At 43.8% G+C, this 144,179-nt stretch overlaps 4 protein-coding genes across 5 annotated transcripts in view; 3 read left to right on the forward strand and 1 right to left on the reverse strand.

Annotated features, from left to right (window-relative positions):
- The window catches only part of LOC139311999 (zinc finger protein 383-like), a 19,514-nt gene extending 10,059 nt beyond the window's left edge, over positions 1-9,455 (forward strand). The window contains exons 6-8 of the mRNA XM_070936515.1: positions 2,887-3,093; positions 6,435-6,601; positions 9,209-9,455. Coding sequence (XP_070792616.1) covers positions 2,887-3,093; positions 6,435-6,580 — 353 coding nt within the window. The 3' untranslated portion in view covers positions 6,581-6,601; positions 9,209-9,455. The remainder of the gene's footprint in view (positions 1-2,886; positions 3,094-6,434; positions 6,602-9,208) is intronic.
- Positions 9,456-19,310: 9,855 nt separating this feature from the next.
- Positions 19,311-35,143, reverse strand: LOC139312002 (zinc finger protein with KRAB and SCAN domains 1-like). 2 transcript variants are annotated; one of them, XM_070936518.1, is made up of 5 exons: positions 35,069-35,137; positions 28,285-28,435; positions 26,039-27,212; positions 23,888-24,149; positions 19,311-21,000 (listed from the first exon to the last, which is right to left on the reverse strand). In XM_070936518.1, exons 3-5 carry the CDS (start codon positions 26,813-26,815, stop codon positions 20,318-20,320), a joined length of 1,722 nt encoding a protein of 573 aa, XP_070792619.1. In that variant the 5' UTR covers positions 26,816-27,212; positions 28,285-28,435; positions 35,069-35,137; the 3' UTR covers positions 19,311-20,317. The 2 variants fall into 2 exon arrangements, with proteins under 2 accessions (XP_070792619.1, XP_070792620.1); XM_070936519.1 differs by lacking the exon at positions 28,285-28,435 and having other exon boundaries at positions 35,069-35,143.
- A 4,316-nt stretch (positions 35,144-39,459) lies between these two features.
- LOC139310062 (uncharacterized) lies at positions 39,460-107,426 on the forward strand. Its single transcript, XM_070934227.1, has 17 exons — positions 39,460-39,614; positions 42,270-43,181; positions 48,031-48,157; positions 50,972-52,142; positions 56,943-57,000; positions 58,219-58,245; positions 62,391-63,089; positions 66,049-66,178; positions 67,795-69,089; positions 81,161-81,456; positions 82,027-82,564; positions 83,495-83,624; positions 85,992-87,350; positions 96,773-96,985; positions 100,514-101,259; positions 103,909-104,035; positions 106,231-107,426. Exons 2-17 carry the CDS (start codon positions 42,432-42,434, stop codon positions 107,325-107,327), a joined length of 8,763 nt encoding a protein of 2,920 aa, XP_070790328.1. The 5' UTR covers positions 39,460-39,614; positions 42,270-42,431; the 3' UTR covers positions 107,328-107,426.
- A 2,019-nt stretch (positions 107,427-109,445) lies between these two features.
- On the forward strand, positions 109,446-120,213 carry LOC139312015 (tigger transposable element-derived protein 1-like). The gene is made up of 5 exons (XM_070936531.1): positions 109,446-109,530; positions 110,509-111,038; positions 112,543-114,436; positions 116,558-116,677; positions 118,662-120,213. The coding sequence occupies exons 2-4, from the start codon at positions 110,526-110,528 to the stop codon at positions 116,671-116,673; spliced, it is 2,523 nt and encodes an 840-aa protein (XP_070792632.1). The 5' UTR covers positions 109,446-109,530; positions 110,509-110,525; the 3' UTR covers positions 116,674-116,677; positions 118,662-120,213.
- Positions 120,214-144,179: the final 23,966 nt, after the last annotated feature.

The following is a 144,179-nucleotide window of genomic DNA, read 5'->3' on the forward strand; positions in this document are numbered from 1 at the left end:
AACTCTTTGAAGATAAAGCTGGCAGCAACCCAGTGGCTAGCTGCCAATTCAGACTTTACTCACACAAAACAAAGATTAGACTGCAAGCATTCCGATAAAACAGGCAGAGTTTCAACAATACAAGGATTAATCCAAATGCAGTCCGATAAAGCAGGCAAAGTCCAGTAACGCAGAGATCATGGATTATTTCCAGTTTTTGCTCGTCACAAACTGAACCGGCCACCACACCCACATATATACCCTGTGGGGTATGGTCCAGTGACTCAGCTAATCTCTGGCACGCCTTCTCCTCTGCTGCGCACGCTTCTCCCCGCGCCTCTGCCGAGGGTCCAGTCGCTGCGGGGACGTGCTTGGCTCTGAGCCTATCGTTTGGCCTTCGGTGTCCTCCGGAGGCATTGCCAGAGAGGAGGGTCCTGGAGAGGGAGGCCTTGCCAACTCCTCTCCCTCACTCTCAGAGTCTGCATCTGTCGATAGCCCAGTCTCAGGCAACGGAGCCACAACACTTCCTAGGGAATGGAGCATCGCTTGTTTGTGTGGCCCAGTTACTAGCATGGCATGGATCAGAGCCGGTCCGCGGACCGGGGTTTGGGGCCCTCTGATCTACTTCACTGTGAGGCTACATTAACAGAATTTTGTTAGTCTGAAAGTACAAACTTCCCACCTCTTGTTCCATTAGGGCAGCTTCTTCCTTAGTTTTGTTCTCTGACCAATGAGCAACTGTAGGTTCCTGCTCCTCTTATCTGAATCCTTCCTAAATCAGAGGTCCCAACCTTTGGGGCACCAGGGACCAGTTCTGTGGAGAAAGGTTTTTTTCGTGGACCAGAGGGGGCGTGATTTCATGTGCTTCCTGCATCTCGCGAATGGGGCTTCGTTTGTTTGTGCGGCCCGGTTTCTGACCAGCCCATTGCCGGTCCACGGACCGTGGGTTGGGGACTTATCCTAGGCAACATCTCTTCTCCCTTTTCGTCAAAGTCACCATTACATCAGTCCAGATAGAAAGCACGACTTTAAGTACAGTAGTCCTTGACTTACAACAGTTCATTTAGTGACCATTCAAAGATACAACAGCACTAAAAAAACTGATTTATGACCGTTTTTCAGGCTTATGATTTTTGCAGCATTTCCGTGGTGACATGATTAAAATTCAGGTGCTTGGCAACTGACTCATATATATGACAGTTGCAATGTCCCGGGGTCATGTGATTGCCTCTTGCGACATGACAAGCAAAGTCAATGGGGAAGCCAGACTCACTTAACAACTGTGTTCCTAACTTAACAACTGCAGTGAGTCACTTAACAACTGCCACAAGAAAGGTCATAAAATTGGGGCGGGGGGGGAACTGTCTTAGCAACGCAAATTTTGGACTCAGTTGTGGTCCAAAAGTTGAGGACTACCTGTACCAGATTACAGGCTGTACTTCTTAGAACTTGAGTTCTAAGTGAGTTATTACTTAGTTATTACTTAGTTATTACTCTTTTCCTTTCTGCGTTCAGAAGGTCCTGAGTTCAAATCCCTAACAAAATGGCAATTTCAAGGATCTTCATACCTGTTGTATTCGCAAACTTGTGGTAATTCTGATGCTCCCAGCTTCCCCATAGCAAAAAAAACAGTCATTCCTGCTCCCTCTGTTTTTTTTGTTTGTTTGTTTGTTTGTTTTGTTTTTGTGACCACCTGACCACAGGTGTCAAACTTGATTTTATTGAGGGCCGCATCCGGGTTGTGTTTGACCTCGGGGGCCAGGGTGGGTGTGGCCAGCTTGACATCACTCATGTCAGAGGTGTCTGTGACGGTTCTACCAGCGAAAACGGGCTCCAGAGCTCCATTTTCAGCTGCGACGGCCTCCTGCTGCCCTCTGCCAGTGAAAACAGAGCACGTCCCCGTCCCCTCAGCTCCGTTTTCACTGGCAGGAGGCCATCGCAGCTGAAAACAGAGCCTGGGAGGGCTGCACACGGCCGTCCCGAGCTCCATTTTCACTGGCAGAGGCACCGCGGGCTGGTCCTTTGCTGTTTCTAGGGTGGCCCCACAGGCCAGATCTAAGCACCCCATGGGCCGGATCCAGCCCCCGGGCCTTGAGTTTGACACCCCTGCTCTAGGAGCTACACAAGAAACTTATGTGCTGTGGAATGCTTCTCTGAGCTTGTTGTTTGCTGGCAGATATTTCATCACCTGACTGGATAGCATCATCAGTGCCTGGGAGTTTATATACAATAGCTTGCCCTACCAGTATTTGTTTTCTGCTTGGTACTTCCTTGATTAGGGTATTGTTTTCTACTTGATTGTTTGTCTTATATACTTTTGTACTTTACCATTGTTTACTTGAATATTAGTTTAAAAAGAAACCATATAACCTTGTCTTAACCTTGTTCTGTGTTCTTAGGAAAATCTTGCTGAAACATTAACATTAACATTAAAGGCTCTTAGGTGAATTATAAGATTCAGATTATTAAGATTCAAGGGTTTGATTTTCATCTGCACCATTCTTCATCTCGTTGTCTGTCCAATGTCTGAACTTAAAGAATATCCAAAATTTTGGACCATTTTTGGTCCAAAACATCTGGAGGATATCAAACGCAGCATGATAAACAATGCACAAATAATAAAATCATTTATCCCAATGACTGAGCATGACCGATGCAGTCATGGAAGAATCTCTCTTCCCTGCCAAACCCACAAGTGAGTTTTGTGAGTGTTTTGCGAGGAACAGAATAATAAAACTGTGTGGAGGAAACTGAAAAACTGAAGGAAGAGATGAAAAAGAGGATTTCAGGTCATTCGATCTACTGGAAATCTGAGCAGCAGCCATTGCACCATTTTTCTCCCTTTGTGTCTTTGAAGCCCTTCTCTTCTTGCTTTGTTTTTTTAATTCTGTTTTCCCTCCTTGCCAGAATATTTAACATCCACCCCGGATTTAATCTCCCAACGAGAACCGTGGTGGCTCCAGAGCTCGGAGGAAAGGGAAAACCGAGAGAGTCAGAGTCGAGGCAAGGGACAAGTTGAACCATCTCGGATCCTATCTGAGGGAGAATCTGAAGGCTACAAATCACCCACCAGCCCTGCTCCCCCTTACAATAGGGCAGGACCCAAAGATGCTTGTGAGTTGTTTTTTTATCCTTCCAACCAACAGACGGGTCTTAACTGAGCCTGGAATCTGGACTGCTTCACTTTAGGATGGGAAGGGGATCTCCAGAACAAAGTGTCAACATAGAGCTCGAGAATCCAAATAAAAATCAAGGATCCATTTCCGAAAATCTTACTGTTTATTGAATACACAGTGAGGTAATCTCGAGGCAAAACAATACTTTTCTAAGCCAAACCCCCAACCTCTCACGTCATCCATGTAAACATGTTCCCTTGATTATGGGAACCGTCTGCTTCAAATCCACACATGTTGTGATGTCCTTGAACAGATTCCAGGTTCCCATTGGCCTTCAGCAGAATCATAGAAGTTTTGTTTCTCCATCTAACCCACGGGTGTCAAACTCAAGGCCCACGTGCTGGATCCGACCCACGGGGTACTTAGACCTGGCCCATGGGGCCACCCTGGAAACAGAGAAGGACCGACATGTGGTGCTTCTGCCAGTGAAAACGGAGCTCGGAAAGAATAGGATAGGATAGGATAGGATAGGATAGGATAGGATAGGATAGGATAGGATAGGATAGGATAGGATAGGATAGGACAGCACAGCACAGCACAGCACAGCACAGCACAGCACAGCACAGAACAGAACAGAACAGAACAGAACAGAACAGAACAGAACAGAACAGAACAGAAGTTTGTTTATTGGCCAAGTGTGATTGGACACACAAGGAATTTGTCTTGGTGCATACGCTCTCAGCATACATAAAAGAAAAGATACATTCGTCAAGAATCATAAAGTACAACACTTAATGATAGTCATAGGGTACAAATAAGCAATCAAATCATATTAGGAAACAGTCAATATAAATCATAAGGATACCAGCAACAAGGCTCTGTGTGGTCCTCCCAGGCTATGTTTTTGGCTGCAACAGCCTCCTGCAGCCCTCTGTCAGCAAAAATGCAGCCCGGAGAGGGGCGCACGCACCCCCCCCCCAGCTTCGTTTTTGCTGGCAGAGGGCTGCAGGAGGCTGTCGCGGCCAAAAATGGAGCTCGGGAACCGGTTTTTGCTGGCAGACATCCCCAACACAAGTGATGTCAAGCTGGCCACACCAACTCTGGCCACGCCCATACCATCCCCCCCCCCCGCCGAGATCAAACACAACCCTGATGCAGCCCTCAATGAAATCGAGTTTGACAACCCTGATTACCACAATCCACTCCATTACCACAATTGAGTCCAAAATTTCAGCTGCTAAGCGAGTCTGTCATTCGGTGAGCTTTGCCCCGTTTTATGACCTTTCTTGCCACAGCTGTTCAGTGAATCCCTGCAATTATTTCGTTAGTAACACGGTTGTTAAGTGAATCTGGCTTCCCCATTGCTTCTCAGAAGGTTGCAAAAGCAGATCACATGACCCCGGGACACTGCAACCGTCATAAATATGAGTCCGTTGCCAATCATCTGAATTTTGATCACGTGACCGCAGGGATGCTGCAACGGTCATAAGTGTGAAATAAGTGATCATAAGTCACTTGTTTTCAGTGCCATCTGAACGCTCACTAAAGGAATGGTTGTAAATCGGGGATTATCTGTAAGGTAGTAGCCCAGCTAAATCACACTTTCCGAGCATTAAATAATAAGCATCAGCAACAAGGCTAGTCATCAGAGTTTTAGAAAAGACCTCTAGGGTGGGGAGCATCTGGGCCCCCAAGGGAGACATTTTTCTGCAAGTCAGGTGCTGCCACAGAAGGCTCTACAGCAGGGGTGTCAAACTCAAGGCCTGCGGCCGAATCTGGCCCGTGGGGATGCTTAAACCTGGCCCGCGGGGCCAGCCTGGAAATAGTAACGGACCAGCCTGCAGTTCCTCTGGCAGCCAAAACAGGGCAGGGGGTGGGTGTGTCTGGCACACCTACGCCTGTGGTGGGTTCCTCCTAGTTCGGACCGGTTTGGCCGAGCCAGTAGCAGTGACAATATGATGTCACCGAACCGGTTCTCTTTGTTCGGGAGCTGGGCCCTCCCACCCCCTGCATTATTCTTACCTTTTATTTGGCCCCGCCCCCAATCTATTCACTGCCTCCCGAGTCCCAGCTGATCGGCTAGAAGGAAAAAAACTGTTTAAACTCTTGCTGCGGGACTTCAAAAGGCCGCCTTACAGCTGATCAGTGTTAAAAGGCAGTGTGGTGGTAGACCAGTGTGCTCAAAAAACAAATGGGTAGACCGGTGCCTCCAAAAACAAATGGGTAGACCGGTGCCTCCAAAAACAAATGGGTAGACCGGTGCCTCCAAAAACAAATGGGTAGACCGGTGCCTCTAAAAACAATGGGTAGACCGGTGCCTCCAAAAACAAATGAGTAGACCAGTGCCTCCAAAAACAAATGGGTAGACCGGTGTCTCAAAAAACAAATGGGTAGAGTGGAACGCTCCAAGAACAAATGGGTAGACTGGTACAACTCTGCAAGCAGTTAAAAGCCTGGTAGACCAGTACCTCTGCTAAATCCTAAAGAATTGTCACATGACCATCAAACCACGCCCACAAAATAAGCCACGCCCACAGAACCTGTAGTAAAAAAATTTAGAACCCACCCCTAAACTACGCCCCATTTTGGCTGGCGAAGTGCTGTAGGAGGCCATCCAGGCCAAAATGAGGTGTGGGGAGCGGGCACGTGAGGCTCCCCCACACCCCATTTTGGCCAGCAGGGTGCTGCAGGAGGCGTCTGTCTCATCTCCTTCCCCACATCACCCCCAGCCGGTCCGTGGAGTAGAATTACAACAGTCATCCGGTCCTCGACGAAATCCAGTTTGACACCCCTGCTCTACAGGATGACATCGCATAGTAGGGAGGACCCATTGCTTGGCCTCTGCTACATTTGGTGAGTCGAGCAGAAACGATGGGAGAAAATCAGTCCTCGACTTACAACAGTTCATTTAGTGACCGTTCGAAGTTACAACGGCACTGAAAACAGTGATTTACAGTATGACCGATTTTCACAGTTACGACCTTTGTAGCATCCCTATGATCACGTGATCAAAAATCCAGATGCTTGGCAACCAGGTTCATACTTACGACCGTTGTGTCCCGGGGTCACCTTTTGCCACCTTCTGACAAGCAAAGTCAATGGGGAAGGCAGGTTCACTTAACAACCGGGTTGCTAATTTAACGACCGCAGTGACTCACTTAACAACCGTGGCAAGAAAAGTTGCGAAATGGGGCAAAACTCACTTAACACATATCTCACTTAGCAACATAGGTTTTGGGCTCAATTGTGGCTGTAAGTCGAGGACTACCTGTAATGGACAATCAGTTCTTAGTTGAGACTATCCATCCATTCAAGTTTGAACTTGTTCTTTCTTACCAGGTGACAATGTGATGGCCGAAGGCCTGGCAGAAAATAAACCACAGAGTGACCTTGTGATAGGAAGAGTCGGTGATGTGTTACCACGCAGCTCTGACAGAGATGCTTCCTTACAGCCCGGGGTAGTTTTTAAAAGCAGAAACGCTTGAGGAAAAAATGGACTGAATCCGGTTAGTAGAATCAATGGACTTCACTTAAAAACCCAAATCATCCTATTAGGCTTTGTGACTTTTTTCTCCCAAGATGGCGGCCTTCCACCTGGATGGCATTTAATTCTCAGAATTCTCCTGAACAGCCTAGCTAGCTGGGAAATTCTGGCAGCCAAATGGATATCCGGGTTGAACAAGTTAGTTTATGGCTGTAGAAACCATCCCAAGGGATTCTGGGAAGTTTTGGGTTTTGTTACGAGCTGGAAAGGGAGAAAGGCATGGTTTTGGAATCTACTAAGCTGTTTTGTCTCTTGCATTGCAAAGTCCTATATTTGCAAGGTGCAAGGTTTAAAAGCTGTATTTGGGCCACAGTTTTTTAAAACACTGGCGGGAACTCATTTGACTGGACGCTCCTTCATACAAATAAAGATGGAAACATGTAGATGGTTATATGTCTGTGGAGATTCTCAGTCATCCAGGTCATGGTTGCCCCAAAGGTGCTTTTTTCAAGAGGCAACTGGACTTTCCGGTTTTTTTCTTTGAAGACATTTTTCGCTTCTCATCCAAGAAGCTTCTTCAGCTCCGACTGGATGGTGGAGAATGGAAGGATTTATCTTCCTTGCAGCCATCTGGTCATCTGCATCCTTTTAGAGGGTGGTTGTAGCACTTGGAGCTTTATCTGTGTCCTCAGGGTCACCTAGTAGTGCTAATGGTTCCTGTAGTCTGCAATTCTCATCCAAGAAGAAGCTTCTTTTGATGAGAAGCGAAACGTCTTTAAAGAAAAACCTGAAAGCCCAGTTGCCTCTTGAAAAAAAAACCACCTTTGGGATAGATCAAGGGTCAGCAACGCATGACTCTGGAGCCGCATGTGGCTCTTTCATCCCTCTTCTGCAGCTCCCTGTTGCTGGTCGGCTCCACAATTGATAGGGCTTTTGGTTAGGACATGTAGAGGAAAAAGGAAACTTTATGGTGGAGGAACCGGACTTCCGGTCAGCAGAGGAAAAAGGATGCCACACTAGGAGGAGACTATGATGGGGGAACTGGACTTCCGGTCAGCTCCAAAATTGAACGGGGGCTTTCTGTTAGGACCTTCGTGGCTCTTTGAGTGTTTAAGGTTGCCGACCCCTGGGATAGATGGTTATACTTTAATCTGGGCAAGTCCAAGGTTAAGATAAGCCTGTGCTGAAATGTAGCAATGAGGTAGAGAGCCGAGGTGGGCAATTTTTATTTTTTTTTAAATTTGATTTATATGCCGCCCTTCTCCAGAGACTCAGGGCGGCTTACAATGCGTTAAGCAATAGCCTTCATACTTTTGTATATTTATGCAAAGTCAGCTTATTGCCCCCACAAACTGGGTCCTCAATTTACCCACCTTAGAAAGGATGGAAGGCTGAGTCGACCTTGAACCTGGGGAGAATTGAACTCGCAGTAATTGCAGGCAGCTGGATGTTAAATGCTGCCTTAGGAGGCATTAGCCTCCTACGCCACTCAGGCTCCAATTAATTTTCCTAAGAGTCCATATGAGAAACTGGGACTATTGTGGAGGGCCAAACCAATAGGGCTGGAAAGGTGCGTACATATGCATGGATAAACATAAGAATTTTTTTTAAAAAAAAGTCACTTTCGAAATAAAAAGCAATCCACACAGGCCAGACAGGGACAACCAAAGAGCCAGATGTGGCCCGGGGGGGGCGGTAAAATGCCCACGTGTGCCCAAGAGAGAGCGGGTTGATTCCACATGACCGCGTGTCAGGCTCTCAGCAACCAGCCTGCATTGACATTCACTTGCAGCGTCTTGCAGTCAGGTTACCACATTTTGTGACAGCTTAGGGAGCCCTGGTGGCGCGGTGGTTAGAATGCGGTCTGGCAGGCTAACTCTGCTCACTGCCAGCAGTTCGATTCTCACCAGCTCAAGGTTGACTTAGCTTTCTGTCCTTCCGAGGTCGGTAAAATGGGGACCCGGATTGTTGGAGGGGAGGGGGCAATAGGCTGACTCTATAAACCGCTCAGAGAGGGCTGTAAAACACTATGGAGCAGTATATAAGTCTAAGTACTATTACTCTTGAAACGGACATTTACCCGTATTTTTCGGACTATAGGATGCACCAGAATATAAGATGCACAGAGATTTTGTCCCTCCCAAACCCTCTGTGCGTCCCATTTTTACAAAAACGGGCCCGTTTTTGGCCTCCCAAACCCCCCATGAATTGCGTTTTTGCCCTCCCCAGCCCCCAAGAATACCCTGCAGGCCTCCTAAATCCTCTGCACATCCCATTTTTGCGAAAAACGGGTCTGTTTTTGGCGAAAACAGGATGCGCGGGGTGGGGTTTCTGGAGGCCAAAAATGGCTGTATTCGGTGTATAAGATGCACCAACATTTCCACCCTCTTAGGGGGGAAAAAGTGTGTCTTATACTCCAAAAAGTATGGTACTTCTGGTTTTTGGCAAAACTGGTCCATAATGAACCATTGGAACATTCACTTAACGACTACAGCCAAAAAGCTATAAAATCAGGTCAGTCACGTGGATCACCTTTTTTTTTTTTTTGACTATCAACTTTCAGTCATAATGGGCAGGCTCCATTATGGTCATAAATTGAGGATTACCGGTCTTTTCTCTTTTCCTACAGACAACTTCAGATGAGATCATTTTGTCCTCCAGTTCTTGATTTTGCCTTTGGAGAAGATGACGATAGGAATACACAAACAGCCTGGCAGCTGAAAGACTACAGAATCCAGGACCAAACCTTTTTATCCAGGAGGAAAAAAAAGAAAAAAAAGGGGCCTTACAGTCCCAAGGCCTCATGCAACATTTAAAAAGAACAAACTCAAAAAAACCAACAGTATTTTTCTTTCTCCTCCAGTATTAATAGCCACTTACTCGTCCAATTTGTACAGCTCTGAGGGCAGAGAGAATGTCTTGAACCAGATAAAATAATATAATTTTATTATTGTCAGAAAGACCAGCAGCATACAGAAACTCCATATTTTTCAGCATAAGGAAACTAAGATATTCCAATTTTTTGTTCAGGTCTCTTGCATTCCCCCGATGTAGTCATTTCCATTTTCCAGCTTATGACACACAAAATAAGCAAGGGCCCAAAACATGCCAACAGTGCCCTAATTTTGGCCTGCTAACAGTTAAAGTACTTAACATTCGGCTTCACTCCCTGACAAATATAAAAACAATATGATCAGGAGAAAAAGAGAATATGTGGAGAATACGATTTTTGCTTTTTGTGTCCCATTCACAAGGTGTCCTTAACTAATATATTAATGTTTTGAATTCTCTGTTGATCTCTTTTTTAAATTGAGTAATTCAGTGCATGTTTTATAACCAGGGATTATTAATTTTTTTTGTCATTTAATGACCCCGTAATCCCTTGCATCAGGGTGGAGTCGGGGCAACTGAATGGAGCTGAGTGTTTACTGGCCGGATGCTCTTCCTATCGCCAATGCAGAGTACGCAGCAGATATTTACTCATTATGCCCAGAGAGAGATATACCTGCCACTACCTAGGATCAAACTCATAGCTCCCTGATTGTGAGGCAAAAGCTCTGCCTCTAGGCCACCGCACCACTCGTTTTATAACCAGGGATACACTGATATATTTCTGACCTGAGGTAAAAAAAATTAAAAGTAAATTGCAAGAGAGGTCAGCTGTTAAGGTGCCATTGAGAGCAAGGTTTTCAAGGTTAAGGATGCATTTGTGCTCTTTTGAGTAAACAACTGTGCCAAAAGCTAAATTTGCACATGCTGAAAAACAGATTAGATTGGTTTCGTAGCCTTTAAGCCAGGGGTGGCCATTCTTGGCAACTGTAAGACCTGTGGACTTCAACTCCCAGAATTCCTGATTCTTGCCTGGAATTGAAGTCCATTAGTCTTAAGAGTTACCGAAGTTGGACACTCCTGCTTTAAGCCATAAAGAAGATAATAAGCTGTGAGAAGATGAACATCATTGCACAGAGAGCTGTCTAAATGGTACAGGGACGGAGGAAGGGAAGGGAAGGGAAGGGAAGGAAGGAAGGAAGGAAGGAAGGAAGGAAACAAAAGTTTGCCAAAAAAATGCAAGTAGATAACATTTGTCTAGCATAACCAGGATTCAGAATCCAGCTGTTAATGCAGAATATCACTTGAATATAAAGATCTTGATTGTGAGGTTTAAAAGTCAACAGCTATTCTGATCTCTATTACTTCCACTCCCTCCCCCCCTCCCGTTTTTGAACGTCTCTCTGTTTTTCTTCCTTGCCTAAGGAGTTTTATTCTCACATTTCACACAGTTTGGCAACCCTCTTGGAAATTTCTTCCTGTGCATTTCTTTCATAATCGTTCTCCAATTCGAGATAGAAATGAGCTCTGGCTCTCCTGGTGGCCTCCTGTCCAAATATTAACAAGACTCCGCCCTGCTTAGCTTCTCAGTTCGGACATTCAGCCAGGTCCTGCCACCTCCTGCATTTGTAGATATTTTTCTATAAAATATCGGTTCCAGGATTTCCTCAGGCTCAGTGGAAGTGAGGATGGGGAGGTTGCATTTAAAAGAAGTGATTGCAGAAATGAAAAATCTGCCTTTTTGAATTTACCATGTCAGACAAAAATAAATGAAATATGAGCACTGACCCATTTAACTGCTGCCTTTTTAGATGGTAAGGAATAGATCTTGAAAGTTCGACTAAAACTTAAAGCAAACTCTTTGTTTAAGGATTAACAGTCCAATCGTTTTTCCATTCTAATCTCAGTTCTTGCACTGTAAAGAGTTAAGTGGCATTTTAATTACTATTACAATTAGCATCACATCTGCGTCTACTTATTTCTAAACAACCAGAACTGTTTTCCACACCTTAAAAGGTCAAAATGAAATCAAGAACAAAGGGTTTACAGATTTAGAATTTAGAATAACTGAGTTGGAAGGGACCTTGGAGATCTTCTAGTCCAGTGATGGCTAACCTTTTTGCCATCGCGTGCCAAAAGTGGGGGGCGCATGGTGGGGTCACACGCACGCGTGCCCACATCCATAATTCTATGCGCCGTGCTCCCCCCCCCGCTTTTGGCACGTGATGACACGGTGGGCTCAGTAGGCCCGTTTTTTTGCCCTTCCCAGGCTCCAGAGCCTTTCTAGGAGCCTGGGGAGAACAACAATCCCCACCCCCACCCCGCAGAGGCCCTCCGGAGGCCAGAAACAGTGTATTTCCTGACTTCTGGTGGGCCCAGAAGGGCCGAAAATCAGCTGGCTGGCGCACGCATGCGTGCCAGAGCTGAGCTCACGTGCCCACCAATATGGCTCCACGTGCCACCTGTGGCACCCGTGCCATAGGTTCGCCATCATGGTTCTAGTCCAACCCCCTGCTTAGGCAGGAAACCCTACACCATTTCAGACGGTTATCCAACATCTTCTTAAAAACTTCATGTTGGAGCATTTATAACTTCTGGAGGCAAGTTGTTCCACTGATTAATTGTTCTGTCAGGAAATTTCTCCTTAGTTCTAAGTTGCTTCTCTCCTTAATTAGTTTCCACCCATTGTTTCTTGTTCTACCCTCAGGTGCTTTGGAGAATAGCTCGACTCCCTCTTCTTTGGGGTAGCCCCTGAGATATTGGAACACTACAATCATGTCTCCCCTAGTCCTTCTACCCAGTTCCTGCAACCATTCCTTTGTTTTAGCCTCCAGTCCCCTAATCATCTTTGTTGCTCTTCTCTGCACTCTTTCTAGAGTCTCCACAACTTTTTTACATCATGGTGACCAAAACTGAATGCAGTATTCCAAGTGTGGCCTTACCAAGGTATTATAACACTTATTATTAACACTTTACGTGATTTTGATTCTATCCCTCTGTTTATGCAGCCTAGAACTGTGTTGGCTTTTTCGGCAGCTGCTGCACTCAAATTTTCCATTTTAATAGCTATATTAAAATAGTAATAACATTGAAAAGGTTATAGTATCTTTCGTCTTTCACATCCCAGTCTTCAAATGGCAGAACCACTAGTACAATTGGATTTCTAACTAAAGTTCTTATGAAGGACCTAACTGCATTCAGAGAAGTAGAAAGTGCCTTTAGAACAAATCAGTCTCGGTGAGTGTTCTCTTGAGATCATCTAGCTCAACCCCCTGCTCAGTGTAGACTCCACTATAACATCTTTGGCAGATGATCTTCTAGCTTTGGTTTGGAGACATCTGGTAGAGAAGGACTCGCCACTTCATGGAGTAGCCAGTTCCCCTGACTCAAAGAGTTGCAAAATTATTCTTATATCTAATTTTAATTTCCTTCCTTGCAATGTTAACCTCTTGGTTGTGCTCCTCACCAAAGTACAAGATAATTATTCCTCTTTTTTTTCGGTATAACAACCATGCATGCATTTAAAGATCCCCACGTCTCTCCCTATCTTCACTGGGTGGCCTCTTTTCCTCCATTGTTTATAAGGCTGATTCAGGTTTCCAAACGGGATTAGCTTGAAGCATTGGAGGATACAGGTAGTCCTCAACTTACAACTACAATTGAGCCCAAAATTTTTGTTGCCAAGACAGAAATTTGAGTTTTGCCCCACAACTTTTTTTGCCACTGTTAAGTGAATCACTGCGATTGTTAAGTTAGTAACCCAGTTGTTAAGTGAATCTGGCTTCCCTGTTGATTTTGCTTGTCAGAAAAATCACAAAATATGATCACATGACCCTTGGACACTGCAACCGTCATAAATGTGAGTCAGTTGCCAAGCATCTGAATGCAAATCGTATGACCATGGGGATGCTGCAATGGTCATAAGTGTGAAAAACGGTCATGTCACTTTTTTCAGTGCTGTTGTAACTTCTTCAAACGGTCACTAACTGAACTGTTGTAAATCGAGGACTACCTATACTTTAATCACTACGCTAAACTGGTTTTCATCTTAAATAAATAAGTGTATTATTAAAATACAGAATTTGCTTTTAGAGCATTTTGATTGCTTTTATTCGGTTGTTCTTCGAAGATGTACATTGTACTGACAGTCCTGGTGGAAGAAAAGTGTTTTGGAAATACTTTTGATATTAAGAAACTAGGCCTCATGAGGTAGCCTTGAGTCCATCCTCAATGGTCTTCCTCAGCCTATACTTCCAGGATTATAACAAACCTTCCCCATTTTCAAAATTTTCTCCAGCTCCTTCTGGAGAAGAAAGAACAACCCATTGAAAAGGCCGGTATTAATAAGCTTCAGCGGAAATAGCACAAATAATACAGAAGACAGCAAGACTACAGCCCCCAAATTTACAAACTTTTATTGGATATTTTCAAAATTTAAAAGAGGAAAAAAAAATAATAATCCAAGAGAGATCCTGCATTGGGAAAAAAAAACCCTGTTAAAACAACCTTCCATATTGTAAAGATACAGGGTTGGTCTGGGTGAAGGAGAAAAATAATAAGATCAGGTAAACCATGTTCTTTTGGATGGATCTTGCTAAAGAGATGATGGCACCTAAGAAGCTCCTTTTCCTTAGACTACTCGGAGGTGTGAAAGGATGTTTTTGGCCCGAGGATCCTGGCTTTCAAACTTTTTGCCTCTGAGAGAACTATTTCCATGGAGAAAAGTCTGCGACACTCAGAAGCTGTTTTTCAATCTCAGCAAGTTTAAGACGCGTGAACTGCAACTCCCAGAATTCCCCAGCCAGTCAGCTTCTGAGTGTCTCTTACAGAAGGGATGAGATTTGGGGAAATGACCCTCTGCAGAGGATTCCGGGAAAATAATTCACATTCAGTAGTGGCCAAAATTGTGGAAATCTTTTGGGAAAAGTGTATTTTCTAAAACTAGCTAATAACACTAATTTTTTTTTTTTGAGTAGTACCATAATATTATATATCAATGGAAAGGTAATTTAACCAAGAATGTAATGCAATATTTTTTATGAAGGATTTGCTATTAGAATAGCAGTTACGGTATAAAGAAGAAAAGTGAAACACGTAAAAAAAAAATGAGATATACAAAAATTATCACCATGTCAGTTAATAGTTGGGTAACCTTTAGCATGAATTACGGCCTTACAATGTCTTCCCAAGAAGTGAATCAAGTCTTTTAGTTCTGCAGCTGTTATAATGTGAAACCAAGATTGAATGATTGCTTCTGTTAACCGGGTTTTGTTGCTGGGTCGCTTCTGACTAACAAGTTTCTTTAGTCGGCTCCATAGATTTTCAATTGGGTTAAGGTCTGGGCTATTCCCAGGCTATTCCAGCAGTGGAATATGATTATCTTAAAACTCCAAAAAAACAAATGGTGTTATTAGCCATCAAACCTCAAAAATACACTTTTCCCAAATGGTTTCCACAATTTTAGCCACTACTATACGTCATCAGCATGCGCCAATTCCCTGCTAGACAGCCAGGGTCTCATCTAGGACCCTTCCGGAGGGACACACCTTGGGGTGGCAAGAAAACCAGGCCTGTGAGGCCTAAACCAGCTCAGGCTGCAGATAGGGACTGACAGGACAAAACACACTTGTTCCTATGCATAGAAAGCACCGATGTCGGGGAGAAGGCAGGGCGAAGGGTGTTGTTACTACCATATCAGCTTTTTACATGGGGATTGCCGTGTATTGGATGGAAGCAAGCAGGTCACATCCCAACAAACATGCCAGGGGTGGGGATGGGGGCGGTAATCTCCCAGATATTAAACTCAGCAGCTTGCTAGGACTGAGCTGCAGCCAAAAAATGTCCCTCCGCCCTCCAACTCATCTTGCTTAGTAAGACCTGGAAAACTGCATCCGGTTTAGGTCACCAAATCTATTCTCCAAAGGCAGGACAAAGAAGCAATGGATGGAAACTAATCAAGGAGAGAAGCAACCTAGAACCAACTCAGTGGAACAGCTCGTCTCCAGATTGTGGATGCTCCATTACTGGAGCTTTTAAGAAGAGACAGGACAGTCGCTTGTCTGAAATGGTATAGGGCAACCTTAAACACTCAAAAGAACCATTTGGACCCGTTTCCCACAGAAAAGAAAACACCGGGAGCCACAAAACCCTTCCCATGCCTGCCTATTTATTGAGCAGCCACAAAACTAGTATATGTAGTTGAATTAAATGTTCTGTTTTCTTCTGAAATTTTTCTTTTCTTGGATTTATCCATGGTTGGCCTACCGGGGGTTGAAAAGCTCAATAAATCACGTGCCGGCGGGTGTCACACACTGGCAGTTGTGACACATATTTTGAGTGATGGAACCGCAGCAGAGGGGTGAAAGAGCCACATGTGGCTCCAGAGCCATAGGTTGCTGACCCCTGGTATAACGGTCTCCTGCTTGAGTAGGGGGTTGGACTAGAAGACCTCCAAGATCCCTTCCAACTATTGTTATTTTGCTTGCTGTTCATTGCACGTCTCTGTTCTGCCCTGTTTTTAAAGGATGCAAGTCTTTAAAAAAAATAATTGCTAGCCGATATTTTACCACAGTGGAATTATTAAAGGTACTATCTGTTCCAGATTTTTTGAGGAGGGCGGGGAATAGACAAAAAAAATGAGGGGTTCTTTTCTCCCATCCATTTGCTTTGTTGAAGACCAATTGGCACCAAGGAGTTTGGGGTGCAGACGCTGCAGTTCCCTCTCCTTGCAGAGAGAATAAGGAAGAGAACTTCCCTGGCACTTCCAATAGATGCCAGGCCTTTTGGAAGCAAGGCCTCTCCCTCCATTTCTAGCCCTGGTTGTGGAGAGATGCAAACCTCAATCAATCAATCAGAATACAGCTGGAAGGGACCTTGGAGGTCTTCTAGACCAGCCTCCTGCTCATGCAGGAGACCCTATGCCAGTGATGGCTAACCTTTTTGCCATCGCGTGCCAAAAGTGGGGGAGCGGGGGGGTGTCGTGCGTTCAACTGCCCACACCCATAATTCTATGCGCCCCGCCCCCTGCGCATGCACGCAGGGCTCCCCCTGCTTTTGGCACATGATGGCACGGTGGGCTCAGTAGGCCTGTTTTTCGCCCTTCCCAGGCTCCAGAGCCTTTCTAAGAGCCTGGGGAGGGCGAAAATGGCATTCCCCACACCCCTGGAGGCCAGAAAAGGCCCGTTTGCCAACTTCCGGCAAATGGACCGTTTCCGGAGGGCCTCCAGGGGTGTGGGGAAGGCCGTTTTCACCCTTCCCAGGCTCCTAGAAAGGCTCTGGAGCCTGGGGAGAGAGAAAAACGGGCCTTCCCCACACCCCTCAGGCCCTCCGGAGGCAGGAAACAGCATTTTCCCTACTTCCGGTGGGCCCAGAAGGCCTGAAAATCAGCTGGCGAACTGAGCTCACGTGCCCACTGATATGGCTCCGCGTGCCACCTGTGGCACGCGTGCCATAGGTTCGCCATCACGGCCCTATGCCAATTCAGACAAGTGTCTGTCCAGTCTCTTCTTAAACATCTCCAGTGATGAAGCGCCCACAACTTCAGAAGGCAAAGCTGTTCCACTGGTTGATTGTCCTCACTGTTAAGAAGTTTCTCCCTGGTTCTAGAATGTTTCTCTCCGCGATTAGTTTCCCTCCGTTGGTCCGTCTCTTCTAGGCTGAGCGGTTCTGCAGTTTTTCGGTCCAAATTTTGGGAATTCCCAATTGATTTAAAGCAATAGAACAGGGGTGCCCAAGCTTGGCAACTTTAAGACTTGTGGACTTCTAACTCCCAGGATTCCCATGGCTGGCTGGGGCATTCTGGGAGTTGAAGTCCACAAGTCTTAAAGTTGCAAGGTTGGATACCTCTGCAAAAAAGAGTGCCTAATTCAGGAATGTACCATTCCAGGGGGGTTTCCTTGGCCAAACATCCTTTTCTTCAAATGCTAGCGTTCTCCATGGAACCCCGTAACCCCCCCTATTCCACTTAAAAGGCTAAAATGAGCCATTTGCTATCTTGGAAAATGTGAATGCAAGTTTAGGCAGTTCAACCTGCCCGAGCCACTAGAATCCAACTTCCTCCCTCTGCCACCAATGGAAATAGGCAGCCCGCATTTCTCTTGGGTGGGAGGGCAAATGTTGGCGTTTGGGTGCCTCAAGGGGATGACCATGCTACAGAGGCAAAGGGGCAGCCTCAGACATCTAATTTTATTTATTTGCACATATGAACATGGGCACCCCAGCCATGTTACAGATGGCTCACTAAAGAGCAGGAATTTGGACACAACCCTCAGATGCAGCTGGAATTGTGATTTGGGCTCCTTGATCCAGTCCAGCTGTTCATTCCCCAACTTAATCGCTTCCTGTGTTAAGCAGGACTTTACCTGCAACGCCAAAAGTCATTTTAGACAGAGGTAGTATTCAGCCAGTTCGGTGGTATACAGCCGGTTCGACCCTGCGGGTGGGCAATCCCATCCTATGTCGCTGAGTTTTTTTTAATTATTATTTATTTATTGGTTCGATTTATATGCCGCCCTTCTCCGGAGACTCAGGGCAGCTTACAATGCATTAAGCAATAGCCTTAATACTTTTGTATATACCTGCTTAGTAGTCCCCAAAGCGGTGTTCTTTTTTATACAAAGTCAGCTTATTGCCCCCACAATCCGGGTCCTCATTTTACCTCAGGATGGAAGGCTGTCAACCTTGAGCCTGGTGAGATTTGAACTCGCAGTAATTGCAGGCAGCTGGTGCTATTTAACAGCACTTTAGCCCGCTGCACCACCAAGGCTCCTTGGTGCAGCACTTTGGACGCTGCACACATGTGCGAGCAGCGCCTGTGAGCGAATTGCTGTGTTTTGTAACGCCGCGTCCATGCGTGGATGGCGCACACGTGCTCACATTTTCGGTGCTAGGCGAACTGGTTGGAACAGTATGTCAAGCCCACCTCTGATTTTAGATCAGAAAATTATGGACCTTGTCCAGAGGTGGCTTCACATACTGTTCCAACCGGTTCACCCAGCACCGGAAATGTGACTGCATGCATGTGGCGCCAAACAACACGGCAATTTGCTCACGCGTGCCATCCGCACATGCGTACGGCGTCAAAAACACAGCGATATAGGACAGGATTGAGCCCGCAGGTCGCTACTACCGGTTTGCCCAAACCGGCTGAATACCACCTCTGGCCTTGTCATAATCTCCAGTTCCATTTTAAGCCTTTCTACCAGGGGTGGGTTCTAATTAATTAATTTTTAATTTTTTAATTTTTTTTATTTATATGCCACCCTTCTCCGGAGACTCAGGGCGGCTTACAATGCGCTAAGCAATAGCCTTCATCCTTTTGTATATTTATACAAAATCAGCTTATTGCCCCCACAATCTGGGTCCTCATTTCACCTACCTTAGAAAGGATGGAAGGCTGAGTCAACTTTGAGCCTGGCGAGATTCGAACCTGTAGTAATTGCAGGCAGCTGGTCTTAATAACAGGGTGCTTTAGACCACTGTACTACCAAGGCTCCTTACCTTTACTACCGGTTCACAGCGGGGCTGCGTACACACTTCCCTGCACATGCGCAGAAGCTTCTGTGCATGTGCAGAAGCGTTTTGGTGACATCGGGGTTGGTGGGCAGAGCCTCCCACCAGTTTTACTACCGGTTCTATAGAACTGGTGCGAACCGGGGGCAACCCGCCATTGCTTTCTACCCAGCACATTGGGGACAAAGTGAGTTTTTTTTAAAAAAATGAACAGACAAACAAGAAATGGACAAGGGAAGCCATGGTTCTTTTGCCTTCTGTTTCAACAGGAGGTCTAAAAATACTACATCCGGAATCAAGGCAACAAGATGGTTAATGTTCAGTTTACTGGATTTGAAGTGGAGGAAAAACCCTAATTTCTCAGCAAAAGCAGGGTAAAAACAAGGCTGGGAACTCTTTACATTAGAAAATATAAAGCTATCCTAACAAAAACAGCCATTTATTTCAAGATGCCCTTTACCACTGTAGAATCAAACAACGGTGCATTAAAAAAAAAAGGTAGAATCTGGAAAAACAAACAGCCCAACCCAACTGAGACTTGGGAGAGAAAGGTTAAATGTTTTCAGAAATCCAGCTTGACTTATGATCTCCCAGAAACGTGGGAGATTATTCCAGAGGTTTACAAGGATCTGCTCATGAAGTCAGAGCCACCACTTTTGAGGTCGGGATGAGACCTTTCTAAGATCCAGATGCGAAAACATTTGGCACACCTCAAAGCCTCAGCCTCAGTCCCTGCCCTCCCATCTGCAAAATGGGTATAAAAGGAATCTTATTTGAAGCAGCAGCTCGGTAAAAACTTTATTCCACCACCACCACCCACATCGCTATTTTAACTTTGCAAGCCTGTGTTTTGATTGTTGGAACCAACTTGGTTTTTCACTATTATTAGGCAATATATGTGTGTGTGTATATATATACGTGTATACAATAAATACAATAAATAAATTGTAACTGAGAAATGGAAAGACGAATAGAGCCTCTTGTGGTCATTTGAAGAGCTTACAATTTTCACCGCCTCCTTTTAATTACCGGAGAAGTAAATTGACCTTTATAGTATCTTCTTTTTAAGTGACTATGTAAACGCGGGTTGGTTATTCCTATTTTGCAGATGGGCAGATGCCACTTGCCCCAAAGCTGCACTCCTAATCCACCTGCAACAGATCAAGCTATCTGCTGCTTTCTCTCTTTTATAATCCGTAATCCCATGGACTCGGAAGCCCACAGCAATCCTTCCTATGGGCCTGAAGCTTTGCCTTATGCTTCCTTGCATAGATAAGATGGGCTGTCCTCCTAACACACTACGGACAGGGAGACATAGTGGGGTTTGCCAGGGTGGCAACTGGAAATGAAATGGGCCTTAAAAAAACCTACTTTTTTTTAAAGAGCGAGTTATGAGTCCTCAGTCCCACGTCTTCCTTTTGGTGCCCCTGCTGGGCCTGCCATCAAGACCACGGGAAGTGGCATCAGAGGTGGAAGGTTTTGGGGAGTCGGGTGCAGCAGCCTCGCTTGGTCCATCAGTGGGAGACGGCTCCAGGACTGGGTCACCGCTGCCACCAGGCAGAGCCACCGGAGCCACCGGGCAGGGAATAACTGGACCGGTTACCGGCTCGGAAGGCATGCCAGGGACATGGCCGGATGGTACTGGAGCTCCAGGCTCTGGAGGACCCCAGGGCGGGTTGCCGTACCCTGAGTAAGAGCTGTAGTTGGTGTGGGTGCTCTGGGCGGGTGACTTCTGACCCGTAAAGACCTCCGCGATGGCAGCCATGGCGGAGGTCTGCCTTCCCAGGAACTCCCCCAGGTCGCTGTGGGAGCGTTTAATGGCGTCGACCATCAGCTGCGCCGTGGCTCGATCCTGCCGCCGTTCCTGTTTGCGGTGCTGCCTTTCCTCCTGCCTGGCCCTGTCAAAGGCCTTCAGATCGTGACAGTGCAGGCCCCGCATGGCATCCAACAGCATGGAGGGGGCCCGGGAGGCCGACTCCACCAGCTGCATGCTGGTCTCCAAGCGCTGCTTCCGGTTCCTCATCCTCCGGTTCCTCATCCGTTCGGCATTGGTGAGGGGCCTCCGGAACTCCTGGATGGGCCCTGAGGGGGAAGGATGGGGTTTGGGATGGGGGAGGGAGGGAAAGAGGGAAGATGCAGAAGGCGAGCGGGGAGGAAAACAATTAGATTTTTGCTGGAGACTTGAGATTTACAGCCGTGGAAATTGTTCCTCTCTTAACCCCCACCCTAAAAGGAGGACCCGGTCTGTGGGGGCAATAAGCTGACTTTGTATAAAAAAAGAACACCGCTTGGGGGGGGCCAAAAGCCCTACTAAGCAGGTATATACAAAAGTATGAAGGCTATTGCTTAACGCATTGTAAGCCGCCCTGAGTCTCCAGAAAAGGGCGGCATATAAATCGAACCAATAAATAAATAAATAAATAAATAAATAAATAAATAAATAAATAAATAAATAAATAAATAAATAAATAAATAAATAAATAAATAAATAAATAAATAAATAAATAAATATTTAAAAAATTGCAATGTTGGCTTGTCTAGTTCAAAAGCCGAATACTAGGACACCTTGGAAGACGGCTGCCATGGTGGTGGTCTACCTTCCCAGGAGCTCCAAAACTTCTAGTATCAATATCTCCAAAGTGCTTTTTTTCCCCAAGAGGCAACTTTTTCTCTGAAGACGTTTCGCTTCTCATCCAAGAAGCTTCTTCAGCTCTGAAGATGAGAAGCGAAAGGTCTTCAAAGAAAAACCAGAAAGTCCAGTGGTCTCTTGAAAAAGGGAAAAAAAGCACCTTTGGGACAACCATGACCTGGGATGACTAAAAATCTCCATAGACCAGGAGTGTCAAACTCAAGGCCCACGGAGCCGCCCTGGAAACAGCGAAGGACCGGCCCACAGTGCCTCTGCCAGCGAAAAAGGTTTTCACTGGCAGAGTGCTCGGGCCACCACAGGCATGGGACATGTTGTTTTACAATACTGGCCAAAATTGTGGAAACCTTTTGGGAAAAGTGTATTTTTGAGGTTTGATGGCTAATAACACCACTTTTTATTTTTATTTTTTTTTTGAGTTTCAAGATAATTATATTCCACTGCTGGAATGGCCTAGGAATAGCCCAGACCTTAACTTAACCCAACTGAAAATCTATGGAGCCAACTAAAGAAACTTCGTTAGTCAGAATCGACCTAGCAATAAAACCCAGTTAATAGAAGCAAACATGAAATCTTGGTTTCACATTATAACAGCTGCTGAACTAAAAGACTTGGTTCACTCCATGGGAAGACATTGTAAGGCCGTCGTTCATGCTAAAGGTTACCCAACTAAATATTAACTGACGTGATCATTTTTGTGTATCTCGTTTTTTTCTATGGTGATAATTTTTGTATATCTTGTTTTTTCTACGTTTCACTTTTCTTCTTTATACTGTAACTGCTATTCTAACAGCAAATCCCTCATAAAAGTTACGGCATTAAATTCTTGATTAAATTCTCTTTCCATTGATATATAATTTTATGGTACTATTTCCAAAAAAATCACTGGAGAAGAGCCTAATGCTGGGAAAGATTGAGGGCAAAAGAAGAAGGGGACGACAGAGAACGAGGTGGCCGGATGGAGTCACTGAAGCAGTTGGCGTGAGCTTAAATGGACTCCAGAGGATAGTAGAGGACAGGAACGCCTGGAGGCACGTTGTCTGTGGGGTCGCGATGGGTGGGACATGACTTCGCAGCTAACAACAACAACTCCCCCCAAAAAGTGGTGTTATTAGCTGGTTTTAGAAAATACACTTTTCCCCAAAAGGTTTCCACAATTTTGGCCACTACTGTAGGTTTAGCCAACAGGGAGGGAGGGAGGGAGAAGCTTCCTTGAAACACAGAAAAAAGTGTGGCACATTGGAGAGAGATCTCACTTGAGCGTTGATTATTTTAACATGGTCAAAGATGTGGAAGTTTAGTTTAGTTTTATTTGATTTGTATACCGCCCTACTCCCAAAGGACTCAGGGCGGTGAACAGCCACAGGATAAAAAACATAAATACAAAATTTAAAACTGAATAAAATTGAATTAAACAATTTGGCCGAAGACAGATTTAAAACACCCCAATAAATTAAAAATGAATTAAAATTTACGTTTTAAAAAGGGAAAAAAGATTCTGTGAATCTTCACGAGTAGGCTGTTAAGCAACAAAAATGAGAAAATGGGATTCCTGCGTAAGATTTTGCACGATTTCAAGCTGAGGATATGAGAAAATGGCAAGAATCACTTCTCTGAGAAAGCAAATGGTAATCTTTGTAGGGGTGTTTTCATACTGAATATGGACGTACAGGTAGTCCTCGACTTAACGACCGCAGTGGAGCCCAAAACTTCTGTTGCTGAGTGAAACATTTGTTAAGTGAGTCGGTCCCCTTTTACGACTTTACTTGCCTCGGTGGTTAAGCGAATCGTTGCAGTCGTTAAATTAAGTCAAACGGTTGTTAAATGAATCTGGCTTCCCCACTGACTCCTGCTTGTCAGAAGGTCGCGAAAGGAGATCATGTGATCCCGGGACACTGCAACCGTCATAAATATGAGTCAGTTGCCAAGGGTCTGAATTTTGATCACGTGACCATGGGGATGCTACAACCGTCGTAAGTGTGAAAACCAGTTGTAAGTCATTTTTTTCAGGGTCTTTGAACCGTCACTAAACGGAACTGTTGTAAGTCGAGGGCTACCTGCAGTGGTTTCTTCCCTTTGAAGCCAAGATAGAAAACCACTTCTTAAAAAAGCTAATTTTCAAAGACTGATTGAGAAATGGATCTATTCAAAGACCCCAAAAAGGTTAATTTTCCTGTTTTAGCCACTCTTGCTGTCCTTTGGAAAGATGGGAGATCCAACCCCATGACTCTCAGCCGGCACAGAGATCAGCTGAGGGAAGTTATTGGGAAGTGGTGCCCCACCAGTAGAGGGAGCTCTGGCTCCGCTGGAAGATCAGCTTACCGTAAGGGCGGAGGGTGGCGCCATCATCTGCCACGGACTTCCTGCCGATCATCCTCTGCCGAGCATCTGCTGGCATTCGCTCCGCCACAATGGGATGGGGGGCCGGCTGTCCGATGGCAGGGTACTGGGACTGTGGTGCCAAGGGTGGGTACTGCATGGGCAGTGCCACCGTGGGGTAAGGGACCTGCTGTGTCATGGCAGGATACTGGACAGATAGTGGCCGGGTAGGGTTCAACATCAACTCCTCGAAGGACCACATCACCTGAAAATGGCAACAAGGAGGTTAATTCCGGCTTGTTTCTATCTTGGGGAAATGCTCTGAGGGATCTGGATTTTGTATCAATCAATCAGAATAGAGCTGGAAGGGACCTTGGAGGTCTTCTAGTCCAGCCCCGTTCAAACAGGAGACCCTATGCCAATTCAGACAAGTGTCTGTCCAGTCTCTTCTTAAACACCTCCAGTGATGAAGCACCCACAACTTCAGAAGGCAAAACTGTTCCACTGGTTGATTGTCCTCACTGTTAAGGAGTTTCTCCCTGGTTCTAGAATGTTTCTTTCCATGATTAGTTTCCCTCCGTTGCTTGTCTTGCCTTCTGATGCTTTGGAAAACAGAATCAATCAGAATAGAGCTGGAAGAGATCTTGGAGGTCTTCTAGTCCTATGTTCGAGATCACCTTCTGCCACCGATAGCCTCCCACCAGCCAATACGCTCCCACAGAGAGGGACTCCTCAGGGTGCCGTCGGTCAAACAATGTCGACTGGCGACCCCCAGGGGGAGAGCCTTCTCTGTGGGGGTACCTGCCCTCTGGAATGAGCTGCCCCCGGAGATTCGCATGATCCCCGACCTATGTACCTTTCGCCGTGCCCTTAAGACTCTATTGTTTCAACAGGCTGGGCTGGCTTAGAAAATGAATTTTAATTGGGTGTTTGTAGCTTTTAATATAAGGGCTAAATTTTTAATATATTTTAAACTGTTTTTAAATTTTATGGGTATATGTTGTTTTAGTATGTCTGTACACCGCCCTGAGTCCTTTGGGAGAAGGGCGGTATAAAAATTTAAATAAATAAATAAATAAATAAAAATAGTCCAACTCCCTGCTCAAGCAAGAGAGCCTATACCCGTGATGGCGAACCTATGGCACGCGTGCTTCTCTCCTTGATTAGTTTCCATCCGTTGTTCCTTGTCCTGCCTTCAGGTGCTTTGAAGAACAGCTTGACTCCCGCTTCGTTGTGGCAGCCCCTCAAATACTGAAATTCTGCTTCATGTCCCCCTAGTTCTTCTTTTCTCTAGACTAGTCAAATCCAAATCCTGTAACTGTTCTTCCTATGTTTTAAGTCTCCAGGCTTTTTAATCGTTGCTACATTCCTAGATGCTTGGTATAATAACTAAATAAAATATACACCAACTCTCTTCAATCCTCTTCACTTCCACAAATTAAATTTAATCCTGCTTTAAGATACAGGCAAGTCCTCGATTTACAACCGTAATGGTGCCTGCCATTTACGACTTCTTTTTGTGGTGGTTCTTAAGTGACTCTGTGGTTATTAACCAGGATCGTTATGCAAACCCATTGATCGCTATGGGGCATTTTGCTGAAAAACAGAAGCAAACGCCATCATAAATTGTGGACGCTGCAAATAGCCATAAGGGAGGCCAGTTGCCAAAAGGCCCAAAATGCAGTCATGTGTTGGGGGGTGTGGCCATTGGTACATCCAGAATCGGGCTGTACCTTTTGTGGTATCTGTCGTACGTTTCAATGGTTGCCGAGCAACCGGTCATAAATCAAGAACTACCTGCTAACGGTTAATAACTATATCTATTTTACTCCTGGCATCCCCTGTTCAGAGTTTCACTGCTTGTTGTGGTTTTGATATTTTACATCAGGGGCTCCCAATCACCCGGTCTGCGGATCAGCACCGGGCCACGGCATGCCAGAAACTGGGCCTCACAAACAAGCAAAGCCCCATCCATGGGATGCAGGCAGCATATTAAACCAGGGCCCCACCGATCCATGGAAAAACCTATCTCCACGGAAGCGGTCCCTGGTGCCCAAAAGGATGGGGGGGGGCTCTGTTTTACATCACCCTGTGATCTACCGAAGGAACAATGATGGTTAATGAGCAGGTGAACAATATGCCCATGTTGGTTACCTGTGTCTCTTTCCTTTGGGTCTCTCTCTGCTGCACCAGGAACTCTTCCGAAAAAGCCACTGCTTGGCTGCAGGTCTCCGGCCCCCGTTCCCGGACCCAGCTCTGCATCTCCTGGGGGAGGATGGTCAAGAATTGCTCCAGGATTAGCAACTCCAGGATCTGCTCCTTGGTGCGTCTCTCTGGCTGGAGCCACTCGTGGCAAAGCTCCTGCAGCTGCCTGCAGGCTTCGCGGGGGCCCTCAGCCACTTGGTAGCGATGCCGCCGGAAACGCTGGCGCCGGATCTCTACGCCGACCGTCCCTTCGTTCGGAGGCTCTTCCTTGAGGCCCCGGTAGGTCCTCCGTTCTCGGTGCTCCTGGCTGCTATAGACCGTTTGAGTCCCCCTGCTCAGGCTGGCCAGAGTCTGTCCTCCCCATCCTCCCGAGGGCCACGGGCTCGGGTTGGCCGGAGCCTCGTATGGGGCCTGGAAAGAGCTATTGTCCCACGTTAGGGGTTTGGGTAGAGCCGAGTTTCTCCACCCTGATGGAGAAAACTCCTGCCTCGGGGAAGCCCATTGATGGGGCGGGAGAAGTTCATCCGGCTCCTGTTTGACGTGGCGCGAAGCCTCTCCGGATAAGAACTCCCGCGTGGACCCGATCTGAAGGAAGCGCGAGACTCCGCCCCGCCCCATCTCTTGCACAGCCGTGTCCTCCATCTTCATGGCCGGCCGCGGGCTCGGCTCGGCAGCCCCCTGCAGCTGGAGGTGAAGGGCAGCTGTTTCTCCTCTCCCCGATGCCATTTTGTCCCCCGCAAGGGAGGCCGGCGTCTCACCTCGGGATGAGCGAGGTGAGGCCCTGGGGCCCTGGCAGGAAGGATGGCTGGCCCTGCCCAGTGGCCAGCGGGGAGTGCAGTGAGAACTGCAGGGCACTGAGAAGATTTTGCCTATGGGTTCCTTCTGGAAGGGAGGGGAGGGAGAGCAGCTCAGGCTCACCCACCCCCTCCGCCCTCTCAAAGCAGGAAAAGCAGTCGGACCCTGAACTCGAGGGTTGCCTTTTGGCCTTGCCCCTCGCCTTACAACAGAAGCAGCCAGGGCATCGATGGCTGGGTCAAAACAGATGGCATCGTTCCCAAGCAGGATATCATGATCATCATGAGAAGTAGCAGCGGCCCGTGGAGATTTCTGGCTCCCTAAAAACCTGAGAGACATAAAACATTGAAGAAAAGGCTTTTATTACTGCAGGATTTATTTCAGCTGCTTCCATCCTACCATTTCGGAAAAAGATAGACATGAGGATTGTTTGCACTATCTGGACTCTTGAAGGGTGAAATGTTTAGCAGGAACCAGTTAAAGCAGATGCAACTTTTAGCATGTTTGCCCCATGCTACTGCTCCCTGATTGTTCTGCCCCAGCTACGGACCCTAAAGAATGCAGCACACACAAAATCTATACAAAGCTTATTTTACTCAAATAACTCAGTATTTTTCAACCAAAGGCTGTTAATAAACTTCCTTAACAGCCTACAAGCATTTTAAGATAAGGTAATCACAGTCTTACTAGGGTTGGCAGAAAGCCCAGAAGCAAATTTTGCAGAGAATCCAGATGCGAAGGAGAGTGAACTAAAGTTGTTCCCTACAGCTTGCTGCAATCGGTGTTCCTCCTTAAATAGGCTAAGGGAGTGGCCAATTAGCCCCAAGCCTTACTCTCGAGGATACCTCCTCCTGAGGAGCCACTCCTGCCTTTTGGCAGCTCTGCGCACCGGTGCATCGAGAAGAGGCTCCTCCTCATTGTCCTCTTCACTTAAAGGAGCTTCTAGAGGTTCTGAAGGCCCTGGCTGAATCCCTGCCTCTGGCACCACATCTTCTCCTCACTGTCCGAACTCGAGCGCCAGCTGCACAGGCTGCTGGCACAGCACCACACCAGCCTCCTCGTTGTCGGAATCAGTTACAATCTGCACAGGCCACTGACGGGCCACAACACTGATCTTAAGGAAGATATAACAGAGTAACAGAGTTGGAAAGGACCAAAGTCTCCTGCTCAAGCAGGAAACTCTATACTATTCCAGACAAATGACTGTCAAGTCTTTAAACATTTAAAAATGCTGATTTAAACTAATGTTTGGTTTAAAAATAGTATTTTTCAACCCTATGTTGGCTACAGAATTAACAGAGGGATAGACCCAAGATCATGTGAAGTGTCAATACCATTGGAACATTCACTTAACGACTACTGCCACAGAGCCATAAAATCAGGTCAGTCGCGTGGATCACCTGTTTTTTTTTCACCATCAACTTTCAATCATGGGATCGAATCAAGATCACGTGAAGTGTTAATACCACTTTATAATGCCTTGGGGTAAGGCCACACTTGGAATACGGCATCCAGTTTTGGTCACCACGACGTAAAAAAGACGTTGAAATTCTAGAAAGAGTGCAGAGAAGAGCAACAAAGATGATTAGGGGGACTGGAGGCTAAAACATATGAAGAACGGTTGCTGGAATTGGGTATGTCTACTTCAGTGAAAAGAAGGACTGGGGTGAGATGATAGCAGTGTTCCAGTATTTGAGGGGCTGCCACAGACAAGAGGGAGTGAAGCTATTCTCCAAAGCACCTGAGGGCAGGACAAGAAGCAATGGGTGGAAACTAATCAAGGAGAGAAGCAACCTAGAACTAAGAAGACATTTCCTGACAATGAGAACAATTAATCAACTTGCCTCCATAAATTGTGGATGCTCCAATGCAGGAAGTTTTTAAGAAGAGATTGAACCAGGAAATGGTTTCCTGCCTGAGCAGGGGGTTGGACTAGAAGACCTCCAAGGTCCCTTCCAATTCTGTTATTCTATTCTATTTTACTATATAGGCCTGTCTTGATAAGCAAAACCCTACAAATGCTTACTTGAGGTCAGGAAAAATCTTCACCGTGTAGCCCAGGAAATAATAATAATAATAATAATAATTTTATTTCTATACCGCCCTTCTCCCGAAGGACTCAGGGCGGTGTACAGCCAATTTAAAAACACAAGACACAACAATAATTAAAAATTAAAATAATTAAATAGATTTGGCCGATTTAAAACCCCAAAAATTAAAATACCCCAATTTAAAATTATTATATTGACAGCCCTGCCTGGCGGAACAACAGGGTCTTCAGTGCGCAGCGGAACACCCAGAGGTCGGAGATCTTACGTATTTCCGGGGGCAGTTCATTCCACAGGGTTGGAGCCCTCACAGAGAAGGCCCTCCCCCTGGGTGTCGCCAGCCGACATAACTTGGCTGATGGCACCCTGAGGAGACCCTCTCTGTGGGAACGGACTGGTCGGTGGGAGGCTATTGGTGGCAGAAGACGGTCTCGAAGGTACCCGGGTCCTGTGCCATGAAGCGCTTTAAAGGTGGTAACCAACACCTTGAATCGCACCCGGAAGACCACTGGGAGCCAGTGCAGCTCGCGCAGGAGGGGTGTCACGCGGGCACAACGAGGTGCGCCCATAACCACCCGCGCGGCCGCATTCTGGACCAGCTGGAGCCTCCGAGTGCTCTTCAAGGGGAGCCCCATGTAGAGAGCATTACAATAGTCCAGCCGGGATTATTTCTCTCACCCTGGGGAGTCACAATGAAGATCAACTGCAGAAACAACTTGTGGAAAGGAGACAGGAAAAGTACGTACCCAAAGATGGCATAAAAAGTGTTAGTCATCACCTTTAAAGCGCTCCATGGCTTAGGACCTGGGTACCTACGAGACCGTCTTTTGCCACCAATAGCCTCCCACCGACCAGTTCGTTCTCACAGGGAGGGACTACTCAGGGTACCGTCAGTCAAATTATGCCGACTGGCGACTCCCAGGGGGAGGGCCTTCTCTGTGAGGGCTCCAACCCTTTGGAATGAACTGCCCCCGGAGATACGAAATATCCCTGATCTCCGTGCTTTCTGCCGTGCCCTCAAAACCCTGATGTTCCAACAGGCGGGGCTAAACATATGAACATGTGAATGTTTTTAAAATGTTATCTAATTTTAGGTTCTATTTAATTGGGCCAAACTATATTATAATAATAATTTTAATTAGCAATTTTATAATGTTTGTGTATCTATATTTTTCTTGACTGTACACCGCCTTGAGTCCTACGGGAGAAAGGCAGTATAGAAATATAATATAATATAATATAATATAATATAATATAATATAATATAATATAATATAATTAATATAATATAATATAATATAATATAATATAATATAATATAATATAATATAATATAATATAATATAATATAATATAATATAATATAATATAATATAATAAATAAATAAATAAAACAAAAGGAAATTGTGGCAGGAAGCAGATGTTATCAGGAAGGAGAGTAGCAGAGGGTGCCAGATGGCGGTTAACCCCATAAGAAAGAATGACTGGGGTGGGTGCCAAAACAGAATGGAAGAGACCTTGGAGGTCTTCTAGTCCAACCACGTGTTCAAGCAGGAGACCATATATCACTACAGGAAAACGGTTGTCCAATCTCTTCTTAAAAGCCTCCAGTGATGGAGCACCCCCAACTTCTAAAGGCAAGCTGTTCCATTGATTAATTGTTCAGACAGGAAATATCTCCTTAATTCTAGGTTACTTCTCTCTTTGATAAGTTTCCATCTATTAGTATTCGTCTTGCCCTCAGGGGCTTTGGAGAATAGCTTGACTCCCTCTTCTTTGTGATAACCGCTCACATACAGGTAGTCCTTGACTTACAACAGTTCATTTAGTGACTGTTCAAAGTTACAACCACACTGAAAAAAGTGACTTAGGACCATTTTTCCCACTTTGTTAGCATCAGTGGTGGGTTCCTCCCGGTTCGGTCCAGTTCGGCCGAGTCGGTAGCGGTGACGATATGACGTCACCGAACCGGTTCTCCCCCCCGCCCTCCCACCCCCCCCACGTTATTCTTACCTTTTATTTGGTCCCACCCCCAATCTATTGCTGCCTCCTGAGTCCCAGCTGATGACTAGAGGGGAAAAAACTGTTTCAACTCTTGCCGCGGGGCTTCAAAGGGCTGTCCTACAGCTGATCAGTGTTAAAAGCAAACAAATGAGTCGGGTCGTAAGTGCGAGGACTGGTCGTAAATGCAAGGACTGGTTGTAAGTGCGAGGACCTTCCAGAAATGACTCTGACCAGCTAGCCACGCCCACCTAGTCACATGACCTCCAAGCAACACCCACAAAATAAGCCACGCCCACAGAACAGGTAGTAAAAAAATTTAGAACCCACCCCTGGTTAGCATCCCCATGATCATGGGATCAAAATTCAGAGGCTTGGCAACTGGTTCATACTTATGACCGTTGCTGTGTCCCAAGGTCAGGGGATCTTGTAACCTTTTCACATGTAAAGTCAATGGGGAAGTCAGATTCAATCAACTGCAGTGATTCGCTTAACAACTGTGGCAAGGAAGGTCGTAAAATGGAGCAAAATTCAATTAACTGCCTTGCTTAGCAACAGAAATTTTGACCTCATTTGTGGTCATAAATCAAAGACTACCTGCATTCGAAGAACACTATCATATGATTTAGCCCCCAATCCCCTAATCATCTTTGTTGCTCTTGTCTGCACTCTAGTTCCTAGAGTCTCAACATCTTTTTGGCTGTGGTGACCAAAACCGAATGCAGTATTCCAAATGTGGCTTTACCAAAACAGTATAAAACAGGAGTAACACTTCCCATGATAGCACTTAGACTTATATACCGCTTCACAGTGTTTTTACAGCCCTCTCTAAGCGGTTTACAGAGTCAGCCTATTGCCCCCAACAATCTGGCTCCTTATTTTACCCACCTCGTAAGGATGAAAGGCTGAGATTTGAACTGCCAAACTTCAGTAGTAGCCTGCAGTACTGCATTTTAACCACTGCGCCACCATGGCTACTACAGTAGAACCTCTGGTCACGACAGTGGTGGGTTTCAAAAAATTTTACTACCGATTCTGTGGGTGTGGCTTGGTAGGCGTGCTGTGGCTTGGTGGGCGTGGCTTGGTGGGCATGGCAGGAAAGGATACTGTAAAATCTCCATTCCCTCCCCATTCCAGGGAAAGGACACTGCAAAATCCCCATTTTCTCTTGATCAGCTGGGACTTGGGAGGCAGAGAATAGATGGGGAAGGGGCCAATCAGAATTTTTACTACCTGTTTTCCGAACTACTCAAAATTTCCACTACCGGTTCTCCAGAACTGGTCAGAATCTGCTGAAACCCACCTCGGGGTCACGACCATAATTCGTTCCATAACTTTGGTCACAACCCGATTTGGTCGTGACCTGAACCTAACCAAAATTAATGCAGCGGCCACACGTTGGCGCTTACAAAAAAATCCAATTTGGTCGTGGTCAGAAGCGTTCATGACCAGAGGTTCTACTGTATCTGATTTTGATACTATCTCTGTTGATGCAGCCTAAGCTTTTTTGGCAGCTGCAACACACTGCTGGCTCATATTTAAGTGGTTGTCCACTAGGACTTCTAGATCTCTCTAACAATTACTGCTGTTGAACTAGTAATTCCTATTCTATATCAGGGCAATTGGTTTTTCTTGCCACCTGTGTTCAAGTCTGTCAAGATTTTTTTTTAGATCTTGGGCTCTTTCCCCCCCAGCTTGATATCATCTACAAAGTTGATAAATAACCCTTCTATTGCTTCATCTAAACCATTTATGAAGCTGTTGAAGAGTCCTGGGACTAAGACAGAACCCTGGGGTATCCCACTGCCTACTCACAGAAATGGAGAAAAAAGAGCAACAGAAATCCTGAAGTATTTCTGCAAAGTGGAAGAAGCAACTGTAAAGAAATAGTGCTTTCTCCTTATTCAGCTGCTAAGTGGCTTTAGGCAATAGCATCATTGCATAATCTTGATGTTGGTCTATGCAAGCAAACTTAACGTTATCTTGCCTTTCCTTTGTACCTCACATATTTCCTTTGTACCTCACATATTTCCTTTGTACCTCACATATTATTCTTGTCACCCAACCACTTCTGCTTTTATTATGTTGCTCGTGTGACAGTGTGCTAAAACCGGCCAGCCTACCAACAGACGAAGATACAGCAGGCCGGGCGGCAATGTCTTTTATTGGTATATTCTGCATTTTATCTATTTTTTATTTATTTTTTTACTGTAAGCCACCTAGAGTCTCGTATGTGAGATGAGCGTCTCTATAAAACAAATTTATTTATTCATGCATTCAGTTTGTATGTCTCCCACCTCAGCAAGGGACTCTGGGCAGTGAACAATCTGCAAATTGATTCCCATCATAAAGTCCCAAAAGAAAAAAATAAAAATTAAAGTACACAGCAGCCAAAGAGGATCGTCATCGTCATTTCTTCTAATAAAGAATTTATTCTAATTCTATTCTATTGTTATGCTACCGGTAGTCCTCGACTTACAGTAGTTCACTTAGTTAACAAACGGCACTGAAAAAAGTTACTTATGACCATTTTTCACACTTAAGACCACTGCAGCATCCCCTTGGTCACATGATTTACATACGGATGCTTGACAACTGATTCGCATTTACGACTGTCGCAGTGTCCTGAGGTCATGTGATCACCTTTTGCGACCTTCTGTCAAGCAAAGTCAATGGAGAAGCCAGTTTCACTTAACAGTGGTGCTACTAATTTAACAACTGCGGTACCTAATTCAATTAACAAACATGGCAAGAAAAGTCGTGAAACGGGGCAAAATTATACTTAAATTTCTCACTTAGCAACATAAATTCTGAGTTCAATTGTGGTCGTAAGTTGAAGACTATCTGTATAGAGCCGCAGTGGCGCAGTGGTTAAGAGTGCAGTACTGCAGGCTGCTTCTGCTGATCACCGGCTGCCAGCAGTTTGACAGATCAAATCTCACCAGGCTCAAGGTTGACAGCCTTCCATCCATCCGAGGTGGGTAAAATGAGGACCCAGATTGTAGAAGGCAATAGGCTAACTCTGTAAACTGCTTAGAGAGGGCTGTAAAGCACTGTGAAGCTGTATATAAATCTAAGTGCTATTGCTATTCTATTGCTATGATACTGCTGTTCTCTTCTATTGCTATTGCTACTCTATTGCTATGCTATTCTATTGTTTTTAAATCTACTGCTATGCTATTTCTAGTCTATTCCTATTCTATTGCTATTTATATTGCTATCTATCTATTGCTATTCTATTCCTATTTTATTGCTACTCTATTGCTATTCTATTGCTATTGTTATGTTGTTCTATTGCTATGCTATTCCTATTCTATTGCTATTTATATTGCTATCTATCTATTGCTATTCTATTCCTATTTTATTGCTCCTCTATTGCTATTCTATTGCTATTGTTATGCTGTTCGATTGCTATGCTATTCCTATTCTATTGCTATTTCTATTTCTATCTATTGCTATTCTATTCCTATTTTATTGCTACTCGATTGCTATTCTATTGCTATTGTTATGCTGTTCGATTGCTATGCTATTTCTATTCTATTGCTATTTCTATTTCTATCTATTGCTATTCTATTCCTATTTTATTGCTACTCTATTGCTATTGTTATGCTGTTCGATTGCTATGCTCTTCCTATTCTATTGCTATTTATATTGCTATTCCATTCCCTATCCCTATTCTGTTCTATGCATCAGTGACGTTCTGTCCTAATGTAGCTGTTACAATAACAGCAGTCCTGAATTACACGAGATTGGTTTCTTAACCTGGTCTACTGCTGTAGTGGAAACCCAACCATTTGCAGCACTAATGGGGGGTGGGGAGGGAATCACTCCCAGCAAAGTATTTGAAGAAGGGGTCACTAGGGTGGGACTTTCTTTCTTTGGAGTGTGGGGCGATCCTCACTCCTTTCAATACGCGCCCACCTCAGCCGGCGCCCTGTCAGGATTGGGGAAGGGAGGGGATTGCTGGACTACAAAACCCATCACCTCCAGTTAGCGGGGCTGGGAAGGATGGGCTCTGCATCCTATAGAATTGGAATGCACTGGATTTTTTTTGGGGGGGGAAGCTCCCCCACCCCTTCGCTGCAGGCCCGTCCCGCCCAGTCTCCTCCCGTTTCGCCGCCTCGCCGAAACTCACCGTCTGCCAAGCGGAGGACCCGCCAACGGGCCGCCCCTCCCCCCCTCCTCCTCCAGCGCCCGACTTCAGACAATCCGACAGGCTTTGGCGGCTGCCACTTCCTCCCAGCAGGAGAGGAACGGACAGGAAAGGGAAATGCGCGCCGCCGCCGCCGCTCCCGCTTCCGGGCTGCTCTAGGCGACGACACTTTGTGGTTTTAACTCTTTCAAAAGGTACCTTACAACAGAATAAGGCAGTTGGGAAGTTCTAGGACAGAGGTCTTCAAACTTGACCGCTTTAAGACTTGTGGACTTCAACTCCCACAATTCTCCAGCCAGCTATGCTGGCTAGAGAATTCTGGGAGTTGAAGTCCACTAGTCTTAAAGCTGTCAAGTTTGAAGACCTCTGTTCTAGGATTAGGTGAAGGAAAGAGGGGAATTGCTTTTAATTGCTTCCCCTCATCCCACTTTAAATTTTCTTTTAAATTCCCGGATATATCCCTGCCTGCTTTAATTTTATGGGTGAAAATGTTGCATAGGTTGCTTTTCTGACCTCAGGTTGAGAAACCATTTGCTTTGCACTAAGCACTCGGCCCATGCTCAGGAACACTCTCGATGGGGGGGAGATATCTAAGGATGCATCCTCTTCAGGTCTGTAGGGTTTATGATCAGGTTCACTCATCAATTGGAGGACCAAACATTCTGCGCTTGTTCAATGAGTCTTGGTTTGCTTTGAGGAATCAAAATTACAAGTGGCAATTTAGGCTATTGAATTTGGCAGTCCAAATGAAAGCAGCAGAAATGCATTTATCCATCCATTTGTTTACCCATCCATACATTTATTCAAATTTATTATAGCTACCAATTCCAATAGACTCTGTCTTGAACATGTCCAGGAAAACAGAGCCCATCACCAGTTTAGGTCTATATGCCGTGAGAATCAGGAAGGGTTTTTTTTGGCATTTCTTGACATTCATGGGAATCTCCCATGGGAATTCACTTGTTTGTGAGATGGGCTCACAATAAATTTGAAAATAAATATATCTATATAATAGATATATAGAAAATAAATAAATCTATATCAATTTGAAAATAAATATATGAGAACAAGTGTAATTACCCCAAATGTCAGCACCACAGTGGCCATAGGATCCTGGATGGCATTAAGGAGTAATATTTTAAGAAAATAATATAACAGCCAAGATTTTAAGATTTTGATGACGAATACATTAAAGGGATTTCATAATTGGGTGCCCAAAAAGGTATTTCAAATACTTTATACAGGTAGTCCTTGACTTACGACCATAACCCAGCCTAAAAATTATGAGGCTAAGTGAAAAATTTGTTAAGTGAATTTTGCTCCATTTTACGACCTTTCTTGCCACAATTATTAAGTGAATCACTGCAGTTGTTAAATTACTAACACAGTTGTTAAGTGAATCTGGTATCCTGTTGACTTTGCTGGTCAGAAGTTTGCAAGAGGAGATCACATGACCCCGGGACTCTGCAACTGTCATAAATATGAGTCAGTTAGCCAAGCGGCTGAATTTTGATCATGTGACCATGGGGATGTTGCAATGGTCATAAGTGTGAAAAATGGTCATGTCACTTTTTTCAGTGCCGTTGTAACTTTGAACGCTCACTAAGTGAACTGTCGTAATTTGAGGACTACCTGCAGTCACATTTGCAATCACACTTCAAACACAATATTTGTCCTCGCCTTCACGTCAGAAAGGAGGGACTTTTTGTACATGGTTTTTAATCCATTGACAGAATTGGTGGACCAATTTTCATAAGGCAGAAGTAATTTTACATTGACCAGTGTCTATTATAAACCACAAGGTTGTCTAAACAACATGCGCCTTATGACCCCATTGTGCAAACGACAGAATCAGTAGTTGTGTCCTTTCCATCGTTTGCCAAGAACATAATGTGCTTTTTGCACAATGCAGAATGATTTACATGTCACTCTTTGTCCTTCACGGACATCTATGCTCGTATCTAAAACCAACATATATTTCTGTCACGCATCATTTCATCAAAGTAGGACCGTTTCTTGCTTTGAAACCAGCCACTTTGTTAATATTGCTATGATCAGTGGTGGGTTGCTTCTGATTTAGTCCGGTTCTATAGAACTGGTAGTAAAATCGGTGGGAGGCTCCACCCACCCGCCATGATGTCATCGTGGGTGATCTACGCATGCGCAGAAACGCACATGCACGATCGAAGCAAGTGCACACGCATACTCCCACTACAAACCGGTAGTAAAGGGAAGTGGAATCTACCCCTGGCTATGATGCTTGGGGGAGAGAGCCAGTTTGGTGTAGTGGTGTAAGGCACCAGGCTAGAAACCAGGAAATTGTGAGTTCTAGTCCCAACTGAGGCACAAAGTCAGCTGCGAGACTTTGCAACAGTTGGTCTCTCATAGTCCTGGGGAAGAGGCAGCAAAGGCAAACCACTTCCAAACCACTTCCAAAATTACAGATTACATATTAACAGAGTTGGAAGGGACCTTGTAGGTCATCTAGTCCAACACCCACCCACCCCTGCCCAAGCAGGAGACCTTACACCATTTCTGACAAATGGCACTCCAATCTCTTCTTGAAAGTCTCAAGTGATGAAGCTCCCACAACTTCCGAAGGCAAGTGAGAAATCCGTTGGTTGATTGTTCTCACTGTCAGAAAATTTCTTATTTCTAGGATGAATCTCCCCTTTGATCAGTTTCCATCCATTATTCCTTGTCTGGCCTTCAGGTGCTTTGGAAAATAGGTTGACCCCCTCCCTCTCTGTGGCCGCCCCTCAAGTATTGGGACACAGCTATCATGTCTCCTCTAGTCCTTCTCTTCACTGGACTAGCCATGCCCAGTTCCTGCAACCGTTCATTGTATGTTTTAGTCTCCAGTCCCCTAATCATCCTGTTTGTCTCTGCACTTTTTCTAGAGTCTCAACCTCTTTTTTATAATGTGGTGACCAAAACTGGATGCAATATTCTGGGTGTGGTTTTGTGAAGAAAACTGCAGGGACTTGTTCAATGAGGAAAAAAATCAAATCAACAACAACAACGAAATTGCTGGAGATGTCAGGCTTGCCTTTGGAAGCATATGGAGCTTGGCCCCAAAAGACTTTCACATTAACCCCTTAATTCTGTGGGGTTCTTGGTGACCTCTGACATTGGTCATTTTCTTGCAGACATGAGTTTATATACATCTCCTAAACTCAAAGAAAATGGCAGAATGTAAAACTGACACAGGAGAAATAGATAAAAGTAAGGGTCATTTATATCCCTCTTTTGTGATTTTTCCTCAATTCTCACCCCCAATTGTCTATCTGAAGTTTTTACAATCCGTTGTCCACTGTAATCGTTATACCAGTTTTTTAAACTTAGTATGGACTTCAACTCCCAGAATTCCCCAACCAACATGGCTGGCAAGGGAATTCTGGGAGTTGAAGTCCTCACATCTTAAAGCTTTATTTACATAGTTGAGTTCTTTAAAAATAGGAATTTCTGTCCCCCATCCCCACAGCTTTTTTACTTTCACCAAGAGGGACCTAAAAAGCCCAGCCTCCCACTGAATCCCATAGATTTTCACACCAGCCCAGGAATCATTGATTTGAACTGTGAATTTTGTTTGTGTTACTCCCCTCTGGGAGGTTTCAAAGTATTTATAGCAGGGCTACTAGATTCTGTAACAGCTTTGTTCCTTATGTCATCCATCTTGCAAACTCGGCATGTATATGTATACATCCGAACTAGACTGTGATGTTTCTCTGTGTCATATGTGTATGTATGTGGGTATATGTGTAATGGTTATCTTTTGAGAGCTAAACAAAATTTTATTTTAATGTATGCTGATTAGTGTACATTTAAAGTGACAATAAAGTATTCTATTCTATTCTATTCTATTCTATTCTATTCTATTCTATTCTATTCTATTCTATTCTATTCTATTCTATTTCATTCCATTCCATTCCATTCCATCCCATATTCTATTCTATTCTATTCTATTCTATTCTATTCTATTCTATTCTATTCTATTCTATTCCATTCCATTCCATATTCTATTCCATTCCATTCCATTCCATTCCATTCCATTCCATTCCTATTCCAGTTTCATTCCAGTTCCATTCCATTCTAACCTTTATGTAGTTGATGCAGCTTGCATAAAAAGAACAAAAGGAAAAATAAAACAGGAACACTTTCCCAGCGTCCTTATTACAATCGAAAAGCAAATATATTTTTATAAGCGAGGCGTGCTGCTGTTCAGCGCCACCCATCCTCTGAAAAAACCACATCTAAAGCAAAATTAGAGGCAGGAACTTCGGTTTTTGAAGGGTTAAAATTCAGATTAGTTTGCTAGAGAGGAGGAGCCTCGGGAAACGGGGCGGGGAGAGCTTCTTTCTGTTGAACCCGCCGTTCGGTCCTTCGGCAAATTTGCAAGCGGGTTCGCCTGCCTTTACATTGCAGATTAATTTTGGGTGGAGGGGGGCTTATTCCACACAAGCGAGCCTTTATTCGCGACCGGAATTCCCATTGCAAAGGAAGATCTCTCGGGCCTTACTCGGGATCTGTAAGTGAAGGCGGCGGGGCGAGGCGGGAGCAATGGGAAACGCCAAAAGAAGAGGGGTACACGCCGCACCCCCTCCAAACGACCTTTGATTGCGTGCACATGACTGCCAATGGACGAAGTGGCGGTGTGAATTTTCTTCTCATTGCATAAATCAAGGATCATGGCAGGGGAAACTATTGAAATGGAAGCTAAGCAGATAAGTAACTTTAATTCAAATGCAAGTCCGAATAGGATAGGATAAGGATAGGGATAGGATGTAGAGTAGAGTAGAGTAGAGTAGAGTAGAGTAGAGTAGAGTAGAGTAGAGTAGAGTAGAGTAGAGTAGAGTAGAGTAGAGTAGAGTAGAGTAGAGTAGAGTAGAGTAGAACAGAACAGAACAGAACAGAACAGAACAGAACAGTTGGAAGGGATCTTGCAGGTCATCTACTCCAACCTCTGCTCAAGCAGGATCCCTTGCCTATACCATTTCTGAAAGATGGTTGTCCAGTCTTGAAATCTTCTTGAAAGCCTCCAGTGATGAAGCTCCCACAACTTCCGAAGCCAACTTCTGTTCCATTGGTTGATTGTTCTCACTGTCAGAAAATTTCTCCTTATTTCTAGGTTGAATCTCTCCTTGATCAGTTTCCGTCCATTATTCCTTGTCTGTCCTTCAGGTGCTTTGGAAAACATATTGACCCCCTTCTCTCTGTGACAGACCCTCAAGTATTGGACCACTGCTATCATGTCACCCCTGGTCCTTCTCTTCACTAGACTAGACATACCCAATTCCTGCGACCGTTCTTCATAGGTTTTAGCCTCCAGGCTCCTAGTCATCTTTGTTGCTCTTCTCTACGTTCTTTAATTTAAGTGGTTTACAATTGCAATGTCTGTTGCAATTACATTGTTTGTGTATTTTCCCCCTCTGGGAAGTGAGAATGGGCCTATGACAATTCTCCGTGGTTGCCACGGCCAATTCCCTGCAGGACAAGAGTTACAGTAATATTGAAGAAATAGTACAAGAGAATTATTAGAGGAAGGATGCAAAAGGAGGGGACAGAATGAAATGTGAATGGCAAAAATTAAAATATTTTTTTTATTTATTTTAAATAATTAAATAGAATTGTTAAATTGTCCCCACAGCAAGTTGGCTGTGGCAAGTTGTCTTGCAGCGAGTTGGCCGTGGTGAATTGGCTCGTGGCAAGTTGGCCGTGGCGAGTTACCCCATTCCAAGTGAGAATGGTTCATTTGGGATGAACCACAACCACAACCACAATCCAGCAAACGGAGGTCAGATTGGGGGGAAAAGTTGGCGGGCTCTTAACCCAGGGAGCCCTGCTAGCAAGTGACAATCTGAAGCCAGCTATTGATAGCATTAATGTTCATTCTGTTGCAAACCACAAGTGAAAGCTGATTTTCTGTTAGTAAACAAAGTGGTCGTCCAAGTGTGTTGTGCTCAATTTTACAACCTTTTTGCCACAAATTGTTCAGCATAATTACAGGTAGTCCTCGACTTACAACCACAATTGCGCCCACAATTTCCATTGCTAAGCAAGACAGTCGTTAAGTGAGTTTTGCTGCCATTTTCCAATCTTTCCTGACACAGTTAAGTGAATCGCTGCAGTTGTTAAGTTAGTCACACGGTTGTTAAGTGAATCTGGCTTACCCGTTGACTTTGTCAGAAGGTCACAAAAGGTGGATCGCGGGACCCCCGGCACACTGCAACCGTCATAAACACATAGCAGTTGCCAAGCATCCGAATTTTGATCATATGACCACGAGGATGCTGCAAATGGTCGTAAATAAGTGAAATGTGGCCATAAGTCATTTCTTTCAGTGCTGTTGTAAGTTTGAATGGTCACTAAACAAATGGCTGTAAGTCAAAGACTATCTGTTGTGTAATTATTAAGTGAATCACATGGTTGTTAAACAAATCCAGCTCCCCCCCCCCCAATTGACTTTGCTTGTCAGAATCTAGCTGGGAAGGTTGCAAATGATAATGTGGCCCCAGGATGCTGCAGCTACCATAAAAACATGCCAGTGGGTAAACGTGCCTGAATTTTGATCATGTGATCAGATTATTGGAAATAATTTTTTCCAGGACCATTATAACTTCGAATGGTCGCTAAATGAACGGTTGTAAGTCGAGAACTACCTGTGGAGAGGATGATTGGGAGTTAAGGGTAAAGCATCCTCCAACAATAGAGAGGGGGGGAAAAGAAAGGGAAAAATAGCTTTCAGGAGAAAAGAGTGAATCAGGACTGGGGGACTTTAAAAATGTGGAATTCTTTGAGGGGAAGAAAATATCTGCAGCTCGAGGTTGAACTGTGGAGTCCTTGGTGCTCTCTGAGCTTGCCTTGGATGTATTCCTGCAGACATTTTATCACCCAACTAAGTAACGTCATCAGTGCTCCATGATGTGTTTGGCGTGTCAGACTTCAGGGCTTCATTCCCATGCAGCATGTTTCTGCCCTGTTAGCCAGAAACATACAGGCCAAACACTAGCTCTAAATCAGGAGCACATTATTCTGTACAATTTTGAGGATTATACCTCATGTGATCTCTTGCCATTAGCTCTGCTGGTTGGGGATGATGGGAATTGAAACTTAGAACACCGGAGAGGCCCTGTTTGAGTATTCCTGTCCTGCTCATGAATTTTTCTATTTCTTATTTTTTTAGGGAATTGATTTTGGGAGAGGATGAGAAGCATGAGGACACATGCGCGCCCCCAACCCCCGTTGCCTTAGGGAAGCAGGAACCTAATGCTGGATGTTTTCCTCTGCATCTGAAGGAAGAAATGGCGGGTTGGAAGTGAATTAGATTCATCTAGGGAAAAAGATCATGTCTTTGGAGCGGGAGGTGGAGATTTCAGCCTCGGGGTTTCAGAGAGTCATCGTTAACCCGGATGTGAAGCCAGAAATCAAGATGGAAAAGCAGGACCTGGAATCTGAGAGACATGCCCACTTGGCTGGGTATACCGAGACCATATCGGGAGGATTGTGCTCCTCACGTCAGCACATTAAACAGGAGTCCGGAGGCCAGAGTCTGGAGCCACAACAGTGGGAAGCACAAAGGTGTGACTTTCTCAACACATCCCCAGCTCTTCCTCTGGGCCAGGGGCTCTCCAAGCTGCCGGAGGCGATGCTGCAGCATGGCCCCAAGGCTTTCCCGTCCATTTTGGAAGGAACAGGAACCGTGTCTGACTCGGCTAAAACAGAGAAGGTCCCCAAAATTACATTGGACAGCAGAGACTTCAGGATCCCAAGTGAAAGAAGCGAGGAGCAAACTGAAGGCCCCGAAGCTGTCAATTCCGAATGCCAGCGCCAGCATTTCCGGCAGTTCAGCTACAGGGAGGCCGAGGGCCCGTGGGAGGCTTACTGCCAACTCCGGAAACTTTGCCACCGGTGGCTGATGCCCGAGAGGCACACCAAGGAGGAGATGCTGGAGCTGGTGATCCTAGAGCAGTTCCTGGCTATCCTGCCCCTGGAGATGCTGAGCTGGATCCGGGAACAGGATTCTGAGAGCTGCTTCCATGCGGTAGCTTTGGCAGAACGCTTCCTCCTAAGGCAGCGTGAGAAGCCAGATCAGCAGGTGAGGGTTACTTCTGGCTCGGGGACCCCAACTGAAGTTGGATGCTGGGTGAAGGATGGCATACAGGTAGTCCTCGACTCACAAACAGTTCATTTCCTGACCGTTCAAAGTTGCAACAGCACTGAACCAAGTAACTTCTGAACATGTTTCACAGTTACGACCTTTGAAGCAGCCCCATGAGCATTTGATGAAAATTCAGATACTTGGCAACTGGTTCGTACTTATGACGGTTGCTGTGTCCCAAGGTCACGTGCATCCTGACAAGCAAAGTCAGTGGGGAAGCCAGATTCACTTAACTGGGTTACTAATTTATCAGTGATTCACTTAACAACTGTGGTAGGAAAAGTGATAAAATGGGGCAAAACTTAAGGGACCATCTCGTCCCACTGGGATTGGGTTAAGGGAACATCTCATCCTACTTCAAGGTTGACTCCGCCTTCCATCCTTCCGAGGTCAGTAAAGTGAGGACCCAGATTGTTGGGGGCAATAGGCTGACTTGTAAACCGCTTAGAGGGGGCTATCACTGTGAAGCAGTATGTAAGCCTAAATGCTATTGCTATTGCTATTGCTATTGCTATTGCTATTGCTATTGCTATTGCTATTGCTATTGCTATTGCTATTGCTATTGCTATTGCTATTGCTATTGGCCTGCCCTACCCGTGTCAGCAGAGGAGGCATGCTGTGGACCCTGTCGGCCAGGGAATTCCAGTTTGCAGGGTTCAGGAGAAGGGCCTTCTCTGCCATTTGTGCCTGCCCTCTGGAACATCTTGCCCCTTGGAGTGTGGTCTGGTCCAACCCTCCCGGCCTTCTGTAAGAGCCTAAAAACCTGGGTCTGCCAGTTGGCTTGGGCCTCCGAAGAGGAAACTTCATGTTGGAGGGGCTGATGGATTAATATTGGATCCCACTTCCCTCTCCCGCTCATCCCCTCCATCTTTTAGTGATTGTATTTTGTATTTTTATATTTTTTTTAATTTTTTTTATTTGAAAATACAAACTAAACTAAACAAATCACAACAAAACATACAAAACATGTAAACATATAAACAAAGATTCAAATATATATCAAGTTTATCGTAACTCTACTGTATATTCTTATTTGTACTTTTGACTCCTCATTATTATTAGTCTGTCTTTTATGTCTATCTTGGTGATTCATTGTTAACCTGTATTCGTAGTTTATATTCCTATTACTGTAAGGTCACTCCACTTACTTCCTAATTTTCCCTTTTCTGCCTTCCAACCAGGTGTACCACTTTTCCCATACTAGGTAGTAATAGTGTTCTTCTCTATTTTGTAATTCCTTTGTGAGTCTGTCCATTTCTGTACATTCCGTGATTTTGCTAATTACTTTATCTTCCATTGGTATGTCACTACTTTTCCAATTTTGTGCAAAAATTATTCGCGCTGCTGTCGTTATGTGAATGATTAAGTATTTTATTTCCTTTTCATATTGTCTATTTATTATACCTAATAGAAAGGTTTCTGGCCTCATTTCTATTCTTTGTTGGGTTATTTCTTCAATTTGTTTTCTGATCGTTAGCCAATATTGTTTTGCCAGTGGGCAGGTCCACCACATGTGGTAATAAGTTCCTTTATATAGTTTACATTTCCAGCATGTTGAGGGGGTGTTGGGGAACATTCTTGCGAGTCTGGCCGGTGGAAGGTGCCATCTATAAAACATTTTGTACAAATTTTCTATTTAATATTGGATCCCACTTCCCTCTCCTGCTCATCCCCTCCATCTTTTAGCGATTGTATTTTGTATTTTTATATTTGTATAGGATGTTTTTTATATAATTTTACCTTTAAAAATTGTAAGCCACCCAGAGTTACCCTGTGGTCAAATGGGTGGCCACTAAATTAGATAGGTAATTAAATAGAGAGAAATGAGAGAGAGGTAGGTAGGTAGGTAGGTAGGTAGGTAGGTAGGTAGGTAGATAGATAGATAGATAGATAGATAGATAGATAGATAGATAGATAGATAGATAGATAATTGGCAGCGGTTTGCTCTCCAAACTCTTTCAATTTAGTTTTTTTTAATTTTTTATTATATCAAATACAAAGAAGAGAAGAAAAAATAAGAAATTAAGGGAAGGAAAGGGAGTGGGGAAAAGGGAGTGTAAGATACAAAGGGAAAGAGAAAAAAGAAAGAAAGGGGGCATTGACATCCAACTTTTCTTAGCACAGTACAAGGTGAACACACTCCAACCACTTTTTGCTTTTACACATTAATATATAACTAGCCACTCCTATAACATCAAATCTTTCTCATCAACAAAACCAAAGTCAAAAGTTTCATATTTTTTTTCTTCACCAATTCCAGAAGGGATATCCAAATGAAAACAAATGTACCTCTTTGACTAAAATAATCAATTTAACCATGCCTGCTTTATCTTCCTTGCCATAGAAATAATGTGTATTTCTATTTGCACCTAGTAATCTTTGTGAACGGTCACCGTTTTTATTTACAAAATTCATTGTATTCTTTCAAATTCTTTGACATTACTGAAAAAAAGTGGATTTTTTTTTTTTAAGTTTCTGGACGTTTCGTTACCAGATTAGGTAACGTTATCAGCAGGATTTTCTTGTCCTATTCTCCTTTAGCTTATAAATGTCTTGTGTGACAGTTTGGTCAGTTGGTCATTTGATGGTTTGGAGCTGGATTTGAATTCTGAGCAGCTGATTGGTTCTCTTGTTGACTGGTCATTTGAATGGTTGGGTTTCTTACCTATTCATATGTTGGATCTAGATCAATGTTTGTCAATTGCTCCTTTGGTAGAAATACCAGGCTTCAATAAATTCACGTGTGTGGCGGGTGCTGGCATGGCCAATGATTTTTGTTCCTTCCCAATCGAACTGGTGTTGTTTATGATCAGTGTGGTTTGAGATCAGGGATTTTTGATGGTGCCGTTTAACTGCTAGTTCATGTTCATGAATTGCCTTCCTGTTTGTCCCACATAGAATTGCAATTGATTTTGTATACTGTGTGGTTGTTGCCTTCCTTCTGTATTTTGTCTTTGACTTTAGGTAGCTCTTTTCCGAGTGTAAACGTGGGTTTGGGCGCTATCCTTTATTCCTAGGGGTATATGCAGTAGAAGGCAGCCATTACGGATGTTCCTTTGATTTAAGGAACATAATACTTAATATAATAAAACATAATACATAATATAATACATAATTTAATTTCATAATATGATCCATGTCAACCAAACCCCGACAAAATACACAGCCAACCACCACACAGAAACAAGTCTTGCCATAACATCAAAGGAACATCCAAAATGGCTGCCAGAATCCGGCAAATGTTTCAGGTGGCGACATCAATTTTGGGCTCAATTGTGGTCGTAACCTGAGGACTATCTGCACTTTTCAATTTTTCCTAATGCCCAACAGAAAACCACAGGTAGTCCTCGACTTACAACCATTCGTTCAGCGACTGAAGTTACAACAAGACTGCAAAAAAAAAAAAAAAAGATTTATGACTATTTTTCACACTGTTGCAACATCCCCGTGGTCACATGATCAAAACTCGGACGCTTGGCAATGGGTTGATATTTATGACGGAGGCAGCGTCCCAGGATCATGTGATCACATTTTGCAACCACCTGACAAGCACTTCACTTAACAACCGTGTTCTAACTTAACTGCAGTGATTCATTTAACAGGTGTGGCAAGAAAGGTTGCAAAATGGGGCAAAACTCAATGAATCACTGTCTTGGTTAGTAAGAGAAATTTTGGGCTCAATTGGGGTCGTAAATTGAGAACTACAGGTACTCCTTGACTTACGACCATAATACTGTCAACACCCAAAATTTCTGGTGTTAAGTGAGACATTTGTTAATTTAGTTTTGCCCCATTTTATGGCCTTTCTTGCTTTGGTTGTTAAGTGAATCGCTGCAGTTGATAAGTTAGCAACCTGGTTGTTAAGTGAATCTGGCTTCCCCATTGACTTTGCTTGTCAGAAGGTAGCAAAAGGGGATCACGTGATCTTGGGACACAGCAACCTTCATAAGTACCGTATGAACCAGTTGCCAAGCATCTGATTTTTGATCACATGATCATGGGGATGCTGCAAAGGTCATAACTCTGAAAATCAGTCAGAAGTCACTTTTTTCAGTGCCGTTATAACTTTGAATGGTCACTAAATGAACTGTTGTAAGTCGAGGACTACCCGTACTTATACTTCCCTGCCAACATGGACCCATGAATAAACGCAGTGACTACAATGCAGAATTGCAGACTAATTCTGCCAATTGCCAGCAGTTCGATTCCCTCAATCCTGACCGGCTCAAGGTTGACTCAGCCTTCCATCCTTCTGAGGTCGGTTGCTGGAGGCAATAGGCTGACTTTGTAAACTGCTCAGAGAAGGCTATAAAGCCTTATGAAGCGGTATATAAGTCTAAGTGCTATTGCTATTCACTTAACAACTGTGGCAAGAAAGGTCGTAAAATGGAGCAAAAATCATTTAAGAGTCTTGCTTAGCAACAATGTTGTGATTCAGTTGTGGTCATAAGTTGAGGACTACTTGTAGTAGATTACAGGCTTTCTTTCTTAGAAACGTGTATATTATTGCCCCTTTCTGCATTCAGAAGGTCCTGAGTTCAAATCCCTAACAAAATTGAAATATTATGTGCTGAAATAACAGTTGCCATTGTTATTTCAGTTCACTGGGTCTTCTCCTATCTTCTTTGAAAATAATGATGGGGTGGGTTGGGGGCTGCCCTGTTTTGTTTGGAAACATGCCCACCTGCCCCCAAAGAGACAAAGGGGGTGTAGGAAGTATCTATCTCAAAAAGATGGCCAGTTTGTCTACCCGTTGTTACGGATTAAAATTACTCTTTTGTTCCAGATCACAGGGATGAAGCAAGAGGGGAGAGTGAATTTCCCCGAAACAAAAGAAACTTCTCTGGATGTTACCCTCAGGCAGCTGAGCAGGGAGGTCAAGCAAGAGGAGGATGGGAATGCCAGCACGACAGGTAAGGGTTCCTTTGTTGGCGAACTACAACTCCCAGCTGTCTTTGGTCTCAGCCATGTAAGCTTTATGCCCTCCATTTTGTTCACTGCGGAATTTCAGCACTAGGAGGCAGCCATTGCAGCATCAGCCTCCATACTGCAACTAGAGCAGGGGTCCTCAAACTTGGCAGCTTTAAGACTTGTGGACTTCAATTCCCAGAATTTTCAGCATAGCTGGCTGGAAAATTCTGGGAATTGAAGTCCACAAGTCTTAAAGCTGCCAAGTTTGAAGACCTCTGAACTAGAGAATTTGAATTATGTAACTTGACTTGGGGAAGGAGGGTATCCATATAAAGGATAACAGGAAAAGGCAGAGTCAATGGGGAAGCCAGTGGGAAGTTGGAGGCTGTGATCACATGAGATCCTTAACAACTTGCACAATCCCCGTTTAATGACAGCAACTAGGACTACCAAAACTGCCATTGCTAAGAAAGGTGGTGATGTGAGATCATGCTTTACAATTGTGTTATTTAGCAATGGCAATTTTTTAGAATAGAATAGAATTCTTTATTGGTCAAGTGTGATTGGACACACAAGGAATTTGTCTTGGTGCATACACTCTCAGTGTACGTAAAAGAAAAGATACTTTCGTCAAGAATCATAAGGTACAACACTTAATGATAGTCATAGGGAACAAATAAGCAATCAAATCATATTAGGAAACAGTCAATATAAATCGTAAGGATACCAGCAACAAGGTTACAGTCATACAGTCATAAGTGGGAGGAGATGGGTGATAGGAATGATGAGAAGATTAATAGTAGTGAGACTTAGTAAATAGTTTGACAGTGTTGAGGGAATTATTTGTTTAGCAGAGTGATGGCTAAATGGGAAAAAACTGTTCTTGTGTCTAGTTGTTCTGGTGTGTAGTGCTCTATAATGTCGTTTTGAGGGTAGGAGTTGAAACAGTTTATGTCCAAGGTCTGTAAATATTTTCACAGCCCTCTTTTTGACTCGTGCAGTATACAGGTCCTCAATGGAAGGCAGGTTGGTAGCAGTTGTTTTATCTGCATTCTAATTATCCTCTGAAGTCTGTGTCTGTCTTGTTGGGTTGCAGAGCCAAACCAGACAGTTATAGAAGCACAGATGACAGACTCAATAATTCCTCTGTAGAACTGTATCAGCAGCTCCTTGGGCAGTTTGAGCTTTCTGAGTTGGTGCAGAAAGAACAGTCTTTGTTATGTTTTTTTGATGACATTTTTGATGTTAGGTGTCCGGTCCCCTTTGCCCTCATAACATGAGGACTGCAAATGCAAAGAATCTTTGGCCTTCAGAATGTTGCTGAATGTCTCCTCAGCTGCCCTAGCCAAGTTGGCTGACAGTGAAGACTTCTGGGAATTGTAGTTCAGCAGCATGTGAAAGACCTCTAATTCCCTGTGGATATACAGGTAGCCCTCGACTTACAAGCATTCATTTAGTGACTGTTCAAAGTTACAACGGCGCTGAAAAATGTGACTTATTACCATTTTTCACACTTAGGACCGTTGCAGCATTCCCCATGGTCCTGTGGTCATAATTTGTACACTTGGCAACTGGCTCGTATTTATGACAATTGCAATGTCCCAAGGTCATGTGATCATCTTTTGTGATCTTCTGACAAGCAATGGGGAAGGCAGATTCACTGAACAACCATGTGATCACTGCAGTGATTCACTTAACAACTGTGGCAAGAATAAAAGAGGGCAAAACTGTCCTGCCTAGCGACAGAAATTTGGGGCTCAATACTGGTCATAAGTTGAGGACTACCAATAATGGGAATTCTCCAACAGGAAATAACCTTGAGGAACAGAAGGAGGAGCCATGACCAAAACAATGGTCAGATAAAGGAAAATTGAGTCTCGGCCAGAACTAAGAGCCGAGGTGGCGCAGTGGTTAGAGTGCAGTACTGCAGGCTACTTCAGCTGACTGCTGGCTGCAGTTCGGCAGTTCAAATCTCACCAGGCTCAAGGTTGACTCAGCCTTCCATCCTTCTGAGGTGGGTAAAATGAGGAACCAGATTGTTGGGGGCAATATGCTGACTCTGTAAACCGCTTAGAGAGGGCTGTAAGGTAGCCCTCAACTTACAAGCGGTATATAAGTCTAAGTGCTATTGCTATTGCTAGATGGATACATTTAAATGGACAAAACATATATTTCACTATCTGTCTATCTCAATGTAATAAAAAGTTGTGGCATGAGGTGCTGCTAATCTGAGGCATTCCGCTCCACCTATCCATATTTCACCCTGCTTGGTAGTAGGGTGACCATTGGCAAGAGAGGTAATCCTCAACGTATGGCTGTAATAGACCCTGCCCATTAAGGTCATAAGTCACAATAGTCATAAAGTGATTACATCTGGTTGGACTCATTTTTATGACCTCTTTTCTAGTAGGTGTTAAGTGAGCTCACTGTTCACTCTAGGGCATTTCTGTCAAAAACTGGAAGTAAACACCAGTTGCCGAGTGCCCAAAATGTGGTCACATGATTGCTGGGGAAAGGGGCAGCCATTGGAACTTTAGAATTGGGTTGTAAGTAACTTTGTAATGTCCATTGTAACTTCAAATGGTCACTAAGGAATTGGTCATAAATCAAGGACTACCTGTATCTTCACTGGCCTCCTTCTGAGATTCCCCCTTTTCTTCCCCCAGCAAAAAATGGGTTCTTCTGCAAAATTTCCAATCCCCCTCCCTTGAAGACCCTTATTCCTTGGCATTTTGAGCAGCCCAAGGAATTGTTTGCCCTGCCTGAACCCTAAAGAGAGAGGTACTAATCGGCGGGGGTATTATTGTATTTGGCAGCTGACGAAGGGCAAAGAGACCACCGGGAGATGATGGCAGGAAGAGAAAATGGCCAGGACTTAAAAGAACCTGCCTCGAATCCAAATAAGTCAACCGAAGAACAGCCAGAAGAGCCGGAGACCGATCCTGTTGCATTGCAGAGGAGAGACCGCTACGCAACCATCCTCAGGCAGCCGATCCCCAAAGGGAAGCAACCGAGTGACAAACTGTTCCATAGCCTCAACAAGCATCTCCAGGCCCACACCGGCAAGGAGCTGTTTGAATGCTCCGATTGTGGGAAGGCCTTTCTTTCCAGGGCCGGCTATATCGTGCACATCCGAGTCCACGGCCAGGAGAAACCCTACGAATGCTCGGAGTGTGGGAAACACTTCCGCCGCAGCTCGCACCTCAACAACCACAGCAAAATCCACGCCGGGGTGAAACCTTTCCAGTGCTCGGATTGCGGGAAGACCTTCAGCCGTAGTTCCAGCTTGGTTTCCCATCAGCGCATGCACACGGGGGAGAAGCCCTACCACTGCGCTTCCTGCAGCAAGCAGTTCTGCGACAAATACAGCCTGGTGCGCCACGAACGCCTCCACACTGGCGACAAACCCTACAAGTGCACGGAGTGCGGGAAGAGTTTCAACCAAAGCCACCATCTCGTCACTCACAAGAGGAGCCACACGGGTGAAAAGCCCTACGTGTGCTTGCTGTGCAGCAAAAGCTTCTGCGATCGGTCCACGTACATCCGGCACCAGAAGAACCACATGGGCGAGAAAATGTTCAAGTGTTCCGAGTGTGGTGAAAGCTTCAGCCGGAACAAGCACCTTCTCCGGCACCGGAGAATCCATACGACTGGGGAGCTGTATACCTGCTCCGATTGCGGCGAGAACTTTTCCCGTCGGTCGGGCTTGACAATGCACCAGAAAATCCACACGGGGGAGAAACCCTACGAATGCGGGGACTGCGGGAAGAAATTTAACCGAAGCACCAACCTGATCAGCCATCAGAGGGTCCACACGGGGGAAAGACCGTATGGTTGTCCCGACTGCGAGAAGAGATTTAGTCGGAGGACTCACCTTGTTAGCCACCAGAGAATCCATGGGCAGAAGGACATGCCGGAAGGGCTGGCCACAGCGGGTTTGCATCCCCCTGCAGCAGTTTACGTGCCCACACTGTTCATCACAACCCTGTGAGGTAGGTCTGTTGGGTTGAGAGACGGGCCAAGTTCCAAGATCATTCAGAACTCTGTGGGGATCCACAGGATTTTCCCACTGTTGAAATGACAAAAGTGACAGTAGTGTGATTTGATGTTGAAAGATTTTTTTTTTTTAATTTGATTTATATGCCACCCTTCTCCGGAGACTCAGGGCGGCTTACAATGTGTTAAGCAATAGCCTTCATACTTTTGTATATTTATACAAAGTCAGCTTATTGCCCCCACAAACTGGGTCCTGTTGAGACTCTAGAGAGAGTGCAGAGAAGAGCAACAAAGATAATTAGGGGAAAGGAGGCTAAAACATCAAGAACGGTTGCAGGAAGGCCCAATCCTTTGTGCCTTGAGTGAAAAGCCTGGGCTGATTCATTTGATGATCCATCAATATGGTTTCTTCCCTGTCCATGGTAATCTCCGGGTCTTCTGCAACACCAAAGTTCAAAATGGTTTCAGGAATTGGGCATATCTAATTTAATGTAGAGAAGGACTAGGGGTGATATGATAGCAGTGTTCCAATATCTCAGGGGCTGCCACAAAGAAGAGGGAATCAAGCTATTCTCCAAAGCACCTGAAGGCAGGACAAAAAGCAATGGATGGAAAGTAAACAAGGAGAGAAGCAACTTAGAACTAAGGAGAAATTTCCTGATAGTAAGAACAATCAACCAGTCACTTTCAGAAGTTGTAGGTGCTCCATCACTGGAGGCTTTTAAGAAGAGATTGTCTGAAATGGTATCGAGTCTCCTGCTTGAGCAGGAATGGTTGGATTAGAAGACCTGCAAGATCCCTTCCAACTCTGTTATTCTGTTGTGTGGCAGACTCTGCCCTTTTTGGGTATGTGGTGGTGCCTTGATACCAGTTGAAAAGGGGGAACGGGGCTTCCAACAAAATGCTGCTTTCATCAATCTGGCTTAAGTTGCCCCTGGAAGCTCTACTGGCAGTTGGGCAAAGATGGAAACACTTAAAGCTTGATTTAGACTTGCCTGCAACTGAACGTAGGCATTGGTGGATACCTATGCTGCTAAGGGATTAGTGGGTAAGCATAGGTTGCAGATGGGTCAACCCATACAGCTCCCAAATCTCAGCTATCTGTTGGTGGAGATGGCCTGTCTTGCATGCTGATTGGTTGATCCAACTTCCTGTTGGGAGGCAAGCAGAAGGCAAGGCACATTTGCTCCCTAACTAGAGTGTTAATTAACATTTGCAGAATTATAGATGCAACAGCTATGCAACCATCTCTGAACGGCAGACGCATATGTTCCCTAATAGATAGTGACGCAGGAGTCTAAACCGGGCTTAAGTCTGATACAAATCACTGTATACGCATAGATATTGGTGCCTTTTTCAGTGCCATAGAGGAAAACATTAGTTTGAAATTGTGCCAGCAGTTCCCCAAGATTGATAAATCTGTCAGACTGGTAATCTCTCAGGAGAACACCATATCCTTGTCTGAAATTTTGCAACATCTCATACAGGAACGCAAAACTCTCACCAATGTTGGTGCTCACGTGAACCATAGGCAATTTTTCAAGTTTAATTTTTTTTTGGTTAACATTTTTATTGAGTTATAAAATATAATAAGATACAGAATACAAAAGTAAATCGGGAAATGGTGTGGGGGAGGAGGGGGAAGAGAAGTGAGGAAGGATGTGGGGGGGGGAAGAAAAAGAAGCATTGACTTCCAACTCTCTCTGCTGCAGTAAAATAAGGCATTAACATCAAATCACAACTTTTTGTTTTTTCATAATAAGATGAGCAAGCCATTTCTATAAAATCTATCCATTCTACTCGGTAAAACCCAAAATCAAAGTTTCGTTCTTTTCCACCTCAAGCACAAAGATAGAAGCAGTCTCCATGTGGAAACAAAAGTACTTAGGTTCTTTTCTTTAATCAAAATAGTCAATTTTGTCATTTCAGCCAACTCCATCAACTTCTGCAACCATTCATCCATGGTAGGAATCGAAGTGTCCTTCTATTTTTGTGCATACAATAAATAGTCTTGTTGCTGTCAACATATATAATAACAAAGTTCCAAATCATTTTTCAAGTGTAATGTAATGTGGGTGTTCTAAGGATGACATCCGGTGGTTTTACCCTCAGGTTGGATCATCCCAAAGGTGCTTTTTTTCCCGAAAGGCAACTAGACTGTCACGAGTGTTTCCAGGATTGCTGTGGCTACCTGCCTACTCACAAACAGTATGGTTTCAATCAAGCCATCTCCTGTTGGCAATTACCTGCAAGCCTTCCCCGCCCTAGTTAATTGCAGGTTAACTCCCCATATAAGCAAGGACCTTTTTGCTTGCTACTCGGGCCTAGACTCCTGGTTTAGGCCTAAATGCACAGCTCCTGCAAGAAGCTCAGTGCAACGCCGCAGATGGGAGAAGAATGCAGATAAGAACTCCAGATGCCGTTGCAGAGAAACTCCCACGGATGCTTGCCTTTTGCTGTTTTGTAGCATGCAAGCTATCATTGGGACTGCTGTTGCTGGACCTTTTTCCTCCCACAAGCTTCAAGCAATGTTTGCTGTTTGAACCGTTTTTACTTCAGGTGACTTTTAGCTGTGAAGTTTGTGCTGCCCCCACTTGGATTGCCTTGATGATGTATCGACGCCGAAGCTGCTTACCTTCATGCTAGCTTTATTCTCTTGTGAACTGTTTCGGTATTGTGGAGAGGGATCTAGGGAGATAGCCTTGCTTCACATACCCAGATAAGACTTTGTTTTTAATGTGCTTTCTTAAAGACATAGTGCTTTTTAAATGTTTTAAAGTAAATTATATTTTTACACAAGACGCCTCTGTCAGAATTATTTCAGTCTCAGTGTGTTTACTCATGAGCTGGTTCACGGTCCGGGGTACCCCTCAACCCCATTTCATAACATAGACTTTCTTGGTTTTTCTTTGAAAAAGTTTCGCTTCTCATCCCAGAAGCTTCTTCAGTTCAGTTCTTCAGACGCTTCTTGGATGAGAAGTAAAACGGTTTCAAGGAAAAAAACAAAAACAAGAAAGTTGCCTTTTTGAAAAGCACTTTTGGGACAACCATGACCAGGATGATTGAGAATCTCCACAGACCTCAGGTTGCGTATTGCCAAGTTGTGCTGTAGACTGAATCTATGGATCAGGAGCCACAAAGGCCATTATAGATAGTCACGCTTACTGACAGGAACTGGATCCGAGGACTCTGTGGCTAAACAGCAGGGTTATAAGGCATGTCAAATGCTGATTTGGTGATTTACTGAGAAGCATTTTGCCACATGAGCAATGGTATAAATCATAAGCAATATAAATTGATATTGGGAAACTCCAGAAGCGACCTTCTCTCCGAAGTGCCATTTTTCTACCAATTATCTCTCTCTTTTTTTTTCCTTCTTGTTTTTCAGACCAATCATTTAATTCTGAAGGAAGACCTTTACGAATTTACGTCTTCAGTAGGAACAGAGTGTCGATGTTACAGCAGAATGTCAGAAAGGGAAATACGGAGGAAATGTGCTGTAAAACACATTTTACTTGAGTTGAGGAATGAATTCTCCACCTCTCCACCAAAACCTAGCCCTGGTCCTCAGTCCCACACTTCCAACCTTTTTTGCTAAGAATTATAATCAGTTGGGTGAACTGTTGTATGTTTCTGTTTATGACTCTTGATTTTTTTTTTCCCATATGGAGGAAATTGTACAACATCAGCAATTGAGATCATCCATCAATTTGATTTGGGTTTTTGTGTCTTCCTGAAATTAAAACATCCCACGCTCGCTATCCCTCCCTTTTTCCCATCCAAATAATTTTGAGGGGTGATGGTGAATTTTTACCATTTTGCTACTGCCAAGAGAGAGCAATGTCTAAATGAATTAAAAGAGGGCTATAAACACCTTTAAAATTAGATGCCTCAGAAGTGACAGAGAGATCAGGGCAGATGCCTTCAAAATATTATTCCAAAAATATTTAAAAACAAATCTTTACAGCTATCTTTTCCCAGGAGAATTCAGATCAAAATTGACCCTTTCCAGTCCTGCTTAACACAAAGCGACACACAGGTAGAATTTAAAAGATTGCTTAATAGATAATTTTATTTGTATCAAAAACCAAAGACATGGAAGTCAAGTCATGCCAGGAAGCCACAAGTGATTCACGGATCAGGATAAGCGTGTGGAGGGGGTTTCTTTTATCTTTTCCAGATGCAAGATTGCACACTATTACAATCTTATTATTATTCCACTCCGGGCCTTTTTATATGATGCATTAATTATCCTTCACCTTGAAACTGTATCATTGCACTACTCTAACACTCACTTGCACCCCAAAATTTCCCTCACCCCAGAAACCCCCTTCCGCCATCGCAGTGCAAAAGCATAGAATAAACCCCCGGACAGACCCATCCATACAAATTTCAGCACCTATTTCCCGGTATGCGGGGCCTCTCTAGGAAAGCCAGCTCTGTAGATTTAATTCTTTTCATTATCTCAATGTTTCCCAACTTGGGCAACTCTCGCTGGTGGGATCTCGCTGAGAATTCTGGGAATTGTAGTTCCACATCTGGTTGTCTAGATTGAGAACATTATTTTATGGAGATATGTTCTTTCAGAGACGCTTACCAACTTTTCAGCTAGCTCTCACCTTTAAAGCAGCTTTATGTCAAATTCAGTGCTTATTAAACTTGACAAATTTTAGAGGTGTAAACTTCAAGTCCCAGAAATTCCTCAGCCAAGAGTAACGGAGTCCACGCATCTCAAAATTACCAAGGCTGTAAAACATTTCTCTCTAGAAAGTAATTGCAAAATATTCTTAGAATAGTAGAGCTGGAAGTTGAGCAGCCCCCTGCTGAAGCAGAAGCTATACCATTTCAAGTAAGTAGCTGTCTAGTCTCTTCTTAAAAACCTTCAATGATGGAGCACAATCTCTGAAGGCAAGCTGCTCCACTGGTTAATTATCCCAACTATTAGGAAATTTCTCCTTAATTCGGTTGCTTCTCTCTTTTATTATCATAGTTTCCAACCATTATTTCTTGTCTTGTTCAATTGTAGTACTAATAGCAATAAACAAGAGCAACAACAATTAAAATATGGAAGTAATTTTAATTGTATGTTCGAGATAAGGGATCCAGTATCTTTCATTTTATCTCAACCTAATTTTTGCAAACTTTTGCAAACTTCTGACAAGCAAAATCAATGGGGAATCCAGATTCACTTAACAACCATGTTACTAACTTAACAAATACAGTGATTCACTAACAACTGTGGCAAGGAAAGTCGCAGAATGGGGCAAACTCACTTAAGAAATATTTTACTTAGCAACATAAATCTTGGGCTCAATTGTGGTCGTAATCTGATTTACAGTTACATTTAGTTAACCTTCAAAACAGTTAATACTGTATGATTATTCTCTGGTTATCCTCCCCCTGATCATATTAAATCTGGGGGTTGAAGTCCACATGTCTAAAAGTGGCCAAGATTGAGAAACACTGACCTAAACAAATAAACTATGCTAATACTAGTCAAAAAAATGTGTCCTTCCCTATTGAAATGTGTGGTCTGGCTTTTAACACACCTCCCTGAACTTGCAAAGTCACACGTGTCCTCTGTTCCATGTGAGTCGCACATACTGAGTTCTCACAACCGCTCAGGAGACCAGAAAAGTACAACTGGAAAGGGCAAGGTGAGTCTATTTTAACCTTTATTTTATTTATTGTATTCATCCATTCTTCACAGCTTAGCATCTTTCCTGAGACCTGCTGATTTGTCCAGATAATGCTTCAAAACCACGAATAAACTCCAGGCGACACACTAATTCCTAACAGTTAGAACAATTAATCAGTGGAACAACTTGCCTCCAGAAGTTATGGGTGTTCCATCACTGGAGGCTTTTAAGAAGAGACTGGACAACCATTTGTCTGAAATGGTATAGAGTTGCGATAGTGACGAATATCTGTAGCTCGGATGTAGGATGAGGGTGAAGGTTTGTTCTCCAAGCTTGTGGGTTGCCTTCCGAATGTTTCGTTAACAGGCTGGATAACATCTTCAGTGGAATTTAGGGAATGTCATGGTTGATGTTCTTCTGTTTATCAGGGCTTCGCGATGAGAGGATTATGTCAGGTAAGGCTCTTGTGATGTGTCTTGTCAGTGGTCAATTGTGGGTCATTTCAGGTGAGGGTCTTGTGATGGGGAGATCACATCAGGTGAAAGTCATTGGGAGGTGAAGTGCTAGTTGGGGGGGGTTGGGGGCTGGTTGAAGGTTGATGCAAGATCCATCACTAAACCCTCACCTGACATGACCCTCCCATCACAAGACTTACTGTTTTTTTCAGAAAAATGGGCCAAAAAAAGCCTCGAAAACGGGTGAAAAAAAGCCCCCAAAACAGGCCGAAAAAGGCCTCGAAAATGGGCTGAAAAAAGTCCCAGAAACAGGCCAAAAAAAGACTGTAAAAGGCCCGAAAAAAGGCAGGTCAGAAACTTTTTTTGTTCTTTTCCTCTTCTAAATTTAGGTGTATCTTATAGTCTGAAAATACGGTAATTTAATTCCAGCAACTTGCTTAACAAATTGTGGCCAAAAAAAGTCATAAAATGGGGCAAAACTCACTTAACAAATGTCTCACTTGGCAACCTCAATTCTGGGCTCCACTGTGATCATACATGGAGGACTACCTATATTTCTCACCCTTGCCAACATTAAGATGCGTGGATTCCAACTTCAACTTGAGTTGAAATCCGGATATCTCAGAAGTTTGCCAAGTTGGAAAAACAATTTAAGTGGGTATCCAAGGCTTCGAAGAGTTTTTGGCCCCGGCAGTGAGTTCAAAATACAGGTAAGTCCCCCACTTACGACAGTTCATTCACTGACTGCTCAAAGTTACAACGGCACTGACAAATGTGACTTAATGTTAAGTGAATCTGGCTTCCCCAGGGACTTTGCTTGTCGGTCACAAGTCCCATTTTTCCCCACACCTTGTTAACTTTGAACAGTCGCTAAATGAAGTGTTGTTAAGTCGAGGGCTACCTTGTATCAACTGCAGTGATCCACCAAAGGCGCTGGGCCAAGAAAGCTGGTAAAATGAGGCCAAACTCACTTAACAACAGAAATTTGGGGCTCAATTTTGCGATCGGAAAGTCGAGGACTCCCTGCACCCAAAGATGCGTCCGTGGGGAGGTGAGGGGGCCACATTGTTGCCTTTACACACATACACATACACACACACACACACACACAAACACAGAAGGAACCTTTGCCCCCCCCCCCTCTCCACCCGCGCCCCCACCCCGCCTTCCGTGAGGCTGGCGATTTCGCGCCAAGGGGAAAAGGACGCTTAAAAGTCCCCCCAGATCTTCTGCCGCGCATCTTCCCGACGGCGCCGCAATGGTTAAACGGGCCAGCGAGCTCCGTCGCTTAGAGAGACAGGAAACGTGGAGCAAACGGGGGAGGAGGGGGGGGCGGCCGGCCCCGGGATCGCTGCACTTTCCTGTCCCACCGTGCCGGGGGTCGGGCACCGGCCGTGGGAAAGAAAGGGGAAAGCGGAGGATCGCTGAGCTCCGGTGCGTGGAAGGTGCTCCGAGCGCAAATTGCAAGAGGCGATGGGGCGGGGGAGGGGGGGAAACAATTGCGCGTTGGGGGCGATCGCTTGCAAACGGGGGGGGGGGCTTTCGTGCCTTTTTTTAGCCCACGCATCCCCCCCCTCCCCACTTGGAGGGGCTTTGGCTTTCTTTTACTAAAGCTGCCCCATCCTGTTGCAAAGATCGAGGCTGACACACACACACACACACACCCCAAAAAAAAAAACTTGCTAGTGGGCTTTGCTTTGGGGCACGAATTGGGCGGGAAGGCGTGAGACCGAAGGAACCCTTGATTAAGGAGGGTGGGTTTTTGAAAGCTCTTTGGTGAGCTAAGAATAGGGCAATGGTTTGGGTGAGCTTTAAGGCATCCTTTGTTGGCCAGATTCAGTTTGTTTCCGATCCGGATAGAGTTGGAAGGGACCTTTGGAGGTCTTCTAGTCCAACCCCATTGCTCAAGCAGAAGCAGATTCCCCCCACACACACACACACACACGCTTGTCTAGAGAAAATGACCAAGAGGGGATACCATAGCATTCCAGTATTTGAGAAGCTGCCACAAAGAGGAAGGGGGTCTTATTTATTTTCCAAAGCACCAGAGGGCAGGACAAGAAACAATGGATGGAAACTAATCAAGGAGAGAAGCAACCTGGAATGAAGGAGAAACTTCCTAACAGTGAGGGCAATCGACCAAGTGGAATAGTTTGCCTTCAGAAGTTGTGAGTCACCGGACACTTTATTTGTTTCAAATGTTTGAAAATTGTTTGAGCAGGGGGCTGGACTAGAAGACCTCCAAGGTCCCTTCCCACTCTATTCTGATTCTGATTCATTTCTGAGAAGTGGTCGTCCAGTCTCTTCTCAAAAACTTCCAGTGATAAAGCAACCCATAACTTCTGAAGGCAAGCTCTTCCACTGGTTCATTGGTCTCACTGTTAGGAAGTTTCTCCTTAATTCCAAGTTGCTTCTGATCAGGATGGATAAAAATCAATGATTTTTTTTAAAAAATCAAAAAAAATCAGATTTTTTTTATTTAAATCGATTTTTTTGATTTAAATCGGATTTTTTTTATTTTTATCGAATTTATTTTAATAAAAAACTTTTGGGGTAAAAATCTATTGTAAGATAGTTTTCTATTTAAGATACATAAATGGGCCAAACTATGTTATAATAATAATTTTAATTAGTAATTTTATGATGTTTGTGTATCTATATTTTTCTTCACTGTACACCGCCTTGAGTCCTACGGGAGAAAGGCGGTATAGAAATATAATAAATAAATAAATAAATAAATAAATAAATTAGTTTATTCAGCATGAAATGGCGCTTAGTTATGTAGCATGAGGCTGTATATTCTGCAACACTGGGACTATCGGTGAGTCAACAGTGGGTCAAAGGAGTAGCAGAGATGACAGTTGCTCTTTAAAAATTATGATTTAAATCAAATTGATTTAAATCAAGCCTTTTTACTAGTGATTTAAATCATGATTTAAATTGTGATTTAAATCAACTGGATTAAATCAAATCCACCCTGCTTCTGATTTATATCCCATCTTTCATGCAGGAGCTTAAAGCCATTAATATCCCTTATATCCTCCTTCCTATTTTTCCCCACAACAGTTCTGTGAAGTAGGTTGTATTGAGAGAGAGGGACTGGCTCAGAGAGCTTCTGTGGTGGGTGGGGGAACTAGAACCTGAATCTCCCTACACCAATTCAGCACTACATAATACACCTTTCTGGTGATGGAGAGAAAGGGAGGGAGAGGGGTATTGTGTATATAGGTACTCCTTGACTTACAACCATTCATTTAGTGACTGTTACAACCGTACTAAAAAAAAGTGACTTTTGACTGTTTTTGCACACTTAACGACCGTTGCCGTCACGAGCTCAAAATCCAGTTGCTTGGCAATTGGCTCATATTTATTTATTTTTATTTTTATTTTTATTAGATTTATATACCACCCTACTCCCGCAGGACTCAGGGCGGTGAACAGCCAGATAAAACACATAAATTACAAAATTTAAAAACAGTATAAAATCTGATTAAAAAATTTGGCCCGTGACAATTTAAATAGCCCTAATATTTTTAAGACAAATTTAAAATTCATCATTTGAATTAAAAAGGGGGAAAAAAAAGTTAGGCTAGGCTGGCCTGTTGAAATAGGAAAGTCTTGAGAGCGCGGCGAAAGGTGCGTAGATCCGGGATCCTCCATATCTCCGGGGGGAGCTCGTTCCAGATAGCAGGTGCTCCCACAGAGAAGACTCTCCCCCTAGGGGCCGCCAGTCGACACTGTTTGGCCAACGGCACCCGGAGGAGCCCGTCTCTATGACAGCGTACTGGCCGGTGGGAGGCTATTGGTGGCAGCAGGCAGTCCCGTAAATAACCGGGATATTTATATCCCGGTTATTTATTTATGACGGTTGTAATGTCCCAGGGTTCCGTGATCACCCTTTGCGACCTTCTGACAAACAAAGTCAATGGGGAAACCAGTTTCACTTAACAACCTTGTGTTGTTACGTTAGTAACAACTATAGTGATTCACTTAACAACCATGGCATTGTAAAATGGGGCAAAATTCACTTTAACAACTATCCTGCTTAGCTATGGAAATTTTGGGCTCCATTGTGGTCGTAAGTTGAGGACCACCTATATGTGTTTTATTTTGAACTGATGAAGATTGGATTTCTTTTCCGGCAGGCAAGGGTAGAAATGGAGAATCAGGGACCGGTACGAAAAGTTCAAAGAGGACGGAAAAATTCTCATCCCGTTCAGCTGGGAGCCATCCAAGACTTCTCGGTTGGACTAGATTCCCGGTTTATTAAGCAGGAGCCAGAAGAAAATCTCCAGCAGCCTTGGGACGTCCAGCGGCAGGATTTCCTGAAGGCAATGCAACCCTCTCGTTCCGGGCAGAAGTGCACTCAGCTACCCAGTCCTGCCCGGTCTGCGGAGAATTCCCGATCCTCATTTAAAGAAACTGCTGATTTGAGTCAGAGGCCAGGGAGAAACAGCCTAACCCGGCTTCTGCCAGGCCCCATTGAAGATTGCCGAGACTTCATTTCCTCAGTCAGAGTGAAGGAAGAAATTTTGGATGTGGAAGAAACCTTTGCCTCCGATACCAAGCGCCAGAGGTTCAGGCAGTTCTGCTACCTGGAGGCCGAAGGGCCCAAGGAGAGCTTTTTCCAGCTGCAGGAACTCTGCTGGCAGTGGTTGAAGCCCGAGAGACGCACCAAGAAGCAGATTCTGGACCTGTTAGTCCTGGAGCAGTTCCTGGCCATTTTGCCCCCAGAGATGCAAGGCTGGGTCAAGGAGGAAAAGCCAGGGAGCTGTGCCCAGACGGTGGCCCTGGCAGAGGATTACTTTCTGAGGGTGCAGCAGGCTGATGGACTGCAAGAGAAGGTAAGCACGGCCCTCCTCCTCACCCGAAGGCAGTTAGAGATCGAACTGACAGCAATGTAAACTCTGCGATCGGCATTGAATGTTGCTAGATCTGTTTCTTTACCATTAGTCCTTGCTTTTTCTGCCTAAAAGGAAATTGCCTTGAATTGTCTGGGGCTCGTTTCAAATGTTATCAATAAAGGAGAATATTTTTAGCTCAGGGTTGAAACGAGGGGTCCTTGGTCAGGGGTGAAATCTACTTACCTTCCCTACAAGTTCAAAAGTGCGCGCTCCGTGAGTGCGCCTGGACCCTATGGTCAAAAACAGATTACTTCCTGGTTAAAACCAGGAAGTAACGACGTCCGGGTAGGTGGGTGGAGCCTTGTGCTGTTGCCGCTACCGGTTTCACCAAACCGGTCCAAACCGGTAGCATTTCACCCCCGTCCTTGGTGTTCTCTGAGCTTGCTTGTTCTCTTGTAGATGTTTCATTACTCAAATTAGGTAACATCACCACTGACAGGGCAAAACACCAGAATATAAATTGAGAATAAACCCCACTTCTAACCAGCACTCATGATGTTACCTAGTTTGGGGAGAAATCTGGGAAGAAGTACCGTATTTTTTGGACTATAAGACGCACCGATGTATAAGACGCACCAAGATTTCGAAGCGGTAAGAAAGAAAAAAAAAAGTTTTTGCCCTCCCTGGCCCCCTGGAGCACTCTGCAGGCCTCCCAAAGCCTCTGTGCTCCCCGTTTTTGTGAAAAATGGGCCTGTTTTTCACCAAAACGGGGGTGATTTTGCCCTCCCCAGCCCACAGGACACTCTGCAGGCCTCCCAAACCTTCTGTACGCCCTATTTTGGTGAAAAATGGGCCTGTTTTTCGCAAAAACGGGACACACAGGGAGGGGCTTCAGGAGGCCAAAAATGGCTGTATTCGGTGTATAAGTCGCACCAACATTTCCACCCTCTTTTAGGGAGGGGAAAAGTGCTTCTTATACTCCAAAAAGTACGGTATTTCAAATCACTGAAAGAGATTCTCCTATACAGATAGTCCTCCACTTAACAACAGTTCATTTAGAGATCCTTTGAAGTTAGAATGGCACAGAAAAAAGTGATCTACGGCCTTTGGTCACACTTACGACCATTGCAGCATCCCCATGGTCACATGATCAAAATTTGGGGACTTGGTAACTGGCTTGTGTTTATGACGATTGCCATGTACCCGGGGGTCACGCAATCCCCTTTTGCAATCCCCTTCTGACAAGAAAAGTCAATGGGGAAGCCATATTCACTTTACTAACATAACAAGTGCAGGCATTCACTTAACAACTGTGGCAAGAAAGGTCGTAAAATGGAGCATAGCGACTGTCTCGCTTAGCAACAGGACTCTTGGTCTCAATTGTGGTCGTAAATCGAGGACCGCCTGTAAATGAGGGTGGGAAAGTCCTGTGATATTTGCCAAGATTGACAAGCCTTACGAATGCCTCACTGAAACCTATAAAATTCTTGCTTATTTGGTCTTTCCCAACTGTGCAGGCTTGGGAAATCCTTTCCTTTCCCAAGTCTTTTTTGGTTGTTGTTGTTGTTTTTTTACTTTAGCTCTTTATAACCTGGATTTTCTGGTGGTGTACTGCCCAAGTATGAATTATAGTTTTTGGAGTTCAGAAGAATCAGCTGCTTTATTGTCCACAATAGACCTAAATATCTTGGACAAAGCAAATATATACTATATATTTTTGTGTGTGTATGTACATAAACATACATACATACACACACACACACATGCAAACAAAAACACACACAACACACACACATATATATATGTTTTTCTATCAAGACACCTGGTCTACCCCAGCATGTGGGAGGGAGCATACTGCATCCCTTTTGCCTTTCAGCTCCAATCCAGGAGTCCTCAAGCAGTCGCATTCACTCGAACTATACTAAAAATATGAGTTCCAGGTGTAGCTATAAAAGAAGAGACAGACATCGTGATCTCTGGAACTTAAAATATATTATCCACTTAGCTTTCGTTAGCCTCTGCTAACATCGAGTGTAAAAACTACCATTGAAGAGATATTCGCCTTTATGCATCATTGATCAATCATTGATCAATTGATCATCATTGATCAATCACGCGTGCAATGGCCAAATTGATCAATGATGCATAAAGGAAGGAATAATGGATGGAAACTGAACAAGGAGAGAATCAACCTGGAAATAAGGAGAAATTTTATGACAGTGAGAACAATCACTAAACGGAACATCTTGCCTTCGGAAATTGTAGGAGCTTCATCACTGGAGGCTTTCAAGAAGAGATTGGACTGCCATCTGTCAGAAATGGCGTGGGGTCTCCTGCTTGGGCAGGGGGTTGGACTAGATGACCTACAATGTCCCTTCCAACTCTTTTAATCTATTAATATAAATCGTAGCACATGCAAAGGGGTTGGACTTCAGCTATGGGTATGTAAGAGTACAGACTGAAACATTTTAGTTCCATTTTAGGAATATTCTAAGAGTCGTGGTGGCGCAGTGGTTAGAATGCAGTATTGCAGGCTAATTCTACTGACTGCCGGCTGCCAGCAGTTTGGCAGTTCAATTCCTACCAGTTCAAAGTTGATTCAGCCTTCCGTCCTTCCTAGGTCGGTAAAATGAGGAGCCAGATTGTTAGGGGCAAGATGAGCTTAGAGAGGGCTGTAAAACATTGTGAAGCGGTATATAAGTCTAAGTGTTATTATATTTACCCTATCTGCTGTTTCATTGATTCTTAAGCTTTTTACAGACGGATCTCCCTCGGAAGTGAATAAGATTCTCAGGAAGATCAGCAGGATTAATTCAAGGTCTTTAGGGAACGTAGATTCTGTGGTTTGTAAATCATGGCTTTTCTAGAGGTAAAGTCAGCCAGACATGATCAAAACAAACTATAGCTCAGAGGAGCCTGTGAAAATTATGCTTGCATTAAAACTTTGTTTCTGTTGCAGGTTTCCTGTCTGGGGGAAGAGGTTACTGTTATTAATTCTTCTAACTCAGAGCAGGTTCCGTCTGAAGCAGTGAATAGCCATCTCTCTGCAGAGGCCGAGGAAGAGAGCGATGAAGATGCCAGTTATTTAGGTAAGAGATAATGGGTTGTCTTTCCATTTTCACTCTTTCCAGCCCCAAAGAACATTTGAAAGAAATTACAGGTAGGTCTTGACTTAAAAACATTCGTTTAATGACCGTTTGAAGTTACAACGGCACTGAAAAAAGTGACTTGTGACCGTTTTTTCACAGTTACAACCATTGCAGCATCCCCAGAGTCACATAGGCAAAATTCAGTGCTGGGCAAACTGGCATATATTTATGATGGTTGCAGTGTCTCAGGGTCATGTAATCATCTTTTATGACCACCTTCTTGTGATCGCCGGTGCCCGGCTTGGTAACATAACCAGGTCTTGAGGGCCTTGCAAATGATCAAAAAGAATGGGACCAATCTAACTTCAGGAGAAAGGATGTTCCATAAGGCAGGTGCTACAGCAGAGAAGGCACCCCTCCTTAAGTTTCTAGCTAAGTTATCAAGCTATATTTATTCTAGAATTATAGAATAAACAGCCTGATGTCAGTGTTGTGGTCTGCCAGCAGCCTGCAGAGCTGGCAGCGGAGTCGGACAGTGAGGAGGCTGGGGAGGAACATGGGCCAGTCCTGGAGTCTGGGGAGGGCTCTGTGTTGGAGGCAGAGATGGGACCAGGGCCATCTGGGAGTGATGTGCGGACTCCAGAGCCTCCAGAGTTGGACAGCAGAGAGGCAGAGGTACAAGAGGAGCCTGTTGCTAGTGTGCGCATGTGCAGAGCTGCCAGAAGGCATGAACAGTTAAAACAAAAGGGGTGACTCAGGAGTAAGGCCTGGAGATGATTGGTCCCTCCCATAAGGCTTAAAAGAGGAGCAAAGGCACGTGGGCACTTTGCAGGAAAGCAACATTGTTAATTCTGTTCCCAGTCGGCATCTCTGTTTAATTCTGGAATCCATGTGGCTTTGCCAAGCAGGTCTTTGGCAGAGTGTCAAGGAAGATAAAGGTTGGTGATTATCCCAAAGGACTTCTCCCGAAGGACTTTTTGGAACTAATTGGGACTCAGCTGTGAATGAATGTAATTCACAGCTGTTGCAATAAAAGAGGTTTTTGGGACTACTCGTGTGTTTTAATGACTCAGGAAGCCTAGGTCACAACAGTCAGGCCCCAAAACCAAGAATGACACACGGAGTTACTTCCGTGTAGTTTCTCTATTGTTTTTCACCGACAGACAGACCGTTGCCAGATTAAAGCAACTATCAGCATAACTAGATATAACCTGTGAACTGCTAGAGAGCGACCGTCTTAGCCCTCTTCCTGCCTACCAGACATTCCGAGGTCTGCCGCCTGTGGGCAGCACCCCTCCCTCCTGGGACTCCAGACCACATTCCACCACATCAAATTATGTCAGCCCTACTAGATAGAACAGACTAGGAAATCAATGCCACAGCAAGACTAAGACTAAATGTATTGAGATTGGCTATAATAACAGCCTCCTGAAAGTTTGATTATGCTGTACATAATCCCCACTCTTATATACCTGCGAATTAGAGAGGTGTCTAAGCAGCTTTTGAATGTTATCTGGACTTTAAAAGATGTTTTAGCTCCCTTTGCTTAGGTAACTGCTGTTGCATTTCTCCATCAAGGTCATTTTTTGTCACGATTCTCCTATTTGTACCTTCAGGCAATGACCAAGGTTATGAAAACGAAGAGGAGACCTTCCCCTTTGAAAGGCACACACAAGTAGGCATCAGTGGAGTGTCCTTGGCAAGACTCAATGGGAAGTTATATCAGGTCTGTGGACTGGAAGAGATGGCCGGAAGTGAACCTCGTCAAGAAATCCACCAGGAAAACCAATCAGGGATCCCAGCTTTTTTTCACAAAGAAAGCTTACGAGAAAACACCTTCCCGCCGGGACGCCAGAAAGGAAAGAGAAAGAATACAGGTCCCCCCAGTTGGGGGACAATTCTGAACCATGGTTTTGAGTTTCCTCCGAGCCGGAAAATGCAGAAACTCTACACATGCACCTACTGCGGGAAGGTCTCTAATAACAGTGCGCATATGATCATCCACGAGAGGACTCACACCGGCGAGAAGCCGTACAAGTGCTCGGCATGTGGGAAATGCTTCAGCACAAATTGCAACCTGATGAAACACACCCGGGTGCACACGGGAGAGAAGCCATACCAGTGTCCCGAGTGCGGCAGGAGCTTCAGCGACAAGGCCTCACTCATCGTGCACGAGAGGACCCACACGGGGGAGAAGCCCTACGAGTGCCCCATGTGTGGGAAAAGCTTCACCTCGAGCTCCAACCTCATCACCCACAAGCGGGTGCACACCGGGGAGAAGCCCTACAAGTGTTCCGAGTGCGGGCAGAGTTTCGTTCACAGGCCGCAGCTGGTTATCCACATTCGGACGCACACCGGAGAAAAGCCGTACGAGTGTCCCGAGTGCGGGAAAAGCTTCAACCAGAAAGCCGATCTCATCATCCACAGGCGCATCCACACCGGGGAGAAGCCGTACGAGTGTCCCGAGTGCGGGAAAAGCTTCATCTCGAGCTCTTACCTGCGGAAGCACGAGCGGCTGCACGCGGGGAAGAAAGCGCCCGCGGGCGAAGAAAGCCACAAGTGCGGCTACTGCAGGAAGAGCTTCATCAGCCGATCCAAGCTCCTCATCCACGAGAGGACTCACACGGGAGAGAAACCCTTCGAGTGTGCCGACTGCGGGAAGAGCTTCAGCACCAGCTCCAATTTGGTCAACCACAAGAGGGTCCACACGGGTGAGAAGCCGTACCAGTGTTCAGATTGTGGGCAGAAATTCAGCACGAACTCAAACCTGGTCAATCACCGGCGGGTTCACACAGGAGAAAAGCCGTACAATTGCGCCGACTGCGGCCAGAATTTTGGTCATAAAGCTTCTCTCCGGAGGCACAAGAGAATCCACTCCAGAGAAGCCACCAGATGCCTGCTTGGAACGGGGGCAAAATGTTAAAACCAAACTTATAGCCACTAGCATAAGGAAAGCTGCCTTATACTACGGTAGAGTCCTGGTCCATTGAGTCAGCATCACTGGGAAGAAACCCTTCATGGACAGGTGTCACTCGCTGTCCTACCTGGAGAGATCTGCTACATGACCAGCCTATCATACGCCTCTGATCTGGGAACCTTCAGCTGCGTTTCCAGATGTTATTAAAAAATTCCTCAGCAGAATGAGCAGCCACAGCGGCATGCAGTCTCATAGCCTGCACTTCTCCTGCACACGCTTACTTCGAGAGAAATTCAGTGGGGCTCTGCCAAGCCCCCAATTTTGTTTCAGGAGTCTCAGAAATCACCCAGGACTCTATTAAGTCCATCAAAGGACTTCGGTATCTTTTTCCAACACTCATGTTTTACTCAAATGGTCCACCAAGAGGTTTGGGTCTCTCCACCGGTCTCTTACACTGAATAGTGACTAGTTAGAATTTATTTTACAATGGAGTTAGGATCTAGATTCCTTCAGGGGTTGGAATTGAGGTGGGGGCTTTGGTAGCTCCTTAGGAAATTTAGAAACCATTGAGAAATATTCCTTAATAAGGAAGCACCACTCAAAATGTGTTAGCAATACTATTGTGGTGGAATGTAGTCTGGAGTCCCAAGAGGGAGGAGCTACTTCCCAGATGGCAAAAAGGGCAGCGGAGCTTGGAATGTCTGGTAGGCAGGAAAAGGGCTAAGCCGGCCCCTCCCTAGGGGTTCAGATAGTCCTCAACTTACAACCATTCATTTAGTGATCGTTCGAAGTTACAATGGCAGCTTATGACAGTTTTTCACTCTTATGACCGTTACAGCATCCCCCTGGTCACGTGATCAAAATTCAGCTGCTTGGCAACTGACTCATACTTATGACAGTTGCAACGTCCCGGCGTCATGTGATCCCCTTTTGTGACCTTCTGACAAGCAAAGTGAATGGGGAAGTCAGATTTCACTTTACAACCGTGGTACTAATTTAACAACACTGGCAAGAAAATTTATATAAAATGAGGCAGAATTCATTTCACAAGTGTCTAGCTCAGCAACGGTAATTTTGGCCTCCATTGTGATTGTACGTTGAGGACTACCTGTATATCTATAGTTATGCAGGTAGTAGCTTTAATCTAGCAAGATTCTGTCCATAGGTGAAAAACAATAAAAAAAATAGAATAGAATAGAATAACAGAGTTGGAAGGGGCCTTGGAGATCTTCTAGGCCAGTGTTTCCCAAACTTGGGAACTTTAAGAAGTGTGGACTTCAACTCCCAGAATTCCCCATCCAGCATGGCTGGCTGTGGGATTTTGGGAGTTGAAGTCCATACATCTTGAAGTTCCCAAGTTTGGGAAACACTGTTCTAGGCCAACCCTCTCTTCAGGCAGGAAACCCTATGTACCATTTCAGATAAATGGTTGTCCAATCTCTTCTTAAAAACTTCCAGTGTTGGAGCATTCACAACTTCTGGAGGCAAGTTGTTCCACTGGTTAATTGTTCTGTCAGGAAATTTCTCCTTAGTTCTGGGTTGCTTCTCTCCTTGATTAGTTTCCATTCATTGTTTCTTGTCCTGCCCTCAGGTGCTTTGGAGAATAGCTTGACTCCCTCTTCTTTGTGGCAATACCGAGATATTGGAAAATTGTTATCATGTCACCCTTACCCCTTCTTTTCATTAAACTAAGCATAGCCAATTCCAGCAAACTACTCAGAATTAACAGCCTGTAGTGTTGGGCCTTGGCATCACTCCCTCCTGTGACTCCAGGCTACATTCCACCAGAAATATATAATGTAGCTGCTTTGGTTAGCCTTGCCTATGTTCGTTTGCGAATCCAAATAAATGTTGTTGTTTAGGTCTTGAACAAAAAACTAGAATGCCATGGGAACATTGGACAGCTTTCTGTAGTCTGGAAACTACACCATTGTATGGTGCTAACAGGTGCAACGATCAGGTTTATAAGTAAAAAAAATGGATCTTTTATACAATGATAGCGTTTGAATAAAAAGAACTCTTTGTTTATACTAGATAATAAAGCTTGCAAGCTAGAGCAATTTCTTTTTGGAACAACAAGGTGAAAATGCAAAGACATGACACAGAACGCCAAAGGGAAGTTAAGAGTGGGAGATTCAGAGGTAACATGCTGATTGAATCAGGATGGGAGAGTCAAGACGGCATTTCTGGGACCTGGGAATTTAATGCAAAAGTGAACACCCCTCCCTGCCCTCCTCCCCAATGTTATAGCGGTGGCCAGAGCACCAAACAAAGTTAGCTTCTGAACATCTTCAATCTGCAAGGATTATGCATCTAAACCTCTCATGTAATCAATCTCATCTAATCCAGGCAGGGACTAACAAGGCTGTTTTAAGGAACAAGGAAAAGACTAAAATTTCTCAAAAAGTATACAATTTTAATAATTGTGTACACCTCCGCGAAGATGGCAAAGAATGTTTTAAATTATTTTGTTAATTATTTTTCCTCCAGGACATGTTAACTCCTGAAAGACAGCTGAACTAGGACCTAAAAGTTTTCTTTTTTTAAAGACAAGACCCTTTGATTTTTTAAATTTTTTTTTAGAAATGAAAGGTAAAGGGTCCCCTTGCACACATGTGCTAGTCATTTCCGATTCTAGGGGGTGGTGCTCATCTCTGTTTCAAAGCCCAAGAGCCAGCGCTGTCCAAAGATGTCTCCATAATCATGTGGCCGGCATGACTAAACGCCAAAAGCACACGGAACGCTGTTACCTTCCCACCAAAGGTGGTCCCTATTTTTTCTACTTGCATTTTATACGTGCTTTCAAACTGCTAGGTTGACAGAAGCTGGGACAAGTAACGGGAGCTCACCCCGTTATGCGGCACTAGGATTTGAACCGCTGAACTGCTGACCTTTCACTCGACAAGCTCAGTGTCTTAGCCAATGAGCCACCACATCCCTTTGAAGAAAACATGTTACAAAAAAAGAATAATCATATACAGATATACATGGATACACAAATACATTAAACAGGTAGTTCTCAATTTAGAACCACAACTGGGCCCAAAATTTCCACTGCTAAGCAAGACAGTAAGTGGATTTTGCCTTAATTTGTGACCTTTCTTGCCACAGTTCTTGAGTGAATCACTGCAGTTAGTAATACGGTTGTGAAGTGAATCTGGCTTCTCCATTGATTTTGCTTGTCAGAAGGTCACAAAAGGTGATCACCGTCATAAATACGAATCAATTGCCAAGCGATCAAATTTTGATCACAGGACCATGGGGATACTGCAACAGTGTGAAAAATAGGTCACTTTTTCCAATGCTCTTGTAACTGAACGGTCATTAAACAAATGGTTATAAGTCAAGGATTACCTGTATAAGGTTCCTTGGTAGACACACACGCACACATCCTGATAGCTGATATTTATTTATTTATTTATTTATTTATTTATTTATTATTAATTTTATTTCTATACCGCCCTTCTCCCGAAGGACTCAGGGCGGTGTACAGCCTAATTAAAAACACAAAGACAGTATTTAAAATTGATTAAAATTATTAAATAGTAGGCCTAATATAAAACCCCGAATTTAAAAACCCAATTTAAAACCAATTAAAATCTTTATATTGATAGCCCACCCTGGCGGAACAACATGGTTTTGAGGGCACAGCGAAATACACGGAGATCAGAGATTTTGCGAATTTCTGGGGGGAGTTCATTCCAAAGGGCAGGGGCTCCCACAGAGAAGGCCCTCCCCCTGGGTGTCGCCAGCCGACATAGTTTGGCTGATGGCACCCTGAGGAGACCCTCTCTGTGGGAGCGGACTGGCCAGTGGGAGGCTACTGGTGGCAGAAGACGGTCTCGAAGGTACCCAGGTCCAATGCCATGGAGCGCTTTAAAGGTGGTAACCAACACCTGATAGTTGATAGTTTAGTTCATCCTCCCAACAAATTTGCAAAGTTGCCCCAAAAGTGCTTTTCCAAAAGGCAACTGCACTTCTTGGTTTTTTTTCCCTTGAAAACGTTTCACTTCTCATCTAAGAAAGCTTCAGTTCTGTCTGAACGGTGGGGGAACTGAAAGGTTATTAAGCTGACAAAAATGAGTTGCTAGAGGAATCATCAACCCAATATCCTATTTCTCATCAATTAATCAAACACATTTGGGAATTCCTCAAACACAACACTTCAGCATCCACTAGCAATAAGGACAAGATTAGAATTTGAGGAACCAAACCTAAAATCCTCAACTTACCCATTCGCAAGGTTGGAAGACTCGGGGCCAGTCCCTCACGCTCTGACCAGCCTACCTCACTGGATGAATGTTGCAATTATAAAATGAAGACCATTGTGTCCGCTGGTTGGAGCTGCTAGGAGACAGATGAAGGACAATGTACTGTAAGGAGTCCCTTGGCTGAGATGGGTGGCCATAGCAATTTATTTTTATTTTTTATTTATTTTAATTTGATTTATATGCCGCCCTTCTCCGAAGACTCAGGGCGGCTTACAATGTGCTCAGCAATAGCCTTCATCCTTTTGTATATTTATACAAAGTCAGCTTATTGCCCCCACAAACTGGGTCCTCATTTCACCTACCTTAGAAAGAATGGAAGGCTGAGTCAACCTTGAGCCTTGGCGAGATTCGAACCCTGCAGTAATTGCAGGCAGCTGGTCTTAAGCAGCTTAATAACAGGGTGCCTTAAACCCTTGTACTACCAAGGCTCTTTTTTGAAGGAATAAATATTTAACAGTGTAATACAACAAAGATCCAGCAGGGGGCATGCTGCCATTGTTAGTTTCACCCACCAATTGTCTAGAATTATACCATATTGTCTCCATTGGTGCCCAATACACCTCAGCGCTCCTTTTCAAATACAGGTAGTCCTCGACGTACGACCGCAATTGAGCCCAACATTTCTGCTGCTAAGTGAGTTGTGCAGTGAATTTTGCCCCATTTTGCAACCTTTCTTGTCACCGTTGTTAAGTGAATCGCTGCAAGTTAGTAACACGGTTGTAGAGTGAATCTGGCTTCCCCATTGATTTTGCTCAACAGAAGGTTGCAAAAAGGGGAAGGGTCACATGACCCCAGGAATACTGCAACCGTCATAAACGTGAGTCAGTTGCCAAGCGTCTGAATTTTGATCACGTGACCGAGGTGATGCTGCAAAGGTAACTGAAAAGTAGTCAAGTCACTTTTTTTGTGCTGTTGTAACTTCGGTCACTAAATGAACTGTTGGTTGTAAATCGAGGACTACCTGTATATATGCTGATAGAATGAGGGTATCAGCACGTGGCTGTAACTTTATTGTTTGTTTTTTATGCATGTGGGCAGAGCTATCTTGTTTTGCCCCATAACAGTGGGTGGGTTGGGCTGAGAGAGAGGGATAAAATTCTAGAATAAAGTAATAAATAATAGATAAAATCTATATTAGAATCAGAATTTGGCATCCAATCTGTCAGCTACCCAGGGCTTCACTGTACTATAATATCAATCCTTAAACTGTGAGGCCCATCGTCATTAAATACTGAAATGCAAAAGAGTCGTAATGCAAAAGGGTTAATTGTGTAAAATAGCTATGGTGGCTTAATCACGTGTTTCCGACAAGTCCCCAGGTCATAAATCACTTTTTCTAGTGATGTTGTAACTTCAAGTGGTCACTAAATGAAGTGTTGTATTTCGAGGACTACCTGTAATGCAGTTAGGATGATCCTTGTCAAAAGGTGCTTCTGAATCCTTTGCCGTTATCACCTGTCCTGGTCTTCCCATATGGCTTCTCCCTTCCCTAGAGATGCTCAGCTTTTTTCAAGCCACCTTCCTTGCCGTATTAGCTCACCTTTCTCAGCCACAACAAAAAAGCAGCGCCCACAGCCTTTGGAGCCCAGCAGTTTCGTTGGTGTGGGAAGAAATATCCATCTGGTCCAGTTCCAAGCTTGGAGAAAGGCACTGGAGACAAAATGGAGGCTGGAGGCTGATTGGAAAGAGGGTCCATTTATTGATGAAGCAGAAGCACTTTTGTGGTTCTACTGCAGCTGACCACATGGAGTTGGGGGTGGGGGTTAAACCTTCTTTGGGCTTTGCACTTGAACTTCCTGTTCCTGTGCAAGAACATGTATTCTATTGGCTGCTGTCAGACTCCCATGGGGCCACGTAGGGGTTATGTAGGGGTCATAGCTGGCTCGATAGGCAAAGTACAAACCCTGGATGTTTGTCTGACCTCCAGAAGTTTCTGAGGATGATGCAATGAAGGGGCTTGTGTTCTGAAAGGGTGTTGGGTAATTCCTATTGTGACTTAATGGCTTTTTCTTGTGTTGGATCTTGGGTGAGGATATTTGCTTATGAATAGAGCTATCTATCTCTTTATCTCTTAAGTACTGACATCTGCTGAGGGCTATTAAGGAAGGTGGGGGCTGCTTTCTCCCTCTAAAAAAAACATGTTTCTCCATTTCTCATCCAGGGAAATATAACATTCTGCCTTTTTAATATTTCTCAAAATATTTCATTCTTCTAGGAGATGGGTGGGTGCTAACATTCTATGCTGGTCATAGCTGCAATCACAGCTGGCCAGAGGTTAGAATTTCCCCATGAAACATTCAATCTCCTTGCAGCACAGGGAAAAGCTGTTGTTAGTTGCAACCAGTCCTTCGGCTGTCAACCGCTCTGTGAAATCTCAGCTCGGTTGATTTAACCCTTGGGAGAGCCGAAGAGGCAAAGAGGACCTTTGTGTGAAGGGTATATGTGAACTGTTTACAGCAGGGGTCTCCAACCTTGGCAGCTTTAAGACTTCTGGACTTCAACTCCCAGAATTCCTGGCTGAGGAACTCTGGGAGTTGAAGTCCACAAGTCTTAAAGTTGCCAAGTTTGGAGACTCCTGGTTTACAGGGATTCACCAATGAGACCCTCGCTTCTCAAGCTGCAGCAGGATGAAGGATGTTGAAAGATGTCCGTGACTGTAGAATAAAGCCAAGTGGTGAGGTCCTCAGTCACAGACACTCTCTGGAAGTCTTGGATCTGCCCATCCTTTTCAATGTGAGCTTGTAGGGAAGTCTGGAAGATGAGCCATGCCAACTGGGCACAGTTGAGAGAGGACTTGGCACAGGGGACTGGAGGCTAAATCATATAAAGAACGGTTGCTGGAATGGGATATATCTTGTTTAATGAAAAGAAGGACTAGGGGTGACATGATAGCAGTCTTCCAATATCTCAGGGGTTGCCACAAAGAAGAGGGAGTCAAGCTATTGTCCAAAGCACCTGAAGGCAGGACAAGAAGCAAGGGATGGAAACTAATCAAGGAAAAAAGCAATCTAGAACTAAGGAAAAAAATTCTGACAGTTAGAACAATAAACCAGTAGAACAACTTTCATCCAGAAGTTGTGAATGCTCCAACACTGGAAGTTTTTAAGAAGAGATTGGATAACCAACCATTTGTCTGAAGTGGTGTAGGGTTTTCTGCCTGAGCAGGGGGTTGGACTAGAAGACCTCCAAGGTCCCTTCCAACTCACCTACTATGTAAGATGGTATTTTACAAATCCAGAAAGTTGGTCATTACACACAATTCCTTGTATGTTCAATCACACTTAGCCAATGAAGAATTCTCTCCTCTCCTCTCCTCTCCTCTCCTCTCCTCTCCTCTCCTTTCCTCTCTTGCATTCCATTGCATTCCAACACAATCTCCTGATTTCTGGCTGGTGTCTTGACTTAACCAAACTCGAGCCTACCTCCTAGGCCTGTCCCAAAGGAAAACAGAACCTCTTTTCCCTTTTAAAAACCAGAACTGGTCCCTGCTTGATTGTAAGGCACCAGACCTGTAATTGTTCGTTGCATTCTGAATTAAGAGTTGTGAGAAACAGCTCTCTTGGTACACTCCTGGGTGATTTGCAGTAGATCCTAAAGGTTTCTGATGATTGAATAAGTTACCCATTGCACAGTGCTTTTTTGGTTTAGTAAACTAAAAGTAAAATAAACTACTTTGGATCAGTTACTTTCTCTTAATATTAGGAAGAAAATCCTAGCAGGATCACTTCTGAAAACCTTGCCAACTTTTTTTGCCAATAAAAATGTGTGGGCTTATCCATGTTACCTGCTAAGCGTCAAGACTGACTTTGGGGGGGTGGGGTTTGATGGAGAAATGCAAATGTTCTTGATGGGCCATATTGGTGCAAAACATCTGCGGACTTGACTGTGTATAAGAGTGCCATTGTGCCCGCTTAGTTTTATGAAAATGAGAAGTTGGGTCTGTCAAAAGAGGCATTAACATATCTTGAATGAGGTATTTAAAAGTACTTTAAAAGTATGCCTGACAAGGGGACAGAGAGTCAACAATGGATGGATGGCCATTAGAAAGAAAGAATGGAGGACTTTTGAATTGCAAAAGCAGAGGACTTAAGGAATTAATAGTTTGAGAGGAATTTTAAAGAATAAACTGATGAAGTGAAAACATAGCAAGGGCTGCCACAGGGTTGGGAGGCTGGGGGACAAAGATTGTTGAACATCCGGTTGATTGTCACTTCCCAGGTCAAAAGCATCATTGCTTTCTTGGTCCCAGTCCAGACAGAGAAGTTAGTAGCTGATCTCTGATGTCACCCATTGGCCCATAAATGGACAGGCGTTTGAAACCCATAAAAAAATTGAGATCTCCCTTCAGTGCTTGGGATGGCTTGCCTGCTTGCTAAGCCACCATTCTTTGTGTATTACAGTACAAATTATGTTAAAGATGGGAATGTAGCATCTCATGGTGACATGGTGATAATTTTTGTATATTTCGTTTTTTCTATGTGTTTCACTTTTCTTCTTTATATTGTAACTGCTATTCTAATAGCAAATCCTTCATAAAAGTTATTGCATTACATTCTTGATTAAATTATCTTTCCATTGATATATAATTTTATGGTACTACTCCCCCCCCAAAAAAGTGGTGTTATTAGTTAGTTTTAGACAATACACTTTCTCCAAAAACGTTTCCACAATTTTGGCCACTACTGTATTGTATTGTCTGATACTTTCTCTACAGTATGATATATAAAGTATGTGGACAATGCAATATAGATCTTTCTTGCCACTGTTGCTAAGTAACGCACTGCAGTTGCTAAGTTAGTAACAGGGTTGTTAAGTGAATCCGGCTTCCCTATTGACTTTGCTTCTCAGGTCACAGAACGGGATCACTTGATCTTGGGCCACTGCAACCGTCATAACACGAGTCAATTACCAAACTCCGAATTTTGATCACGTGACCATAGGAATGCTACAACGGTCATAAACGTGAAAAACAGTCATAACCCACTTTTTTCAGTGTTGCTGTAACTTTGAACCGTCACTAAACGAATTGTTGCAAGTCGAGGGCTGCCTGTATGTATTTGCTGATGTTTTATTTAAGTTTATATTTGTATTTATATGCATCATCTGCTTTATTAGGGTTGTATATCAGTGATTGCAAGACCTCTGTAGATGCCATATACTAAATCAATAAAACCTCAAACTGCCTTTTTGGCTGAATGGAGAGACAGAGCAGTACATTCTAAGCAAATTTGGAAGTCATTGTGAGACTAATTAGTCCATTGCCATTGTGTTCATTGCTCTAAGTAGACCCCTTCACTGTTTAATGTGAATAAAAAGGGGTGAGTGGAAAAAATACCCCCCCTTCAGCAAGATTAACAGATTAACAGAGTTTGAAGGGACCTTGTAGGTCATCCAGTCCAACCCCCACCCCCACCCCACCCAAGCAGGAGATCTTACACTATTTCGGACAGATGGCAATCCAGAATCTTCTTGAAATCCTCCAGTGAGGAAGCTCCCACAACTTCCGAAGGCAACTTCTGTTCCATTGGTTCATTGTTCTCACTGTCAGAAAATTTATCCTTATTTCTAGATTGAATCTGTCCTTGATCAATTTCCATCCATTATTACTTGTCTGGCCTTCAAGTGCTTTGGAAAATAGCTTGACCCCCCCTCCTATCTGTGGCAGCCCCTCAAATATTGGAAGACTGCTATCATGACACCCCTGGTCCTTCTCTTCACTAGACTGGACATATTCAATTCCTGCCACCGTTCTTCATATGTTTTAGTCTCCAGTCCCCTATTCATCCTGGTTGCTCTTGTCCACACTCTTTCTAGAGTCTCAGGATCTCTTTTTACAGTGGGGTGACCAAAACTGGATGCAGTATTCTAGGTGTGGTCTTTTTAAGGCTTTGATTACTGGCCTGTCTGGCTGCCAGGTGGAATCCACAACCGCTGAAATATTTAACCAGGCTGCTAGATGGACTTGACTTCAGCCCACTCAAGATACCGATGGTTGTTTTGGCTAGGGATTCACGAGAAAGAAATGAAGCCCAACCTGCTAAACTGAAGTCTGGCACTTAAATCGAAGCGCTTACATTCCAATTTCTTTTATCTCAGAGATTGAAGGGGTTAAAATGACAGAGCTCGGCTTCCTAGATGGAGCCAGAAAATTTTCTTTTTTCTTTTCTCCCTCCAAAGCTGCAACTGAATTCCTCTTCCTGTCTTTCCTCCTGGATGGCTGGTTTGAAAGGAAGCACCACCTTTCTACTGTTGCTGTTTAACCCCCCCCCCCCCTTTTTTTTTTTTTTGGCATTTTATATTGCAGATTTGCAAGACTGCAACGCAGCTGTGGAAGTGAGTGAAGGAAAAAGACGGTGGAGAATTTGAAGGGAAAAGGGGCGATCAGGTGGGAACGCGAAGCTCATAAAAGCAAAATAAGAGGCGCTGGGGAGGGGGATGTAACAAAGATTCTGTAAAGCTGATAAGACCCTCCCACCCCGATCCGTATCCCCTTTCGTTTTGGATAGGACGATGCAAAAAATATATATATATGCTGCAGGATCAAAGTGAGAGAGAGCTGAAAGAAGCAGGAAAAGCAGGAAATTTTACTTTTAAAAAAATGGCAATGCAGATTTTTTTTTTATAACCCACATTCAAAATCCTGCTGCAACTCATAACCAGTTGTACCATGCATTCAGCATTTCAAAGCACAGGGAGCCTTTTTTGAAAGGGGGAAGGCACATTTCTTTGCATAGCTTTTCCCCAAACAAGGTTTCTCCAATTGGACTTCAGATCCCATAATCCCTAGAGAGCAGCAGAGTGAAATACGCCTTTAAGGCTAAGGACTGCAAGGGTAGAAGACTGTCTTTCTTTTATCTGACTGAGATATCTGGTCCAGCTAACTCTTCTCTACCCCAGTGTTCTTTAACTTGGCAATCTTAAGATGCATGGACTTCAACTCCCAGAATTCCCTCAGCCAGTGGAATTCTGGGAGTTGAAGTCCACACATGTTAAGATTGCCAAGATTGAGAAATGCTGCTCTCGATACCTTTTCAACCTGCTACTTTGCAAGCAGTCTAGGTTAGAGTTCCCATCATCCCCAACCTGCATGGCTATTGCTGAGAGTTGTAGTCCCAACTCTTTGGGATGAGAATGGTAGTCCACCAGTTTTTGACTGTTTTGGGACAAAGGCCTGAACATTTACCAAGGGTCTCCTGTTGCAGAGTGAAGAGAAGTCCAGTTTCAGCCTATCCGAAGTTTCTGAGAAGAACTGAGTTAATGTACCTTTAAGAAGACCACACATGAGGTTCGATATTAACTGTGGAGCTACAGTACATAGGAGCCCCATTCTGTAGAACTAAACAAGTATGCCTTTTAGTTTTGTGTGATTCTTTGTTTTATTTTGCCTTCCATTTAGGCCTTTAGCAAAAACAGGCTCCTTCTCCAGCACCTCCTGGGTTAGCTAGAAAGAAGGAAGCCGTGGTTGTGGGCTCATCCTACTCATCCCAAGTTTGGGCTCTGCCTTTAACTAGTACTTAACTTTCCTAATGAATTTTGAGAAAATGTTACCTTAGACCAGGGGTCACCAACCTTTCGGACTTCAGGGACCACTAAATTCATAATTTTAAATCCGGCGGACCACTAATATGATCTGCCTAATGACCGGGTGGTTGGGTGTGGCTAGGTAGTTATGTGACGGTGGGCGTGGCCAACTTGATGTCACTCACGTCGAGGGGGACCTCGAAAGCCTCTACTTGCCCCACCCCTCCCAGCCACTCTTCACCTCCCCACCCGAGCTCCGTAGGGCCCCAACAGGAAGCAGTTGCTGGAGCTGAGCAGCCAGCTGAGAAAGAGTTGGCAAAAAAGCTGGCTCAGTTCAAATTGGATCTGACTGAGAAGGAGGCTCAGCAGAAGCACCTCACTGAGGACTATGAGCATAGGCTTGGAAAGACCTGCAGGAGTGCAAGGTACAGGCGCCTGGAGGTTCAGCCGGCTGAGATGGTCCCATCTGGATCCCACTGGAACAAGGCTCTCCAGCTCTTCGCCATCAGTGACACTTCCCTCCAGCCTTCGCCCAAAGCCCCACACCAGGAGGCTGAAGCAGACCCCAAGTCAAAATTTCTGCCCCCCTCCAACCCACACAAAAAGACCCCAAAGGGAGAGACTCTCGGCAGTAACACAAGCGTTCATTGGCCCAGGGGTCGTAGTTTGAGGACCCCTGACTTAGTGCAATATAAAAAATGCAAATAATTTTTCTGCAGACCACCAAAATTTTCTTGCGGACCACCAGTGGTCCATGGACCACCAGATGGTGACCGCTGCCTTAGACAAGAAAAAATAAAGTTCTTCACCTGCTCCTATGGGCTGGTGGAGCATGGTTGTGAAATTGTGCTGCATTGTGATTATTAACCCTGGTTGTGTATGTATTTTTCCTCCCAGAGGGCCAACCAAAACTTTTAAAAAATGGAGGAAGAAGACCAGGCAGGATCCAGAGAACCTGAGAAGAGATTGGAAGAGGTAGGAAGAGGCCGCGATGCCACCTGTATAGAGAGCAGAGTGAAGTTTGTGGCCAAGGAAACACCGTCACTTCCGAAACAGAAGCTAGCAGATGGGCTCCAGCAGGGCTGGGAAGGCCAGCCCAGGCCAAATTTGTTGACCTGCCCGCCATTTCCTTATCCAAGATGGAAGAATCGAATATCCAAATTAAGGCCTGGCAGTCAAGAAAGCCCATCCTCCTTGGAAAGAATGGAGGAAGGGTATCGGTGGCCTAGAAAAGAATATGCTACTCAAACTAGGACAGGCTTCTGTGAGAAGGCCCACAAGGCCTATGCAAACCTGAACTTTCCTGTGAACGTGAAGGAGGAGATTCTGCAGGACATCCTTGATTCGGAGAGGCAGCGCCAACAGTTCAGACGGTTCTGCTACCAGCAGGCTGAAGGCCCTCGAGAGGCCGCTAGCCAACTTTGGGAACTCTGCCACCAGTGGTTGAAACCAGAGGAACTTACAAAGGAGCAGATCCTGGAGCTGCTGGTTCTGGAGCAGTTTGTGAGCATCCTGCCCGTGGAGATCCAGAGCTGGGTCCAGGAAAGCAGCCCCGAGACCTGTTCGGAGGCGGTGGCCCTGGCTGAGGACTTCTTAGCAAGACAACCAGAGGAATGCCAGCCGAGCTCTCCAGAGAGAGACCAAGGATGCGCAAACTGCTGGCCTCCTTGGAATAATGTTTGTGTGGGGACTGGATTGTGCTCTCCAATATGATTTGTTGGGTGGGAAGGGAATGGGGAGATCACTTGGGTTCAAATTCTGGCTTATCTAATGGATTGGGAAAGATTTTTGGAGATCTGTTGCCAGACAGAGCAAGATGTATTGAATTATTGGGCTGACATAACATAAAGCAAGAGCTTTAGAATAGCTTTCCCCCACCCTGGGCCTTTGTAGGACCCCCCTGGCATTGTTGCCAATTATGTTTGTTGCAACAGAAGAGCAAACTTGTTAAACCCATGGGAAATGCCCATGGTTGTGCTTTAATCTGAAGTAATTTTGAATACATCAGCCACATGTAGGTTTTGTTCTATTCCCACCCTTTTTCTATAATGAGGCCCTTGTGCGCTTCTGAAAATGGATGTTTGGCCCAAAGAAGGTTGGTGGCTGCTCTGGTTTAGATGCTCTGGTTATCTCTATGATTAATGGGAGCTGCAGTCCCCAGCAGCCAGAAGCACCCAGGAAAGGAAAGGGGTTTATGATCCACACTCACTTCCTGCTAAGAGGAGAGAGGTCTAAGTTAGAGAATGGAAGTATCTGCCCCACTGCTGGGCAATTTGCAATTACAACTACAATTGAGACCAAAATTTCTCTTGCTACGTGAGATAATTGTTAAATGGGTTTTGCCTCATTTTATGTCCTTTCTTGCCACAGTTGCTAAGTGAATGACTGCAGTTGTTAATTTAAATTTAAATGTTCCCATTGTGATGGCTAATGGGTTTGTGTGTAGTTATCCAAGGAAAAACCACTATTAACCCAATTTGGGGTACTTTATCCAGGTTTAGGAAGCACTGGCTTAAATGGAAAAATGTCACATTTTCTCACAGGAGGCTCTGGCCTCCATCTTGACCAGGTTCCTGTTTGAATCTTCATTCGATATTTTGCTTTCAGATGCCAGAATCTTTGGGAAACATGCCTGCTAAAAGCCCCATTTCAGAGCAGCGGCTGTCTGATGATCCAGGAAAGGGGCAACCAGCCAACAATGGCAAGCCAAAGAGTGATAAGGAAACCTTCTTCTTGGGTAGGTCATAGCTTCTGAAGACACCAACATTATGAAATAATAGAAAATACTTGTAGCTCGGGTTTTAGATTTTGGCAGTGGCTTGCTGTCTGAGCTTGTTTTTCATTTTGTTCCCAAACGTTTCGTTACCAGACTAGGTAACCTCATCAGTGGGATTTTCTTGTCCTAGTCCTCTTTAGCTTAGATATTTTATTTATTTATTTATTTATTTAGTCAAGCATGTATTTTATGACAGATACAAGTATAAACATAATTATAAATACATGAAAAGGATACGAATAAAAGAAAACATTAGGACTGGGACGGTAGGCACGCTGGTGCGCTTATGCACACCCTTGTGTGTCAGTGTGGTCAGTTGGTTATGTGATTGGTGGTTTGTTTGGAGCTATATTTAAATGAGGAATATATACCAACATATCTCTAATCCTAACAGTAACCATGGTGTTCCAACTGCCTTTTGTTATGACTTTTTTTGTTAGGCTCCTTAACAGAACAAGAGAGTTGGAAGGAACCTGGGAGGTCTTCTAGTCCAGTCCCCTGCGCAAGCAGGAAATCCTATGCAATTTCAGACAAGCGGCCGTCCATACTCTTTTTGAAAGCCTCCAGTGATGAAGCATCCACAACTTCTGAAGGCAAAGCTGTTCCATTAGTTAATTGTTCTCACTGTTAGGAAACTTCTCCTTAATTCCAGGTTGCTTCTCTTCTTGATTAGTTACCATCCATTGTTTCTTGTCCTGCCCTTTCCAAAGCACCAGAGGACAGGACAAGAAACACTGGATGGAAACTAATCATAGAGAGAAGCAACCTGGAATTAAGGAGAAACTTCCTGACAGTGAGGACAGTTAACCAATGGAACAGCTTGCCTTCAGTAGTTGTGGGTGCTCCATTTCAGACAAATGCTTATCCAATCTCCTCTTAAAACTTCCAGTGTTGGAGCATTCACAACTTCTGGAGACAAGTTGTTCCACTGATTCATTGTTCTGTCAGAAAATTTCTCCTTAGTTCTAGGTTGATTCTCTCCTTGATTAGTTTCCATCCATTGCTTCTTGCCCCCCCCCCTCCCTCAGGTGCTTTGGAGAATAGTTTGACTCCCTCTTCTTTGTGGCAGCCCCTGAGATATTGGAACAGTGCTATCATGTCACCCCTTGTCCTTCTTTTCATTAAACCAGACATACCCAATTCCAGCAACCGTTCTTTATATGTTTACTTGACTAGGATTGGTCCTGTACAGATCATAGAGAAGGTGTTGTCCTTCTCCATGATGAAAATGAGAAAAAGATGTTTCCCAAGATAATAGGAAAACAGTGAACGATGTGGCTGGATCTTGACATGCTGTCTGAAACAGAAGAATGATGAAAGAATGGTCACAGCCTGTCAGCAGTTCAAAGTAAGCCAGGTCAGGAAACAAACTATGGAACTTTGCTGAGACAGGCTAGACTTTTCCCGTCCTCTTATCCTCTAGTGCAGGGGTCTCCAACCTTGGCAACTTTACGACTTGTGGACTTCAACTCCCAGAATTCTGCGAGTTGGAGTCCACAAGTTGTAAAGTTGCCAACGTTAGAGACCCCTGCTCTAGTGCAGTGTTTCCCAATTCTGGCAACTTGAAGATGTGTGGACTTCAATTCCCAGAATTCCCCAGCCAGTTATGCTCCCATCATTTGTGTTATTTCAAAGTCATTTCCATGACTCCCTACACAACCATTGGAAATGGGCCTTACATGTAGTCCTCCCAAAGATACAAATATTCACATATTTGTTTGCGTGTACCTTTGAGTCAGTCTTGATACCAGCCTGGACTGGCTCTTATAGTTTTCTTAGCAATATTTCCAAAGTGGTGTACAATCACCTTTTTTCTAGGTCTGAGAGAGAATGACTGGCACAAGGTCACCCAGCTGGTTTTGTGCCTAAAGTGAGACTAGAACTATTGGTCTCCCAGTTTCTAACTGGTGCCTTTAATGGTCTTAAAATTTTACCCTGACATGTATTGTAAATCTGAGAATCTTTTTGTTAGAAGATTTTAGATCATAGATATAGAAGATAGATATAGAAGATAAAGTTGACATTCCAAAATTTAGATTTCCCTTCTGCCAAAAATTGTTCCTTTTTTTTTTTTTTACTATGGATAAAATTAAAGAAGTGTTTTTTGACAATGTGTAACGGGAAAGCACCAGAACTGGGTGAAATTCTTCTTTTGCTTTAATGAAACATGTGTTCCTAAACTTGATGAATTACACAATGAGTTTTGAAACTGGCATCTTATCTTCTTCACTTATTGAAGCGTAGATTATAGTTGTACCCTAACTTGGGGAATGATGGATACGCCACGCTATTGGATTGTGACTCACAAGTCCCTGTTGATGCTTGCAGGTAACAACGACACAGAGACAAAAGAAGACGGATTCCTTGAGCAGGAAACATCTTTGGCCAAAGAGACACTTCTCCCATTCCATGATGAGAAGGAGACCGAGCCTGAAAATCAGCCAGAACAGAGCTTTCAAAAAGACCATCCTAAGAAAACCAAGCTTTGCCAAGGTGGTGATGGACACGTTGTCAAAGAAGACCGAATCCAAAATAAAAGCAAAAGAAAATGCACGGAGTGTGGACATCTCTGTGAGGTCAATGACCTTCCTAACAATCAGAAAATGGACCTGGAAGAATGTTATATCTGCCCTCAGTGTGGGAAAACCTTCAAGAATGGAGCCTCCAGCCAGGGAACTGCGGCCAGGGCTAAACCCTATCCGTGCTCAGAGTGCAGCAAGAGCTTTGGCACCAAAGCGGCCCTCCTGAAGCACAAAGCAACCCACACGGGGGAGAAACCCTACGTGTGCTCCGAATGCGGGAAGTGCTTCACGACCAGCTCCAACCTGATCTACCACAACATCGTCCACACGGGGGAGAAGCCCCACAAGTGCGCCAACTGCGGCAAAGGCTTCCACTGGAAGTCGTCCTTGATAACCCACGAGAGGACTCACACGGGGGAGAAGCCGTACGCCTGTCCCGAGTGCGGGAAGAGCTTTGGGAACAGCTCCCAGCTTCTGAGGCACAAGAGGGTGCACACGGGTGAGAAGCCGTATCACTGCTCCGAGTGCGGCCGGAGCTTCAACCAGATCGCCTCGCTCATCGCGCACAAGAGAATCCACACGGGGGAGAAGCCGTACGAGTGCTCCGAGTGCGGGAAGGGTTTCGGTACGCGGACCAACCTGATGATGCACCGGAGGGTCCACACAGGAGAGAGGCCGTATAAGTGCTCCTACTGTGGGCAGAGCTTCAGCCAGAGGACTCACCTCATCATCCACGAGAGGACCCACACGGGAGAAAAGCCCTACAGCTGCTCCGAGTGCGGGAAAAGCTTCAATGCCAAAGCGCCCCTGATCACCCACAAAAGGATCCACACCGGGGAGAACCTTTACCAGTGTTTCCAGTGCGGGAAAAGCTTCAGCACCAGCTCCAATCTCCTGAACCACAATATCATCCACACGGGGGAAAAACCCCACAAATGCTTGGACTGTGGCAAGTGCTTCAATCGGAAATCCTCCCTGATTACTCACCAGAGGACCCACACCGGGGAGAAGCCCTACGCCTGCTTTGAGTGTGGGAAGCGTTTCATTTCGAGCTCGGATCTCACCAAGCACAAGAAAGTTCATCGGGGGAAGCGGGCAGCCTGTCCTGCCACTTTAGGCTATAGCCCAACACTTGAAGAATCAGGGGATCCGGGACAACACCCTTGCTGAAATCTGATACTTGATTGACCTCGATCTTATACAGGTAGTCCTTTACAAACAATCGTGAACGGAGCCCAAAATTTCTGTTGCTAAACAAGACAAGTGAATTTTGCCCCATTTTATGACCTTTCTTGCCACAATTGTTAAGTGAATCACTAGTTGTTCAGTTAGTAACATGGTTGCTAAGTGAATCTGGCTTTCCCTTTGACTTTGCATGTCAGAAGGTCGCAAAAGGTGATCACATGACCCCAGGGGCACTGCAACCATCATAGCAATAGCATCTTAAGACTTATATCCCGCTTCACAGTGCTTTACAGCCCTCTTTCAGAGGTTTTACAGAGTCAGCCTATTGCCCCCAACAATTTGGCTCCTCATTTTACCGACCTCGGAAGGATGGAAGGCTGAGTCAGCCTTGAGTAAAGTGAGACTAGAACTGCCGAATTGCTGGCAGTCGGCAGTCAACAGAATTAGCCTGCAATATGCTTTCTAACCACTGCACCACCATGGTGTCAGTTGCCAATTGTCTGAATTTTGATTACGTGACCATGGGGATGCTGCAACCGCAAGGATTAAAAACAGTCATAAATCACTTTTAGATTTAGGTGCCATTGTAGCTACATAAGGTCACTAAAATAAACTGTTGTAAGTGGAGGACTACCTGTATAAAGCAGGTCCTGGAGACAATGAAGTGTCATGGTTAGTAGGTCTCCTAACCAGGGATTACCTCTTTGCAGTATTTTATTTGGTAACTCATTTCGCACTTGGGAGAAAATGTGGGTTGGGTCTACTGAAACTCTTATCTACTATGATATTCTTCCTCCTAGCTTGCTGACTTTCTCCTGATGTTTTTGGGAGGGGAGAATAAATGGGGGGAGGGGTTACAACTCTTCTTTCCCATCCATTTCTCTAGAAATGGTCTTCTTGGTATCCACAAGTAAACTGGAGATGCCCAGATGCGGGAGATTAGCTGCCTTTCAGAAGTGTCTATGGAGATTCTCAGTCATCCAGCAGGTCATGGTTGTCCCAAAAGTGCTTTTTCAAAAAGCAACTGGACTTCCTTGTTTTTCCTTGAAGACTGTTTCGCTTCTCATCTAAGAAGCTTCTTCACGGAAAACCTGAAGAAGCAGCTTCTTGGATGGGAAGGGAAAAGTCTTCAAGGAAAAGCAAAGTCCATTCGATTGCCTTTTCCAAAAGCATCTAGGGGTGCCCTTCAGAAGAAGCTGAGAAAGTTGTTCATGCGATTCTTACTTGCCAATTAGGTTTCTCCCACCCACCCCCAAGGCAATTTTTCCTAAAGGAAAACAACCGTGGATTTTTAAAAAATCTCCTGCCTTGTTTTTTTTCTCTCCATCTTCTGCTCTTTTAGTGGTTAAAAAAAAAAAAAAAAATCTGAGAAAAAACAGTGGTGGGATGATGGTGCTGACAGCCTGGAAAGGGAACCACAATCAGAAAGGAATTTAAAAAGCCTTGGGGGCATGGGAAGGCAGGTTTGAAACTGTTTTCTACCATCTGTTCCTTGCCCTGCAAATCTTCTCTTTTCCTGCAGGCTTCTCCCCCACCCCCCACCACAGTGCAGTAAAAATGAGTGCTACAAAGAACCGCAAGCCATAAAAGAGGGTTTAGACCCACCTTCCCTAATCCAGAGTTCTTGTCAGACCTGGGCCCCAAACTTGGTCTCTTATGAAAGAAACACTCTTGGCTCCATTTGTAGTGAAAAAGGTACTTTTACTTGTAGGAAGCTAGCACCTACCCCTCTCCTAGAAGAATAAAATATTTTAGGAAGTATTAAAAAGGCAGAATATATTTCCCTGGATGAGAAATGGAGAAACATGTTTTAAAGACAAAGCAGCTCCCATCTTCCTGCCTCCCCTCCCCTTTTGTCAATGTGCCAGAAAAAGAAACCCAATTCCCCCCTTTGTTAATGGACCATCATCTGCAATACAATAGGACCCATCTAGCAACAGAAACTCTCCACATGACACCTGGGGAGATTACATCAACCAGCAAGGCTAGCTAAGACCCCCACCTCCTGGGAGTCTGACAACCAATCAGGATACTCTTCTTGTGCCCCAGGAAGTTCAAAGCCAGAGAGGGTATAAAACCCAGGGACTCTCAGCATCTCTGCCCTTTTCTGCTCAGGAACTCAAACCATGTGATCCTGTCCACCATTAAACCATCTTTCCAAGCAGTCTCCATGTTTCCAGTGTCTTTTTCCCCACTTGGAGCTGAACCCAGAAGGATATTTCTTCCAACATATTAAAAGCCAGCTGGTTACAATAAGCAAAAGCCCAGAACTAAGAGTTTGACCGCCAAAATCCCCAAGTTAATTTTCCCTTTCCTGGCCCATCCCGCCCTTGTCCATTTACATTCAGAGAAGTTGTTTTGGTAACAGTGCCTGTTGTGTTTGGTTAGATGGATAGGTGCTGCATTCCATTCCCAAGGACTGCACGACTATTTCCCATGTCTTCCTTTCAGGTTCCTCTTTACCCCCCCCCCCCCAATTCCCTCCACCCATAAAATATGGCAGACTGACATCTAGCGAAGCAGAGAGTTGATCAAAAGATGGCAGCTCTGATAGTGGACACCAATTCTCATAATAACTTAGCCATCATAGCCACTGGTTTAAACACCTGGCTCGTCTTAAAAGATGGACCATTTACAGGACCATGTCCTGTAAATATTTTTTTTTTCATGAGGGGGCAAATCTATATTTCAAAGGGAGGTTGAAAACCATTATCAATGAATTTCAAGGCTGGATTTTAAACCTTTCTTCCTGTCTCTGCTTCACTGGGATCAGAAAACTCACCTAGGCCTCAAAACGCAATGCTGGAGAATGAATCCTGCATAGAAAAAATTGAACAGTGGATTTGAGCTGGGCAAATTGTTTCAGTTTCACAGCTATATTGGGATATTTCAATCGGAATGGTTGAGACCTTGGGGGTCTTCTACTCCCACCCCCTGCTCAAGCAAGAGATCCTATATATACCATTTCCGACAAGTGACTGTCCAGTCTCTTCTTAAAAGCGTCCAGTGATGGAAGCACCCACAAATTCTGAAGGCAAAGCCATTCCAGTGGTTAATTGTCCTCACTTCTTTGTGGCAAACCTCTCAAATACTGGAATATTTGATAATGGATAAATGAAAAGGTGTGGACTTCCTTTCCTAGAATTCCCTGGCCAGCAACGGACAGAGTAAAAATGAAAACAACATTAAATCAATAATCCAAATCAGTTTCAATAGAAGAGAGTCTGTAGCTCAGGGTTCAGTGGTGGAGTCCTTAGTGCTCTTTAAGTTTGGTGGTTTTCATGCAGACATTTCATTACCCAACTAGGTTACTTCATTGGTTTCTACCACAGACAAAACTACATCCCCACCAACACTAGCAGAGCAAAGCTTCTGTTTGTAAACTGAACAAGCCCCACCCTACTTCGCAGGGATGATGTTACCTAGTGGGGTAATGAAACATCTGCAAGCAAACTACCACCTTCAGAAATCACCAAGGGCTCTGTGTTTCTCAACTTTAGCAAGACTGGCTGGGGAATTCTGGGGGTTGAAGTCCATACATCTTAAAACTGCGACAGTTGAGAAACATTGGTCTAAAACCTTTATATGTAACTTTGGGATGCTTGTTTAAACTTCAATGCCACCATCTGCAGTATAGCAAAAATGTATTTTGTTCTGAAAACAAAAATCCTCCATAATCATACCTGGCATGCCCTTTCATAGTTTTTTTATATACATGTATTCCCTTTGGGTCAAGATTTGTGGGTTGGGAATTGCTAACATAGTTCTGTACAAGTATTAGTTGTAGATTCTAAATGAAATTTTCACAAATATTTCATGTTCCATTATTTGTCTCTCTTTGGATACACTTTTGGCCAGTTTTCCTAATGGGTGTGCCAGCTTTTTTTCTTCTTTTACATTTGGACCACTTTAAATACTGGCACTCCCTTTTCTTCCTCTTGAAGCCATTTTCTTCCATATTTCCTGATTGTTCTTTTTTATAGCGTATTATGTCTCTTGAAATTTGTGACTTTCTTAATATGGAAAAAAAAATACAACATGTTTTGTGATGTACTTATTAAATAATGCCCTGTTAATTTTTGTTGTTGCTGGAATTCTTTGACTAAACAAAGACATAAAACCTGAATAATCTATAAATTGGGAGAATTGGAGGCTAAATACAATTCAAAATCCCTGCATGCAGAACATTTAGCATATCAGAGAAAAGTTCTAGGGCTGCTTAGAGTCCTGTTTCCTAAATGCAAGGAGCTGGGTACATTTCACCTGCAAAGATAATATTAAGGATATGCAAGAACTTTTGAGTATCTGAAAAGAAAGGAGTTATTTTCTGCTGCCATAGAGGAAAGATTTGAATAATTTAATTGGAATTACAACACAGATTTTGCCTAAATATTAAGAGTAATATGGTAAAGCTATCATTGGATAAAGGAAGTATTTTAAGGCAAGAGATCTCAAATAGCTACATTTGAAAAGATGAAGTTACATAATGGATGTGGATGCCCATTTGAAATGAGGCAGTCCCTCTCATAAAATGGCTGCTTAAGGGGACATTTATTTTATTTATTTATTCATTTATTTTATTCAATTTGTATACTGCCCTTCTCCTAGTGGACTCAGGGCGGTGCACAGCCAGAACTTAAACACATACCAATACAAAATTTAAAATTTTTAAAAGAATTACATGACTTTGGCCCAAAATTTAAAACATTCAAACTAAAACCCATTGACAATTTAAAAAGCTAAAAAAAAAAAGGGGGGGGGAGGTTCACGCCAGCCCTGCTTGATGGAAAAGAAAAGTTTTTAGGGCACGGCGAAAGGCCTGGAGATCCGATAGCCTTCGTATCTCCGGGGGCAAATCGTTCCAGAGGGCAGGAACTGCCACAGAGAAGGCCCTCCCCCTGGGGGGTCGCCAGCCGACATTGCCTGGCTGACGGCACTCTGAGGAGTCCCTCTCTGTGGGAGCATACTGGTCGGTGGGAGGCTATCGGCGGCAGAAGGCGGTCCCGCAAATACCCAGGTCCTATGCCATGGAGCGCTTTAAAGGTAGTAACCAACACCTTGAAGCACACCCGGAAGACCACTGGAAGCCAATGCAGCTCACGCAGGAGAGGTGTCACATGGGAGCACCCCCTCACTCCCATAATCCCCTGCGCGGCCGCATTCTGCACCAGTTGGAGCCTCCGGGTGCTCCTCAAGGGGAGCCCCATGTAGAGAGCATTACAGTAGTCCATAAACACTTGCAAATTATTTTGCAGCATATTTTGCCAGCCCGAACCTGCAAGTAGGGAGTCAGGAAAGCTAAAACCCAGAATGAGCTAAAACTAGTAACAAAGCCAAAAATAATAAAGTTTCAATATGTAAGGAACAAGAATATCAAGAAAACAATAGTTACACTACAGGTAGTCTTACGACTAGTGCTGCTTTTGATATGTTGGTTTCCTTCCTTCCTTCCTTCCTTCCTTCCTTCCTTCCTTCCTTCCTTCCTTCCTTCCTTCCTTCCTTCCTGTCAAAACAGGGAAGGAATTGGTAAGGGAATACCTATTTACCCTGGATGAATACAAATCACCTTGACCTGATGGTTACATCTCGGGGTCTTGAAGAAGCTAGCAGATATCATTTTGGAGACACTGAATGTAATCTTTCAAAGCTCACGTAGCACAGAGGAAATATCAAAGGACTGAAATAGAGCTGATATGGTTCCCAATAACATTGGAAATGACATCACCATAAGTGTGTACTACAGCACTAAACCAAACAGAACAAATAGACAAACGTTTTGCCAATGAGTCAGTGAAGATGGATAGATAAGAAATAAGGCAATAGTAACAGAAGACTTTAACTATCCTGACATCCACTGGGAGACAAACTCTGCACCTAGTGGAAGATCAAACAGGTTCCTGATGACGAATATAGCAAACAACTTTGTCTCTCAAAAAGTAGAGAAGCAGACTGCAGGGTTACCTATACTGGTCCTAATACAGAATACAGAATACTAGAGTTGGAAGAGACCTTGGAGGTCTTCTAGCCCAACCCCCTACTCAAACAGGAGACCCTACACCATTCCAGACAGGGGGCTGTCCAGTCTGTTAAAGTCCTTCAGTTATGAAATACCCAGAGTTTCTGAAGGCAAACTGTTCCACTCGTTGATTGTTCTCACCGTTAGGAATTTTCTCCTTAGTTGTAGGTTGTTTCTCTCCTTGATTAGTTTCTATCTTTTGATTATTGTTTTGCCTTCTGGTCCTTTGGAAAATAGGTCAACCCCCTCTTCTTTGTGGCAGCCCCTCAAATATTGGAATACTGCTATCATGTCCCCACTAGTCCTTCTTTTCACTAGACTAGTCATACACAATTCCTGCAGCTAGTCTTCATATGTTTTTGTCTACAGGCCCTTAATCATATCAACATCTTTTTTGTAATGATGTGACGAAAACTGGATGCAGTATTCCAGGTGTGATCCAACCAAGGCTTTATAAAGCGGTACTAATACTTCACGTGATTTTGATTCTATGCCTCTGTTTATACAACCAAAGATTGTGTTCGCTTTTTTGGCTGCTGCCGCACACTGCTGGCTCACGTTTAAGTGATTGTCCACTAGGACTCCAAGGTCCCTCTCACAGTTACTGTTTTTGAGCCAGATGTTGCCGAAACTATACTTGTATCCTTGGTTTTTCCTGCCTAGGTGTAAAACCTTGCTTTTCTCCACCTTAAAATTTCATTCTGTTGGATGGGGCCCACTGTTCAAGACTGTCAACATCTTTTGGGATGCTGAACTTGTCTTCTGGGGTGTTGTCTATTCCTGCCAGCTTAGTGTCATCTGCATATTTGGTGAGTTCCCCTTCTATTCCCTCATCTCAGTCACTTATGAAAATATTGAAGAGTACTAGACCTAAGTCAGAACCTTGTGGTACCCCACTGCTTCCTTCCTTCTATGTAGATATTTTACTTCACAAAAGGTAGAGAAGCAAATTACAAAGTCAGCTATACTGATCTTAGTTCTTACTACCAGAGATGAAACCATAGAAGGGGGTTAAAGTTACCAGATCATTGGGAAAGAATAACGGTGTCATATTGGATTTCAACATAGTGTGAGGCACAAGCAATAGAACAAAGTCAAGCTACTTTCTTAGACTTTAAGAGAGCTTGTTTCAACAAATTTTGATAGTGCTTGGGAAGGATTCACGAGTGGAAATCTTTGAGGGAAAAACAACTCAAAAAGCTTAGAAAATTCTGCAAAAATGAGATTATAGAAAGTTCAATCTAGGAGACTACTACTGAAATAGAAAAATAAGAGATCCCAGTATGGCTGCATAAAGAAGTTTGTGACAAACAAAAAGGACAAATATAAAAAGTGGAAAGAGGGACACATAACTAGGGCAGAATATCAAGCAACAGTCCGAATCTGCAAAGATGAAGCCAGGAAAGCTAAGGCTCAGAATGAACGAAGACTTACAAAAAAAAAATCAGAAATAATTTTTAAAAAATGTTTCTTTCATCATATAAAAAAAATGAAGTAAAGGAACAATCAGTCCACTCATGGGAGAAGATTGCAGGCAAGTGATGGGTAGCAAAGAAAAAGCCGAATTACTTCATTCATTCCTTTACAGATTTCAAAACTATACACAAAAGGAAAAAATAGTCCAATCTATCAAAAGCAGTACAAGTAGCCCTCTTCAGTTCATTTAGTGACCAAAGTTACAACTGCACTGAAAAAAACTGACTTATGACCATTTTTCACATTTATGACTGTTGCAGCATTCCCAATGGTCATGTGATCAAAATTCGGAGGCTTGACAACTGGTTCATATTTATTTTATTTTATTTTATTTCATTTTATTTTAAATTTATATACCGCCCTTCTCCCTGAGGACTCAGGGCGGTGTACAGCCAGAATTAAAAAACATGGAATACAAATATTAAAAACAATTAAAATATATATAAATTTGGCCCAAAATTAAAAATACAAACCAATTAAAACATTTAAAATTTCTTCTTAAGCCAGCCCGGCTTGCTGGAAAAAGTGGGTTTTAAGGGCACGGCGGAAGGCGCTAAGGTCTTGGATTCTCCTTATCTCTGGGGGCAACTGATTCCAGAGGGTAGGTGCCCCCACAGAGAAGGCCCTCCCCCTGGGGGTCACCAGCCTGCATTGATTGGCTGATGGCACCCTGAGGAGGCCCTCTCTGTGGGAGCGCACGGGACGATGGGAGGTCGTTGGTAGCAGCAGGCGGTCTCGAAGATAGCTAGGCCCGATGCCATGGAGCGCTTTAAAGGTGATAACCAGCACCTTGAAGCGCACCCGGAAGACCACTGGGAGCCAGTGCAGCTCGCACTGCATGACAGTTGTGGTGTCCCCAGGGCCACATGATCCCCTTTTGCGACCTTCTGACAAACAAAGTCAATGGGGGAAACCATTGACTTAACAACCGTGCTACTAACTTAACAACCGGGGTGATTCACTTAGCAATTGTGGCAAGAAAACGGGGCAAAATTCATTTAACAATTGCCTCACTTAGCAACAGAAACATTGGTCTCGGTTGTGGTTGCAAGTAAAGGACAACCAGTATTGTGACCTTTTATGATTTGTGACCTTCTGACCAGTAGTGGTATTCACTTACCTTCGCTACCGGTTCGCAAATGTGAGTGTATGAGCCACATTTGTATGAGCGTATGAGCGCAGAAGGCTCTGCGTATGCAGAAGGCTCTGCATGCGCAGAGCCTTCTGCACATGTGCAGAACGTCTGTGAGGCCGTCTGGAGGTTGGTGGGCGGAGCCTCCACCTGCTGCTACTACCCATTCGCCCAAACCGGGTAGAACCGGCTCAATACTACCACTGCTTCTCAGCAAGCAACCTCAGTGGGGAAGCCAGATTCACTTAACAATTGCGCTACTTAACTTCGCCACTGCAGCGTTTCGCCAAACGACTGTGGCAAGACAAGGTCGTAAAATGGGGCAAGGCTTGCTTAACGACCGCCTTGCTTAGGAATACAGAGTTTGGTGGTGGTAAGCCGAAATGTGTGGTCGTAAACCGAGGAACACCTGTTAATGCAAGCGCCGAGTTATGGGCAATGTTCCTCCACCGGGATTAACGAGACTCACTCCCCCCAACCTCCTTCCACCACGTGCCCAGACAGAGCCACGGCGGTTTCCACGCAAACTCAGCCGCGCCCCCCCCCCCTTCGCGCGTCCGCCAAAACCCGGGCAACGTGCCAGCCGTTAGGACTCGCCCGCGCGGACATCTCCCCCCCCCTGCGCGCCCCCTCTCCCCCGCAGGGCTTTGCCCGGCCGCCCCTGACGCCCGCGCGCTCCCGCGCCTGCGCCGGTCCCTTTTCGCAAAAGGTTAAAGGAACCGAGCTCTCCTGCCTAGAAAGGTCCAGATTTGTGGCGGGAGGAGGAGGGGGGGGGAAGGTGGAAATGAGTGGGAAGGGTCGTCGTCGTCGTCTCCGCCGCCGCCTCCTCCTCCTCCTCCTCCTTCCTGTCCTGGCTTCGGCTCCTTCCTCCCTCGGTGGGAAACTGCCCTTTGTATGCTTCTCCATCCCGGGTGCCATGGAGAGGGTCACCGATTCCTGAAAGTTGGGATGCAGCGGCGGAGGGGCGCGATGCAAAGGCTGCAAAGGGAAGGTGAGTGCCGGCCAGGAAGGGAAGCCCGAGTTGGGAAGGTTTCTTGGGGGGGGCGGGAAAGAGGGGGGTCTTGGCTGGGCACCATAGGAGTTGTAGTCCGGCCAGCCGCTCCAGCAGGCATTCCGCGCTTTTGCTGCAGAATTGCTCGCAGCAATTGCTTGCAGCCACCCTCGCGCGCAGCAGCCTCCCCCATTGCTGGAAGAACTCCCGAGTAGGCGATGTGTATGATTTGTGACGATGTGCTTTTTTTTTTTTTTCGGAGCAGGATCGATTTTTCTCCCCGTGTGATTTTAAAGCCGCCCCCCCTCCCTTCCCTCCCTCCTCCAGGGAGAAAGTAAGAAACTTATGATCCGGGATCCTTGATCTGGAAATAAGATCGCACTTACGGAAGGGTGGGGGGGAAAACGTAGGTTCAATCCTGCCCTTGCTTATCCAGAAGTAAGTTTTGCTAATGTCGGCAATGATTTCAGGTTGAGCGATATAAAACAACCAAGTTTCCCATCTGCTCAGTAATCCGAGTTTGGTTAAACGGATGACTTAGCTATTAAGGAGTTGGAAATGATGAACCATACATTAAAATGCACCGGAAAGGTATTATAAATCACGGGGGAGATATTATAAACCCATTCAAAAACTGCTATCCCGGAATATTTCTAAATCAGCCTTAGTTTTTTTTTTATTATTATTATTGTTGTTGTTGTTTTGTTGTTGTTGTTGTTATTATTACTACTACTATTATTATTACTACTACTACTAATAATAATAATAATAATAATAATAATAATAATAATAATAATAATAATAATAATAATAATTAAATTTCTATACCGCCCTTCTCCCGAAGGACTCAGGGCGGTGTACAGCCATATTAAAACAACATATACCCATAAAATTTAAAAACAATTTAAAATATATAAAATTTGGCCCTTATGTTAAAAACTACGGACACCCAATTAAAATTCATTTTCTAAGCCAGCCCAGCCTGTTGGAACAAAAGAGTCTTAAGGGCAGGGATCATGCAGATCTCAGGGGGGGGGGCAGTTCATTCCAGAGGGCAGGTGTCCCCACAGAGAAGGCTCTCCCCCTGGGTGTCGCCATTTGGCCAACGGCACCCTGAGGAGTCACTCTCTCTGGGAGCATATTGGCCGGTGGGAGGCTATCGGTGGCAGAAGGCGATCTCATACATACCCATTTAAACTTGGAAGGCATCACTTTATTTTTATTTATTTATTTATTTTTTGTACAAAACGTACACTGGATCAAAATAAAATGAATTGTACCCCTGCATCCAATGTAACATTCAAAATAAAAGAGATCTGTAATTAAATTCAATAATGAAAAGTATCAGGAGTCTAGTTTTTAATCCACAACCTATCCCGTTAGTTTTTTCCAACTTTTGGAGCTTCCCTAGATTGCTTTTAATAGTTTTCTAAAGGACTGGCACAACTATTTTATTTTTCATAAGCATCTCCAGACCTTTAAGAAACAAAACAGCTGAAGTGCCTGCAGCCAAACTGATATAAAAAAAAATATTCCAGATTCCAAATCAATGCTTACCCTGTTGTAAAAATGACAGATCCAAAATTCATTTTAAAACGGAAAAAATGACCCTTTTTTGGCAATTGTTTTGATGAAACAGTCAGGAAAGGGGCACATGCATGTTTTAAACACAAGCCTTGTTTTTTCCTCTCATCCTTTTTTTCTGGGTTTTTAAAATTATGTTGCCCAATAAGAATCTTGGAAAGTTGCAAAGTATTTTAAAAAGTTTCAGTTGGCCTAATAAAACAGAAATGGCCACCTTGCAGATATTAATGTCCTACAACATTCAGAATCCCTCACAATGGTCAGGTTTGCTGGGAGTTTCCCTGAATAACTTCAGAGCTTTGCTGATTCTCCTTCTCTACAATAAAGGTATCCTCAGAATTTGGATTAACTGGCCTGGTGTTTGCTCCTTAAGTAGCAATTGGAGACCCCTGCTGATCTATTCAAACCCATCCAATAGTGGAATAATAGATCCTAATCTACTTTTTATCCACCCCAGGCTACACTGATTATACAGTGATGAGGGATAAACTGTGGTTTTTTTTTTTCCTGAGTTCTCCCAAGATCTTTTATTCAAAGATCTATTTCCACTTTTACTAAATCCTCAAGGCCCATCCATTGTTTATAGTAAGACTGTGTTCCTTGCAGCTGTCCCTCAGGTAACCTGTGCCATACAACCACAGAACTAAATCGGAACTACAGTAGTAGGGTATGATGATGGATTCAGTTTTAGCTCCAAACAGCTCTGGGATTCGAGGTGGTTGCACTAAACAGCAGCCAGTCAACCTGCTAGTTAGGCCAAGCAAATTGGGACAAGAGCATTAACAGTGGATTAATTTCTTCCTCCTGCTGCCAATGCAGAGATTGACCTGGAATGGCCCTGCAAAAATCAGAACCACTGTAATGTAGGACCTTCCTCTCTCTTTTCCTTTTTTTCCACAAACACAAACTCCATGGAAATGGAGCAGAGGAAAATGGGATGAAAGAAATAGGACTGGTACATTTTCCCCAGTTTTGTCTGCAATGTACTGACGACAATCAGGCTCCCTGTAGGATCCAGGACTTCAATAAAAAGAAGGCAGAAGATATGCCATCCGGTGTACTTTCTAGGAGGAGTGTGTATGTGTAAAAGTGCCCTGGTTTGAATGGGTTGTCTGACAGTTTAGTGCTAGTTCACAGTAGCAGCTGTTTTCTCTGACATAGTAACTGAGTTGGTTGGGCATATTATGCAACTGTAATCTTAGAATTAAAGACCAGAATCCAATCCATTTTATGCACTGATGTTTTCCTTCTATTTATTTAATTGGACTTATATGCCGCCCTATCTCCACAGGACTCAGGCCGGCTCACAATAATATACAAAACAAACAAACCGTTAAAAACAAAGTCCATGATAAAATTGACAAAAATCCAATAAAACCTGATTAAGTTCTATTAAAAACTCCCATCAGTCTAGGGTGGCTAGATGAAATAGCCACGTTTTCAGCCCACGGCGGAAGGAGCAAAGGTCGGGGGCCACCCGGAGCTCCAGAGGGAGTTGATTCCAAAGGGTGGGTGGGCCTACAGAGAAAGCTATTTAGCAGAATAATGAAAATTGTCCCAGAAGAGAAGGAAAAAAGAATCTGAAACATTCATATTAAAACAAATATTTAGCATTCAGGATTCCTATAGAATTTTGCCTTTTTCTCAACTGGCCACGAACTTGGCACTCTTTCTTGCTTATGCAAAGAGAGAGCAGTGAGTTGCATTCCCACAATCTTCTCACAATTCTCATAAGATCCCATAGAGAAGATTCAGTTTCTCATATTCCTAATCTTACTTATAGCCTGAGGATAAAACTAGAGCCTTTGAGGTCAATCTGCCTGACATTAGCTGCTCCCTAAAGTATTTAGGTTATTTTAAAAGCCACATTCAAGTACAACATAGGGTTGAAATGTACAGTAGACATCAAACTGCATTCATCATTAGGCAATTTTCTTTTTCCAGTTCAGATTGTCCAGCCAGCAACTAAGATGACATCGTGTCACCTGTGGGGGCCAAAGCCCTTCGCAAACCAAGGGGAAAGAAACTCTCGTATTCTCCGTGGGGAAACTGCAAAAAACATCCTGACAGGGGCAGCTCTACTGCAAAACAAACAGGGACTGGACATAGGCCTGCAAGAGAGCCAGAAAACTCAACAGCAGAAAGGATTGGCAATGGTGCCTTCTCTTTACTCTGTTTGGAGACCATCAAGGTTGTTTGAGTCGGTCTCTGAGGAGGACATGATGGCGTTCAAGGCTTCCTATCGGATGATGAAACAGCCCAACCAGTTGTCCAAGGAAGGGCGTCCAATGGGGAGGCCCATCATGCAGGGCATCAGCAGGGAACCACAGAAAGCCCCTGAGAACTTGACAAGATCGGGGCCTTTGAAAGAGCAGACCTTGACTGAAGTTGACCCTGACAGCTTGGAGATAAAACGCCAACATTTCCGGCATTTCTGCTACCAGGAAATCGAGGGCCCTCGAGCGGTCTTGAACGAACTCCAGGAGCTTTGTCGTCAGTGGCTTCTGCCGGAGAGGCGCACCAAGGAACAAATTGTGGATCTGGTGATCCTGGAGCAGTTCCTGACCATCTTGCCACTAGAGATGCAGATCTGGGTCTGTAAGAGTGGTCCGGCTACATGTTCTCAGGCCTTGGCCCTAGCAGAAAAGTTCCTCCTTCGGTTGCAAGAAACGGAGTCTTGTAAACAAAAGGTAAGAGCATGGTTCAAAAACAGCCTAAAACAGGCTCTTCCAATGTCACAATTTTGAGATGGGACTTCAAAATGTCGCCTTCTTGCAAGTCTACAAAATATAGCCAGGTATTCTCACTAGGGTATATCATTTAGCAACCAAATGTGGCTCAAATTCTGCCAATTCTTGTGGCCCTTAATTTCTAAATGTGGATGTCCATTGTCTGCTATGAAAAAGCCAAATAGAGTTTGAGGTTGCAAACAGTAGTAATATTGTTTCCAAATCATGTGAATTAATACAGTAGTTTCAATCTATTTTGCGTGGAGGAGATCCCTTATGGGTGTGCACAATACACAACATGCTCTGTCTGAGGTTTTTTTTTATTAGCCCAGTCTCTGGATTCAGTTTAGGCTCAAATAACAGTAGTTGTATGAATGCAGCATACTTTAAGTAAATTGTGTGAACCCAGCTACCAAGACTATCCCTGAAAGTTCATCCAAAGAAACTGGAATGTGTTCAGAGAAAGGCATCCAGTGAGGTTGATCAAGGTGAAACACTAAGGAGAGGATAAGAGAACTGGGTACGTTTAATCTAAAGAAAAGAAGCCTTTGGGATGATGCATGGCAAAATGTTGATGTAATGAACCTCCATTTAGTGGGATTAAGAGACAACCAAACACATTTCTGTGCAGTTATTTCCCCTGTGCAGTCTGTTGCATTCACTTAAATTTATGTTAAATTTATTTATTTATTTATTTATTGAATTTATTGAATTTATTTATTTATTATGACATCTGTAGTGGTGTATATCAGCGGCCCCCAACCTCTTTAGCACCAGGGACCGGTTCCATGGTGAGAGGTCTTTCCGTGGAGGGGGCATGGTTTCATGTGCTGCCTGCATCCCATGGATGGGGCTTCGCTTGTTTGTGTGGCCTGGTTTCTGGCATGCTGCGGACTGGTGCCGGTACAAAGGCCAGGGGTTGGGGACCCCTGATTTATACCATTTGCAGCATTACATAGGTAGGCCAGGATCGTACATCTCTGCAATATGTCTTCTCATGCCTTTTTTAATTAACCGCATATAAATCTGGGCTGCGCCAACAGAAAACAACAAAGCATTGAGGACTGGATTTACCTGCATTTTTAGGGCACTTCAAGGAGCATAAAGCAATTATTTATCTGTTTGTTTTGATTTAGATGTCCCTCAGCTACAATATTAGGGCTGCCTCTTCTACAATCCCTAGGAAAGAAAACCCTTTGACTCCATAGATTAGAGAAAAGGTACTTTTACTAGGAACGAACTCAATACAGCAAAGTTCAGGCAAGATCTAAAGAAAATTTGCACAAAGCAATAAGCTAAAGCCAACCCCAGACACACACACACTCCGGTCAGGCAACCAGAGTTCAATCATCAGTCAGAAAAATGTTTTGGGAAAGTCTCTGGTCCAGGTGCACCATTCCTACACTCCAAACCCTGGACAGTTGGCCTTGAAAATTATTAGACAACTCAAGCTGACTTCCCTGAGACCAGGCCTTCTCACAGCTTCTCAGAAATTTCACTTCTACTTCCTGCATGTTTCTCATCCCAGATACCCAGTGCTCCCCCCCACACACACACTGTTTCCATGGCAGCTGGCAGCAAGCTTGAAAGAAAGCAAAAATGCAGGCTGACATACAATCAATGAACAGTCAAAACAGGAACAAGTTGGGATCAGTCGTTCAATACAAAAGCAGATGCCAAAAAGGCACATGTAGAAATAGTAGATGTGAGGCTTGATGTGGCATAGTAGCTATTGAATGTTATTTTGGAAAGTAAAGTACAGACCGTCCTTGACTTAAAATCATTTGTTTAGCCACTGTTCAAAGGTATGTTTTGTTGGTGGTGAAAAATATGACTTCGTTCGTTCAATTTCTATAGCTGTCCAATGCAACCAAGTGACTCTGGGTGACTTACAACCATTGCAGTGTTCCTGCGGTCACATGATCAAAAATGAGGCTTTTGGCAACTAGCAGAAATTTATGACATCCCTGGGTTACGAGGTAGCCATTTGTGACCTGCCCAGGAGGCTTCTGACAAGTAAAGTCAATGGGGAAAGCCAGATACACTGAACTTAACAAATGTAACAAGAAAAGTCATAAAAATTGACACAATTCATTTAATGACTGCATTGCTTAGCAACTAGTCATTATGGTCATAAATTGAGGACTTCCTGTAGAAAACTGAATGACCCCCCCCCCCCCCAAAAAAAAAAAAAAGTATTTCCCTCAGGCAATTTTCTGATGAGTTGGGAAACAGGCCTGGCTGTGATAATGGATGTTTGGTCCATTGGACTAAAGCAGGGGTCTCCAAACATGGCAGCTATAAGATTTGTGGACTTCAACTCCCAGAGTTTCCCAGCCAGCATAGCTGGCTAGGGAATTCTGGGAGTTGAAGTCCACAAGTCTTAAAGCTGCCAAGTTTGGAGACCCCTGGACTAAAGGAATTTGGAGATACATAGGGGAAGACTGAGTTATATGATCTTCCATCTTTTTTTTTTTTTCATTATAAAAATCTGAAGAAGGATCCTTGATTCTCTTCTTCCAAGCAAATTTCTTTAAGGCTGCTGACCATATCAAAGCCTTCTGCCTATATCTTGGCTAATCAGGCACATTTGGTGTCTTTTTTCTTCAGGTGACTGGACTTCTAGAGGAGGAATTGGTGAATTCCCCCACATCTGAACGTGGTCCCTCAGATACTGTGGAAAGCTGTATCTCCATAGATGAGGAGGAAGATGAAGCCATCTTGGGTAGGACTGAAGGTCTGTGTTCATCAACATCTTCTACACGAAACCAGGCCCAAGAAAGACACAGGGAGGACTGACCTGCATAAACCTTAAATTAAAATCCAGAATTTGCCACTATAATTTGTGGGTAATAACGCCTGTTCAGTTTTTGTGCAGTTGTTGATCTCTTTTATTCAGTAGTGAAGATCAATATTTAGAGCCAATCAGCCTTTGGACATGTGGAGACGACTAGTCTGATCTGTTCTGATGAAATAATTCAAAGGAAACCAATGGGACACAGATACTATTTCTTTCTTCTTCTTTGGAATTACACACACTAACAAACTGGGTTTCTTTCCCCTGGCAGAAAGGGCTCAGGGCTTTTTGATACTGGAGTTGCTGTGTGTGCACACAAATATATGAAGAAAAGTATATTACTTTTCTTCAAGAGACCTCATGGCATCTCCCACAATATATGCTCCTATTTACCATCTTCCCTAGCCTCCTGCCCCTCAGATGCCTTGATGGGAAATTCCTAGGTTAAATAGCCAGCATGCTAGATGCATCTATAATACAATGGAGTAGAGAAAGAAGAAAATTTTCAGAACAAAAAAATAACCTGCATAAGAAAGATATCACCTGTCTTGGGAGGGCATTTAACATTTGCAGCTATACTCTCTACCGATCTCAAAATATTCAGCAGGAAAATTTTTAACCAGATAGATTACAAGTAGTGAACAGGAAAAGTAAAACAATTTGTGTTTTAAAGTTATGGGGAATAAAGTTGTGGGAAAATTGTAGAACATTGTGGGGGAAATTGGAAATGTAAAGTCTTGGAAATTCTGGGTGGCTGAAATGATAGAGCAGTGTCTTCCAACCTCAGCCATTTTAAGCTGTGTGGACTTCAACTCCCAGAATACCGCAGCTAACAATGCTGGTTGGGGAATTCTGGGAATTCACACATCTAAAAATGGCTGAGATTGGGAAAGATTACAGTAAACACAGCCCCAATTGTGAAAACAATAACCAGTTCATATAAAAACATTGGAACAAATATTAGAAAAATGTTAGTAACATACTACTTTAGCATAACATACAAAAAGAGCTTATAGCAATATGACATTTTGATATGCATTTTAGGCCATCATGTTTAATAAATAAAAAACAGACCCTGCACTTGCGGGAATATGCTAGGAAGAAGAGATGTTTAATAAATAAATCACATTTACCCCTAACATAAAAAAGGGTGAGGTGGGATTCACATATTTTAAAAATTACTAAAATTTTAAAAACTTAACTCTCTAGTAAGTTACTTCACTGAGCTAAAAAGTGAAAAATGCATTCATTGCAATGCATAAATTATAATTTAAATTTTGACTAGGCAACCTTTTTGCAGTTCAGCTTCCAAAGACTGAATTTTCTATCTTACAGAATCCTTTAGGAGTTGGAAGACTTTTAGTAAAGTAGATTGTGGGGCTTACTGTGAATATTAAGAATATTCTGCTATATTTTTAGTTCCAGGTTTGGTAGGAGTCAGTCTTGAGAACTGAAAACCAAATCTGGCCCTAGGTTTTCCCTCAGTTTACCTTCCCAAGAAGCAACTGATCGGAAAATCATTTAAAAACAGTTTATTAGGGTACCCTGGGATCTCTATGAAAAAGGAGAGAGAGAACCTTGAGACCCATGTTTCACTCCTTTTTATAATTAATAAAATGCAAGAGGAAAGCTGATTGGACAGGGTAAAAGTAACCTCCCCTTTGCATAGGAAATCAGTTACATGTAGTCAAATATGTTACATATTTGCATCCTATAATATCACACGTGTTCATTAAGTCAGAAGGGAAATTGTAAGGAAAAAGTTTTGGAGTTCATGAAAGAGAAAAACCAGATTTGTACTAACAAACTTTTTCTTATCTGGAGCTAGTCTCCACCTTGTTTTATCAGTTTAGGAATGTTAAAAGCTAATAAACCTGAACATCATTTTAAAAGAGAAAATAAATCAAATTAAAATACAAAGTAACTGTGTTAGTTAACAAATTACAAAACCCATGTCATTTGCGCCTCATAATCAGAAGGTTAGATAGACCAGCTGGTCAGGGGTTTTCCATCTGTTACAGCTTAGTTTAGGGTGAAGAAGACCCTTTGACCTGTCCAGCAAGTTCAGTTTGAACATCTAACCAATGAATGACCCCTTCATGGTTTTTCATGGGTTGTTTGCTTGCTTTTTTCAGAACCTAAGGAGTCTGCACAGGACAACCAGAAGCAAAACACTCTTCTGCTGGGAATATCAGAGCCAATGGAATGGGGCATCCCCTTAGAAAAAATCACAGGAAAGTTGATATCTAATCCTGAGTCAGAAGAGATTCATAGGAGCCACCAGGTGCACTATCCAGGGAAAAGTTTAAAACAGGCTCGCTGTTTGGGTGAAAGTGAGAGGAGCTGTCAAGAGGCACCCATCAATCAGAAGAAAAAGAAGAAAACAACCAAGGCCGTGGCTGAAAATGGCCTCTGTCCAAGCGTGGGTTTCTTTAAGAATCGGAAGGTACAGACTGAGAAAGTGCAGCGATGCAGCCCTTGTGAGGAACGGTTGTCTAAAAAGTCAAGCTCAGGGACACAGGAGAAAGCCGGTGCTGGAGAGCAGCCATCGAAAGGCTGGCTGCGTGAGAGTGACTTGCCCAAGCGTAGCGCCGCCCTAAAACGGGACGAAGAAGGACCCGAAAACCAAGAGATGGTCTGCAAGTGTAAGGCTAAGAGGAAAAGCCCTGAGAGCAGACGTTTGCCTCAGCCCAGCTCTGCTCACTTGGGAGCGCTGCCGAAGGGAGAAAAGCCGGCCAAAGGCACCGCCTGCCGGAAGAGGCTCTCCTGGGAATCTCCTTTTCCGAGTCTTGACAAAACTGATCCAGGAGGAAAACCGCACCAGTGCTTTGAATGTGGCAAGAGTTTTAGCCAGAAAGGCAACCTCAACATCCACAAGAAATCCCACACGGGGGAGAAGCCGTACCCCTGCTTGGAGTGTGGGAAGCGCTTCGTGACGAACTCTCGGCTGCTGACCCACAAGCGGGTGCACACGGGCGAGAAGCCGTACAACTGTTCGTACTGCGGCAACAACTTCAGCCAGCTGGCGCACCTGGTTCAGCACCAGCGGAGGCACACCGGGGAGAAGCCATACAGCTGCCCCTACTGTGGGAAGAGCTTCAGCGTCAAAGCCAACCTGATCACGCACCAGCGCACTCACACAGGGGAGAAGCCGTACGAGTGCTCCGAGTGCCCCAAAAGTTTCGTTTCCAGCTCTGATCTTAAAAAACATAAAAAGGTGCACACTGTATAGGTGTGTCCACGAGTAGACCTAAGAATGATCACCCTCGTTCTCCCCTTTATAGTAGGTGGAGACCTCCTTGAGTATTTTTAGTGCACTGTGAGGATTAAAATAAAGGCTCCTTTTTAAAAAAACAAAACACAAAGAGAGATTGGTCCAGCTTGTGCATCTTACATTTTTGCTCTTCTCTCTCCTCCAAGGTGTGTTTTTATTGATCCCACTCTGTATGTTGTCTTTTTTTAGTCTACCTTTGACTCATTCTGAGAAAGGATGACTTTAAGAATATATCATTAACCGGGATTTTCTGCCACTAGATGCAAAATATCCATCAGTAGTGCAGGCAGCTTTAAAGGCCGCTGCTCAAATGGGGTGGAGGGGGAGGGGGCTGGGTCTAGTTATCAGTGTCTGCTTGGTGGCTCTTTGCTATTTTCTATTTTCTCTCTCGGCCTCTTTTAAACACCAGTTGTTGGGGAACCCCAAGAGGAATGATTTATAGTCCCTCTGTTCATGCTGGTGAGTTTCCAGATTGGTCACTGCATGATATATATAGAATGCTGGGCTAGGCCCCTGATTTATTATTTTTAAAACGTATTTCTATCCCACAAAAATGTTGAGTGCATACATAGAAATAATTTTACGTTAGATTTATTTATCTGATCCAGAAGGATACATTTCCACAGCTAACCTAGACAGTTGTTGGGAATTTGGGGGGATCTGGAATCTACACTTCTAATAGTTATCAAAGGTGGAAATCATTAATCTACATTAGTGTTTTGTAACCACGCAACTTGAAGATGTGGAGACTTTAGCTGCCAATTTCCATACTAGCTGGGGAACTCTGGGAGCTGAAGTCCACACATCAAATTGCCAAGTTTGAGAAATACTGGTCTATACAATGCACTTCCTTAAAGTGCCCTTGAAGGTGGTGCTAGATTGCAGTTCCCATCAGCCATGCCGAGCTTTGAATAGCACGTTGGGAGTGCATCTAGCCAGGCCCATCCTGGCAGCCATTTTGGGAAAACACCTACAAGATTTCAAAACAGGCCCAGAGTTTGCCTGCTCCTGATCTAGCGCTCAACCTGTTTTCAGAAGCTGACAAGAGAAAAAGAATTGAGAGATTTCTTTCCTAAACCAGAGGGAGCATCACATGTATGGGTAGTCCTCGACTTACAAGAGTTCATTTAGTGACCAGTTTCAAAGGCACTGAAAAAAAAAGTGACTTACAATTTTCCACACTTATGACCCTTGCAGCATCCCCATGGTCACATTATTTACATTTGGATGCTTGCTGGCTGACTCACATGAGGATTGCAATGCCCCAGTCATATGATCCCCCTTTTGTGACCTGACAAGCAAAATCAATGGGGAAACCAGATTCATTCTAACCAAGCAACCTAGTATGTAAGACTGTGTTTTGCAAATCCAGAAAGTTGGTTTTGAGTTCATTACACACATTCCTTGTGTTTCCAATCACACTTGACCAATAAAAGAATCCCGTTCTATTTCTACTTCTATCCTAGCTATTCTATATTCTATACTACTCTCTTACTCTTATTGCTATTCTATTCTATTCTACTCCAATATTGTGTGAAATCTTCACTCCCACATGCAGCAGTAGGGAGATCTTGGAAATTTTAATTTGAGCAAAATACATATTTGATATTATACCCATGGAAATTATGTCGTTCTCCTTCCCCCCTCCCAACTTTACCTCCCCCCTCGCAACGTTAATCTAAAAACGATCAGCCCCAGTTTCCTGCTCCTTAGAAGTTAACACCCCCCCGGTCCACATACCCCCCCCCACTTCGCTCGCTCGGTTGATTCATTCTATATCCCTCCTCCTGTCCTGGATCTGCGAAACGGGCCGAGTTCCCACCGCGCGCACCCCCCTCCCCCCACGACCACCACGCGACGACAAACCCCCCCCTCGCCCTCCCCCCGCCCAGCCACTTCTTTTAACTCCTTCAATTTTTTTTTTTTTTTAAACCAGCGCAACAGCCTCGAGGGCCCTTCCTCGCGCGCGCGCGCGCGCGCATGAGCCAAATGCCGGCGAAACAGTTAAAGCCATAGAGCGTCGCGCGGTCTAGAGAGGCCTCGCCGAAGAGAGACGCCCGCTCGGCCTCTCTTTCCCCACACCCCCCCCCCCGCACCCCCTCCCGTTCCGAAAAAGAACGCGGATCGCCCGCGAGGCTGCAGCCCGATCGGGGGGAAAAAGGTAGGTAGGCGCATGGCAAAAGCAAGCGATCATACTACTACTACTACTACTACTACTACGACGGGCCAGGGCAGCAATAATAATAATAATGGGAAAGCAAATAATGCAAAAAGCAAATGAAAGAATCCTCCCCGCCCCCAGTTATTGCAAATCTAGTTTTCCAAAAAAAAAAAAAAAAAAGTAATGCGGAAGCGGTGGACAAATGTTCGCGGGCGGCGCAACCTCCTGATCGTATAGATCGCTGTTTCCACCACCACCACCCAATCTCGAGAAAAAGTCATTTCAACCGGGCTTTTGGGTGGGCATGCAACCGGCGGTTTAAAAAACCCCGCTGGGGTGGAACCGAGCAGGCCGTAAAAGTCAAATCAATCGGTCGAGAAAAGAAAGGAAGGCTTTTCTCCTCCATTCCACCTTTGGGAAGGCCATTTGTCCCTTAAAAAAAAAAAAGAAAAGAACAAAAGAAGAGGAGCTCCGGTGGCGATCTTGGCCGGGACTTTGTATGGAAAGGGCCTCTTCTTCACCCGGGGAAAGGCCCCGGATCCTCCGCAAGGGAGGCCTCCGGGTGGGTGGGTGGCTCGAGGGATCGTGGGGAGAAAGAAAGGCCTCCGGGGACGCTGGAGAGAGACCCGGGATCGGCCGGCCCCACGTGGCTTCTTCGACACGGCTCGGAACTCGACCCGTTTCTGGACTTGCTTTATTCAACTTGGGTTAGGGAGTCCCCTTAAAGCAACCGCCTAAGAATCCCGTCGGAGGGAAATCTGGCTTTATTTCCGACGAGGGACTTAATTTTGCAACTCTTTAAGTCCCATTAAAGAGGTAGAAAAAGGGGTCTTTTTCCTTCCTTCCTTCCTTCCTTCCTTCCTTCCTTCCTTCCTTCCTTCCTTCCCAACATCGGGTGGCCTCCATGACTCTCTGTAAAATATATATATGTATATGTTTCCTTCTTCCTTTTATTTTCCCTCTCCTGGAACTGCCAAGGGAGGAGAACAACAACTATGGAGGAACAGGAACTTGTGGTGCACGAGGAGGAGGTGGTGGAAGAAGAAGACGAGGAGGAGGAGGAAGAAGAAGGAGGAGGAGGAGGAACAGAAAGAGAGGAAGGGGAGCCCATCGTGGTCCAAGTGAAGACCATCGAGGATTTTTTGAACAGGGGAAGCCTGCCCCACATCAAGACCGAATCTGAGGAGGAAACCCACCGATATTGGGACTCTGAATGGCACGAATTCTTGAAAAGCGTGGCGTGGCTGTCTCCGGGCCCGTCTTCGCCTCCCTCGGAGGAAGATGTCCGAGATTTCCAGGCCTCCTTGGGGAAAGTCAAAGAAGAGGCGCGAGAGGGGAGCTCCGGAGAAGCCACACGAGATCCCAGCGTCCGCGGGAAAGCCTGGATAGGCAGAAAAAAGCTGGATTCCTGCAGGAAGATGAAAGAGACGCTGGAGAAGATGGGGATGGAGAGACAGTGGCCCCTGCACCTCAAGCAGTTCTGCCCCCAGAATGTTGAGAGGGCCCAGGTGAGAACCCGGTCCCGAAAGGCTGAAAAGAGCAGGGGTGGGGGGAGGAGGGAGGAAGGGAGAATACAAAGGTGGTACAAAAGGCCAGGAAAATGATTAACTGTGAAATGTGTTAGTAGTCAGTTGTAGTAGCAGAGTTCAGAGTTTGGGTTTCGGTTTTGGTTGGACTGTGTGTGTTGGTGGGAAAATGAAGCTTTCTATTGTTTTAATACTGTACTATACAAGTAGTCCTCAACTTACAACTGTTTGCCAAGTTAAAATGGCACTTTAAAAAAAGCGACTGGTGACCGTTTTTCGTACTTAAAAACAACCGTTGCGGTGTCCCCATGATCACATGATCCAAATACAGATCATGATTCATATTTATGACCGTTGCAGTGTCATAAATTCATATTTGGGCAATGGTCATAAATCTGAATCATGACCTGACGGTTGTTAAGTGAATCCATTAATGATTGCATGACACACACACCCCCAACGGTCATAAATTCATATTTATGACTGTTGGGGGTTGTGCGATCACCTTTTGTAACCACCTGATCAGCAAAGTCAATGGAGAAACTTAACAACCATGTTACTATCTTAACTGCTTAAGTGATTCACTTAACTGTCAAGAAAGGTCATAAAATGGGGCAAAACTCAAGAAATATCTCACTTAACAACAGAAATTTTGGCCTCAGTTGAGGACTGCCTCATATTTTCTTTCTCACTTTCTTTTTCCTTCCCTTAATTTTAGTTTTGTTTTATTTTTGTTTTTCTTTGTATTTTATACATTGATAAAACAATAAAAGTCAAAGAGGTAAGTAAAGGACTATCTCTATTTGTGAACAGTTGCTTACTGAGGTAGCAGCTAAATAAGTGGCTGTATTTTGGCATGTGAATTCAGGGTTAGGCTTATTTTATAAAAAGCCAGCCAAAAATTTGTATCTGAAGACGTTTTGCAAGAAATTGCTCAGAATGAGGTGCAGCCACACCCTGTTTAACAACTACTTTGGTTAATGACCACTCAGAAATATGATAGCAGAGATAGTCCTCGACTTATAGCAGTTCATTTAATGACCGTTCGCAGTTAGAACCGCACTGAAAGAGACTAGTGACTGCTTTACATACAACTATTGCAGCATCCCCATGATCATGTGATCAGAATTCAAATGCTTTACAACTGACTCATATTTATGACAGTTGCAATGTCCTAGGATCACATTTTATGACCTTCTGATAAGCAAAGTCAATTGGAAAGCCAGATTCGCTTAATAGCCGTGTTACTAATTTACCAATTGGAGCGATCCACTTAACAATTGTAACAAGAAGGGTTGTAAATTGGGGCAAAATTCACATAACAAATGTCTCAGCAGCAGAAATGTAGGACTCTGTTGTGTTTGTAAGTTGAGGACTATCTGTAATACCAAATTAATTTTGTGACCATTATGGGCATTTACAACTTCACATGTTAACTCTCTCTCTCTCAGTCACACATGTTTATATCTTTATATCCCATACCAAGCTACCTGCAAAGAGAAAGAACGCCAATACACCAGAAGGAATAAGAAAGAAGCAAAGGAAAGTCATCAGTCTCAATTTGAAGATGAAGATCATCAAAGCATATGCAGATGGGAAGAAAGTGACTAATATAGCTCGAGAAGAAGGCCTGGCCCATTCTACCATCTCTGCCATTTTGAAAGACAAGGAAAGGATCAGAGAGGCCATAAAAGGATCATCGGGAATGAACGTAAGTATAACAAGGCAGCGAAAAGGCCTCATCCACGAAATGGAAAAACTCCTCATCCTCTGGATCGAAGATCAGATACAAAAGAGGCTTCCGATGAGCTTCCCCCTCATTCAGAATAAGGCACGCAGCATTTTCTCAACGCTGAAAGAACGAGCAGGCGAGGAGTGCACCGAAATGTTCACGGCCAGCCGTGGCTGGTTTATGCGATTCCAGCAAAGGTTTCATTACCAGAAAACATATGTGTTAGGGGAAACTGCCACTGTTGACGAAGAAGCTGCCAAACACTTCCTGAACGAACTTGATGGGATCATAGCAGAAGGGAACTATTTTCCCGCCCAGATATTCAGCGTGGACGAAACTGATTTGTTCTGGAAAAGAATGCCGGAGCGAACTTACATACATAAAGAGGCCCAAGCAATGCCTGGGTGCAAAGCATTCAAAGATAGAGTAACTATACTATTGGGTGGAAATGTTGCCGGATTCAAGTTGAAGCCATTTGTAATCTTCAAATCTGATCACTCCTGTATGTTTAAAAACATTAGCAAAATCGCACTGCCCATTTATTACCGATCCGATCCTAAGGCCTGGTTAACGCCCCTTCTCTTTGATGATTGGTTTATGAATTGTTTCATACCCCAAGTAAAGGAATATTGTTGGCAAAAGGGAATTCCGTTTAGAATCCTTCTGCTTATAAGCAAAGCACCTGGACATCCCCCAGATCTCGACAGTCTTCATCCTGATATAAAGGTAGTTTATCTACCCCAAAACACTTCTGTGCTCCTACAGCCTATGAGCCAGGGAGCTATCTCAGCATTCAAGGCCTACTATTTGCATGAAGTGTTTGCCAAAGCCTTAGCCACCATGGAACATGAGAGTATAACACTGAGCGAGTTTTGGAAAAGCTACAATATCCTGGATTGTATTGAAAACATTGTAGCGGCATGGCAGGATGTTAGCGTGAAATGCATGCAAGGGATTTGGAAAAAGTGCTTAAAATGTTTTGCCGCTCTTGCAGATAATTTGGACGAATTTGACCAGCACCAACATTTAGACGAAATAAATAAGAACATTTTGATGCTCACAAAATCCCTCGATTTAGAGGTGGACGCCGAAGACGTGAAAAGTTTGATAACTTACACTGAGGGAGAGCTTTCCAACGAAGATTTGATTGAATTGAAAGAAGAACTGGAAGAACAGAAGGTGGTGGAAGAAGAAGTCGAAAAAGAAGAAAAAAAAGAAGACCGTAAAGAAGTCCGAAAAGAAGAAGTGAAAAAAGTTGTAGAAGTTCAGCCCAAAACCTTCAGTCTGAGAAGATTGGCTAGTGTTTTCTCAGGTGTTAACAAAATTTTATCAGAATTAGAAAGTATGGATCCAGATGTGGAACGTTTTAGACGGGTACACTGGGAAATGCGTGAAATTTTAAAGTGTTATCGGGAAATATATGAAGAAAAAAGGAAAGAAAGCGTGGAAAGCAGACATAGTGGGTCCCTGAAGAAAGTTATTTCTTCCCCAGTTCCAGTCCCTTCCCTCTTACCCTTCCGATCGACAGTAATAGAACATCCAGATGATCCTCAGCCATCAACTAGTTATGCCAGGGGATCTGATGTTCCTGAAAACTCCGAAAACCATGGAAGTTTCAAAAGATATGTATCCGATTTGATGTTTACAGGTATTGTAATTTTAAAATCTGATTTTGTACTCTCTTTTTTTTTAATTATTATTATTATTTAGAATAGAATAACAGAGTTGGAAGGGACCTTGGAGGTCTTCTAGTCCAACCCCCTGCCCAGGCAGGAAACCCTACACCACTTCAGACAAATGGTTATCCAACATCATCTTAAAAATTTCCAGTGTTGGAGCATTCACAACTTCTGCAGGCAAGTTGTTCAATTATTAATTGTTCTAACTATCAGGAAATTTCTCCTTAATTCTAAGTTGCTTCTCTCCTTGATTAGTTTCCACCCATTGCTTCTTGTTCTACCCTCAGGTGCTTTGAAGAATAGTTTGACTCCCTCTTCTTTGTGGCAGCCCCTGAGATATTGGAAGACTGCTATCATGTCTCCCCTAGTCCTTCTTTTCATTAAACTAGACATACCAAGTTCCTGCAACCGTTCTTCATATGTTTTAGCCTCCAGTCCCCTAATCATCTTCATTGCTCTTCTCTGTACTCTTTCTAGAGTCTCCACATCTTTTTTACATTTGGGTAACAACTCTTTTTGGTATTCTTCAAGTCTTTGTTGATTTGGACTGGCACCAATAAAAGAGAATATTCGTAGCTCAGGGTTGAACTAAGGGGTCCTTGGTGCTCTCTGAGCTTGGTTTGTTACTTGGTTGTTATTAGTCCACTGATGATGTTACCTGGTTTGGGCAACAAAATGTCTGCAGGAAAAATAACCAAGCTCAGAGACCCATCAAGGACTCTTCATTCTGGGTTTGGTCCTTGCATTTTCTTGACAACATTTGTTGTTTAATGCCTAGGGTAGAACTAGAATTCAGATTCTCTTGGGTTTTTTTAGCCAGGGCCTTAAATACTACAGTGGTCCTTATATTAAAACTAGTTAGTGACTATTCTAACTTGGGGTGGTACTGAAAGAAGGGACTTAAGACTTGTCCTTGGAGTTCTGGTGATTGTAGTGTTCCCACAGCTATGTGATTACACTTTCTACCAGCTTCCCACCAGCAAAGTCAATGGGGAAGCTGGTAGGAAGTTGGAAGTTGCGGTCACGCGAGCTCCTTACTTAACATCGGCAAGCTGGACTGCCAGAATTGCTGTTGTCGAGCAGTGCAGTTGTGACACCTGGTGCCTTTTTAAGAGGAGCACTATCTGTAAACCAAACTGGCTCTCAACACAATCTAAAATTTTGTACTTAACATAATAAATCAACTTTTCATGCACTTAGTTTCCATTTCACCTTTTTAAAATTGCACAATGTCCCCTTTTCATACTAGGATCTCTGTTGGAGTTGGTTGTTATGCTATAGAGTTGCAGTCAATTGTTTTCTGCACTTGTGTGCCATTTCATCTACATCTCATTACAAAATGGTGGCCCAAAAGAATTTAGTGCTGCTAACCACCTTGACAGAGCTGACTGAGGCTACTTCCTTTCCTTTGTCATGTTAGCTGTAGAGGAAATAAAAGTATTTTTATTAGGGGCATTCAGATTGCATCTATAAGTACTTCCCCAATTGGAACCATCTAATTTACAACCATCTTGTTCTAAGTTGTAGGAGTTGTGAGTTGAGGCATTCACATGACCGGACAAAATGTGGGGTTTTTTAAAAAAACTTTTTTTGTAGTGGTCATTAAAGCAAATCACACAGTCCTTCAGCAAATGGCAAGGTTGTTAAGTGAACTGCTTCTTCTGAGTGGGAATCTTTTGTCAAAACCCAGCAAAACGGGGGGGGGGGAACATGTCAGATTATAGTCATGTGACTGCAAGATGCTGCAACCAGTCACGATGATGAGCCCATTACCAAGCAGCCCAAATGCCCAAACCGATTGCCAAGAGGGCCCCACAACATTTTACTGTGGCCTGAAGTGCTTTACATAAAATGACCAGTTGTAAGTCGAGAACGACTCGTTCTCTAATTCTGATTTAGTATGTGATCTATTGGCAAATACATACTTCAAAATTGACTCTGGAAAAGTAACTTTTGTGCATTAAATCTCCAAATTGGGTCCCCTCTTCCCAGCTGGTTTGAGGGTTACTCATTTAAGCCTAGTGCATAACTCGTGCAGGACTTGCTTTTGTTGAATCAAGTTTCCTTTTTCTTTCCTTTTTTTTTTTCAGTCATCCCAAAGAATAAGATGCTAAAATCTCCGAAACAGGAAGAAGAGGCCTTTGAGATTGTAAAGGTGAAGATTCCCATGGATATAAAGCAAGAGAGTGACGGGGAAGCCAACTAATTAGGTAAGGATGCAGATTAGTCAATCATTGGAAACATTCATGGGGTGCTTTGAGCCAAGGTGCTCTCTTTATGAAGCCCAAGGAAAGGGCTTCAAAACCCATGTCGCAGGACAAATTGATTATGCAGTCTTTCATATCTGATGGTTCACCAAGCCAAATGCCATTTCCTGGAGAGGAAGAAGGTCCCAGTTTCCATCGTAGAATTTTTGATTCCTAGAATCTTCGGTTGAAAGAGTCAGGTTGCACAGAATGGGAAAGACCTGACTTCTAGAAAAGCAAGACTGCTAGAGACTTAAAGGTAAAGGTTCCCCTTGCACATATGTGCTAGTCGTTCCCGACTCTAGGGGGCGGTGCTCATCTCCGTTTCAAAGCCGAAGAGCCAGCGCTGTCCGAAGACGTCTCCGTGGTCATGTGGCCGGCATGACTAAACGCCAAAGGCGCATGGAACACTGTTACCTTCTCACCAAAGGTGGTCCCTATTTTTCCACTTGCATTTTTAATGTGCTTTCGAACTGCTAGGTTGGCAGAAGCTGGGACAAGTAACAGGAGCTCATCCCGTTACGCGGCATTAGGTATTCGAACTGCTGAACTGCCGACCTTTCGATTGACAAGCTCAGCATCTGAGCCACTGAGACTTGCTGCCAGTTAAATGTATCATATTGGAATAGCTGCCCCACAAGTTCCCATCTTCTGTCAGGTGGACCCATCACTCGATTATATGCCATCAACTCAATGTTGACTATTAGCAGCCACATAGATTTTCTCTGTGACAAGATCTATAACCTCTTGGTAGAGATGATAGATTCTTACATTCGGAGGAGGCCCGGAAATACAAAAAATTGCATACTGTGGGAATCCAAATTCAATCACCTCACCCCCCACCAGGGTGGATAAAAATCAATGATTTTTTTTAAAAAAATAAAAAAAAAATCAGATTTTTTTTTATTTAAATCGGATTTTTTTTTTATTTAAATCGGATTTTTTTTATTTTTATCGAATTTATTTTAATAAAAAACTTTGGGGGTAAAAATCTATCGTAAGATAGTTTTCTATTTAAGATACATAAATAATTTAGTTATTCAGCATGAAATGGGCTTAGTTATGTAGCATGAGGCTGTATATTCTGCAACACTGGGACTATCGGTGAGTCAACAGTGGGTCAAAGGAGTAGCAGAGATGACAGTTGCTCTTTAAAAATTATTTAAATAGAGTTGATTTAAATCAAGCCTTTTTACTAGTGATTTAAATCATGATTTAAATTGTGATTTAAATCAACTCAATTTAAATCAAATCCACCCTGCCCCCCACAGCTATCTAGTTTTTGCCTGATCATAAAAGAAGGGGAGCCTCCCACCATTCTGGCCCATTGTTTTATCTGCCCTTTTGCACAGAATGAAAGATTCTGGGAATTGAAGCGTGGCCATCAAGGGAAGGCTGAGGTTAATTATAACCTAATTTGATTAGCTTATATTGTTGCATGTACCCAGCTATCATGGCTGTACATTGTTAGTAAGCCCACCGGTGTTTAATAAGAAATATATTACAGTAAATTAGTGGCTTAGTGCTAAAAGAGGATTTTATTAATAATGAGGTCCTCCCAAACTAGAACGTTGCAAGCTACAATGGTAGTTAAAATGTTAGTGAGTGAGCCCATTCATTCTGTTTAATTTAAAAAAAAACGTTGGTGGCTTAGTGACATGTGAACTATTCACTCTTGCCCTAGAAGAGAGTCTTCTTGATGTTGAGGTCCTTCCAAGCTGGGGTCTTCAAATAGTGTTGAAAACCATCAAATGAGCATGATTGAAATTAGGATTTCTTAGACCAAGCAGGAGGGGAAGATGAGGTGGTCTTTTAGAGACAAGGTCAATTGGAGGAGGAAAGAGGAGGTATATGAGGAGACCCAGGAACATTAGAACTCACAGCAGAAGTTGTTTGAATACATTGTTGGGAGAAAAGCTACATAAATATGTTTTTCTCTTTCTCTCAGAATTTGAACAGATATTAAAGAGAAGACTTTCCAGGTGGGAAGATCTGAAGGAATAGACATTTGCAAGAGTTTGGAGGGAATCAAAAGCTTGTATTTCTGGGGTTCTGGGGTTAAAGAAAAGTGAATAAATCCACCGGGAGCACAAAGGCATTTAGGAAAGAAAGCCAGTGAAGCCTGAAGATGATGATCAACAGTTACAAGAACCAATTTCCAGTGTGGCAAAATAAATAAATAATTTGGAATTCAGAGGAGCCAGAGATGGTGTGCAACCCACAGTGTTCCAGCTATTCCACATGTGCAAGGATAAACTGCATAAATATTTACACTGTTAGAAAATTAACAGCAAGCCTCCCGTCATTCAAGAGGGGAGCACTTCCTCAAAATGTATATTTGCTCACAATATGGGAAAATTTGGTTGAATAACAAACCTCATGAAGAACAACAGGATCCACACAGCAAAGAAGCCATATAAATATCCAGACTACAGCAAAAGCTTCATTGGTCAGATGCCCTCATCAGAGACAAGAGGATCTATTACAGGAGGGAAGCTGTCTGAATGCTTCAAGCGTGGGAGAAGCTTCCGGATCAATTGCCACCTAAAGCTCCGTAAAAGGATGCACACGGGTGAGAAACCACACCAGTGTTTGGAAAGCTTTGATGAGAGAGCATTGCCGGTGAAACGCAAGAGGACCCACATGGGCGAAAGCCTTACAAGTGCTCCGAATGTGGCAAAAGCTTTCGGACCAGCTCCCAGTTGAAAATACACAAAAGGACACCCACACTGGCCAGACGCCATATCCGTGCTTAGACTACAGGCACTGATAACGATTCCCGTGAGGGTCAACCCAGTAGAAAGACTGTACAGGTGCCCGAGTGTGGGAAGAGCTTTGTTTCTAGCTCACATCTCAGGAAGCTTAGTATATAGTATAAATTGCCAAGAAGCTGCATAAATGCTCCTACTATGCGAAAAGCATTAGTAGAAAATCCCAACTTGGTAATCCACGAACAGATTCATATCAGAGTTCTTCCATGTTTCATAAACACATGAAAATCCACCCAGGGGGAACATCCTAGAGGGGCAGAGTTGGTGTTCAGGTCTAAAATGCAGTCTCAGAGGTAGTGATAATGACATTAGCAATGGAGTAAAACAGCAGACAGCTAAGAGTCAAGGACAAGGGGGCATTGGTGGCTTTTAAACATATTGATACATTAAAATGTTTTAAAGAAGTCCTCGTTTCACACTGAAGTTCTTGGGGAATCTGGGATTGCAGGCCGGTTAGAAATGACCCTTTTCCTGAAATCTCAGAAAAGATTTTTCAGCTGAGATTAGAAAACTATAGATTATCTGTAAGGGCTATTGCTGTGTGGGGTGTGGTTCCTTGTTGAATACATTTTGGCGTCTGGAGATTTTAGGAAAGGAGCTGCAGCCTAACACAGTACAGTGGAACCTATTTAGCGAAGAATATTTGGGTGGCAAAAACGGTTCCTGAAGTTCCGTCATAGGCCTATACCCATTCTTCCACCTTCAGATTTCACCAAGACCTGCTGTATTTACCACTCCTGTGATTACTACCTTAATCAAATTAAAATCAATCCTATAATAAGTTTACCACTCCAAGACTTTCGAAGTCACTTGATGTTTTGCATTTGTTTATTTGAACAATTTATATGGGTGCCCTTCTCGTAATAGTAACATTGGGCAATAGGACCAGAGTTAAAATGAAAAATGTTCAATAATCCAGATCAGTGTTTCAGTAGATGAGAATATCTGTAGCTCAGGCTTGAACTGTGTAGCTCTTGGTGCCCTCTGAGGCTGATGGTTTGCAGATGTTTTATTACCCAACTAGGTATTCTACCAAGGAGAAAACCATAACTCAGACAAGCTACTGTATTTAAACTGGGAGCAAACCCCATCCTGCTTCACATTGATGATATTATCTAGTTCTGTGATGGCGAACCTATGGCACACGTGTCACAGTGGCACACACATCCCTCTGTGGAAATGCCAGCCATTGCCCCAGTCCAGCTCCACCACATGTGTGCCTCCAGCCAGCCAGCTGGTCTTCAGGTCTCTGCCTTGCATGCGTCCGGGGGGGGGGGACATGCACGGGGGGGGGTGCATGTTGGTGTAAGAGGCTTTCCAGGCCCAAAATGGATTGTGGTGGGCTGCACACGGCTCCCCCGTGCCCCGTTTTGGCTTCCAGGTTGGTGCAGGAGGCTTTCCAGGCCCAAAATGGGACACACACACACCATACCCCATTTTGGGCCTGGAAAGCTGCCTGCACCAACCTGGAAGCCAAAATGGTACGGGCCACATGCGCGGAGGGCCTCGTGCTGGATCGTGGGGGGCTACACAAGGCTCCCCCGTGCCCCGTTTTGGCTTCCAGGTTGGTGCAGGCAGCTTTCCAGGCCCAAAATGGGACACACACACCCCCATGCCCCATTTTGGGCCTGGAAAGCCGCCTGCACCAACCTGGAAGCCAAAACGGTGTACGGGCCACATGCACGGAGGACCTCATACATGGGTGCGGGGCACATGTGCAGGGGGATGCTTGCATTGCATTTGGGAGGTTCTGACACGCATGCTTTGGGTACTCGGCACCAAAAAGGTTAACCATCATTGATCTAGTTGGTAATGAAATACCTGCAAACAAATCGCGAAGCTCAGAAAGCATCCTCAGAAAGGACTCCAGTGATCAATGTTTCTCAACCTTGGCAAGGCTGACTGGGGAGTTCTGCAATTGAAATCCACACGGCTTCAAATTGCCAAGGTTGAGAAACACAATCTAGTTAAAAATGAGATCGACCGGATAATGTAGGCATGGAAGCGTCTTCTGAACATGTTGGATGGGGTAATGGTGGAAACATCCAAAGTGTGAAAAGGAAAATCAAGAGGCATGGAAGGAAGGCTGAGTTTTCCAATCTTGTGAAAGGAAATGCCTATAGGTGGTAGCATAGAGTATTATTTCAATCTTAGAAATCATGTTCCTAAATGTTCTTCCATTCTATTTTGTTCTTAAAATTTGTTTACCTCCCAGGGACTCACGGTGGTCCCCATCCCATGAAAATAGACAAATAAATACATCTACCTTTGTCTCCAAAGTTTCCATCTACCTTTGTCTCCTCAGTTACAAGTAGCTGAATCTCCCATTGCTGAAGTCCATTTTAGGCTATGCTACCATGTTGTGCACAGAGTATTTCTCCAAAATGGTCTGAATTTCCACATGAATCCTGCAAGAAAAGGATGATTCCCCAAATACAACAATCACAGTATTTTTTGTGCAATGATGTAGTTCCTTTTCCCCCCATCTCCTCCCCCCTCCCAGTTCGTGTATCAAAGTTCCCATAATCGTCAAGCTCTAACAAGGGATCTTGCACACCAAACTAAATACCCTTCGGGGTTTTGTAGTAAAAAGCTGGAGTCATAAGCAGATGTTCAGAAGTTAATTTGCATCACTGACTTTCTCTGCTTCACCTTTCAGAATTTTATAAATCCTTGGGTCACGGCATTTTTGTGTTGTGACTAACATCATGCAGTTTAATAACAAGATTTGGAGCCAGGCAAGCCACCTTGGTTGGCTTGAGGACAAGTTTCATGCAGGAACCTCTTTTGTTATATCTGGCAGGAGAGGCTGCTCCAGGTTGCATTTATTAGGGAGATGCTTCTGGCAGAAAGAGAGCTGCTTTTGTCCTGGTGCCCACCTTCTGGAACAGGGGTCTCCAATCTTGGCAACTTTAAGATTTGTGGACTTCAACTCCCAAAATTCCTCAGCAGCAAAGCTGGCTGAGGAATTCTGGGAGTTGAAGTCCACAAATCTTAAAGTTGCCAAGGTTGGAGACCCTTTTCTGGAACACCATCCCTCCGGATGATCAGACTGGCCCCAGCCCTGCTGGCTCTCCATAAAACCTTGAAGTCCTTTTGTTACTGAGCCTGGATCCCCGATTCTGGCTAAGCCCAAATTGTGGTTACATTAATACTGTTGGTTGGATTTTTATCTTGGCTTGGATCATGGTCATTATTTCACTGTGCTGTTTTTGCCTTGTTTTTAATTCATTCTTAAACTCTCATATTTTGAGATAAGTTGTCTTAATTGAATGAACAAATGAAAATGAATTCATGAATGACCTATCCCCTTTAATGATCATAAGTAGGGCGAGATTGCGGGAAGAAATATACGCATGACTTTCAGTAATTCAATTTTAATGAAAAAGTCACTGGAGTTGTCAATAATTAAATCACTTCTCAACTTCCCATAGTGCAGGCTTCTGCAGGTTAAACACATTTCTTAGTTTCTGTTTTCGGTTTTTCCGTTAATTTTTCTTCTCAGGCTCAAGGGATATCTACTCTTGGGAAAGCCACACAAACCGCCTTGCAGAAATTCACAACAGAAGTACAACTGCCATCATACAGCTGTGGGTTAGCTGTGTGATGGCTTTACCTGCTGTTTTTTTTTTTTCTTTGCACGTTTGGGTTATTTTGCAAGGTGGTAGTGCTCTCTGGATCAAAGCACTACACAGCATTATTAATTAATTAATTAATTAATTAATTAATTAATTATATTTCTATACCGCCTTTCTCCCGTAGGACTCAAGTCGGTGTACAGTCAAGAAAAATATAGACACACATTATAAACCAGCAAGCAAACAAACCCAAAAGTGCATTTGACAGGTTTTCGGAAAAGTCGGTCCTTAAAAGTAGCCAGCATGGCCCCGATGGACCTTCGGCAAGCCCAGGCATCTCTTGAATATCGGCCAGCCAAAATAGCAAAGCCATGGGCTTTCTCCCGAACACGCGATCGCGCCCCTCCAGATACAAAAGCCCCCAACAAAAGCTTAGCCTGTGCAAAAGCAGCCTGAGCTCCGCCTCCCAAGCGGCGTCCTTGCCTCTCCCCTCTTCCAGTCGGGATTGGGGGTGAGGGGCCTCCAGGCTGCAGTCCCAGCCTGAAAGGGAGGCGGGTCGGAGCGAGGAACAGCGCCGGGTGGGAGAGGCGGCGGCGGCGGCGGCTCTTCCCGCAGAGGGTGGCGTGGTAAGAAAACGCGGCGGAAAGAAGGTCGGTTACCCTTCTGATCGGGGAGCCGCTGGATCAACCGCGGGGGTCCCCTCTTCCCTATACTCTATATCCCTATACGGTATATAAATTCAATAAATAATAATAATAAAATAATAATACTCGCCCGCCTCCAACTTGCGCAGGGCAGCCCAGAAGCTGAGCCCTTTGCTCCGCAGGGGCAGATCGAGAAGCACTTTTGCACTTGTTTTTTGTTTGTTTGTTTGGGGGAGGGGAAAAAAAAAAACACCGTCTCCGTTTGGCTCGGATCTGGGATCTCGGGATTTTTTATCCCGGATTACTGGGAATCCGGTTGAGGCTTTTGAATCAGGCTGCGAAAAGCTTCTCGGCGGCTGCCTTTGCCGCTTGCCCGTTTTCACCCACCTAAGTTGTGGGAGTAGCTTTGCCGGCAACGTGGTGAGAAGATGCCGGAGTGGGATGGCAGGCCCGGTTGGTTGGTGGCAGAGAGGAGCGATGGGGGAGCTTTGTAGTGTTGCAGAGCCTTCTCCTCCCCCCTCCTTCCTAATTAATTACATGGCTTATTCTATCGCTATCAAAGATAACACTTTATTAGAGTTTTATTTAATAGATCTGTTGGATGTAGTTGATTTTGGAGAGTGGGAGTGTTGGGAAGTGTTTTCCAGCAGAGGATGCTTGTGCAGGGGGTTGGACTAGATGACCTACAAGGTCCCTTACAATTCTGTTACTCTACTCTACTCTACTCTACTCTACTCTACTCTACTCTACTCTACTCTACTCTACTCTACTCACAGGTAGACCTTGCTTACCAACTGCCTCACGGTCGTTCTGAAATAATACATTTTTAAATTATTTATAACCTTTGTCCCAACCCTCAGTCACGTGATCTCCGTTAGTATCATTATTACAGTTTGCCGCTCTTATTATATATGTGGTTTGTAGTGCTCCCTGCCCCCTCAATCTCATCTAAACAACTCTGGGCAGCTCTCAACAAATAAAAATAGTTGTTTAAAAAGTAAATAAATAAAATTGGAATCAGCAGCAGAATTCTCAATACAGCCCCTGTAAGACCTTCCCACCAATGCCAGACTCCCAGGCAGGGTGGCAGAGCCAGTTCTACAGGGCCTTTCTAAAGTCCAAAATGAGGTCTGGCCATTAATGCCTTGTGCAGTGACCATTGCAAGTTAGGACCGTGGGGGTGAGGGGAAACACTTTTCTGACCAAATCTCATATTTACAGTCACAGTCATATGATCACGACTTGTCCTATTTAAAGCTGTGGCAAGTAGAGTTAATGGAGCAGCTGGCAGTAAAATCATATGTTGCGCAGTGGTGGGTTGCTACCGATTCACCCCGGTTTGGGCGAATTGGTAGTGGCAGCGGGAGGCTCTGCCCACCCGCCCGGACGTCATCAAATATGATCTGCACATGCGCAGAAGTGGTACGTGCGTGAGCAAATCAGTAGCAAAGGTAAGTGAAACCCACCCCTGATGTTGCGGTCATGCGACATTCTGCTTAGCAACCATGCGTCTTCCTTTAATTGAAGGGGAAGTAATTTCGTAATTCTCACAGTTGTAAATTGCTGCTTAGTGACCGTGATACTTAACAACTGAGTTCCCAGTCCAAATGGTGGTTGCTAAGCGAGGACTACCTGCATATCTATATAGTTCTCAATATAAAATTAACAAAGCTGTTCACTTGCAACTGTTATCTAAACAAGAGGAGGGTGGAAACACCAGACCCCAAATTAAATTATTGAGCAAAGGAAAAGAGTTTTATGCCTCTATGAGAAGCCAGTTTTCCCCGGAGACCAAAGAAGCTCATTCCAGGTTCATAGGACCTTGTACAAATACTCCTTGAGATATGACAGGTCACTTAATGAATATCCAAAGTTATGACAGATATGTAACAGATTATATACAACCCTATTTTAAGGTTATGACTGCTGCAGCGCTCCTACAGTCATTCACTCTTACGATGTTCACAAGGACATTACAGTGCCCCCTGCCACTCTCCCCCTCCATACCACCCTGCCAGGACTCACACAGCTTTGGCTTACTCCCGACATGTCCATCACCCATTGCACTTATCTTTTGAAGCTCAAAAGAACGCATGTTGGAGAAGGGAGGGCAGGCCACATGTACCTGGGCTGTGCAGCGGGAACCTGATTATGGCCCCATTTGGTCCCACTGACGTGGGCAGGGGCAAAATGGCCACCACCAGACAAGACTGCTTTTGTCTGGCTGTCTTGGCAAAGCCTGCACAGCGCTGCAGACATTTCTGAATGTTGCAGAAAGCCTCTGCAGTTTCCGCAGCACTGTGCGGACTAGCTTAAGGCAGCCAAAGAAAGCCGCTTGTTCCCAAGGCCACATGACAGTGATTTGAATGCATCCGCCGTTTTGTGGTCGGGATAAAACAGCGGCTGTTTCTGGAATTGCACCATGCGGCCACGAAAAGAAGGAAGTCATTGTGGTGCCTCAGAGCTCTTCAAAAGGTAGTGAGGAGGTGAGGTGGGCGCTTGGCCAGGTGGGGTGGGAATCCGGCTTAAGGCCTGGTGGAAGTGAGAAAGAGCCTATGGAGACACCATGGATGGGAAGCAGAGCACGGGGCATCTCGGGAAGTTGGGGAGACCTTGGGAGAGCCATGGCAGGTCTCCCAAGGCCTCCCCCACCCCAAGGTGCTCTTTCATTTAAGGATTCATTGGGGAGAGCAGGAATGGGGGGGTGTTGTTAATGGGGGAGGCACTTCACCTGACGACAACCATGACCTGCAACCACAATGGGCAGGCTCCATTACGGTCGTATCTCGAGTAGTATCTGTAAAGGCCCCAAAGTTACAGGCCCCAACCCTGGGAGGTCCTGAGAACTGTGGGGAAAGAGAAGGGCTGAGGGACACTAATTGGGAGGCTTGGAGCAGCAGCTCACATAACTTTGATGGAAGTTGGGCTCCAGTTTCTTCACTTATTGTATTTTTCAGAGTATAAGACACACCGGAGTATAAGACGCACTTTAGTTTTTGGGGAGGAAAATAAGACAAAAGCTGATCGGCAGGTGGATCGGCCTCCCAGAATACCCCCAATCAGCTGCTCCCAGAGATGAATTTTAGCAACATGTTCCTTGGTTGTGAGCTCTGTACCTTGCTTTTTTTCTTTTTTCTCTGCCTCTGAAATTTCTGAAACTCCATTTCAGAAAAAACCTTTTTTTTTTTGCCTCTGAAAGCCTCCAAAACAGCTTCAGAAAAAAAGCTCTGTTTGGGGGCTTCTTTTCCGAAGCTTCGTTTCTGATGCTTTTTTCCAGCCTCTGAAACCTCTGTTTGAGAAGCTGGGCGGGGCTACATTCGGAGTATAAGTCGCACCCAGATTTTCACCCTCTTTTTTGGGAGAAAAAGGTGCATCTTATACTCCGAAAAATGCAGTAAGTCTTTATTTATTCGACTTGTATGACAGAGCTACTACTAAAAATCCCATAGCTGAGAATTGTCTTTATTCCAGTGAGAATATTTTACAAACCTTGGAGAAATGATGAATATCAGAGACATGGGAGAGGATCTTTTTATTCCTTTTATACCATGTAGCCCTAATTAATACTTTCTTCTTTTCCTTTTCCCTCCTGGAACTGCAGAGAGCAACAACTATGGAGGAACAGCAGCTTGTGGTACCCAAAGAAGAAGAGGAAGAAGAAGAGGGCACTGAGAGTGAGAGAAGAGACCCTCTCATTGTCCAAGTGAGGACCCTTGGGGACGTTTTGACCCAGGACAGACCATCCCATCCTAATTCTGAATCAAAGGACGAAATGCACCAATGCTGGAATTCTCAATGGCAGGAATTCTTGAAAAGTGTGGCAGGGCTTCCCATACCACCACCTCCCTTGGAAAAAAATGGCACAGACTCCCAGGCCTCCTTGGGAAGAGACAAAGAGGATCCACAGCAGGAGAGTTCTGGGGAAGGCAGAGAATCTATGCTCCAGGGGGATCCAAATGTCAGTGGGAAACTCTGGACGGGCAGGGAAAAGGTGGATTCCTTCGTGAAGGTGAAGGTGGAAGAGACTCAGGAAGAAGCCAATCTGGAGAGCCAGGCACCCCTGCCCCTCAGCTCCCAGGATGCTGAGGAGCCCCAGGAGGTAATCCAGCCCCCCAAAACTGAAAAGTGGGAGTGGAAAGTGGGTTGGGAGGCAGTATGAGGGAAGGGTTGCAAACAGCCATCAAAATGTTACTGGCCAGCTACACAGGTGCCATAGATTGTTTCAGTTTTGGTGAAAAATATTTCAATCAACATTATTTATTTATTTATTTGGGAAATTTATATTGCCGCCTACTTGCTCACGGTCATAAATATGAGTCACATTGTCAAGCATCCAAATATAAATCACGTGATCACGGGGATGCTGCAATGGTCCTAAGTGTGAAAAACGGGCATAAGTCACTTTTTTCAGTGCCGTTGTAAGTTTGAACGGTCACTAAGCGAACTGTTGTTAAGGTGAGGACTACCTGTATTATTGATATGTAGGGATTGGATACTTTGTGACTAAACATATTGCAGGACCTTCATCTTTATCTTACAACTAGCATGGAGAAAATCGTCACATTCGTCCATAATATGGTAGAAATGTTTTGTCTTAGTAAATTATACAAACATCAGTACAGTACCATGCTTCCTTGCTTAACATCCACAATCTGTTCTTTAAATTGGAAGTAAAGTGGGGGAGGGGGGTAAAGAGAGAGAAATATGGAGGCTGCAAAGATTTCTGGTAGCTGCCATTCCATTCAGATAAAAGTTCTTTCTTGCAGCAATGCCAGTGTTATGCTAATGTGTGTTATTTTCAGCCAGATAAATTTGGTTGTTAAGTACATGCATTTGTCAGGAAAATATTTTTTCCCATTACAGTTGTATTTGCAAATTGTTGCTAACCAAGGTAACAGCTAACCAAGGAGTCTCTGTGTTGTGGCCCATGAAACTAGGATTAGGCTGATGTCCTGAGAATCCAGTCAAAGGTTTGTAAGCAAGGAAGTGATCTGCTATCTCTGCAGTAAAGAGCCCAGAATGAGGGGCAGCTATTCCTCATTCAGTAACTACCTCGCTTAATGACTGTTTGCAAATACAACAGTAATAAAAAATTAATTATGTAACCAATGAGTGCATTTTTGATTTTTACACATTTCTCTCTCAGTAACATGTTCATATTATAGTTAGTATTGCATGTCAACTTTCACTTGCTTATTTACTTGTTTACATGTATTTATATCCCATATAAAGATGTCTTCAAAGAGAAAGAACCCCAGTCCAACTGAGACAAGGAGAAAGAGGCACAGGAAAACCATTGATCTCAATTTGAAGATGAAGATCATCAAAGCATATGAAGCCGGGAAGAAGATGCATAAAATAGCGAAAGAAGAAGGTCTGGCTTGTTCCACCATTTGTGCTACTGTGAAGGACAGAGAAAGGATCAGAGGGGCATTGAAAGGAGCAATAGGACTGAACACAAATATAACAATAATACAAAAATGCCTCATCCCTGAAATGGAACCACTCCTGATACTTTGGATCAAAGATCGGATACAAAAGAGGCTTCCCGTTAGCTTTCTTCTCATTCAGACTAAGGCACGCAGCATTTTCACAACACTGAAGGAACAAGCAGGGAAAGAATGCACTGAAACATTCACTGCTAGCCATAGCTGGTTTGTGCGATTTCAGCAAAGATTTCATTATCAGATATTACCATCACGTGAAGCTTTACGGGCTGAAAAACGAACTGCTAAACATTTTCTGGATGAACTTGATGATGATGTAGCAGAAGGAAATTATTCCGCTGATCAGCTATTCAGAGTGGATGAAACTGGGTTATACTGGAAAAGAATGCTGGAGCAGACGTGTGTACACAAAGAGGCTGAAGCAATGCCTGGTTGTAAAGCATTTAAGGATAGAGTAACCTTGCTATTGGGGGGAAACGTTGCCGGATTCAAGCTGACGCCATTTGTTATCCTCAAATCAGATCATACCAGTATGATTCAAAAAATAAACAAGGACACACTGCCTATTTATTACCGATTTGATTGTGAGACCTGGATGACACACGTCCTCTTTGAGGATTGGTTTACAAATTGTTTCATACCTCAGGTAAAGGAATATTGTGGGCAAAAGGAGATTCCTTTTAAAATTCTCCTGCTTCTGGACAAAGTACCTGGACATGCCCTGCATCTCGATAGTCTCCACCCTGATGTAAGGGTAGTTCATCTACCCCAAAACATCACTCTCCTGCAGCCAATGTGCCAGAGAGCTATCTTGCTATTCAGGGCATACTATTTGCAAGCAGTGTTTGCTAAAGCCTTAGCCGCAACGGAAAATGACAAAATATCATTGCACACGTTTTGGAAAAGCTATAATATCCTGCATTGTATCGAAAACATTGTAGCAGCATGGGAGGATTTTAGTGTGAAAAGCATGCAAGAATTTTGGAAAAAGTGTTTAAAAGGTTATGCTGCTTTTGCAAATAATTTTGAAGGATTTAGCCATAAACAAAATTTGGATGAAATAAATAAGAACATTTTGATACTCACAAAATCCCTTGATTTAGAGGTGGAGGCTGAAGATCTGAAAACTTTGATAGCTTACACTGAGGGAGACCTTTCAAACCAAGATTTAATTGAACTGAAAAAAGAACTGGAAGCACAAAAGGTTAGGGAAGAAGCAGCAGAAAGAGAACGAGAAAAAGTACAAGTTGTAGAAGTTAAATTGAAAACATTCACTGAGAAAAGATTGGCTGGTATTTTCTCAGGAGTTAAAAAAATGTTATCAGACTTAGAAAGTATGGATCCAGATGAAGAACATTTTAGAAAGATACATTGGGAAATGTGTGAAATCTTAAAATGTTACCATGAAATATATGAAAGAAAAAAGAAGGAAAACAAAGATAAAGAAACCAAACTTCCCTCCCTCTTGCCCTTCCCATCCACAGGAATAAAACACCCGAACAATCCTCAGCCATCAACCAGCTATGCCAGCAGATTCGATGTTCTTGAAAACACAAAAAAACATGAATCTTTCAAAGGTTGTGTATCCAATTTGATGTTTAGAGGTACTGTAATTGTAAATTCTCATTTTGCACAGGTAGTTTTCATTTCACAACCACCGTTAACAGAAGCGAGGTAAAAGTAACCTTACAATTAATCACTGATTCGTACAGACCTTCACAGATTTGTAAAGCAAAGGAAGTCTGAAGCAGAGATACTACTTCAGCTTATTTTGCTTTGTAGAGATGCAAAGGTCGTAAATGCAAGGATTGATTATAAAGTTATGTTTTCATCATGTTGTAGGCTGGGATCTTGAAGTAGGTTCTAGGCAGGGAGGCCCTATGGAGTATGACAACCAGGATCCTATACTCTCTAGTGGGCTTCTTGGAAGAAAAAGAAGTTGGAGGAAATTAGGGGGGACCTTCCTTACAACCTTCCACACTAATGTTGGTTATGTGAAGTGGGTAGGTCAAAATGGCAGTAACAGGACCACAGCTCCCTGCAAGATCATAATTTGTATAGATAGTAATCACACGATGGTGAGGAGGATACTGCAACACTTGGAACTCTGAGGAAGCTTATGAGTCCTCGTTTAGCACCATTGTAACTTGAATAGTCACAATGAGTGAAGACTTCATACACTTGAGTTTCCCTTTAGCTTTTTTTTGTATTTCTATTCCGCCCACATTCCATAGCATCCACTCAAGATCCCAGCCTATAACATAATGAAAACATAACTTTTGGGAGAGAGGGAATCTGCATAAAAGTAGTCCTTGAATTGGCAAAGGACGGGTTTCCTGCTTGAGCAAGAGGCTGGACTAGAAGACCTCCAAGGTCCCTTCCAGCTCTATTCTGATTGAGGTATGACGGGCCATTTAGCTACTGTTCAAAATTATGACAGACCCCACCCCCAAAAGCTAAACATTTCAAAATTGCAACAACCGCAACAGTCCTGCGGTCGTTCGACCTTACAACCCACCACGGGGATGGTGCAGCGCCTCCTTTGCCTCTCCCTATTCCCACCCTACTGGGACCCTGCAGCACTTGGGCCTCCACACCATACGCACACCATGCCCGACATTTCCCTTCTGAAGCTTTCCAAGACCTCATGTTGGGGAAGAAAGGCAGGCCATATGTCTGTAGACTATGCAATGATGATCCAAATGTGACTGCCATTTTTGTCCTGCCCGCTGGCAGCCAAGGACAAAATGGCAGCCGCCAGACAAAACACTGCATTTTGCTGCACGGGCTTGAAGAAGATTCTAAATGCCGCAGAAAGCACCCGCAGCACTGAGCAGACCTTGTGAAGACAGCAAAGGGAAGCAGTATGTTCCCGGGGCTGCATGGTGGTGACCAAATGCAGCTGCCATTTTGTCCTCACTTGTTTCTGGGTGGGAATAAAATGGCAGCCGCCAGACAAACCGCTTCATTTTGCTGCACGGGCTTGAAGAAGCTTCTGAATGCTAGAAAAAGCACTTGCAGCAATGGGCAGGTCTTGTTAAGGCAGCAAAGGGAAGCAGTTTGTTCCCGGGGCTGCATGGTGGTGACCAAATGCAGCTGCCATTTTGTCCCCACTTGTTTCTGGGTGGGAATAAAATGGCAGCCGCCAGACAAACCGCTTCATTTTGCTGCATGGGCTTGAAGAAGCTTCTGAATGCTGGAAAAAGCACTTGTAGCACTGGGCAGGTCTTGTTAAGGCAGCAAAGGGAAGCAGTTTGTTCCCGGGGCTGCATGGTGGTGACCAAATGCAGCTGCCATTTTGTCCCCACTTGTTTATGGGTGGAGACAAAATGGCGGCCACCAGACAACACTGCTTCATTTTGCTGCCTTCGGGAGGTCGGCATAGTGCTTCAGAAGCTTCTCAATGCTGCAGAAAGTTTCCGCAGCAATGAGCAAGCCTTGTTAAAGCAGCAAAATGAAGCTGTTTGCACTTGGGCCGCAAAGCCCGACTTGAACGTGGCGGCCATTTTGTAGGCAGGATGAAATGGAGGTCACTTTCGAAATGGCACCATGCAGCCACACAAACAAGCAGGTCATTCTAGGGCTCTGGGAGACTGCGGAGCTCTTCAAAAGGTTAGGTAACTGAGGAGAAAGAAGGGTGTTTGGCCTGGTGGCAATCGGGCCTTTAAGGCCTGGGAAGACCCGGTAGGAGTGGAATAGGAGATAGGTGATATTCTTTTTATTATTATATTGTTGTTTTCATTTACTCTCCTTCTTTCCTATTTTTCTTGCAAAGCATAGTAAAGAAAGTATGGAAACGGGCAAGAGATGATAGATAGATGCTCTTTTTCTTGTTATGAGTTACTTTTTTCTTTCTCTCGCTTTCTGCGCCCTTTTCCTCTTTTAAGTAGGTGACATGAATAGAAGTTAGACAAGAAAAAAAGGAAAAGCTTTTTTTTTATTTTTGTATTAAAGGGTGATATGATCAAAAGCTAGGATAAGTGATAGAAATAAGAAAGGGGGGAATATTAGTATAGACTTTTAATATTACAAAATGAAAGTAATAAGAGAAAATGTGGAATAATTGAATCATGATAGATTGCATTTTCAATTTTTTTCAATTTTCAATTGAAAATGTGGAATAATTTTAATCATGATAGACTATGAATTAATATAAGTATGCATTATTAGAAATATATAAGCGGATTGAATGTAAGGATTATGATTAACTTGATTAGCTTTATTTGTATTAGAATGCATGACACCCAGGTGCCACACTGTTCACACATTGATTTGATATTTTGATAAAAAAAATATTTTGCAAAAAAAAGGAGTGAAAATAACCCAGTTAGGACCCAAGGTGATGGGAATGGAGAATGGGGTGTCTCGGGATTGGGGAAGGCATTGGGAGAGCCTGGGCTTGGGCTTGGGCTAGGATTCCAAGTGGCTCCCCCATCCTCACGGCACCCACGCTTCACTTAATGACCCAGATGTTCATTGAATGCTTCTTTGTTTAAAGCAGGGAATTGGGGGTCATTAGGTGAGACGCTTCACCTACTGACTGCAACCATAACGTGCAGGCTCTATTATGCTCATATACTGAGGATTACCTGTACATTATTAAACTAAAGCTTTAATAAAAAGTTCCTAAGTTTTAAATTATCTGAATGATATGCAAAGATTTAAAAGGTAATGAGGAAGTTGCAAAGGATTTGCTCCTTGTGTATAGCTAGGAGACATTCAGCTGTGATAATTTTATTCGGGTTAGAGTCTCACAAAGCCCACTTTTCTAACCAGCATCTCTGGTGAAGTAGTGAAGAGTCTTTTGGTCACTATGCTTCAGAGTTGCAGGCAATAGTTTTCTGTACTTCGGTGCCAGTTCATCTGCATCTCAGTATAGAATTGTGGCCCAAAAGTATCTGGAGCTGCCAACTATATGGACAGACCTGCCATTTCTTCAACATATTAGATGTGGAGGAAATAAGATCTATTTATTAGAGGTATGCAAATTGTACTTACTCAAATTTTGACTTAGCATATTGTTTGATTTGGGTATCCAGACTTCAGAACTGACTTTTTTTTGTCTTCAGACAGCCCAGATTCTGAAGGATATGATGCTAACATCTCCCAAATTAGAGAGAGGCCTGGGACACTCAGAAGGCAAAGCTTCCCTGGAGATAAAGCAAGAGAATGATGGGGAGGCCAACTCACTAGGTAAGGCTGCAGACCGTCAATGATTGCAAACATTTCTGGGGTGAGAGAGTCTTCTTGATGAAGATGTTCTCCCAAACAGTAAGTCTATAGGTAATGCTGGAAAGCCATCAAATGAGGATGCTTGAATTTGGGATCTCTTAGGTCAAACAGGAGGGGGAAGACTATGTGAGAAGACCCACCAACACTAAAATTTATAGCAGAAGTTGTTTGAAATGGAATTTATTATTGGCAATGATATAAATGCTTTTCTGTTTCTCTCAGAATATGACATATGACAAATACATAAGGAGAAGACCTTCCAGGTTGGAAACTCTGAAGTAATAGACATTTGCAAGAGTTTGGAATGAGTCAAAAGATTATTTTCTGGAGTCTGGGATTAAAGGAAAGCCAATAAATCCAGCAGGAGCATAAAGGCACTCAGGAAAGAAAGCCAGTGAGGCCTTTCTGTTTGAAGATGATGATCAAAACTTAAATGGAGCCAATTCTCCGTTTGGGAAAAAGGCCGGCATTAAGAGGAGCCTGAGATGGTGTGCAATCATCAGTGTTGCAGATACCCCCATAACTCCCATCCTGTTATTCAAAGAGGAACACTCCCTCAGCAAAAGAAATATATATTTCCTCAGAGTATAGGAAGTTTTGGTTAGAACACAAACCTCACAAAGAACGAGAGGATCCACACAGCAGAGAAGCCATATAAATGTTCAGACTGCAACAAATATTTCAATGTAAAATCCACTCTGATTAAATATGAGAAGTCCCATACAGGAGGAAAGCCATATGAATGCACTGAATATGGAAAAGCTTTTTTGGGGGTGGGGATTCTAGTCAAATACCAAACAGGTGAAAAGCCACATAAATGCTACCAAATACTGCATTGGCTGAAATGCCCTTATCAAACACAAGAGAACAATACAGAAGAGAAGCAATATGAATGCCAAATCCAACTTGGTGACTCACAAGCAGGGTGGATAAAAATCAATGATTTTTTAAAAAAAATAAAAAAAAAATCAGATTTTTTTTATTTAAATTGGATTTTTTATTTTTATTTTTATCGAATTTATTTTAATAAAAAACTTTTGGGGGGGAAATCTATCGTAAGATAGTTTTCTATTTAAGATACATAAATAATTTAGTTTATTCAGCATGAAATGGAGCTTAGTTATGTAGCATGAGGCTGTATATTCTGCAACACTGGGACTATCGGTGAGTCAACAGTGGGTCAAAGGAGTAGCAGAGATGACAGTTGCTCTTTAAAAATTATGATTTTAAATCGAGTTGATTTAAATCAAGCCTTTTTACTAGTGATTTAAATCATGATTTAAATTGTGATTTAAATCAACTCGATTTAAATCAAATCCACCCTGCTCACAAGTAGATTTGTACCAGAGAAAAACACACAAATGCTCAGCGTATTAAAAAGATCCCGTGGTTCTTTTTTGTGTCATAAACACATAAAAATCCATCCAGGAGGGACATACTCGAGGGCAGGGTTGGTGTTCAGATCTAACCTACAGACTCGGCGATTATGGAAATGAAACTAGCACTCGAGTGAAACAGCAGATGACCAAGAATCATGCACAAGGGCATTGGCTTTTAAATACATTGATACATTAAAATGTTTTAAAGAAGTGCTTGTTTTGAATTGAAGTTCTTTGTTCAAATTCTGAGTTATCAGGCAAGTTAAAAATGATCTTGTTAGTTGCTTTCACCTGGGACAGGTAGAACTGAATAGATCAGCAGGTCGATATCTGAAAGGGATGCTGCTTTGTGCCATGTGGCACTTTCCCGAATATATTTGGTTTCCATAGAAGTTTTGGGAGAGGACCTGCATCCTAACATAATAAAATCTAAGCAGGGAATATTTGAATTGCAAAAAGAGGAAATTTCTAGATCTACCCTCAGGCTCACACCCATTTTCATCCATCCAATTTTATCTTGAGCCTACACATTTATCGTTTGTAATTTTATTAATTAAACTTGTGATTAAAATACAGCCTGTGCTATTGAATGTCAGGCAGCAGGGATCTCTCCTTCTCCCTCCCTCCCTCCCTCCCTCTCTCTCTCTCTCTCTCTCTCTCTCTCTCAGAAATCAAAATAATTTTATTTGGTGATACTTTATGTTTAAATTGTATGGCTTGTCATAACAATGACTGGCTGGTGAGAAATTTAACAATGCATTTAAATCAATAAGCAAATAATAAATCTTAACAAATAAGAAGTGCTACAAACCAGGCAGGAGTTTGATATTGTTGTTTTGCTGCACTAAGTCTACAGGAAAAAGAATCTACAGGAAATAGAATAACCATTACTGCTGCTAGAGAAATACACACTTTCATTCTTTTTCTTCTCTGTTCTGTTCCTTTTTTTTCCCCGGGCTTGGCTAAGTATTGAATGACCATCGTGAAACCTTTTAGAACAGACATCACAAAAGAAGCTTATAGAAACTTCTCTTTCTTCGTGTTATCAAGAAAGCAAGACGACTTAATGCTGTAGTAAACATTACACTCAAAAGTGAATTTGACAAGTCCTGGGAGAACTTGCTTAAGTATGGCTCATATGAGTCTTGAGCAGCCAGCCATCACTAAATACCGGCTGGTAGCGAGTACAGGTAGACCTCGACATACAACAGTTCAAAGTTACAACACATTGGAAAAAGTGACATGATCGTTTTTTTCAGACCCCATGATCATGTGACCAAAATTGAGACGCTTGACAGCTAGGTTCATGTGAGGTTGGAGTGTCTGAAGGTCTTGTGATCACCTTTTGTGACCTGATCAGCATCTAACAACCAGGTTACTAACTTAACAACTGGCAAGAAAGGTAGTAAAAGGGGGCACAACTCAATGTTTCACTTAACAACGGAAAATTTGGGCTCCGTTTTGGTCGTAAATCGTGGAGTATCTGTAATGGATTTCTGAACCAGCTATCACGCTTTTCCAGAAACCTGACTTCCCCGCTTAACCTGTGCAAATGCAGCCTGAGCTCCGCCTCCTATAAGTGCCCTGGGCTCTTCCCCTTCGCGTCCGCAGAGGACGCGGATGGGCTTCAGCCCCATCTGGAAGGGAGGCGAGCAAAGAAGAGCGCCGCGTGCGAGGAGAGGCGGCGGCTGTTCCCACGGCGGAGGGTCGCTGCCTGAAAGGAAAGCAGGCAGGGCGGCGCGGGGCTTCCTGGGGAAGAAGGTAGGTTCCCCTTTTTGTTTTGCCTTCCGCCTCCACGTGCATGGCAGCCCAGAGGTTGCTCCCTTTGCAGGTGCAGTTCAAGAAGCACTTTTGCACTTGTTTTTGTTTGGATGTTTGGGATCTGGGGATCTCGAACTTTTACTCCGTGTACCTGATTACTTGATCCGGTGGTGGCTTTTGAATGAGGCAGCCTGAAGTAATCGCGATCGCTTTGTCGCTGCCGGTTTTCAACTAGCTTAGTTTTGGGGAGTTGCATTCGGTGCAACCTAGTAAGATACCAGAGCGTGGTGGAGGCCCCCGAAATTAATTATAGCAATGATGCTATCACTATCAAACGTTAATTTGCTAGGCCTTTATTTAATAGATTTGTTTGATATACACTGCTCAAAAAAATAAAGGGAACACGAGCAGAAGACATCCGAGATCTGAATGAATGAAATAGCCGTATTAAATACTTTGTTCGTTACATAGAGTAGTTTTGTGTTCCCTTTAGTTGTTTGAGCAGTGTATAAACTACTGTATATAAAGAACAAAGTATTTAATAAGGCTATTTCATTCAGATCTCGGATGTCTTCTGCTCGTGTTCCCTTTAATTTTTTGAGCAGTATATTTGACTCCCAAGTATGTGATTATTGGGCGGAATTTTCCATCAGAGGATGGGGGGAAAACAGTATATATTCAAAGTGTAAGGGTTCCCATCTCATCCAAACAAGTCTGGTCAGCTCTCAAAAGGTTTATCGATAATAAAAAGCAAGTGAAAATCCAAAATACAAACTTTTTTTAACATTTGCATTCTTTGCAGCATCCTTCAACCTCATGTTAATATTGTTATCACTGTATATTTGATTTGTAGGGCCTCCCGTCTCATTTAAGCAGCTCTTAAGAAGTAAAAAAAAATTAAAAAACAAGTTAAAAAGTAACCAACATATAGAAACTATGCACAATCAATTTAAAAACTAAAAACATCACAATCAGCATTAGAATCCTCAAAAGAGCCTTGGTAGTACAGTGGTCTAAGGCACCCTGTTATTAAGCTGGTTATTAAGACCAGCTGCCTGCAATTACTGCAGGTTTGAATCTCGCCAAGGCTCAAGGTTGACTCAGCCTTCCATCCTTTCTAAGGTAGGTAAATTGAGGACCCAGTTGTGGGGGCAATAAGCTGACTTTGTATAAATATACAAAAGAATGAAGGCTATTGCTTAGCGCATTGTAAGCCGCCCTGAGTCTCCGGAGAAGGGCGGCATATAAATTAATTTTTTTTTAAAAAACTCTTTTAAGAGCACCCTGCCACTACCAACAAGCCACCTGGCAGGGTGGCAGAACAGGGGCTTCCTAAACGCAGGGTCAATTGAAGATTTAGGAGGTATAATGCCTGGGGCAGCAACCATTCAAAATGGTGCATTATGCCACGACAATTTTTGAATCAAGGCACCGCTAACTTAAAAAATGCATTAAAAATCCTGGACTAATTATCTCTGTGAAATTGAAATTTCCAGGATGTTCAGATCAGTTTTATTTACAAAATTATGGCCATAATAGTATCCCCCCCAGTCACACGACATGATAGTAGTATTCTAGTATTTGAGGGGGTCAGTATGGAAAGAAGAGGGGGTCAAATTATTCTACAAAGCACTAGTGGGCAGGACAAGTAACAATGGTTGGAAACTAATCAAAGAGAGAAGCAACCTGGAATTAAGGAGAAACTTCCTATCAGTGAGGACAATTAACCAGTGGAACAGCTTGCCTTCAGAAATTGTGGGTGCTCCATCACTGGAGATATTTAAGAAGAGACTGGACAGTCACTTACCTGAAATAGTATAGGTTCTCCTACTTGAGAAGGGGGGTGGACTAGAAGACCTCCAAGGTCCCTTCCAGCTCTATTCTAATCTCTCTGCCAGTTTCCCACAACCAAAGTCAGTGGGGAAGCTGGCAGGAAGTCAGAAGTCACTCTCTGCTTTTTGGCCTGCCTGTGCTCATTCGGTTTATTTGTTTAGGTAGGTAAATATTGACTTATTACTGAATTTTGTTTGCTGATACAGATAGTCCTCAACTTACAACAGTTCATTTAGTGACTTTTTAAAGTTATAATGGCACTGAAAAAAGTGACTTATGACTGTTTTTCACACGATAGTTGCAGCATCCCCATGGTCATGTGATCAAAATTCAGACGCTTGGCAACTGACACATATTTATGACGACTGCAGTGTGATCCCCTTTTACGACCTTTTGACAAGCAAAGTCAATGGGGAAGCCAAATTCACTTAACAACTGTGTTAGTATCTTAACAACTTCAGAGATTCACTTAACAACTGGGGCAAGAAATGTTGCAAAACGGGGCAAAACTCACTTAACAACTGTCTCACTTAGCAGCAGGAATTTGGGGCTCAGTTCAGATCGTAAATTGAGGACTACCTGTACAATTTTTCTATTTATAATATATAATCTCCTTAGGTGATGACAGCACCATCCAGCATTGTGATAAAAAAAAATACTGTCAGCCAAATTATGCCGCGTGGAAAGAGAAGACGAAAGTCATGGTCAAGAGGTGGCCACAAATGTCGTCAGGACGCAGCAAGGCAGAGGCGAGAACAAGAATCGGATGAGGCTAGAGCAGCTCGACTCCAGGATCAGAGACTCAGGACAAAGAAAAAGAGGGAAAAAGAGACAGAGGAGGAGAGGCATGTGCGGCTTCAGAATGACAAGGAAAGGCAGAGAAGAAGGAGAAAGAAAGAGACAGAGGGGGAGAGGCATGTCCGCCTCCAGGATCAGAGAGAAAGAACCAAGAGAAGAAGGTTCGAAGAAACAGAGGAGGAAAGGGCTGCCCGTCTCCAGAAAGACAGAGAAAGGCACAGAATGAGGAGGCAAGCAGAGAGAGAGAAGGAAAGGGAAGATCAACTTGAGAATATGTGGCAAAGAGAAATTAGTGCAAGAGTTGCAGAACAGGACGCCTGCCTTCGACAACAAAGCCTCCTCAGAGAAAGAACAAAGCAAAACGCACGACTCGTATGGTGTAATATTTCTTCCGAGGTTGGTGCGATGACCAAAATCTGGCCTCATTGTGGTGCCTGACTAACTACCTTTCTTTCAAAGGATGGCCCCAACGATGAGTCACAGGGCTGTCTGGTTTATTCTGTCACTGTCAAATACATCCGTTTGCTGGAGTTTAATTTAATAGATTTGTCTGAAAATATTTGACCTTGGGTGTGTGAGAGTGCTGGGCAGCATTTTTCATCAGAGGATGATATACACGTAGACCTTGCTTACCAACTGCCTCATGCAACGACTCATAACTTTGTGACCAAAGCTTGCATCTATGGCCTTTCCACCATCCCTCAGTCACATCATTGCGATGAGGATGATCAGTGGTGAAATCTAAAATTTGTTACTACCGGTTCTGTGGGCGTGGCTTGGGGGGGAGGTAATGTGACGGTGGGCGTGGCCAATTTATTTTTTTACTTTTAAAACCATTTTTTCTACAACCTTTTCAGCAAAGAGGTTGTAAAAAAATGGTTTCAAAAGGCTCTGACGATCCCAGCTGAGTTGCCTGATCGGCAGAGGCTTTTTAAAAAACTCAGCTGGGATCGTCAGAGGCATTTAAAAGAAAAAAAGGGTTTTTTTTCTTTTAAATGCCTCTGACGATCCAAGCTGAGCCCACAATCATCAGAGGCTTTTTTTTTTTACTTTTAAAAGCATTTTTTCGGCCGAAGAGGTTGTAGAAAAAATGCTTTTAAAAGTAAAAAAAAAAAAGCCTCTGATGATTGTGTGGCTCAGCTGGACATGGGGGGGGGGGGCGGGGCAGGGCAGGGATTTTTGCTACCGGTTCTCCGAACCACCCGCCTCCATCGTTACCAGATCGGGCAATCTGGTCCGAACCAGGAGCATTTCACCCCTGATGATGATGATGATTACTTGATTTATAGGTCCCTTATCTCATCTAAGAAACTGGGCAGCTCAGTACAGGTAGAAACAATAACGAACAAGTTAAAAAGCAGTATGAAAACATGGAAACTGTCTATAATCAATTTTTTTTTTAAATCACATTCAGAAACATAATTCACTCTACAGTAGGTCAATATAGCCCCTTTAAGAGCTCCACACCATTGCCAGATCTAGACCTGATGGGAAGCCATGTCTTCAGGGCCTTCAAAAAGCCAAGGGAGACAATGGAAGATAATCACAAAAAATTATAACTGGAAAAAAAACTGGTTTTGCGACTTAATTCTCACATTTATGACCGTTGCAGCATTCCGCGCTCACATAATGATCATTTGTCCTCTTACCAACCAGCTTGTGACAGGCAGTCAATGGAGAAACTAGCAGTAAAATTGTAACTTGTGGGCATGTGATGTTCTGTTTTAGCATCCATGCCACTTCAGTAAATGATTGAAGGGGAAATGACATAACTCTTAACATGGTCATGTGATTTTTCATTTAGTGCCTAGCAACATTTTCCAGTCCCAATTGTGGTTGCTAAGCGAGGACTACTTGTATATCTATCTCTACAGAAAATAATTTGATTTAATAATTTAGATGCAACTGCCATCTAAATAAGAGTAGGGCGGAATGACCAGGCCCTAAACCAGGGGTGAAATCCAGCAGGTTCTGATGGGTTCTGGAGAACCGGTAGCAGAAATTTTGAGCAGTTTGGAAAACCGGCAAATACTACCTCTGGCTGGCCCCAGAGTGGGATGGGAATGGAGATTTTGCAATCTCCTTCCCTCAGGAGTGGGGAGGGAATGGGGATTTTGCAGTATCCTTCCCCTGGAGTGGGGTGGGAATGGAGATTTTGTAGTATCCTTCCCCTGCCATGCCCACCAAGCCACGCCCACCAAGTCACGCCCACAGAACTGGTAGTAAAAAAATTTTGATTTCACCACTGCCCTAAACTGAATCACTAATCAAATAAAGAGTTTTTTATACCCCTTTGAAAGGTCAGAATTTCCCAGAGACAAGGGAGCTCATTCTAGGCTCAGAGGACCTTGTACGTAAAGGCCCCAAACCTGCAAGACAAAACCCTGAACAAGGGTGGCTCTGAGGATTGTGAGGACACAGAAAGACCAAGGGACACCAGAAAGGGACTGGGAGGCCCAAAGAACCTGTGGCTTCAACTCTTAATTTATTATTCTATTCCAGTTATATTATGGAGCTACCAAAGCATCATCTAAGAATCTTAACAGCAGCAAATTGTCTTAATCGTAAGAAAAGAATATTTTGCAAATCTTAAAGATGAATGCTATAAATACAGAAAAAGGTCTTTTGATTCCTTTTATGTTGCATTATCGTTATTACTACTTGTTTTTCCTTTCTGTAGCTGCAGGGAGACGCAACTATGGAAGAACAGAAGCGTGTGGTGGTATGCAAAGAAAAAGAGGGAACTGACAACGGGGGAAGAGGTCCTTTCATTGTCCAAGTCAGGACCATCAGGGACTTTTTGACCGAGGATGGCCCATCGCACCTTAAGATGGAGTCAGAGGATGAAATACACCAGTGCTGGGACTCTCAAAGGCAGGAACTCTTGAAAAGAGCAGCAAGGTTTCCCGCAGCACCATCTCTTTTGGAAGAAGATGCCAAAGATTTCCTGGCCTCCTTGGGGAGAGTCAAGGAGGATCTGCAGGAGGAGAGCTCTGGGAAGACCAGAGGGGAGGCTGTACCCCAAAGAGACCCGAACATCAGTGGGAAAGCTTGGATGGGTAGGGAAAAGCTGGATTTCTGCATGAAGGTGAAAATGGAAGAGGAAGTTGATCTGGAGAGCCAGGGGGCCCTACACCTCAGGCAGTTCATCCTTCAGGATGCTGAGGAGGTATTCAGCCCCCTAAAGCTTTAAAAGGAGGGAAAATGTGGGTGGGGGGTTGGGGAGAGATGGTAAGGAATTATTATAAAGATACTTTTTCATAATTGTCGTAACTGCGAATGGTTGCTAAATGCGAACTACAGTCACTGTTTCGCTGACCTTATTGCCAGCCCCAATTATGGTCTATCTACACTCTTTCATTTCAAGTAGTAGTATAATATTACTGTGCCTAATTTTGTACTTATATAAAACAACGAATTCTCAGGTTAGGAAGGTGTTTGGAACTGGAATTGTCCCCTTTGTTCAGTGCCATCCTAACTTTGAATAATTTCTGAATGAGTGCTGTAATGTGAGGACAGCAATACTTGTAAACCAAATTTTCATACATTGAGGTGGCATTTGTCGGTTCTCCGAACTGCTCAAAATTTCCACTACCGGTTCTCCAGAACCTGTCAGAACCTGCTGGATTTCACCCCTGGTTCAGACCCTGACTTACTTTGTTCCATACTATTAAGTCTGTCTATCCATTTTAAAACATTCAGAGAGCTAAAATGGAATAACCATTGACAATGATCCCAAAGGTACTTTTTCAAGAGGCAACTGGACTTTCTGGTTTTTCTTTGAAGATGTTTCGCTTCTCATTCAAGAATATTCTTCAGCTCAGAGCTGAAGAAGCTTCTTGGATGAGAAGCGAAATGTCTTTCAAAGAATAACAAGGAAGCCCAATTGCCACTTGAAAAAGCATGTTTGGGAAAACCATGACCTGGATGACTGAGAATCTCCATAGACTTTGACATTTTGAGACCTTTCTAGCCTGGTTTTATCCAGGTTAGAACTGTATAAAGCCCGCTTTTCTAACCAAC

Source organism: Pituophis catenifer, unplaced genomic scaffold (genome assembly GCF_029215685.1).
Source record: "Pituophis catenifer annectens isolate HBS135680 unplaced genomic scaffold, rPitCat1.0.hap2 SCAF_2, whole genome shotgun sequence".
Taxonomy (NCBI): domain Eukaryota; kingdom Metazoa; phylum Chordata; class Lepidosauria; order Squamata; family Colubridae; genus Pituophis; species Pituophis catenifer.

Coding starts and splice junctions, on each gene's coding strand:
- LOC139312002 (XM_070936519.1), bottom strand. CDS start 26,815: ATGGCATCGGGGAGAGGAGAAACAGCTGCCCTTCACCTCCAGCTGCAG. Junction 24,150..26,038: donor CCCAAAGGAAAGAGACACAG/GTAACCAACATG, acceptor TGCCATTTTCAG/GTGATGTGGTCCTTCGAGGA. Junction 21,001..23,887: donor CGCCACCCTCCGCCCTTACG/GTAAGCTGATCT, acceptor CTTCCCCCTCAG/GGCCCATCCAGGAGTTCCGG.
- LOC139310062 (XM_070934227.1), top strand. CDS start 42,432: ATGTCTTTGGAGCGGGAGGTGGAGATTTCAGCCTCGGGGTTTCAGAGA. Junction 52,143..56,942: donor ACACTGTTCATCACAACCCT/GTGAGGTAGGTC, acceptor AAATATTCTTAG/AATAGTAGAGCTGGAAGTTG. Junction 66,179..67,794: donor TGAAGATGCCAGTTATTTAG/GTAAGAGATAAT, acceptor TTGTACCTTCAG/GCAATGACCAAGGTTATGAA.
- LOC139312015 (XM_070936531.1), top strand. CDS start 110,526: ATGGAGGAACAGGAACTTGTGGTGCACGAGGAGGAGGTGGTGGAAGAA. Junction 111,039..112,542: donor AGAATGTTGAGAGGGCCCAG/GTGAGAACCCGG, acceptor TCCCATACCAAG/CTACCTGCAAAGAGAAAGAA. Junction 114,437..116,557: donor ATCCGATTTGATGTTTACAG/GTATTGTAATTT, acceptor TTTTTTTTTCAG/TCATCCCAAAGAATAAGATG.